Raw genomic sequence first — 144179 nt, 5'->3', positions numbered from 1 at the left:
GGTTTACAGCATTGTAAGAACAGAACACCTCAGAGAACTGTGGTTTAATCCAAAGAGCTAGCCATTCTTACACATGAAAGTTTTACTTACTAGTTTTCCTACTTATTGTAATGTGGTCTTGTTATGTTATTCATGCTAGTCTTGAACAGTGAATTTAGGCAGTCCTCTGCCTTAGTCTCCAGAGTTAGCCGGGACTATAGCTTTTAGCATATGTAAAATACTTAGATATGGAAATTAAATATTCTTTTATCATTGTGGCTCCAACAAATGCTGCAAATGTTCATTTTCTAGCTCTGAAATAACTAGTCTTTCTTTTTCAGATTCCTTTCTCCAAATTTTTCTTTTCAAATCAAGGAAGGATACGAGATGTACAGGGCCCACTGATACTGGACAAGGTACGGTTTCCACTCAGAATGAGGCCTTCCTTAGTGTACGACAGTTGTAGTGAGGTCCAGCTCAGTCTGTTTTGCAGGAATGGCAGATAACAGATTAAAATTCCTGCCCAGGCTCCTCTATTAGGACAGAAGTGGACTTGGACCTCTGTCCTGGGGATGTTTTCAGTATGCTTCCTTTTATTTTAGCTTTGCATAAGAGCTCAGAAGAACTTCCAGGAGACTTCACTGAGAGGCCAAGCTGTGTCGTTCTTAAGTGGACTACTTAAAGGAGACAGGGAAGAGGGTGGGGGGAAGTAATCACCCAGTTGTGCTGGGCACCCCTCTAAATCCCAGCACTTGAGGGGTGAAGGAAGAGGAACAGGAGTTGAAGGCCAGCTGTGGCTATATACCAAGTTCAGGGCCCTGTCTAGAAGAAAGGAAAAGAAGAAAGCAGTCTTGTTATAGTTCATTATAGCAAATGACAAGTATGCCATGCTAAGGGCTGGTGCTGGGAGGCCCTACTAGTGATTCAGGAAGAACAGTGTGCATAGTGTATGAGGTTCTAATCCATCTCTTTTATTTTATCTTTAGATCTCTTCTATAGGATTCACTCTGTCTGATAAGGTGGATGGACCATTCTTTCTGGAAATAGATTTCATTGGTGTGTTTACTGATCCAGCCCATACAGAAGAATTTGCTTATGAGAATTCTCCAGATCTTAACCCAAGACTTTTCAAATAGAGAACTGGGGACAGATTTGAGTAAAACTAGAGTGAGTAGTGGTGATAAATAAAACACGCAAAACCTTTCTGTCTGCCCTGCCCCACTCAGTACTTACTTAAGACAGGAAGTACAGCATGGCCTCTCAGTGGAGTCTCCTGGAAGTTCTTCTGAGCTCTTACGTAAAGCTAAAATAAAAGGAAGCATACTGAAAACAGAAATAAGACCTTTGTCTACCACCTCCCCTCAGCTTTTCTGCTGTGCTGGAAACTGAAATTGAATGCAGAGCCTCGTGTGCAAGACAGACATGAGCTATACTCCTGTCCGCAAATAAGCATTTGTTTAATGTAGTAATGAGTGTGGTTATATATTCCTTATCATTAGGTGCTGTTGCTAAGAGAGCAGGTATTTGGGACCCAGCTTGAAACCAGGGCTTTAGCTAATAGAAACACAATGTAAGGAACACATTAGCTGGGAAAATTCCTATAGGAGATTGTCCTGTGTAAGGAGACAGTTTTCTTTTTTTTTTTTTTTCCTTCGGAGCTGGGGACCAAACCCAGGGCCTTGCGCTTGCTAAGCGCTCTACCACTGAGCCAAATCCCCAACCCCCAGGAGACAGTTTTCAAATAAGGAAATGGTGCAACTGTGGTTGGTCTTCTACCACACTGTCCTTTTGTTTTCTAATTGACCTTTGAAGAAAAGAGTCTGCTAAACAATGTGAAGATAAAAGTCAGTGGGAAATTGCTTGCCTTCCAAAGACATGAGATTAGTAGTTCTTACTTTCAGGGGCTTGCATAACTATTGCTGATAGGAGAGACAGACAGACTATGGTTGCTAAAGAACACCATTCATTTAAAAATGTCACAGAGGGAGCTATAGAGCTAGCTCAGCACGTAAGAATACTGACTGCTCTGGGACAGTACCCAGGTTCTCTTCCCCACACCCATATGGCAGCCCAGCATTTTGGGTTGATTTCCAGGGGTTCTGAAGCCCTCTTTTGGCCTCCAATGGTACCAGTCTCACATGTGGTGCATAGACATACATCCATATATTAAGTGAAAAAAACTTAAAGGCTTGGGCTGGAGAGATGGCTCAATGGTTAAGAGCACTGACTGCTCTTCTTTTTTTTTTTTTTTTTTTTTGGTTCTTTTTTTCGGAGCTGGGGACCGAACCCAGGGCCTTGCGCTTCCTAGGTAAGCGCTCTACCACTGAGCTAAATCCTCAGCCCCATGACTGCTCTTCTAGATAGAGGTCCTGAGTTCAATTCCCAGCCACCAAATGGTGGCTCATAACCAAATGTGATGGAATCTGATGCCCTCTTCTGGTGTGTCTGAAGACAGCTTCAGTGTACTCATATACATAAAATAAATAAATCTTTTAAAAAAATGTACAGGCTTATTTTAATTTCATGTGTGTTTGTGTTTGCCTGCCTGTATTGTCTGTACACCACGTGTATACAGTTGCCCATGAAAGCAAGAAGAGGGTGTTGGATTCTGTGGAACCAGAGGTACAGACCGTTGTGAGCCAGAGCACCCTAGTGCCAAGGACCAGCCTTGGCTTGGAGAGCAACCTCAGCAAGGGGTGTTTAGGAACAGCAAAACTATCAACTCGAAATCAATCCTACGGTACAAGCTGACAGCCTTCTGTTCTGCTCCACAGTTCTCCAGAGAGCTCAAGACAGCTCAGCTCTTGTAGACCAAAGCCCAATCTTTTACTTAGCAATTCAATCATCCTCTTATGGACTCTGTGGGCACCTGTATTCACACATACACACACTCACACATAAATATTAAACTTTGTTTTTCCAGACAGGGTTTGTCTCTGCCTCCTGAATGCTGGGAATAAAGGCATGCACCACCACTTAAACATTACTTTAATAAAGGTAGGGGTGGCGGTTTTAAACTAGGCCTGGAGGTAGGTCTACAATCCTAGATGCTTGTGGGAGTGAGGCAGATGGTTAACACATTCAAGGTCAGCCTGAGCTATAGAATGGATTCAAGGCCAGCCTGAGCCTCCTAATGAGACTATGTCCAAATGAAGGGTGTAGTTTCAGTGGTACAGAGCTTGTTGAGTGAGAACAGCTCTGGGCCTGTTTTCCAAAGGTGCAAAATCACCTTTGGAAAGAGTATTTGCACCATGAATTACATGATCAGTGAAAATAATGCTCCAGTTTTCTCATACGCTCACCAATACGTGTTTTGTGTATGTGAATGTGGTATAGGTATCCATATGTCAAGACATGCATGTAGAGCTCAGATGTTTTGGTTTTTTGGTTTTTCCAGACAGGGTTTCTGTGTAGACCAGGCTGCCCTCAAACTCGGAGGTCTGCCTGCCTCTGCTTCCTAAGTGCTGGAATGAAAGGTTTACATCACTACTGCCTGGACACAACTTCAGAGGTTCAGCTTCAACTTTCACATTGTTTGAGGAAGGTCTTAGTTTGAAACTTTGTATGCCAGGCTAGGGAGCTGGCAAACTGCTAGGGAGTGTCTTCTCCGCCTTCCCTGTTGTGTAGCTACAATTATAGGTGTGTGCTACAGAGTATTCAAGGCAGAAACATGGCCCACTGAGCCATCTTTGTTCTGTTGTTACTTTGATACAGGGTCTTACTGTGTATCCCAGGCTGCCTTTGAACTTGCAGCAATCCTCTTGATTCCTCAGTGTGCTCTCAAGTACTGGGATTGCTATAGAATATTTTGTCCATGACTTCCTACCATTTTCGTGGCTGGCTTTGAATTTGTGATCTTTTTGGAGCCTCGTGAGTGCTGGGATTATAGAACTGTGCCAACAAATCCATCTTAAAAAATTTTTTTTCTAAACAAGTCAATTTATTTAAACAGTTGACTTAGGCATCTGCAATGGTGACTTCAACCTTCACTCCTGGGTCAATACTGATGGAAATAATCTGTTTAACAATCTCAGAAGGACTGTGTAAATCAATGAGTCGCTTGTGAATTATCATCTAGAAACGATCCCAGGTCTTGGAACCTTCACCACAAGGTGTTTTTCTGGTAGTGATTCTCAGTGTCTTGGTAGGCATGCACACCGGTCTTTTCACTTTCAGATTCTTCTCCTTTGTGCCTCTGCTCAAACCTTCTCCAGCGACTTCACATATCGACTGGTGAGCGTGATTGAATTTGGTGAATCGCCACTTCCGGCTCCACAGGTGTCTTTCCGGTACCTTTAAATGCCACAGCTGAGGCTTCCTGATCGACTTGTTCCTCAGCAGGAGCCAACAGCAGTGAGTCAGGACAGAGGAGACTGGACAAAGCTCGGCAGCACGCACCACCAGGTCTCAAAAAGCCATCTTAAAATTCTTAAAAATAATTTTTAGGCCTGCCTTGTGACCCCAAGACCAGCCATGTTATATAGCAATCTACTGTCTAAACAAAAAATGAAACTTTATTAAACTTCTTTTGTTTAGGGGCACATGTGGAAGTGAGTGGACAGATGTGAGTCATCAGTAGGTTTAGCAGCAAATACCTTAATCCACTGGCTGAAAGTTTATTTACAGTTAGCTTCTTCGATATCATATCTAAGAAGTCTTCTTCAATTCACCCACGATCACTCTTACATTTTTATATAAATAGTTCTATTGTAAGAAGGAACCAAACTGAACCCATTTTGAATAAAACTTCTATTTTGAATAGGGGTCAAATAAAATTTAAGTTACCAAAACCTTCTGGGGTAACTGACATCCTGGTTGGCAAGTTGAGACATGAATGTTAGGCAAGTCGAATAACCCAACCAATGAGAACAGGGTTAAGTGTACCACAAAGACATGCCCCTAAGGAAGTCGCCTTTCCCTAAACTCTGGTTGATGGGGTAACTTGGCACAGATGTTAATAGTTTTGAAGTTCAAAGACTCTGTTATATTGAGTATAATAAATTTTTCTCATCTGCGTAAATACTAAGATGAACATTAGAAGATGCGGTCAGTTGCTACGTTTGTGCTGCTGTCCCTGACTAGTCTGTTTTTGCTGCCTAATCCAAATAAATATCTTGTTTTGCTGGACTCTTGTGCCTGCTGGGTTGTTTTGATTTCAGACCCTAACGATACAAAGATTTATTCTTCCCAGACTGTGGTAGCAGCTCTTAATCCCAGCACTCGAGAGGCAAAAGCAGTTGGATCTGAGTTTAAGGCCATCCTGCTCTTATAGAGGCAAGTTCCAGTACAGCCAGGGTTACATAGAGAAGCTCTGTCTTGTAAGGAAGATGTATGGGACTGGAGAGACGGCTCAGTGGTTAAGAGGACTGACTGCTCTTCCAGAGGTCCTGAGTTCAGTTCCCAGCACCCACATGGTGTGGCTCGCAGCTATTAGTAATGGCTAATGCCCTCTTCTGGCATGCCAGGGTGCATGTAGATAGAGCACATACAAAATACATAAAGCTTAAAAACAGAAAGTAGTCCAGGAACCTTCATTAGTGCCAGATAGCCAAAAACAGACTATAATGTTATTGTTACGCTTATCTTTGTAACAGAACTACAACTCTGATTGCTGTACCTTGTAAAGTTGAGTGTTCTACCTTTGTATTTCTTAAGATTTCGATTATTTGTATTTCCATATGAATTTTATTTCAGCACAGAAAAGAGAAAGAAAAAAATGGATTGATAAAAATTGTATTCAAGCTAGGCAGTGGTGGGGCATGGCTTTAGCTCAGAGTGAGTTCTGTGAGTTTGAGGACAGCCTGGATTACAGAGTTCCAGGAGAGCCAGGGATACACAGGAAAATTGTCTTTAAAAAAAAAAAGTACTCAGTTTATAGATCAATTTTGAATGTCTTCATTTTAACCTGTTATAGAGACATGAAAATGTTAAGTTAGATCTCTAGTTTCAGCAACATTTTATAGTTTTTCAGTGTAGATGTCTTCAACTACAGTTTGAGTATGAAGCATCTCTCGAAGGCCCATGTGCTAAAGGTTTGATTATTGCCTAAGGTGCTATTGGGGTGTAATAAATTCTTTAGGAATTAAAGCAGTTTTTGTAGTTTTGAGACAGGGCCACATTAGATAGCTCTGGCTGGCATGGAACTCACAACAATCCTGCCTCTTAGTTCCAAGTACTGAGGAGGCACTTGCTACTAAAGTGTGAGCCCCTGTGTCTGTGTGATGAAAATGGCTCCCGTAGGCTCATGTATTTGAATCCTTGGATGATTGGATGGTGGAACTGGGAAAAATTGGGAGGTAAGGCTTTAGTGAGGAGGTTTTGGCACTGTCAGTGGGCTTTGAGGTTTGGAAAAGCCCAGGTTATTCATTGCTTTCTCTGCCTATTTGTCGATAAGGATTTAAGTAAGCTCTCAACTATGGCACCAACAACATGCCACCATGTGTGCCAGCCTGCTCCCATGTGCCCTGCCACAGCAGTCATGGACTCTAACCCCCAGAACCATGAGCCCCAAATTAAACACTTTCTTTTGTAAGGAGCCTTGGTCATAGTGTTTTGTCTCCCGCCAAAACCCTATTTAATGCTTTTTTTTTTTTTTTTTGGTTCTTTTTTTCGGAGCTGGGGACCGAACCCAGGGCCTTGCGCTTCCTAGGTAAGCACTCTAACCACTGAGCTAAATCCCCAGCCCCACTTTTTTTTTTTAAGATTTAATTTTTAAAACTATGTGTATATGTGGGCATATGCACATGAGTACTGGGTGCCCACGAAGACCACAAGAGGATGAGTGTGGGAATCCCTTTAGCTGGAGTTATAGGCAGTTGTGAGATGCCTGACTTGGGTCCTAAAAATTGAAGAGTCTTCTGCAGGAGTATATACCTGCTGGTGACATGGCAGTGCACACCTCAAAGAGAATTCCAGGACAACCAGGGCTACAGAGAAACTCTGTCTCAAAAAAAAAAAAAAGAAAAAAAAAAAAGAAAAAAAAAAAAAAAGGTAGTACAGGCCCTAACCACTGGGCCATCATCCAGTCTTCATTTTTTTTTTTTGCTTTTTTTTTTTTTTTTTTTTTTTTTTCTGAGAATCAAGCCCAGGTCCTTGTGCATGCTAGGTAAGAGCCCTACAACCAAGCCAAACCACCCAGTCCTATGTTTGTTTTTGAAAAGCAGGGTCTCATGTGACTGGGGCAGAAAATGAGCTTCTGGTCCTCCTGCCTCTCCCTCTTGAGCACTGAACTATAGGCTTATGTTACCACATTCAGCTCAGCTTTACTGATTTATAGGGTATGTAAATAGAAGTGGTGACTATCAACCTTGTTATCTTACTATTTCTGGTAGTAAGTTGCAAGGCTTAAGATTCAAAATGAGGCAACAAAGGGAGAAAAAAATTTTTTTAAGTACACTGTAGCTGTCTTCAGACTCGCCAGAAGAGGGCATCAGATCTCATTACAGATGGCTGTGAGCCACCATGTGGTTGCTGGGATTTGAACTCAGGACCTTTGGAAGAGCAGTCAGTGCTCTTAACCACTGAGCCATCTCTCCAGCCCCCCAAAGAACACTTTATAGCCAGGTACGATATACATCTAACTCTGCACTTACCTGAGAGGTAGAAGCAGGGGGATCAAGGGTTTAAGGTCATCTTCAGATACAAAATGAGTTTGAGGCCAGTTTGAATACATGCGCCCCTGTCTCAGTAGTGGGAGAGAAGTGGGTGGAGGAGGTGTGAGATGGCCATCCAGATTCTAGGCAACTCATGTTTAAAACAAGGAACCTATCACAGTGAAAATTTTTATTTATGAACATTGTAATCATTACACACAACTCAGAGTCTCTACAGGGCCGAGCAAGGTCAGAAGGTCAGCTCCCTCTCCTACTGTGAGGTCTAAGTCTGCCAAGGAGGTTTTCTTACGGCAGCCATTCTCGGTTTTGTTTTTGGTGGGACCAGGAGTCAAATTCAGGGGCAGGTGTGTGATAGCTGAGTGCTGTACAACTGAGGCACACCCTTTGCCCTGTGGCTTCTATTTAAGAGAGCGTAGAGGTTTTCTAGTTTAGGATTATAATGAGTGACAGTTGGCAAATACCTGAAATGTCAGAACAAGGCTCTTATAAGCTAAAACTTTTTACCTATCAAAATAAAATATAATTTCAATAAGACTAATAGATTTTCCAGGCTACTGAACAAAAATGTGGCCTCCCAGCCTCCCTCTCCTGGGAGCGTCATCTTACTCTCTCACACTGAGCTTCTGCCTCAGCTTGCCGCTCAGGGGACTCTTGTGCAGAAAAGGATGCAGGTCATCGCCATCGGGACTAGCAGGGCCTTGACATGAAAAGCTCTTAAGATCACAAGGACAGGTCTTTAAAAGTTGGAGTTGTACAGGACATTAAGTGAAAGTCACTTCAGTTATGGACTTTAAGGTGATAATGTATTCTCAGATATAGCACAGAGGAGGCACTATACAAGTTATGACAGAAAAGAGCTTTTGATTGAAGTAGAGAAAGTATAAAAACATACAAAGGAGAATGAGGAGGAAAGGGACAGCAGGGTCACTGGGCTTTAGTCACACCCAAGTTTCTTCGAGCTTCCAAAAGCTTTTCTTTTCTCTCCTTCCGTTCTTGCACATGTCTCTTCCGTTGTTCTTCCCTAAGAGGGACAGACATGTTCCGTGTTAGGCTCAACCTAGATGCTCTGACAGACACTGTAGACAATGTTTTGCTGACCTGACATCTAGTTAAATGGCACCTAAAGGGCACCGGACTCTTAAGGGTTCCAATTTGTCAGCATTGTCTGCAAAGGCTCCAGTCAGTTAACTCAGCATTCTGAAGTCACACAGGGAACAAGAATCAGGGGACACCTGGGTGACTGAATTCAGCACTGGTACTTTAAAAAAATTGGTTTTGAATGAGAAGTCTCACTCTTAGAAGTAGGACATATTATCACAAAGGGAGAAAAGGGAAATGGATATAGGCAAGAGGCAGATGCTAGGAAGCCTGTATCAGGGAGTCCCAGGCCGCAAACCTAGACTCCTCTAAGGTCTATGCTTGGCTTGGGCCTGTGTTGGGGGCTTCACTCCTTATAATGCCTAGAGTTTGCTTTGGGTGAAGAATTTATACTTGGCCATCCATGAGCACAGGTTGTCTGCTGTTGGGAAGGCAGGTCCCAAAAGAACACGCTTCAATTACCTAGGGAGCCTGGGTAAGCAGTAGTTGGGGTGCATTGTAAACCCACTTTGGAATCTATTTTGCTAGAGATGAAAATACTTAACAAAATGTATGTTTTTAGATAGACTGTCGTGGCTGGGTGATGGTGTACGCCTTAAATCCCACACTCAGGAGTAAGAGGAAAGAGGATCTATGAATTTGAGGCTAGCCTGCTCTACAGAATTCCAGACAGCCAGGGATATAAACCTTGTCTCAAGAAAACAAAACCAAAAACACAACAAAAAGCTATCTATCCTGTATCCCAGGGCCCCTGTTTGCTTTGAAAGAAAGGTCTAAAAGTGACTAACTCGAAAGGGGACTCATCTACTGTGGCTAGAATAAGGTTTGTCCAAGCTTGGTCCCCACTCTAACAGTATTGAGAGGTGGTGGAATCTTTAGGAGGTGGGGCCTAGAGGGGAATAAAATTAGGTTAAGGGCACCACTCTTGGGAGAGATTAATGCCAAGTCCCAGGAATGAATTAGGTGTTCCGGGAGGAGGCTGTTGGGAAGACAGCACGACACTGTCTACTGTTGCCTAGTCTTCACAGTCTCCTTCACTCTCCAGTGCACCCATGTTACCCTCCATCTTGTGACACAGCAGAAGGCTCTACCAGCACCTGAGGCTTCCAGAACTGTAGGTCAAAGTAAACTCTGTTCGTTCTCTGTAACATTTGGTTATCACAACACAAAATGGAATGGAGCACTCTGCTTCTAAGACAGCTTTCAAATTCCATCCCCCAAGCTTTGGTACCTTGGAAGTTAGTACCTGCACTGTGAGGTAGCCATGTGCTCACCTGGTCTGGAGAGGAGGTTGTTTGTAAGTTTTCCTGTGCAGGGTAACTCTGCTCACACATTCATTCAGAGAATTATTCTCTTTAGCTTGGCCCCAAGGTTTCAGCTTTCCTAGGTTAGAAACAGGGGTGTTAACAATCTTTCATTCACAGCTCCATTGTTTCCATCTTTGAGCCTATCTGCCTATCAACATTTTTACCATTTTGTAGATATTTACATGTATTTTCTGCAGTGAATCTTGATTTCACATTTCAAATGTATACCATATTTTCCTCTAAAAAATGTGTTTTAATAATAATAAAACCCCTGTATTGTTTCTGTGTTTATATAAGGAGACCGGACAACATCTGGATTCCCTGGGAGAGTGCACTTACACACACACACAGACGGTACACATAATTTAAAAAAAAATTATTTTTTCTTTTCTATTTTTCGGAGCTGGGGATCGAACCCAGGGCCTTGCGCTTGCTAGGCAAGTGCACTGAGTTAAATCCCCAACCCCTAAAAAAATTTTAATTAAAAAATTTGATAATTTTAAACTAATTGAACAACAGTCCCAATAAAGCAATAACAACAAAATAATTTATCTTACAATTATGTAAATATTATATTAAATATCAAAATAGTATTCCTTTTAAAAGACAAATTTAATATTTTAATGTTCTTAATATTTTAAAGGTTTTCTTTTTTTTTTGAGACATGATTTCTCTGTGTAGCCCTGGGTGTCCTAGAGCTCAATCTATGTAGAGCAGGCTGGCCTTAAGTTTACAGAGTTGCTCTGCCTCTGCCTCCCAAGTGCTGGGATTACAGGTATTTGCCACCACTGCCCAGCCTCAAAGAAGTTTTAGTCGTTTGTATATGTGTGTGTCTGAGTGTAGCCACTTGTGTGTGTTACTGAAGGCCAGAGCTGTGAGATCCCCACAAACTGTAGTTGTAGATAGTTGTGAGCTACCTGATATGGGTGCTGGGAATAGAACTTGGGTTCTTTGGAAGAGTAAAACATATTCTTAACCACTGAGCCATCGCTCCAAGGGTTTTTGTTGTTGTTGTTTTAATTTATGTGTACCTGCCGAGTCTTATGTGTACCACGTGCATGCAGCTACCCACAGAAGCCAAAAAAGGCTGTTGACTTCCCTGCAAGTGGAGGTGTAGGCCACTCTGAACTCCCTGGTATGGGTGCTTGGAACTTGTGTTCCCTGCAAGAGTATTAAGTGCTAAGAAGTGCGAGCCATTTCTTTAACATCCTCAAGACTCAGTGAGACAGTTAGAATTAGGTAAGAGATGATGGCTTCCGTAGTGCATTTTATAGCTGGGCATGGTGCCTCATACTACTAATTCCACATCTTGGGAAGCTGAAGGAAAAGAATAGCTATGAGTTCAAGGGCATGCTGGGATAAAAAGAGTTTCAGACTAGCCTGGCAATACAGTGAGTGAGACGCAGTCTGAAAAAAACACTCTGCTCTCAGCCAATACAATACAGTGTGCTGGCTGGCCTCATGCTCCTGCTGCAGCATTCTTCTTGCCATGTTGAACTGAGTTTACCCATAACTACTGTGATACCATGATGGGCCATCCTCACGCTTTTGCCACATTACCTCGGCCACCAAAATGAACTATACCCATCGCTAAATTCGAGGCACAATAAACCCCAACTCTTAATACAAAACACCACAATAAAGATCAAACAACAAAAATCCCATACATAGGGGCTGGGGATTTAGCTCAGTGGTAGAGCGCTTACCTAGGAAGCGCAAGGCCCTGGGTTCGGTCCCCACTCCGAAAAAAAGAACCAAAAAAAAAAAAAAAAAAAATCCCATACATAAAATAAAGTGAGTGTGATATATAAAACTGCTAAGAGTAGAACTAAAATGTTCTAAAAAAATAAAATAAAATAAAGATCCCATCACTCTGAAGTTCACAGTCAGTCTTGGCTTTGAGCAAATCTGAGGACAACTAGAAGATCTGTCTCAAAACAAAGGAAGGAGCAGAGACTCAGATACTTATACACTCTGGGTTTTTTTTGTTGTTGTTGTTGTTTTTGTTTTTTTTTTTTTCTTTTTTTCGGAGCTGGGGACCGAACCCAGGGCCTTGCCAGGGCCTTGCCAGGGCCTTGCGCTTGCTAGGCAAGCGCTCTACCACTGAGCTAAATCCCCAACCCCTCACTCTGTTCTTGATAGCCAAGCATGAAAAGCTCACACAGGCTATTTTAAGCTGACATCGCTCTGTTGACAACTTATATTTTTGGTTAACAAATGTGTAAGCAGATCGATTGCTCTTTGCCTAATGGAAAATCTTTTAAGTCAGGGATTCATGTGGAAGCAGGGACATGTTGGGCCCTACCTTGGTGTTTCCCTCCCCCCTCACTGAGCCTTTTAGCCTGCTATAGCAAGAAGTTGTTTACACCCTTGGGAGCTGCTCTGGGAGCTGCTCTTAGCCCCTGATTTGGGGCTGGGATTCTCCATGGCACCCTTCCTCCCCACTGAGCCTTCCTGCTTGTTGTTGTTAAGAAGTTGTTTATGCCCCTGATTGGGCCGGAACTTTCACCACATAGACTTTTCCTGTTTTCCTAGTTGGGGATTTTCACCTGCCTTGTTGTTTTCCTCAGCTTTTGCCTGGGGTATATAAGGAGATCTCAGTAAAGCCTTGGTGGCACTCGCTGAAAACGGATGACCTGTGTACTTGATTTATTTCAATCCCGCAGACCTACACCCGATATTCACACACTGTCGGTGCAGGAGCCGACAGGGACAGACATTTACATGGAGGGACTTCCAACAAGTCACAGAGTGTTTTTCTCTTGTCGTGTAGTGTTTGGATATAAAATTCGCAGCCTCATGCCTGCCAGAAGCACTTTACTACTACATACACTATAGTAGTATACACTCATGTGCACGCACAGGCACACAGCATGCACCTCCAGCTTTTTGGTATCTTTAATGCAGAACTGTTCAGTCTTCTAGCAGCTCTGCCCTTCCAGACTCTTCCCACATACCTTTGTGTGGCTTGTAGTTGAGGGGACGAGACAAGCTTGCTTTGAGATCAAATATCGGTTTCTTACTAGAACCTGGAGTCTGTGTTGCTTCAGTCATCAACTTGAATGGAGTAATAACTGAAAAAAAAAACAAAAACAAAAACAAAAAAGCCCAAATAAAAGAGGCCAATGGAGCTCTGTGAGTTCGAGTCCAGCCTAGTCTACAAGTTGAATCCAGGACAGCCAGGGCTCTCTCTGTTACGCATCTAAACCCTGTCTTAAAAAAAACCACATACACAGGGGGTTGATGAGATGCCTCAATGGTTAAGAGCACTGTCTGTTCTTCCAGAGGTCCTGAGTTCAATTCCTAGAAACCACATGGTGGCGATCTGATGCCCTCTTCTGGCATGTGGATGTATATGCAGCAGAGTACTCACACATTAAAAAAAAATACACAAAATGGAAAGAAATATTTTTTTAAAAATTAACTAATTAAGCCAGACATTTATAATTTATAGTCCCAGCCCTCAGAAGACTTGTGAGGTAGAGACAAGTGTGGACTACACATGTCAATTCCAGGACAGACTGGAACAGTGTGAAACCCGTCTCAAATAAATAAAAAGAACCAATTATATATGGGTGAAAAGATTTGTAGCTCTATTTATTAGTAAAAGTTATTATTATTTAGTAATGTAAATGTTTACATCATAGTTAAAATGAGGATGGTATAATTCATCAAGCCTATTGCTATAGTGGAGCAGCAGATATCTACCACATTTATATTTCTTCCCCTCCACAGAGGAAGCGACTCAGTCATGTTTAATGTCAGCGTTTGTGAAGGAAAAGCTGAATCAAGAGCTGCCTCGTTAGCCAGTCACAAAAAGGAGTTTAAGTTCTCTGTTGTGGTGATGTCTCAAAAGCGGGAGGTCAGAGTTGGGTGGTGGGAACCAGACTTGGGGCACATCCTTGAGATCCTGTGTCTAAAGGAAACTCTTGTATTTCCACAGAATACAATGTGTTCTGGAGGTACTCATGTCTTTAGGGGACAAACTGAACTATATCCATACCACTGAACCATTGTTAAGATAACTGTATAGGTTTGAATCTTGAAACATTCTCATGAGTTAATAAAGTCACAGGAAAAGAAAAAGTTAAAATTCAAATCTGGTAATGCGGTGGTAGACCAAAGTAACATCTTATTTTAATAGACCCTGAATTTCTTAGCAGAATGAGGTAACCGTTTGGTCTGGGCTTTATGTCTTTATCTCTGAGCACTTTTGAACCCCCTTGTCATTGTGATGCTTTCAGACTCCAGCCCTTTGTAAAATGACACTAACCATTTTTCCTGATCACCCCTCCCCAGGCCTTCTCTTCATGTTTAGAATGCTAGGCAGAATGCTTGTTAGATCAGGCTTAAGATAGGGCCAGAGGAGAGGTCAACCAGGAGAACTCCATAAACTTACAATTTTCATCTCTGCACTGCATGTGTGTCTGAGAGAGACAGAGACAGGGAAAGCAAGAACACATTCTGTGGTCAGCTATTGTCCCCTTTTTCTTTGAGAAATGGTCTCTCACAATGGCCTGGATCTCACCAATTGCTGAGTTCCAGGGAGTTAATTCTTTCTATGTCTCCCCAGCACCAGGATTATAATAAATGTGTTACTACATCCAAATTTCTTTTAGACAGGGGCCCTAGGAATTGAAATCAGGTCCTGTGCTTCAAAGACAAATGCTTTAACTCAGTAAGGCATCTCCCTAGCCCTCAACTTAATTTTCTTTCTTTTTTTTTTTTTTTTTTTTTTTTTTGGTTCTTTTTTTCGGAGCTGGGGACCGAACCCAGGGCCTTGCGCTTCCTAGGTAAGCGCTCTACCACTGAGCTAAGTCCCCAGCCCCTTAATTTTCTTTCTTATTCAGTTAGACTGGTAATCCATATAGAACCCTCTGTCTCCACACTAATTATCATCACCAGTGAAGTTCTCCTCGATCTGAAACTTTGATTGCTCTGGTCTTAGGAACGTGGTAATATTTTTGTATAATCAAAGCTCTTAGATTGATGTTTTCAAGGAGACTGTAAGGAGAATCTTTTTTTTTTTTTTTTAATTTAATGAGTGCTCTATCTGCATGCACAGCTGCAGGCCAGAAGAGGGCATCGGGTCCCATTACAGATGGTTGTGAGCCACCATGTGGTTGCTGGGAGTTGAACTCAGGCCCTCTGGGAGAATAGCCAGTACTCTTAACTGCTGAGTCATTTCTCTAGCTCTGTAAGGAGAATCTTCTTGGTGTGTGTGTGTGTGTGTGTGTGTGTATGTATGTATGTGTATGTTGGTGTGTGTGTGTTTCTCTGTGTGTGTGTGCATGCATGCGCACCAGTGATCAAATCTAGGGCCTTGCACATAATATGTAAATCTCTACTACTGAGGTGTACACTTTCATTTGAACCTTGCTATCACTATTACACCTGTGCAGGGTTGAAATAAACCTTAGTGGTTAGGCAAGTACTTAGCACGTGTAAGTTCCCAGGTTCAATCCCCAGGATCACAAAAAGAAGAAAACCAAAACCCATTAATGGGACTTAGAGGTGGCATCTAAGTAAAGCAGGATGTTGAGAACATCTTCCCTTGTGTTCCACAACCTGTCCAGAAGCCTGGGCTTTGGGATCCTGTTCCTATCAAAGGCATGGAAGACCACAGAGGTTGATTTCCAAGATCCTTGTCTTTATCTCTGAGTCCTAGAAGGGCTGAAAGCAATTCAGGAAGGGTCACTGTCTCAAGTCTCCTTCTCAGTAGAATGGACCCTGAGCAGCTGTGTGTGTTTGTCTCTGGCATTTCCTTCACCAGGGTAAATGAAAAATATTCTATCACTTTTTTGCACTTGACTTTATACATATTTAGAGACTTTAGAGAAAGGCATATTTAATTTTAGGAAGTTACATATTTAAAGAAGAACTTTCTTTTACCTGCAGTGGAATTCCTCTCAGTGGTCTTTAACTTTGGTGTCTTGAGCACAGCCTGGCCCTTTGAAGCACTCCCAGGTGCAGTCACATGTGGGGACTTTCTGGCTGGTGTCTTGGTCAGCGAGCACTTATGTTCATTATCTTTAGTAGCAGCTGAGAACCTGAACACAATAATGGAGGAAAGACGTGAACACTTGTCCTGACAGTAATCAAGGTCAAGTTTGTAAGTGAGGCCACTGGACCATCACCAGGTGTTTGGTGGCAGCATTTGCCTCCAAGGACCTCATTTGGTGGAGTGGTATCAATGAGCACTCTCCACTCAGACATGTATTTTAGTGATACTGGCTGGTTTTATATCAACTTGACACAAGCTAGATTTATCTGAAAGGAGGGAAGCCCAGTTGAGACAATGCTTCCATAAGATTCAGCTATGGGGCATTTTCTTAATCAGTGACTGAGGGGAGGGCCCAGCCACCTGTGGGTGGGGACAACCCCCTGGGCTGGTGGTCCTATGATCATAAGAAAGCAGACTGAGCAAGCCATGAGGAGCAAGCCAGTAAGCAGCACCCCTCTGTGGCATCATCTCCTGCCTCCAGGTTTCTGCCCTGTTTGAGTTTCTGTCATGACTTCCCCCAAGGGTGAAGAGGGATATAGAAGTATAAGCCAAATAGAAAACCTTTCCTCCTCAACTTGCCTCTGGTTGTGGTGTTTCATCACTGAAATAAATAGTATTTCCCCCTAGGACTGGGGAAGTACAGACATGTGAATTCCTAGGGCTGATGAGCTAGCTAGACTAGCCTTCTGGGTAAGTTCCAGGAGACTCTGTCTCCAAAAATAACAATGGATTGTGATGACAACTGGAGGCTATCCTCTATCCAACAAACCTATTTACACACAGAGACACGGACACACACAGACACAGAAACATACACACACAGACACACACAGGATATTCACCAAGCATATCTGAACACTACGAGTATACCTTGTCTAACATACCCACGGCCCTGGACTTACCCAATGTGCACACGTGTATGCACACCCATGTAACCCCTTTACGAGAAAATCTTTTTACCTGACATTCATTTTAGTTGCTGAGTGGCCCTGTGAGCACCGCTGCCTCGCAGGAGTGCAGAGTACAGAGAGTCTCCCTCTTGGTGGAACTGGGGTCACTTTTTTGTCAAGCTGCTTTGAAAAGAAGAAAAAGCACCATTTTAAAATCTTGGTCTCAGGCCAGCAGGCTAGCTCTAGCTCAGTGGGTAAAGGCAGAAGCCTGGAGACCTGTGTTCCTTCCCCACAGCCACATGGGAGAGGAAAGAGCCAACCCTCATAACTGCCCTTTGACCAACAAGTACTTATATGCACGCATGCGCGCGCGCACACACACACACACAAACACACACACACACATACACACACACACAAACACACACACACACATACACACACACACAAACACACACACGACTTTAAGGTTGTTCTCAAGTCAAGTGGTGTATCCCTGTAATCCCACCACTTGGAAGGCGGAGTGAAGACAATCAGGAGTCCAAGGCCAGCCTCACCAAGAGACATCTCAAGGCTTAGACTACTATACAACAGTATTCTCAAGATAAAAATTAACTATTAAAAAAGAGGGGGGGGCTGCAGAGATGGCTCAGCGGGTAAGAGCACTGATTGCTCTTCCAGAGGTCATAAGTTCAATTCCCAGCAACCACACGGTGGCTCACAGCCATCTGTAATGAGATCTGGTGTCCTCTTCTGGCTTGCAGTGACATATGCTGTACATAAAATAAATAAATAAATCTAACAAAAAGAGAGAGAGAGAGAGAGAGAGAGAGAGAGAGAGAGGGGGGGGGGGGGGGCTAGAGATATGGCTCAGTGGTTAAGAGCGCTGACTGCTCTTCCAGAGGTCCTGAGTTCAAATCCAAGCATCCACATGGTGGCTCACAGCCATCTGTAATGAGATTTGATGCCCTCTTCTGGTGCGTCTGTGTGCAGCTACAGTGTACTCATATATATAAATAAATCTTTAAAAAAAGAGAGAGAGAGAGAGAGAAAGAGAAGGAAGAAGCAATCTTCTGGAAGGGCAGCAAAGCACATGTTTTTTTTCTTTAACTGGTAGACAATGTGATGTGTACAGGTGTCCTGCATGTATGTAATGCACCATGTGCATGCTTGATGCCCAGGGAGGGCAGAAGACAGTGTCGGATCCCCTGGAATTGGAGTTACAGACGGTTTTGAATTTCCATTTGGGTGCTAGGAATTGAACCTAGGTCCTCCGGAAGAGCAGCCAGTGCTCTAAACCAGTGAGCCATCTCTGTAGCCCAAGGTCATGCACTCTTAATTGCTGGGCAGTCATTCCAGCTCTACTCAGTCCCCTTTTGTCTTTTTAATTTATTAGTTTAGTTTAGTTTTAGTTTTTGAGACAGGGTTTCTCTGTGTAGCCCTGGCTACCCTTTCTCTGTAACCTGTGCTGCAGAACTCACAGAGCGCTGTCTGACACTGCCTGCCTCTGCCTCCTGAGTGCTGTGGTTAGAGACACGCACTACCACCACCGGGTTTCAGTCCTCTTAGAAATTAACTTAATACTTAAAAATAATGTTTAGTGCTATAATTGGCTTATATCTGTTTTGAAAAATAGCAAGTTATACAGACCACGTCCTCACATGAATGTGTCTCAGCCCTGTCAGGCACCTTCAACTATGGGAGCAGAGCCCTGACTCCCTGAGATGTTATTAATTCATAATGTGTCTAACTCAGCTAAGCGTGGCTACATCAGCTTTTCTCACTTAAAGGAGCACTGAGACCAACAAAACCTGGACTGAAGACCTGAGGGGACTGTTACTATAGGAACCCTTTAAGACAGCCAGTATGACTCCCTCTGTTGGAGAAAAAAGCTAGAGCCAGAAATTAATTCATTCTCATTGTAAGGCAAAATGAATGTGGCACACAGAACACATGCCACATGGATAAGGTCATCTACCTACCTACCTACCTACCTACCTACCTACCTACCTACCTATGTGTGTGTATTATTTTGTGTGTATACAAACATATTTTATTTACATTTATTTTTCAATTAAAATTTTTTGTGCCAGGATGTGGTGGCCCATACCTTTAATCCCAGTATGTGGATTTCTGTGATGCCAGCCTAGTCTATACAGAACTAGTTCCAGAACAGTCAGGGGCTACACAAAGAAACCTAACCTTAAAAAATAAAACAATAGGGGCTGGGGATTTAGCTCAGTGGTAGAGCGCTTGCCTAGCAAGCGCAAGGCCCTGGGTTCGGTCCCCAGCTCCGAAAAAAAGAAAAAAACAAAACAAAACAAAACAAAAAAAACCCCAATAAATTGTAAGAACACACACACATACTAAAAGAGTCTTGAGAGGTTTGAGCTAGAGCCAGGCTGACTCCACGACAGTCTGCAAACTGGCAGTTTGGGAGACTAGGCCTAAGTTTCTGTTTCCCAGAAACGAGAACCTGGATCCAGGACCCTGTCGTCAGCCACAGGCAGCCAACTTGAGGGCACCTTGTCATCTGGCCTGAAGTGACAATAGGTAGCTAGAATGAGTTAGCAACGCCCTGGGAACTCTTCAGAACCCAACCAATTGTAGAGTCAGTCAGTGTCCTAGAGATAGAGCGGACCAATCAAGGAAAAAGGACACACCCTCCCTGGAGTTCCCTTAACTGATGATAAACTGACTATGGCCTGTGAGTTCACTGGGTGTCTCTATCCCAAATGGGGAGACTCCTGCATGCAGAAAATTCAGCTGAATAAATGCTCTTTGTTTTTGGCTACTGTTTGAGTCTGGGGTATCATTCTCTGGTGATTCTTGGACCCTAACCGTCTCTCTCTACAGCACTGGCTGACCTGAAACTCCCCACGTAGCTCATGCTAGCCTCAAACTCACGTGCCTCCTCTGCTCTCTAAGTACTGGGTTAAAGGTAAGTGCCACAACGTGGAAGGATACAGTCTTTAGAGGGTTTTAAAGATTCTGAGGGCAGGAGGAAGCAATTTTAAGAAAGATGTGTCAAAACCCAAATAAGTCCATCTACCTACATAGTCATTTGATGGTAGCTATATTCTCCATATTGTTAAATTATTTAAAAATCAAAACTTTGGTAGGTGTGGCAGCTCATGCCTAAAATCCTAGTGCTAAGGACACCGAGAGTTGCTGACAATTCAAGGACAGCCTGAACTGCGAAACAAAAAGGAACAACAACCAGGACAAGTAGTTCAGTCTAAGAAAATGAACTTAAGAAGTAACAAGAGGGGTTGGGGATTAGCTCAGTGGTAGAGCGCTTGCCTAGCAAGCGCAAGGCCCTGGGTTTGGTCCTCGGCTCCGAAAAAAAAGAAAAAAAAAATAATAATAGTAATAGTAATAGCAGCCAGCTGGGGGGCTCAAGCCTTTAATCTCATCATTCAGAAAGTAGAGATGGGATAATCGCTGTGAGTTCAAGGCCAGCCTGTTGTACAGAGTAAGTTCCAGGACAGCCAGGACTACACTGAGAAAACCTGTCTCTAAAAACAAAAAAAAAAGAAATGAACAAGATGGGGCTGGAGAGATGGCTCTGTGGTTAAGAGCACCAAATATTCTTTCAGAGGACTGGGTTCAATTCTCATATGCATATGGCAGCTCCCAACCATGTGTAACTCCAGTTCCAGGGAGCTCAACCCATTTCCCGTCTCCATGGCACCAGGCAGGTGCATGGTTCATGTATCTACATGCAGGCAAAACACAAACCCACACACACAACAAAGTGAGACAACAATAAAAGCGTGCATACCTTTACTTCATTAAGTGAATCGTGCTCTTTAAAGTGTTTCTTTTTTCTCACCATATATTCATCAATGGATTCCATTTTCTTAAAATGAGCCTCATGAAGCCTCTTAAAGTCTAGAACATTCCAAATTATGAGAAGTAGTAAGATAAAAATCCATTTTAACCTTCCCTGTGTTTTTAATCAACACTTATTCTCTCTATTCTCTTGACATTCAACTTATTATCTTAGCTAAAACATTAATTTCAGAACACTCAGCTTTCAGAAACTCAGGGCAAAGCATGTTCCTGTTAGAGATCATCAGACATTCACTGTCCCCAGTCACTAAGCCCTGACATCTTGGTTTGGAGAACAAGAGCTTTGTCTCCCCCCCAGTTAAAGGGCCTTTATTTAATCATCACAGAATAGATGGATTGACTGACTGATGTGTGTGTGTGTGTGTGTGTGTGTGTGTGTGTCTGTGTGTGTGTGTGATGATTGAAGCCCAAGGCCTCCTAAGCACATGCTCTACCATTTGAGATACAACTCCTCTAGTCTGTGAAAACTGACAGTTTATTTGCTGAGAAAGCATGGAGTTAAAGACTCCATGAAGGTTCAGGCAGTAAATGTGAGGCCAGCATGGTTTCTGTCGCATTTTGTTTTCATCCCTGTAAGAATTGAAAGCCATGGTGAATGTGGTGTCACATGCCTACATGTAAACACAATGCATAGTGGGAAGAGACAGGAAGATTAAAAATTCAAAGCCAGCTTTGGATACACAGTTGAGTTTGTGACCTCCTGGGCTACATTAAGACGATGTGTCAAAAAATCCAAAAAGGCAAAAATTTTAGGTCAAAAGATTTAGAACTAATCAAGGTACATAGGGAGTAGCCTGTCAAACTCTATCCTGAGCTATTGGATTTCTTTTTCCTTTTTACGTTTATTGTTTTATATATATGAATGTGTTTTTACTCAGGGAGGTCAGAAAAAAGAGTGAGATGCTCTGAAACTGGAGTTACAGGTGGTTGTGAGCCGCTATAGATGCTGAGAATTCAACTCAGGTCTTCTGCAAGCGCTCCAACCTCTGAAGCATCTCTCCATCCCCAACTACTGAACTTCTAATATATGATGAACACTATTCTATTATAAATATATAATAATCTATGTGTCAAGCAAGATAAGGCAGGTGAGAAAATTGTTGTCTTTTTGATGTATTGAGACAGAATTCTGCCATACTATAACACGGGCTCCTTCAAACCATTAACCTCTGGCTCCCAAGTGCTGAGTACAGCACGTACCTGCTATTTCATCAGATATTTATTGAAGCCGTTCTGCGTGATATTTGATGTGCTAGGTACTAAGTATTCTCAAGTTACATGCCAATGCACCGAAGCCTGAAGTACAACCATTGTTCCTTTACAGTGAGAAAATCAGTCTGAGGATCCCACAATCCTAAAGCCAGGAACCTGGTTCCCACATGTGAGATTTTAGCTGCTGTGAGCCACTGCCGATCCACCAAGAGTCTAAAGGAGGGCAACCCGCTTGGTCTGTTTGTGTACAAACTTACTTGGTGTAGTGGCTGAAATTCTTTTACTATTCCCAAGTTTAGAAAACCCATCCGTGCACAGAGATCTTTTTTCCAAAGGCCCCTTTTTGTCTAGAAGGCAAATATAAAATAAATAAAAGACATTTTTCTATTAAAATGTTGACTTGAATAATCAAAGATTTAAAAACTTCTAAGAAACATCTGTCTGGGGCTCAAGATGTCGCTCATGTATTTGAGCATTTGCCCAGCAAGTATATGGCCTGGTTCCATCTTTAGTACCATCAAAACTAGACAAAGAAACAGAAAAGCGTAAATTATTTTATCTGCTGCTTCTTGTTACCTGTTATTTATTTGGTATCACAGAGATGAAGTGTGTCTAAATAGCTTTTTTAGAAACTACAGGCATTATTCAATGAAAACACACCAAGTAAGCTTCTTTTGAGATGGGGCATTTTTTTTAAATTAATTTATTTATTATCTTTTTTTTTTTTTTCTGGAGGTGAGGACCGAACTCAGGGCCTTGTGCTTGCTAGGCAAACGCTCTACCACTGAGCTAAATCCCTAATCCAAGATGAGGCATCTTTATGTAGCCTTAGTTCTGAAACTTACTGTGAAGGCCAGGCTGGCCTCGAGAACATACAGATCTCTCTGTCTTTCTCTGCTTCCTGAATGATGGGATTCAAGTGTTAACCACCGCACCAGACAGAGAAGTCAGTTTCTTTTTTTTCTGGAGCTGAGGCCCGAACACAGAGCCTTGCACTTGTTAGGCAAGCGCTCTACCACTGAGCTAAATCCCCAACCCCATCATCCACTTTCTAAAAGAAAAAAACAACTTGAATGTTCCAAGTGTGGCTATGATGAACTATGGTCCTCCAAAGATGAGTTAGTTTCCAAACTCTAGCATCTGTGATGTCATCCCTCCAGGAACAGGGTCTCGAGATATTTAGTCAAACAGAGGTTGTTTAGCAGGTAGTATTGCAGTAAGACCAGTGTCCTTAGAAGAGTATCAGCCATTTAACCCCACAACTCTTAAGGGTAAGGTAGGAAGACTGCTGGGAGTTCGAGGCCTGCCTAAGTTTCAGTTTCAGAATCTATCACAGGCCAAATGAACAAGAGAAACGTCATGTGATAACACAGGCAGAGAGCAGAGCATGGCACCAGGCCAAGGAACAACAGACATGCACAGCCACTACAAGGTACAAAAGCAAACAAGGTACCCAGTGCCTCAGAAAAGTATGGCTTATTGACGGTTTGTCTTAAGTGTCGCAGCTCCCAAATCTAAGCAGCAATCAATTCCCTTCTTTTTCTTTTCTTTTCTTTTTTTTTTTGGGGGGGGGTTGCTTTATTTTCTGGTTTTGTTTTTTTTTTTTTTTGAGACAGGGCCTTCTCTCTATTCTATTCTCCTGGCTGTCCTAGAACTCACTATGTAGACCACATTGGCCTCGAGCTCAAAGAGATCCACCTTCTCTGCCTCCCAAATGTTGGGATTAAAGGCATACAATCATGCATGGCTCAATTTCTGTATTTTAAACTGCCTGGCTTGCATTCCTAGGAAACTAATACAAACGATCCCCCTGGCAATTTTAGTTTGACAATGTTAGCACACACCGTTTATTTTTCCTTCTTCTGAGGAAGCTGCATTCCCATCTTCTGGCCTTTGCTCTGGCAGAGAAGGAACCTTTTCAGTAGCTCTGAGGTCTTGATTTTCCTGATTTTGGAATGTAGTGCTGTCTCTTCTTTTCATCTCCATATGATCCTGCAACAAATTTTGAAAGAAAAAAAATGAGAGAATAACTGCTACCTTCTTTTAAAAAGGGTATGAAAAAGGGGTGTGTGTGTTGTTGGGGGAGTTGGTCAGAGGAACAATATGGGAATAAGACTTCTGAGCATCTGCTTGACCCAGGGCTCCAAATTATAATTTCAAAAGCAGGTACTAGAGGTCACTAGGAAGAATGGAAAGATTTATTCACTTACGGATAATAAACTGAGACTAAGACACAGCTTCTTGATGTGTGGGGTCATGCAAATAAACACATCACCCAGCAGCCAGAAAAAGCCTGGCAACAGTGAAAGGTCTCTGAACAAGAAGTACCCCAAATTAACCCAAGACCAAATCTGATCTGAACCTACTGATTCGTGGGGACCCACATGGTGGAAGGAGGAAACCGAGTTCATCAAGTTGTCTTCTGACTTCCACATGCAAGCCATGGCACGCACCTCCAGCCTCCACCACATCCCCTCCCAACAAATCACATAATATTTTTAAATGTAATTAAGGGGCTAGAGAGGCAGCATATCAGTTACTGACACCACATGGTGGGTCACCATCTGTAACTCTTGATTCCAGGGGATCCAATGCCCTCTCTAGCCTCCCAGGGCACCACACATGCACATGGTATGTGATATACATGCAGGCCAAATACTCATACTTGTAAAATAAAATGAAAAATTAAATAAAAAAAAATTAAGGCTGAGCATAGTGGCATAAACATTTAATCTCAGCCACACAACAAATAGGGAGGCAGAAACAGGTGGATCTCTGTGAGTTAATTCAAGGCTAACCTGTTCTACAAAGTGAGTTCCAGAACCGTCAGAGCTACATTGTGAAACCCTGGCCCCCTCAAAAAAGCAAAAACAAAACCCCAGAAATTAAGAAAAAGTAATTAAAAGAATACAAAGCAAAAAATAAGAAATTGGGGTTGGGGATTTAGCTCAGTGGTAGAGCGCTTGCCTAGGAAGCGCAAGGCCCTGGGTTCGGTCCCCAGCTCCGAAAAAAAAGAAAAAGGAAAAAAAAAAAATAAGAAATTAGGATAGGCACGTTGGTTCATACCTATAATCTCAACACTTGGGCTAAAGCAGGAGAATTACTATGAGTTTAAGACTCACTGGGTTATAGAGTTAGACTCTGATTTAAGAAACTACCACCACCACCAAGAGACCTAGCATGGTGGCTCATGCTTTTTTTTTTTTTTTTTTTTTTTTTTTGTGGCTCATGCTTTTAAGCTGAGCCAGTCTAGATATTGAAGATCAGCCTAGCCAGAGCTGTACAGTGAGATCCTGTGTCGAAGGAGAAGGGAGGGAGAAAGGGAGGTGGAGAGGGAAAGGAAGAGGGAGAGAAGAGAAATATTATGTGGTAAAAATGATATTTTATTTCTGCTGCCGTCTCACTATGTAGTACCAACGATCTTTAAACTCAGATCCTTGTGCCTCTGCTTCCCCCACACTGAGATTATAGCTGTACACCTTCATGCCTGGAAGAAGAAGTTTCATTTGAATAAGATACAAGAGTAAAAGGGGTTTGGGATTTAGCTCAGTGGTAGAGCGCTTGCCTAGGAAGCGCAAGGCCCTGGGTTCGGTCCCCAGCTCCGAAAAAAAAAAAAGAACCAAAAAAAAAGATACAAGAGTAAAACCAGTGTAATGAAGGCAAATGAGGAAGTCCCTAGTTATTTAACATGATCACACACTACTGAAAGACTAAGCACAGAACGATTACCAGGCCAGGAGCAAATTAAGAAAGAGAACTTAAGGGGTTGGAGATCTGGCTCAGTGGTAGAGCGCTTGCCTAGCAAGGGCAAGGCCCTGGGTTCAGTTCCCAGTTCCGAAAAAAAGAAAAAAGAAAAAAAAGAGAGAAAGAGAACTTAAGGCTACACTTCAGGTTGGTCTCTTTCTTTCATCTTTATTGCAGACCAACTCTGAACAATACACGAGCATTCACACTAGTCAATCAATTTTTATATGATGGCATGAATGCTAGAGGAAGTCATTGTGGGAGTGGGGCTGCGGGGAGGGGCCCTCTCTACTATGCTCTACTTTGTTCCTTTAGGGTAGGAGCTCTCACTGAACTTGGAGGTTAGACTACAAGCCAGAGGTGCTGTTTACACTCCCCTCAGAACTGGAGTTACAGGTGTGCATGGGACCATGTCTGACCATGTCTGGTACTGCACGGCAGCAAGCACTCTTTTTTTTTCTTTTTTAAAAAAAAAGATTTATTTATTTATTTTATGTACAGCATTCTGCCTGCATATGTGACTGCAGGCCAGAAGAGGGCACCAGATCTCATTACAGATGGTTGTGAGCCACCATGTGGTTGCTGGGAATTGAACTCAGGACCTCTGGAAGAGCAGTCAGTGCTCTTAACCGCTGAGCCATCTCTGCAGCCTGGCAGCAAGCACTCTTAATCCCTGAGCCAGCCCTCATCTTTCTCCAGCCCTTTAAACGGGCATCTGATTTATACTTAATCCTAGTAGTTTCTTCCTGAGTGCTAGGGTCAGGGGTAAAGTGGGAGCACAGCAGACACAGGCCTCTACTGCTGAGGAGCCTCCAGACAAATGGCGTCATAAGGGAAGGTAAGTGGAAGCTCACTAAAAGGTGCCAGTTATGGTAGACGGTGGTCGTTCTGGTGGCTTCTCTTCAGTGCACAGTTCCATTCACCTGGGAGGTAGGAATTCCATGGATGGTCTTGCGCTTCCTCCTCCTGGTTCTGGTGACATGACTACCTGATTCCGTCTCAGCCTGCTCCTCACTGGTGACTTGTGTCTCAGTCTCATCGTAGGAGAATGCAGAAGACTGATTTTCATCCTGGGAGAAGAGGAGACCGTATGTGCCAGATCCTGCATGCATGTGCACTGACAGTTGCTTCCTAAGCCTAAGGAACTTGTCACAGATAAAGAACTAGCACTAGTGTTTTCCTAAGCCTAAGTAAAAAGTTACAGTATGAATACAGGATGGTCAGGAAGGAGAACATCCAAACAGACCTGCTTATATGTTATGTCAAGGCTAACATGTCAGAATAGTGGGGAAGGTTCTTTTCATTATCGAATGCCTAATGATATTAGCTCTATTTCTTATATTTGTAGTAGAAAGGAAAATAAACTTGGTTTTTCTCCCAGTCCACAAAGTATCTGGATGGATTGCCTCTGTTTTTCAGTACTTGGGATCAAATGTCGGTACGCCCCACCTGCTCCTAAGTGCCTAGGGGTGAACAGCATCCAGCCTTTTTTCACTTTGTATTTTGGAACAGTCTAACAGTTACTCAGGCAGATTTTGACTTTTGATCCTCCTGTCTCAGCCTCCTGGGTTATAGGTATGGTTCCTGTAACCCACATGTTTGATTTTTTTTTTAAAGATTTATCTATTATATATGAGTACACTGTAGCTATCTTCAGACACACCAGAAGAGGGCATCAGATCTCATTACAGATGGTTGTGAGCCACCATCTGGTTGCTGGGATTTGAACTCAGGACCTCTGGAAGAACAGTCAGTGCTCTTATAACCACTGAGCCATCTCTCCAGCCCCAATTTTTTTTAATAAATATATATATGACTTAAAATATTAAATACAAGCTCTGGAAAGTATGTATTTCAGTAGTAAAACACTCACCAACTATGTCCAACACCCAGAGTTTGACCTTGGAGATGGGGCAAGCATTATGCACAAAAGCAACCATGAAAACCATTGGTTCTCCTGCCGTTGCTGTTGAAAGTCGCTGCTAAAGCTGAGTTCTGGGGTCCGGTTGTCTCTAGGGAATCCTGGCACGGCCATTCACAGTCTTAGGGCTTGTGTGTAAAATGGGGCTCATTTGAACTCTTCTCTCACCACTTTGTCAGTGTGCCTCCTTTAAATTCACCTTCAGATGTTGTTCTGTCACAGGCAATATGTCTTGTAAACTGTAGGTAAGAACATCTTTATTTCCTCCTCTACTCCCTATCCAGCTTAGCCTTTTTCCCTTAGTGCTGAGAAATGCAGCATGAACGCTGAGCCAGCCCTCCACCACTGAGCTAAGCCACAGTGCCCTGCTTCTCAATGTCTGCCTTCTGCTGTTTTTGGAAGCGGAGCCTTGATATGCAGCCTAGAGCGTCTTGAACTCAAATATGCCTCAGATTCCCTAGTGCTGGGATGATGCCGGTACGGCTACACCCTGTTCTTCCTGTTTTCTGTTATCAGAGTTGGCCATGCTGTTCTGTATAGTCTTAACTGAATCATCTCTGTTTTATTCACCTATCTTGATTCTATGGAGGGTTCACTCAATAAATTACGGTAAAGTGTGTTTTTCTTTATAAGGTTTTCTATACGAGCTCTATTCTTCAGAGCTGTTTCTCCTACTTATCTTAGTGTGTTGTTCAGGCTGTGACTTTTCCATAAATGCTTGCTGTCTGGGTTATTTGTTCATTAGGAGCTTGAATGTGGGAAGGAGCTTTTATTATTATTATTATTATTATTATTATTATTATTATTATTGGGTTTTTTGGGGGGGGGTTTAAAGACAGGGTTTTCACTGAGTAGTTGGGACTGTCCTGGAATTCACTCTGTAGACCAAACTACACCAATTCACCTGCCTCTGCCTCCCAAGTGCTGTGATTAAAGATGTGGGCCATCACCACCCAGCTTTTTTTTTTAAGTGGATTTTTCCCCCTACATATATGTATGCCTGTGTGAGGGTATGGGATCCTCTGGAACTGGAGTGACAGGGAGTGACAGGGAGTGACATGTCGGTCTTGGAAATTGAACCAGGTCTTCTTAGAAGAGCAGCCAGTACTAACCACTGAGCCATTGATTCAGCTTCAAGGATGGAGCTTTCCATATGGTGGATATACCAGATCCTTAGATGGAAGGAGTGCATTATGCCCTAGGTCCCTTGAATGCCCAATGGCAGCAGTGGTCTCAAATTTGAGGCCAGTCTAGGCTACACAGGAAGACATTATCAATCAATCAATCAATCAATAGACCTAGAGAGACAGGTGACTGGGGTCAATTTCTAGCAGCTACATGGCAGCTCATAACTGTGACTCTAGTTTCAGGAGATCTGATGCCCTCTTCTGACTTCTAGGCACACACATGGTGCATATATATATATATATTATATATACATATATATATAATATATATATATGCAAGCAAAACACTCATAATAAATCAACTTTAGGGAGAGGTGAAGTGTTGCAGAAGTAGTATAATCTCAAATACACAAAGTTCATGAACATCTTGAAGAACTGAAGAGTTGGTAGAGAATACAAACAAAGGGAACTGGCTAAAGAACAGAGACAAGGGAGAGCATCCTGATAGACCTGTAGACCTATGAACTAGCACAAAATAAGTTCAGGATAGAAGGCCTTAAGACAACAGGGAATATCAATTAGAAAGCAAATAGGCCAGGTATGGTGGCTAGAACCTTAAATCCCAGCTCTGGGAGGTAGAGGCAGGCAGATGTTTCAGGCCACATTAGTCCACACAGAGAGTTCAAGGCCAGCTAGAGTCACATACACCAGTTGGGGAGATCGGCAGATGAATATGAATAGCACAAGTTTCAAAACTGGGCATAGTGGTACATTCCTCCAGTACATAGCAAGTTTGAGGACATTTTGGGCTACAAGAGACCTTGTCTCAAAACTAAAGCAAAATTTTTAAAGATGGAGCTGGAGACAGCTGAGAGTTAGGAGCACTTGTTACTCTTGCAAAGGACTGAAGGTTGGAGCCAGCACCCATGTCAGGCGTCTCACGAGCTCCTGGAACTCGAGTTTCTGGCTCCCAAAGGCATTCACAAGCACGTTCACTCTCTCTCTCTCTCTCTCTCTCTCTCTCTCTCTCTCTCTCTCACACACACACACACACACACACACACACAGTTTAAGAAAATGGGGCTGGAGAGATAGTTCAGTGGTTAAGGTCAGTTGTTGCTCTTTCAGAGATCCTATTCCCATGTAATAAACCGAAAAACAACAACAAAAGAAAAATCAGATCTTCTATTTAACCTGGGACCGAACCCAGGGCCTTGCGCTTCCTAGGTAAGCGCTCTACCACTGAGCTAAATCCCCAACCCCGTGACTTTTAAGTCTAGTTTCTACCCGACTCCTGTCCTGCTGCCTCTTCTGTCTCACAACCTATACTTTAATTTTGCTTTCCTTGTTTTTTGGCTTTTTATTTTCTTTTTAAGACAAGGTCTTGCATTAGTTAGGCTGGTATCAAACTCAAGAATGTGCTGCTCAGTCACTGGAACGCTGGAGTGTGAGCGCGTGTCATGATACTCAGGTGTGTTTCTGCATTTGCTTAAAGACAGCTTATTGATTAGGTAACATGGTATTTCATTTACAGCAAATGATGAGACAATTATGAGACAACTCACTCCCTGTCATATTACATATGATAATAACATCATCTAATAACAACCATCATATCTTTCTGTCTTTTTGAAATTGGGTCAGGGTCTGGCCTAGAACTCTCTAGTAACCTGTCTTGGCTCCATCTCCCAATGTTGGGCTTATAAGCATGAGGCTCCTTACCATTTCCTACACCTTAAATTATCAGTGATAAGTATTAATTGTTTACTAACCAAACACTTCTGTTTCACTAGCTAGTAAGTGAGAAAGAACATTACTCAAGCAGTCGGGAGATGGTTCAGCAGTTAAGAGCACTGACTGCTTTTCCCGAGGTCCTGAGTTCAATTTCCAGCAACCACATGGTGGCTCACAACCATCTGTAATGGGATCTGATGTCCTCTTCTGGTGTGTCTGAAGACAGTGACAGTGTAATCATATACATAAAATAAATAAATTTAAATAAAGACACTACAGTCAAGAACATCACTCACCTGATTTTTATTTTCTCTTCTTGTTTCTGGATTCAGGTGTGCTTTCAAGGCTCTTAACAACTTGTCTGCCTGTAGAAAGAACAGCCAGCTCATCATACAGTCAAAGTCAAATGAGCAGAGAAGCTTTGCCAAACACCTCTTTCCTCTGTTTACTGATGCACTCTGGTCAGGCTGGCCGACTAGAACAGTAGGCCGACTAGAACAGTAGCTTTGGTACAAATGGATTTCACACTCCAGTGACAAAGTCAGTAGAGAAAAAGGCACGTAGTCAACACAGGGAGGTAAGTGTGAGGAAGCTCTGGCTCTCATGGGCTCCACAGGACAGACATCAGCAGGTCATGGGATGCCCCAGCTTGGGGCAGATGTCTTGGCTGGGGCTGCTGAGATCTTGAAAATGGAGAAGAGGTTCAATCATGAAGAACAAAATGGAGAAACAAGCAAGGGAAAGAAAATAGGACAGATGATGAAGAACCAAGTCCAGCATGGCTAAAACACAACTAATGGAGAGGAGGTGAGAAAAGAGTTGGGAAAGTAGTCAAAAGCACGACTTTGCTAGCTGGACGTGCCTTGTAAGGCTTTTTGAATATAAACTTCATCCTTGCAGCAGAGAGCAGTCTCTGGAAAGTTGGCATCAGGGCAGTGGGCCAACTAGACGCTTAGGAAAGCAGAACTGTAGCCTGAAATGCAATGACAGGTGCAACCTTCTAGGACGTAAGGGAGCGGGAACACCTCGTTGACTAGGGAAATGTTTTGGGCCCAGTTTCTCCTGTGGGCAAGTGGTAGCATACAGTGAGGGTCTTACAAGTCTTTGGGAAAGAGAACTCCTAGCCTCAATTTCTATTCTAGGAAAGCTTCCCTTGTTCTTTTCAGGAAGAGAAATACTATTCTGACTGGCTTTCCTTTTTTTTAAAAGATCAAGTGTAGTCAGACATAGCAATCCCCTTAGATTTCCAGGCCAGAGTGAGACCCTATTATAAAACAATCAAAAATCAAGTACATTTGTTAGGTTCTACTCTCCCCTATTACACCCAGGTGCACAGTTGAGGGCCAAACCTCTTTAAAGAATAATTTTATTTATTAACTTTTAATTTTAGGAGTTTGGAGAGATGGCTAAGGAGTTAAGAACACTAGTTGCTCTTCCGGAGGACCTGAGTTCAGTTCCTAATAACCGCGTGGCAGCTCACAATCCAATGACTTCTTTTGGTCTGCAGGCATCCGCGTAGACAAAGCACCTTTACATACACAAGCAATAAATACAAACTTTGTGAGCTGGGATAATGATGCATGCCCTTAATCCCAGCACTCAGAGGATAGCAGTAAGCTGAGCTCTGTGACTTTGAGCTAGCCTGATCTACAAATTGACTTCTAGATAGCCAGAGCTACATAGTGAGATCTTGTAACAAAATGAAATAATAAAATTAACTTTAAACTAATACAATAACCTTAAACTTTTTTCTTTTTCATTTCTTTTCTTTTTTTTTTTTTTTTTTTTTTTGGCTTTTCAAGCTAGGTTTCTGTATAACTCTGTCTGTTTTGGAACTAGCTCTGCTTCTCTCTGCCTCGGCTCTGAGTGCTGGGATTAAAGTGATTAATATACAGAACCCAATTCTGGGATTAAGCCACCGGTGGCTTAAAAATTCTTTTTCTGAGACAGTTTCTCTGTATAGCAGCACTGACTGTCCTGAACTTACTCTGTACACCCAGTTGGCCTCAGCCACCTGCCTCAGCTCTGAGTGCTGGGATTAAAGGCATGTGCCACCACTGCCTGGCTAAAAAAATTTTAATTAAACTATTTTTACATAATGCTCTCCCCGGCCCATCTCCCAGCCAATCTCATTCCTCCAACTTCTTTCCAGGTACCCATGTACCTGCCCTGGCTCTTTCTCAAATTCATGGCCTTTAAAAAATATTGTTATACATGCACAACTCTTAGTATAAAAATACAACCTGCTTGCCCCTGCACAAGCTGGAAATGCCCATCTGTCCTACTTCCCACAACCTCGTCTGCAGAGACGATTTTGGGGTAACACTCCTAGTCTCCAGCAACCACCTGGTCCCCAGCCAGTTTTTGACCATGCATGGATACAATCCCAGTTCCTCACTGACTCCTCCACTGTGAGATCAGCGAGACCACCTGAAATCTGCCTCCTAATAAATCTGCCTTTGTCTACTTTTAATCTGGTCTAATCTGGCCTGTATCTGCATCACTGAGGGAGAGAAAAAGCCTACAGGCTCAGCCTCAGAGCTTGCCTCTCCTTCTCATACAATTTATCATTTACCAGAAGTGAATGAATGGCCAGTGTGAAATCTGCTCTGTACTTTAAGTACAGGGTGGGCCCAAGCCACAGCTTCAACTGTACTGGACTCCTCTGCATGGAGACAACTGTTAACAAAATGGCTCTCATTTACTACAATGGACCTAACCCAAAGTTCCCTCTCAAATAGGTCATCTGGATCTCTCTTTTAAAGACAGGGTTTCACCATATAGAATTGACTGGTCTATGACTCACTATGTGGACCAGGCTGGCCTCACACTCAGAGATCTACCTAATCTAGGGTTTAGTTCAGGGTTGACAAGCTGAACCATATGCCATCTTGTTTGTTTGACATAGGGCCTTCAATTCACGATCCTCCTGTCTCTGCCTCTCCAATGCTGGGATTATAGGTAAGGCTTACCAAAATTACAAACGACTTCTTTTCTTTTCCTTTCTTTTGTTTGCTTGTTTCAAAACTGTATCTCACTTTGTTAATAAAATGGCTCTCATTTACTACAATGGACCTAACCCAAATCCTATCTCACTTTGTGACCCTGGTGGTTCTAGAACTCACTATGTAGACCAGATTGGCTTCAAAATCACAGAGATCCACCTGTGTCTGCCTTCTTTCCCTAGTGCTAGGATTAAAGGCCTGTGCCACCATGCCCAGCTAGATGCAAATTCTTATTTACTTATGTGTGTGTGTGTGTGTGTGTGTGTGTGTGTCTGCATGCACGCACACACGCATGCAACTGTGCATGAGTGTGCCACCCTGCAGGTGTGGAGTTTAGAGGACAATTTTGCACAGTTAATTCTCTTCTTCCACTATGTATGTGGGTCAAAATACCAGGCTTGGCTATAAAACACCTTTGTCCAATGAGCCACCTCACTGCCTGACTAGGATATGGTTTCTTAACATACCATCTCACCGAGGATGCAGTACTGAGAAGTGAGGCTCTGAGGTACAAGCAAATGAAGACATTTAGCAGGTCAAATAAAATGGGGAGAAGCTCAAGTTGACTAGACGTACAAGTGTTATTCATTAGCATTAATTCATCGACTGAATAAACAAACTGTTCTTACATTGTGCAGGGCACTGTTCTAGGAGCTAAAGACTGGTGAGCAAAGCAGACAAGTCTTCTGCTGGAAGCTCTCAGGGGACTAGTGGGAAAAAGAGTTTATAAACCAAGTAAGCTAGAAATAAAGAACACGTCAGGGTCTGTGAAGCAAAACCCAAACTACGAAATTGAGGTAGGATAGGCTGCTCAGGTATGATGGTGGTGATCACCTCAGATGCAAATGAGCTTAGAGGCAACAGGTGTAGTTGATAAACAATTAGTCAGGCCAGAGGAGGAAGGGGAGTTTCAGGCTACTCTAAACTATACACTATTTTCCAGGATAGCCTGGGCAGTACAATGAGACTTTGTTTCATAAAAAGGAGGAGGAGGGGGTTGGGGATTTAGCTCAGTGGTAGAGCGCTTGCCTAGCTTGCAAACGCAAGGCCCTGGGTTCGGTCCCCAGCTCCGAAAAAAAAGAAAAGAAAAAAAAAAAAAAGGAGGAGGAGGAGAAGGAAGAAGGGAAGGAAGGAGGAGGAGGAGAATCTATCCAGATAGTAAAAACCTGAAAGACTAAGCTTTATTCACTAAGTTGGGGAGCCATTAAGTACTAAACTCAGAAACACTTCCAAGTGCTCTTCACTGCCATTCAGCCAGATAAAACGTATTATCTATGGCCTCATTATTCTGTTTAAAGTATTTAAAAACACTTGTGACAACTGATTAGACATTTAGTGAAAATATCAGTTTGCTGTACAAATCTCTGGCATATACATGTGGGAAATCTCAGCTCCAATATAGCAAGCCTAATTTCACAATGAATCACCACATTTTCTCTGAGTACCTTGCAAACTCGGGATTCAAAGACCTTTTCGGTTTTGAAAAAGACCACCATCACAATAGTGATTACTGTATCGATGATCATAGTAGATCTTGGTGGACAAGCATATTATAAGCTCATGAGAGTGAAGGTACTGGCACGGTTTACTGAACAGTAAGTAGTAGTTTGAAGTAGTTTTTCTTTAACTGCCTAATAACTGGAATAGAAATTAAAATTACATTGATCACATCCTATGAGCCTTCGTTTCCCATCTGGTACCAGGATTTCCATTAAGAGGCCTTTATGAGTTCTTGAGAAAAGCCTCCAAATAAAGTAACAGACATGGCTTTTCTTTCATTTAACAAATTCCAGTCACTGTGAACAAAACCTGCCTACTCGCCCAAAACAGCGTTCCTCGGGGACTCCCTCTCAGTCACTTCGTGCCCTGTTCCCCAAACCCCGAGCCTCTTCTAAGCCGCCCGCAACCGCCCGCCCCGCCAGTCAGCACCGTACCCTCAGGTTAGCCCGGAGGCCCAGTCTTTTGGCTAAATTTTGCAGGTCGCTGTACTTGAAGGAGTCCAGCTCCTCTGCAGAGGGGACGGTCATCACGTTCTGCAATCACGGTGATACCCAGAAAAACAGCCACACGACTCAAAACAGCACCGTTCAAAACTGGCGCCACCCAAGACGTTGACAAGCAGACTTTTATACTCAGTTTAAATGACGAATGCTGTACGCCCATTGGTTGAACTGCCTCGAGGGTGGGGTTTCCTATGAGGGCCAGTAGCGTGACTGGCTGAAGACAGCTACTCCGCAAACCTAATAGGCAGACACTGGGTATTGTGGGCGTGTCTTACAGGAATATTGTCCAATGAAGGCACAGCAAAACAGTTGGGCGGGACCTGGGACGTGCGTGAAACAGGCGCGGGTTTCGAAAAATGGCGACTCTTTCGCCGCGCGGTCTCCCTGTCGTCGAGACCCAGTCCTGTAGTGGCTCTTGTGATACACCTTTTTCTTCCTCCATGGAGTGGGACACTCAGGTGGTGGAAGGGTTCTCCCCTCTCGGGTCTTCCGGGTCTGAGGTGAAGGCGTCACCTGTCGACCTGCGGCTGCCTGCGTGGTTGAAGCCGGAGAGATGTGCGGTGTTTCATTGCGCGAGTTGCTACGCGGTGCTCGGCGACACTGTGCACCTCGCCTGGGACCTATCGAAGTTCCTCGGCGCCCTGGCCTTTTCCAGTGAGTGAGGCGAGGGTTGCATCTGAGGAAGGCAGACCAGAGCCAGATGGGGGATGTGGCTTAGTACCCGAGCGGGGAGTGAGGCCTGGTTTTGTTTTCCAGAGTTGGGCTTCAAACACAGAACCTAGCCTGAGCTAAGCCAGCGCCTTTGGCACAGCCCCCACTTGGTTAACTTTTATGGCCCGATGAATCTGGTGGGAGGTATTTCTTTTTCAAAACCGGTTTGTCTTCCAGGAGTCACAAACAACGTCGTTTTGTTAGAGCCCCTTTTGGTTGGCATAGAAGGTTCTCTCAAATCCAGGTACGTGTGGAGAATTCCTGAGGTGGATCTGTATTGTTCCGGATTTAATGATGGTCAAGAGTACGTAACTGTTGTAAACAAGAAAGAAACTTTGTGTTGTGGCATGTTTACTCTCTCCATACAGTATGTTTGAAAGATAAACTCTTTACCCGTTTCAGTCATATTAACCTGGCTTTAATGAAAGTTAAAGTTGGGGGTAGGTCTTAAGGTCTGTGAGATAACTAGGACTATTTAACTTGGAGCTTATAATGTAAATATATAAACATAATATAAATCACGACAAGACTAATTCTGTAGTAATCTATAGAAAACTCTGCATCTTTGTTTGTTAATGTTTTTCCTATAGCAATAAAGTACTCAGTGAACTCGGGCTTAGAGTGAGGCCAAGCTAAGTTGTAGCCATACCTCCATTCAACTTTGCCAAACTAAAGACACATTCCTATCCTTATAGGAATTCCTTCTCTCAAAGGGGACCAGGAAGGAGTGGCCTGTTTCTATTGAAGTTGTTTGGAGCAAGAGGCAGAAGTACTCAGAATTGATGTAGATGGTCACATGTGTCCAGTACTGTAACCACTACCAGCTGTAATGGACCATTAGGATGTGGACATTGTTGAATTGAGAATACTTTGAATTCATACAGTATTTCAGAAGCATTTAGGGGTAGGGGTTGAGATAGGCTCTCTCACTCAATAACCTCACTAGCCAGGAACTCACTATGTCACCTAAGCTGGCCTAAAGCTTGTGATCCTCCTACATTGAAAACTTTTTTTGTGTGAATATGTTTGCGTATGCGATGGGAGCATGCATATGTAGGCCCGGAGGTAACCGGAAGCAGTCTTGCCTTCACCATGCTGGATGGAAGGATTAAGCTCCGTGTCTCAGGGTTGGTAGCAAGTGCCTTTCCCCACTGAGTCATTTCACTGGCCCTGAAGTGACACTTTTGATCTAGTTACATCACAAATTCTTTTACTTTTGATATTGGTAGTAATGGTCTTACCTTGACCTTACAGTTCTGCTTCTGCCAACAAGTGTTGGATCACAAGCATCAGAACCTACACCCAAAATCTTTTTAAAAAGCCTGATTAAAAACTGTAATTATAAGCCTGGTGGTGGTAGGACACGACTTTTAACACAGCCCTAGGGAGGCAGAGGGTCTCTGTGAGTTCAAGGGCAGCCTGGTCTACAGAGCTAGTTCCAGGACAGCCAAGGGTTCACAAAGGAACCCTGTCTGAGAAAAACAAACAAAAACTTAATCATACATTTGGAGATGTGCTATAGCTTAGAAGTACTATGTTTGCTTATCTTGTATTAGGTGCTAGAGTTGATCTATAATAAATACTTCAAAAATGCATACAAGTTAAAAGAAGAGAATGAGATTTCTGTTCCACATTATAATCTAAAAATAGTTTTATTACCTTTATTTATTTAGTGTGTGTATTGTGTAGTCACATGCCAAGGTACACTAATGAGGGTGAGAGGACACCTTTGAGGAGTCCAGACCCAGGATCACACTGTCAAGCTTGGTTGTAGGTACCTTTCCCTGCTGTTAGTGCAGCCCTGACTTCCCCACTGTGTGGTTCTGCTTGTGTGTATCCTAACTGAGGTAAATGGTCGTTTTCACTAGTAAACTTGAGGTCTTGAGATACATTCTTTACTATCTTTGAACTCAGTAGTTGATTGTTAGATTGTATTGTATGTGACACAACACTTATTATAAATTATTTCAAAAAGTTTTTTTGGATTACAGTCTATTGGTACTTAAAGTTTTGGCCAGGCATGGTGGTGCCTTTAATCCCAGCACTTAAGGAATGAGTGACAGTGAAGAAAAATCTTTATTCCACTCCACTGCCTGATATTATGTCCTGTTGTCTTCCAGACTGACAGACTTTTATAATGAATACAAATTAAAACCTAATCGACCTTATTCTATATAAGGAAATGGAGAAACAATTGTATTTTCAATATATATTGGAAGTAACTGCCTTAAGTCCTTTGGTGTTCATGATCCAGTGGCCTAGCAAGCTATATGATGCTAACTGACTATAAGGGAGTAAAAAACCCAAAACATCTTAAGGACAGTAGTAAATTTCTTTATTAGGTAGGGAGCCATGAATTACACAAGTGGTCAGAGACAGTACCAAAATTAGTTTTGAGGATTGTATTGTTTTGTTTTAAAAGTTTTTAGTTTGTTTTTGGTCAAAAATTATGTTCTTTGTTTTTGTTTCTTTCAAACAAGAGTCTTATATGGCCCAGGCTGTCCTTGGGAGCCAGTGAACTTGATGAAGTCCATCAGGTCGATGAACTTGAGTTCCTCCTGCCTATGCTTCTGGGTGTTAGAGTAACAGATACCAACACTATACCTGATGAGGGTAGTTATTTTTATTTCTCTTTTAGCTTTTCATTATTTTATATTCTGCTTCTTTCCTTTCCCACCAGCACATACAACCTTTTATTCTGTAACTCCTGTGGGACTCCTGTTGGTTTCCATTTATATTCTACCCGTGCTGCTCTGGCTGCCTTGAGAGGCCATTTCTGCCTTTCTTGTGATAAAATGCTGTGGTGAGTAGAGACATTACTTATTAAATAAGGTTTTTAAAAGATGCTAGGAAAGTCCAGGTGTTTATAACCAAAGAAGATACAAAAGGTCAGGCACTATTTATTATAATATATACTTGCATAGGGATAAAATATAATTTTTAAATAAATATTATTTTAGATGGTTTATTGTACTGTGTCTTAATATGGATTAATTTAAGAATGTTCTTTCATTAAGGAAAATTCTGGAAGGTATGCTTTTGCAAAATAGTGTCAATATAGACAACTTGGAGATTTTATATATCTCCATCCCAAGGAAGCCAATCAGATTTTCTACCCCAGGAGTTTGAAATAAGGCCTGTGTTGGTTACTTGTTTCATGACAAGACAAAATACCTGACAAAAGCAAGCTCAGGAAAGGAGGGCTTCTTGTGGCTCAGTTTGAAGGCACAGTCCATCACAGTGGGAAGTCCATGGAGGAGATGCTGGTCATGCTGTATCAGCAGCAGGAAGCAGAAAGACAAATGCCAATGCTTAGGTTGCTTTCTCTCAATTTTTTTTCTTGTTTTATTGGGTTTTTTGTTTTTCAAGATAGGGTTTCTTTGTGTAATAGCCCTGGCTGCTTGGGCTTGCTTTTAGACCAGGCTGGCCTCAAACTCACTGTCTCAAACTGTGTCTGGAGTGCTAGGATTAACAGTGTGAGCCACCACTCCTGTTCTCTCTATCTGTCCTGCTGACCCCTGCTCTGACTCTATGGGTTTTTCCTATGTTCGCTTCCTGTCAATGGTTGCTTGCTGCACGTCTTGATCTGCAGTTACTTTACTCAGACTTTGCTTACAATAAACAGCTCTCGGATTAAAGGTGTGTGCTAAGGCTGAGCCACACCACAACCAGAAACAGGTTTTTCTAGTACACAGTTTCTGTGTTCACAGATAATCTTCCTTACTAATTAAACATTTAATCTAAGATATTTTATTACAAGAAACTGAAAGAATGGAGAAATGGCTCAGAAGTTAAGATTACTTAGCCAGACATGGTGGCACATGCCATTAATTTCAGCACTCAGGAGGCAGGGGCAAGTGGCTCTCTGAGTTCAAAGCTAGCCCAGTCCACAGAGTGAGTTCCAGATTGCCAAGACTACAAAGGGAAATGCTGTTTTGAAAAACAAACAAACAATAATGTAATACTAACATATTTTAATGTACTTAGATGTTTGTAGTGATTTATGTAAGCCAAAACAACATTTATAAGAAAGTCTCCTTTAACTCTGAGACCATTAGTGGCCACTTGGCTTTCCTGTTATTCACGCAACTTCCAACAGTGTCCTGGCATTATACTTAAATAACAAACATACTGTAAATTTCTACTTCCTTTTCATGTCTTTGTTTGTTTGTTTGTTTGTTTGTTGTTTTTTTGCTTGTTTGCTTTGAGTAGGTCTGGCTCTTTGGCCTGACTGGTATAAAATTACAATGTATATATAAAGAGACATTATTGATTCTGTAAATTCTTTTTCTCTAGAGAACCCTGATGAATTAAAGACATAAATCATAATGCCTGGCTTCTTTTTTTCCCCCTAAGTTATTGTTATTTAGAATTATATTTAAAAAGAAAAATAAGCATTAAAAAGCATCCTCTTATTTTTTTTTCCTTCTCATTTTGTGTTTTATTTTGTTTTGAGACAGGGTCTCTAATATCCCTGGCTGACCTGGAACTCCCCATCTAGTCCTGGCCAGCTTTCAATTCCCAGAGGCCCACCTGCCATTCCTTCAAAGTGATGGCGTCAAGGCTGCACCGTACTGCAGGGTAAAAGTTGTAAACTTTTACCAATGATGGTTATCCATCTGATTCTGGATTGTCTTTAGTTTTTCCTGAGACAGTTTTGTTACTGAGAATGGCAAAGGTTCAAGCAGAGTTTGTGGTTTTAATTGATATTTTTTTTTCCAGTAAAATACACCATGCTGCTTCAAACCATAAGGAAGGTTTTACTCAACAGATATTTTAGAGGGCAAGTTTGGTCCATTGGTAATGGTACTAATATTTTCTCTATATATTTTCTCTCTAGCTATCTGTTAAAAACAAAGGCCATAGTAAATACATCTGAGATGGATATTTACAATGTACCTTTACCAGAAAAGATTGCAGAGGTAAACCTGGTTGTATAGTTACTTACGTACACAGCATTTTCATTTTGGGTTTCCCTTTTGGAGACAGGATTTTTACTATGTATTTGTCACTTGTCTCAATTAACTATGTAGAACAGGCTCTCCTAGAACTAAGCTATATCCATTCCCTTAATACAGGCAATTTTTAAGTGTGTTTGGTTTTGTTTTGTTTTTAGATTTGTTTTATTTTAAGTCTGGTAACATTATAAGCAGCAAATCAAGGGTTGAGTATAAGATGTCCTCAATCTGTGTCTCTCCTCAGCTGAAAGAGAAGATAATGCTGATGCATTCTCGTTTAAACTCACTGCTGAGGGTTCTGAAGGAAAAGACTCCTCCTCAGTCTGACCAGGAAAATAGAACAAGCAACAAGCAAGGTAGCGTACAGAACTTCCTTCAACACCCGAAGTGCTCTGGTCATTTCTTCCTTCTTCTTTCCTTAAGGTCTCTTCTCTCTCTCTCCCTGCCCCCCCTTCTCTCTCTCTCTCTCTCTCTCTCTCTCTCTGTGTGTGTGTGTGTGTGTGTGTGTGTGTGTGTGTGTGTGTATGGTTGGAACATGTGGGCTGTTGCTCATGGAGGCCAGAAGAGAGCATGAGATTCGGTAGAGCTGGAATTACAGGCAGTTGTTAAGTGCTGGGAACTAACCTCTACAAAAGCTGGAAGCTCTCTTAACACTTATCCATGATCCATCTCTCTAGTTCCCATTGGTCTTTTCTTTTTTTTCTTTGGTGGCGGGATGGGGGGCATTTTGGTTTTGAGACAGGGTCTCACTATGTATTTCTAGCTGTCCTAGATCTCACAAGGATCTTCCTGCCCCACCAGAGTACTGGGATTAAAGGCATGTGCCACCATACCCTCTTGGTCTTTAACTTTTTAAATAATATTAAATATTAAGAACAGAGGGCTGTCAGATCTGGTGATGCCTGTGATCCCAACACTTGAAATACAGGAAGGAAGATCACAAGAGTAAGGCAATCCTTAGCTGTGTTATGGATGTGAGGCCTCCCTAAAGTTCCTAAGAACATGTCCCACTATCTGTACTCATCACATTGTTTGAGAATATGCCTTCAAGCCTATTTCCCCAGCTCATCAGCCCACTCCTGCTTTGGGGAGTCAATGTTTTTCCTTTTCATAATAAGCTGTGACCGTAATAACTTTTTTAAATATTTATTTATTTATTGTGTAATTATATAGAAGTATACTGTAGCTGTCTTCAGACACACCAGAAGAGGGCATCAGAGCTCATTACAGATGGTTGTGAGCCACCATGTGGTTGCTGGGATTTGAACTCAGAACCTCTGGAAGAGCAGTCAGTGCTCTTAACCACTGAGCCATCTCTCCAGCCCCCGTAATAACTTTTATTTGCCTGATGTAGCTGTCTTCTCCAAGGCTTACTGCGTCCATCTGCTAACCTAGGCCTAGTTCGGGAAGCTTCCAGCCTGTATACAGTCTTACCTAGATCTAGAATGTTCTCAGCCTCTGAGACTTGCTGCTGAATAAGCTCACCCTTTCTAGTTCTTTCTGAGCTCCAGCTGGTCAGCTCAGCTCTTCTGGCTCACCATGCTGACTGATTCAGTCTGGCTTCTCAGCTTCTGAGTTGCTCTGCTTGACCTCATACTAACTTATGTTATGGCAATATGTTCTAATCTTCTGGCTCCCTCTGTCTTTAACTGTGTTTAGCTTGTTCTTTCTTCAACCTGTCTGTAAAACTACATCTTCTTTTCTCTCTGCACTGCCCCTTAAGTAGCTTCCTTTTTCTCTCCTCATTAGAGTAGGGTATATTCTATTCTGTCAAGTCTTTCTCCAATTCGTCACCTTGTCGGCCACTCAATCAGATATCATTTTCTTTTTTTTTTTTAAAGATTTATTTATTTTGTATATGAGTACACTGTAGCTGTCTTCAGACACACCAGAAGAGGGCATCAGATTCCATTACAGATGGTTGTGAGCTACCATGTGGTTGCTGGGAATTGAACTCAGGACCTCTGGAAGAGCAGTCAGTGCTCTTAACCACTGAGCCATCTCTCCAGCCCCCCAGATATTATTTTCAAACATGGGTGCTTCCTTCTATACTTCTAACTTTACCTTGGTTTGGGATTAAAGGTGTGTATTAAGGGTGTGTATGTATGCTTTATTCCAGCCATTGGGAACAAAGGTGTGCGTGCGCGCGAGCTGGGCCATACCACAACTAGAAACTGTTTTGTTTTGTTTTTCAGGAAACAACACAATCTTGGGGTTCATAGAATGATCAAAGATCCTGCAGCACGTGACTCTATTACTTTAAATTTATTTTACTATGTTGATTCCATAATGCTTATTTCTGAAAATGTATTTCACTACTAATAACTAATTAGCATGCAGTGTCCCTTGTGTCCACTGACGAACAGAATGAACAGATGGCCTGGATAAAGAAATGGAGTTAATAGAGATGGTACTTCTACGTGCCAGTTATATGAATACTTATAAATACTTGTTTATTTGTTTTGAGACAAGGTCTCTCTCTATAGCTTTGGCTGTCCTGGAACTTTCTATGTAGACCAGGGTAGCCTTAAAGTTATACAGATCTACATTCCTCTGCTTCCTCTGCTAGAATTAAAGAAGAATGTCACCAAGACATCATTTTTGTTTATGTAAAATAGATATGTACATTGGATGGTGGCGGTGCATGCTTTTAACCCCAACACTCTGGAGGCAGAAGTAGGCGATCTTTCAATTCAAGGCCAGCCTGATCTACAGAGTGAGTTCTAGGACAGCTAGGCCTACATAGAGAAACCCTGTCTGGAACAAAACAACAAATATATATGTAATAAGTAACAGTTAAGAAATAGAATGCATGCACAATAAACAATTTGTATCTTTTTGCTGTTGTTTTTAGGTAGGGTCTCATTTGTAATCCCCACTTTGAAAGGTTATGTGGACCAGGCTGGCCTTGCACAGAGATCTACCTGTCTTTGCCTCCTAGATTTTGAGATTAAAGATGTGCACCACACTCCTGTTTGGCCTGCAGAAGCTGTCAGATCCCTCCCCTGGAACTGGAATTATCGGCAGTTAAGGGTATTGGAAACTGAACCCTAGGTCTCTGAAATAGCAGTAAGTGTACTTACCTGCTGAGCCATCTCTCCAGCCTCACAGACCGGGACTTAATAAATTCATAATACGGGGTTGGGGATTTGGCTCAGTGGCAGAGCGCTTGCCTAGGAAGCGCAAGGCCCTGGGTTCGGTCCCCAGCTCCGAAAAAAAGAACCAAAAAAATAAATAAATAAATTCATAATACATTGAATAATTCTTGAGACAGGATCTTTCTCTGTAGCCTAGACTGGCCTCCAATGTAGCAATTCTACCTCAGCTTCCTGAGTGCTTAGTGGCCTACCATGCTCGACTGTGGATTTTTAAAACACATATGTAACTTAACATTAACATACTTTATCAAAGTTTAAAAACTTACGTCATCGTGTGTATGTTACTAGGGCCTCATACACAGTATGTTAAGGCTCTTCTACTTAGCTACATCTCTCATCTAATAACTTTTTCTTAACTTCCGGATTTGCCGTTTTAGATGGGACTTTCTATAGAAAATTAAGTTGTTGAGCTTGAGGCAGATTAAGGTGGACAGTAGGTTTGTGTTAAGATATTTATGTGTGTGTCCAGTAAATATTTTGTGGCAAACATTTCCTTTAAAAATAAAATATTAGTACATGTCGAAGTCAGAGGACAATGAGCAGACGTCAGTTATGTCCTGCACTTTGAGTCCAGAGGATTGAACTAAGATTGTCAGGCTGGTAGCTCAGCCCCTTTAATTGCTCAAGTAGCTTGCTGTCTCTTCCTTTTTTATTTCTAAATTAGGTATTTCTTTTTCTTTTAAATTAACATTTATGTGTGGCTCACACGGTCTCAGAGGCTTAGTTCCCTGAGGAGATGGTCAATGGGGCAGAAAGACATTTTCTTCTGTCAAGGTAAACAGCCCTAAAGAAGCTTACTGGGTCACACACATACGAAAGAAATGAAAGCAAAGGGGAGCTATGGGAAAAGTAACTTTTTGGAATAGGATGGGGGAGGGGATGTGAATATGATCCAAGTATAGTGTATATATATGTATATGAAAAGAACATAAAACCCAGTGTATATATATGCTAATAAAAACTTTAAAAGATACATTTCTTTCAGAATATGCTTTGTTTATAAAGGAATGCTGTGATGCATTTTTTTTTTTTTTTGGTTCTTTTTTTTTCGGAGCTGGGGACCGAACCCAGGGCCTTGCGCTTCCTAGGTAAGCGCTCTACCACTGAGCTAAATCCCCAGCCCCCTGTGATGCATTTTACAATCCCACTTGATCCTGTAAAGAATTTTAAGACCTGCCCCCTCCCACACCCCATAAATATGTTGATGTTCTAACAAGGTTTGACAGAGGTCCTTATCACACAGAACTGAATATTCAATCATAGGAAGCCAAAAATATAAAGGTCGTGCCATATAAGGTTTGAGGAAAGTACTTGCCATATGTATGGATGCCAGGATCTGTGTGTGATGCCCTAGTAAATGCTGCTCATCTAAGTGCTGTAAACCCTCAAGTTCTTTAACAGTCAGGTAATAAAACCTAGTAGCTGTTTCTCTTTATTTGACAACAGCCTATCTTGAAATTTTTAACATGTTTCTTTGCCTGGGAGTGAGGGACACCTTTCTGTTAGATATAGGAATCTATTTTTTAGATAGTTTTGTATCCCAGGCTAGCTTCAAACCAGTTACATAGTCAAGACTCTGAAGTGCTCCCTCAGTCTCCACCTCCCAAGTGCTAGGAGTGTAGATATTCACCACCACATCCACTTTGGGATCTGTTTACATACATTCTATGTGTTTGTGTGCAGTCCTTTCTTTCCTACAGTGCTGGTCGTGAAGATTAAACCCAGGTCAGGCTTAACAACAAATGTATCTGCTACTTTATGACCCAATTTTTTTTTTTTTTTAAAGATACTGTTAAACCTTGTTAGGTGGGCTGGAGAGATGGCTCAATGGTTAAGAGCAGTGTCTGTTCTTCCAGAGGTCCTGAGTTCAATTCCCCGCAACTACATGGTGGCTCACAACCATCTGTAATGGGATCTGATGCCCTCTTCTGGTGGGTCTGATTTGAGTACAGCTAGTTTACTCACATAAAATAAATATTTAAAAAACAAACAAACAAACAAAAAAAAAACCTTGTTAGGTATCCAAACTAGTATATCTTAAAAATGACTTCGGCTCTTGGCTTTAGTATTATTCTTCCTGTATAAACTCCTGTACCAGAAACATGGAATAAATGTGCAGGCTAAAGTACAAAAAGACAAAGCAGAATGGTCCAAGCAAACTTTAGTACCTGAGGGGGCTTCAGGAGCAGAAATAAGGATGCTGGATGACAGTGGAACAAGTGGTTGGTGTGCTGCTGTCACTGGTTTGCCCCAAAGGATCTGTAACTTCATCATGACAGTGAAGGTCAATCCTGAGAAAGTCTGGCTTTCAAACTAAACTGTCCCTGGTAGCCCTTTGCCCAATACCTGTGGGATCATGACCCAGCTCTTAGAGCCAAGTGCAACACATGTACACGGAATTGTATCTCTTGTGGTCTTAGATGAAAAATAAACAAACTTGGAAATTGCTCACGGGAAGGAAGAACTTAGTGGATTAGTTTGACCATGATTCTTTTTAGAATCTTACCAGAAACCAAGAACTTACTCACATGAAGCAGAAGAGGGAAACGAGCACGGTGAAGTGAAGATGTGATGTTCCATCTCTTCAGATGGTTATGCTATCATTGGGCAATAGGATCAGAAACCACCACAACCAAGTAAGACCCAGACAAAATAAAAACTGAGATGATATACAGCTTTACTCCTAGCACACAAGGCTGAGGCAGAGGGATCTGTGAATTCAAGGTTAGCCAAAGTGACCTTGTCTGAACCTCACCCCCAGCCCAACACTAGAAAGAAAACAGAAAACTAAAGCCTACTTTTAAAAGGGAACATGGAAAGTCTTCTTTCCCCGCTGTAACTTACATTATCTGAAATTACCCATTTCAAATTAACAACACACAATGAAATTTCAGTGCATTCTCTGCTCATGCTTTATTGCTAACAATATATACATACAGGTGCAGTTTCAGACTCTCAAAACAGTTCCTTTTCCAAGAACACAAATTTCTTCACAACTCCCAAAGATGCATAGATTAAGAAGCTGCCGTTTGTAGTGCTTCAAACATTCAGTGAAGCTCTTCAACATCACCTCATACACTGGTGGCCCAATAGAATACAAGGGCAAGTGAACAGTGACACCTATGCTTGAAGGGCAGAAAACGCAGCACTCTCAAGTAGATTACTGTTCTTAATCTTTCTCATTAAAAGGATGCTTAAGTTTAAGTAAGGTTAATGCCCGGACTAGTAATGTTGTTTACGAACTGATAACACCCTAACAGAATACTTGTCTGATCCTTGAGATAGGGTGTCAGTGATGAGGACTGGCCCCAGAGTCCAAGTGTTCTTCAAGAGCTATGTCCTAAGCACAAAAGAACATTTAAATTAAGGATACAGCACACCATTCCCAAAGATGTCAAAATGTTTGGAAAATCAGCAGTAATCATATTGCTGAATGATATCTTGACTTCAGTGACTATTAGGAAGAGGGCAGTAGAAGGAAGAACTCTGGCCTTCCATCTTTATTGGCCGGCAGAGGGATCAGTAAGTGGCAAAGAACTCTTCTATTTGGGATACGTCATACACCTCAATTCCTGTGTTTCAGTGGAAAGCAAACATCACACTGACAACTCAGAAATTCAGTTCTGAAGGTTGAGAGTTTCCATTCTAGTCAACATCCATAGCAAAGTACCACAGCTAAAGTTAAATTTGAAACTATTTTTCTGTCATATAACATGTAAATTGGACTGAACCCAGTGAATCAGTTCTACTTGAAATCTATTTAGGTCTTTCAGAAATTATAAATACTTCTCATCATTTGTCAAAACCATTTGTAACTTGCATTTCAAAGTCAAGAAATTCTTACACTACCAGCATTAGTTTTTTTTGTAGTGCTGGCAACTGAACCCATTTTTCAGGTAAATGTTCTGCCAGTAGGTACACTTCTGTTCTTTCACTACTGTAACAAACCAATGTTCATTCACCCAAATAAATGTCTTTTTCGGAAGAAGAAAATTCCTATTCATCAGGAATCAAGTTTCAGGCAAGTTACACATTTTGATCAACTCATGTAAAGAAAACTCCAGTTCTACAGTTGCAGATCCAGCCACAGGCACTATCTGAGAAGCCAAACTGCAGCTCTACAAAACCTTGTGTGGGGATTTTGTAGATGGTCAGCCAGCACCTTCCAGAACAGATGCCTCATTACTGAATGGCAGTATGTACACACTGATGCTGGAGTCTGCCTATGGCGCTCAGGCCAGTTCCTGCCTGCTCAGGGACTGCAGACCATGAATCTGGCTCAATCTATAGATTTAAGAAACCCTAAACTTAGTCTATATAAACCTAATCAGACAAGTCCCTCAGCTAGTTACTTTGCACAGAACACTGTTATTTCTGAAGGATGATGACTCCACTTAGCCTGTTTTCCCACTCTTCTGAAACCCTGCACCATCCTGATTACAACTGTTTGTTCAACATGCTTAGTCTATCTTTTATTTGCAAACATGCTTGGGAATAAATAGAGCTAGGAAACAGAGTGAGCACTGCTTGTTGTATTCCTTACAGTTTGAATGTCTTGTGGTTGCCCCTTGTTTATCTTGTACTTCCAATTTTCAATGGAAGCAAGATAATCTTTAATTAAAAAATAAAAATAATTCAAACAATAAAACCAAGCTATTGGTTTAAGTATCTATTGCTTCATTATTGATAAATGCATATATAAAATTACTAGTAACTACCTAACAATGAAAAATTTCAACCATGCATTAGAATGTTAGCATTCTAGAATCAGTTATGGGCCTGCCACTATTGCTTACACTTTCAATCAGGCCTGGTTTTAATAAACATGCAAACCCTTTGATTCAGAATCTTGGGATAAAGCAATGATACATGCAAAGCTTCAACTAAATATGTCAGTCAAATTCCTCAGAGATGCAATCAGATACGCTGTTATCTACTATGATGCTGCTTCAAAACAAGTCATACATGAAAAAGCTAAACTTAAGACTTCTGTTTGGTTCTAAAAGGCTTAGCTAGAAATCCTGGCCCTTGGAAGGTAAATAAGTGTAAAGCCCTGGGAAAAAGGAACTGAGGTGATAGTCTTTATGGAATAAGTTTTCTTGGCCACTTACTGAGAGCTGGAGGGTGGTGAGGGTACTTGGGCAGAATGGTTTCTTTTCTGATTTGTATTAATGAACAGCTCTCTGGAGGGTTGAGGAGCAGAGCTAAAACAGTGTAAACACAAGCAGTAATGCCCTGAAATTCAACACAGCCCTCTGCATTTTAAAACTCTTGGCCAAGGGGTTCTTCCAAAATGGTATAATTCATAGCCAAGCAATGTTCTGAATAAACTAGAGACGGTATGCTTGCACCTACAGCACCATGAGAATGTAAACTCCTGAAGGCTAGGGCGTCTTTTCATATTTTGCATATCACAGGTACATAAAGAGTAAACAAGAGACTACAGTAAGACTGAATACTAATTAACCACATATTTTGAGACCACAAAATCTTGTAGCATATTTTTGCATTTAGAACCATAAAATGGCTGTTAAAGGAATCTCTGATGGATTAGTCACATCTCCATGATCATGCAGGTGTTCTGAATATTGCTTGGTTGTCCCAAAAGCTAACATGGACAGCACAGTTCATCTAGAGAGAAACTACACTTCAATCAGCCTTTTCCCTATCCTTAGGCTTATAATAAAATAAGAGTCTTAGATCTATAAAACTACTCTTTCACTTTTCTTCCCCTGGGAAAACAAAGGGACACAGACCCAGATCTTTCCAGGGATGTTGAAGGGGCTAAGTGGCCACAATGGACATGAGGTAAAGGAGGAAGAGAGAAGTGGTCCTAGTTCCATTTTACATCTCAGATAAGGAAGGAAGGAGTCTGCTGGATTCTTGTTGAAAGAATATGCACACTGGCCATGAGCTTATCACACACATTTACCAGATGCTCAGAAACCCCCTGCCTGGGCACTGCCAGTCATTTTGTTCACCTTTAATCCTTGAGCTTAAGTACAAGGAAAAAACAGTAAGTTCTTGTGGCTCCCTGCCCCTGAGGCACACCAATCACATATAAAACAAACTTTTCCTTTTGAAACAGTAGCCAGAAACCCAATGAATAAAGGTTATATTATTTGAATAAAGCATAGAACATTCTATATAGTAAATGACTATCAATACAAACAATTTAAGCAAGACCCCTACAGGTTGGCTTCACTGGGATTCCAGATTAAGCACTAGAAAGATTTCAACAGCTGTAAACTCTGGAGAAACAAAATAGGATCTTTAACACATATATGAAAGTTGATACTTTTTTCACAGATATATTCACATACATTCATAGTTTAAATGCCTTTTAATTAGGATGTGTTTTTCCTTTTGCAAAGCTCTATAGAACTGTAGGGCCCCACAAACCCAACCAGTAACCAACCACTCAACCACACAGCTTTGTGAGCACAATTCACCATATATACGGAACTATTATTGCTACAAAATTCCACCTCTTAACCATATTATTAGTTCATTATGGCTTTTGTTTTCTGCAGCAGGAATGTCCTTTCCTGTACACTGTGCTACTTTATATGCATTACATTTTCAAGTTTTCCTCTTTGTTTCTTAAATCTTCTTAGAAGCAGATTCTCCTAGGCACTAACACCTACTTGAGTGAAGAGTGATTACTATCCTATGAGGGTCTATTCCTGGGTCCCTGGATATCCAATACTATCATACTAATGTAATACACGCTAATAAACCTCCCTGGATATCCAATACTATCATACTAATGTAATACACGCTAATAAACCCTGCACATGCTTCTCTTTCTCTTTTCCTCATGTATCCCAGGCTGACCTCCAACTCACTGTGGAGCAGAGGATGGCCTTGAACTCTGGATCTTCCTGCCTCCACTTCCCAAATGCTGGGAGTTTACTGGCATCCACCACCATACCCAGCAGGACTTCTATTTCTAAAAATTATAAAAAGGAACAAATTAAAAAATAAACAAACAAACAAAAAACCCAAACCAATCAACCCACAACTCAGGAACAAACAAATTAAAAAACAAACAAACAAACAAACAAAAAACCCAAACCAATCAACCCACAACTCTCCAGAGAATGGTTACTCCCACATTTCCTAGGCAGCTTTTAGAGGTAGAAATTCCATTTTACAGAAAACTTTATTTTTCAGAACAAAGCAAAAGGAGAGGCCAACATACTTCTTGTCAACCTACATGGGCCCCACTGAGCTATCAGTTATGAGAAAGACTGGACTCAACACCCAAGTCAGATGTGGAACTGGTCAAAGCACAGAATACTCCAAATTGCTGACAAGGTTCTGCAATCAGCACACATGCTGCAATCAGGAAAGGAAATGGCCACAGAGTAAACATTCCAAAGCAATCGGCATAGCATCTCAGACATGCAAACAGAAATTTTCTAGACACAAAATAGGAAAAATAAACCCAAGACATACAATGCAAAGTCAATACAAGAACAAGCTAGCTTCAAACTGAGACAGCAAGACAACCATGAACCATGGCCTTGCTCTGAGGACTGAAGAGCTACAAAGGCAACTATTTCTAGCGACCTGTTAGAGGCTTAACATTCCCCCAAGCACAATGTTTCTCAGTGTGAACCCACATTTCTGTTCAGACATTAGTTGTTTTGGTCTTTATCTCCTATCCCCAGGGAGGCTACCATAGATTCATACACAAAAAGGTCTAGGATTTTCCACACTTTTTACACTACTGGTTATTATCAATATTTCATCTCGTAGTTTAAAATTATACTAAATTCATGCACTAACCCCTAACATGACACTACAATATGCTACCAAGCACTACTGATTACAAAACTATACACATCTCAAAATGGAAGACATTGGTGATTTTGTTGTTCTTAAACAACTTGTAACACTTGTCCACAAGTATTAAAATATACATTATATATATATATATATTTATATTGCACATATCCCGTTTTTGTTTAGTAACTTCAAAAGAAAAACTGCCAGTTTACATGGAGAAGGAAGGAGGCACGGCTATAGATGGAGGCACAGTTCTAACATGGTAATTTTGCTGCTTTTAAGAAAACCCATGTAAAACTATAAATGGAAATGTGCCACATACCAGGCAACTAGGGCTGGAATCCACTCGTGCTGTGAACACCATTTGGTGTTGACAATGCAGGATGCAGGAGCATCTTTGACAAAGTACACTCACTTCAAGGTGTGGAGCAAATGGGTGACACTTCCCTGGTTAGGCAGTGCCTGCCCGAGGGCAAGGTGAAGGACAGACAGCTGGGGCGGGCATCTAAGAGTGGCTCTCAATCACCAGCTGGCTTTGTCTTCTAAATAAAAATGTAAGTGGTTGGGGCACTTGAAAAATGGGGGTTATATTCTTGTTTCATTTTGAGGCTGGCCTTGATCTTTGTGGCCAGTCCTCCTGCCTCAATCTCCACAACACTGTGGTTACAAGTGTGGGCGATCAAGCCCAGCAATTTAGGTTACCTTTAACTTGTTATTTCTCTAGTGTTTTATCGTTATTTGCTCTCATTAATAGGTTATTTATAATAAATATTTATGAAAAAGCTTTTAGTATAAATTCAAATATGTTGTCCAATCTGACTAACCAAGAATGTTCAACATTTCCTAACTTTGATTGTTTCTATGACTCAAATTCACAGCACTGAAGCACCTAGAAACTGTTCCAGAATCAGCTCCCACAGCATCTGTTCCTAACTCATCTACCAAGCTAAAGCTCCTTCTGTGCTGGCAGCCGTTGCAAACACTGGGACCCTCTCATGTAAACGCCTGGCATCCCATATAATGGACTTCCATTAACTGGGAAGCAAGGAGATGTTTCCACAATAGTTCCTTATAACGTAACTATTAAGGAAGAAAAGAATGTTTTATATCTTATTGGAACTAGTTTTCTCCAGTTATCCCCACCCCCACCCCACAATCTCCTTTACATCTACAGTGACTAGCAACTATATCCACACTTATTGGATCTGCTTCTCTTACTTGAAGTTTTGTTCAGATCCCAAATCTCTTCTGAGATGATAGCGAACCAACCTCAGGACTGGGACCATTGCTTCTGAGGTCCATTCTCTGGTAAGATAGCTCAATTCAAACTGGGAAAAGTTACCTGAGTCCCAGAATTTCAATATAACATTACATTATCACCTAAAAAAAAAAAAAAATCTGTCCAAGTACCCATCTTGGGTTGAAGAAAATTATTCATACTTTTATAAAAAATGCAACTATATAATGTAAAAATGTTGAAAAGTCTGACGATGCTACATTAGACAACTTTGCTTTTCTTAGAGAAAAGGATTTATATGCCAAGCCTTAGTTTTTCCTTCATTCCTGTAAGTCCAAAGGTGAAGGCAAGTTACATAACAGGGCCCGCAATATCACCTTAACCGAAAGACCACATATGCCACTTCCCTTCCTGTCATAGCCACATGGAAAACCAAAGTCTCACATGCTACATGGGATTCCACAAAAGGAATATAAAAGAGGGTGTTACTGGGCTCTGCTGTTTTCTTGCTGGTTTTGAGTCTCATGATGTCCAGGCTGGTCCTGAACATCTGATCTTCCTGTCTTGGCCTCCCAAGCCCTGGCAGAACAAGGTGAGCATCACCCCATCCTACGTTTTCTTCCCACTCTGAACTAGCCACAGGCCCGGCTGGTTCTTCCTGAGAAGGATTGAAAAAGCAAAGGAAAACAGACAAAACCCAAACACGTAAGATTATCAAAGCCTTCTAATAAACAACAGGTTTCTTCTTCAAGAGAAAAAGCTTGTTTAAAAATGTGGATTTATACACATAAAACTCTAACGGTTTCACTCCCACACGAAACCAAACCTGGTGTCATGCCTTTCTGCTTTTATCGTTTCTTGATTTTGTCCAGGAAGTCTGTCAAAGAGCGAGCCAGAATTTAGATAACATTTCTTTCACCTCAAATTATATTAAAATTTGGAATTTACTACTGCAGTGTCAACTGTGCTTATAATAGTGTTAAAAATGGAAGACTTAAAAAAAAAAAAAAAAAACCCTGAAGTCACCCTCATTGGTATTTGTTCAGTCTTCTTGTTTGGATCTTTTAAAAAGAAAACAATTCACACCACACAACCTAAGCACTTGTTTCAAATTCAACATCTTCCTTCTACTTGCAAACAGTGTCTTTCTAATTAAAAAACTACAGAAGACCCAAGTCAGTTGTTTCTTTTCTTCCTGAAGTCAACAGGACAGCTGCATCCTCAGGGCTTTTCTGTGTTGAGTCTGACAAGAAGTAAAAGAAAAGCATCCTACACCATGGAGGTAATCTGTCAAAAGACATCCGCATCTCACTGGGGGAAGGAACTGGATGAAGAATCAGGATGCCTCACTGAGCAGTCCACGTAGAAATTCCTGGAAAGACAAATCAAATGGAAGATAGGAAGACCAACACAGGCACTCTTACATAAACTTACTTGTGAAATCAGTATTCACACACACACACACGCACGCACACACACACACACGATCAGTATTTAATACACACACGATCAATATTTAATACACACACACACACGATCAGTATTTAACACACACACACACACACACACACACACGATCAGTATTTAATACACACACACACATGTGCACACAAATACTTTAGCATGTGCTCACTTGCAGCCTGTAGTACTGAGGCTGGAGCATAAGAATTACAGCATTGAAAAGCAGGATGATTCGGTCCCCAGCTCCGAAAAAAAGAACCAAAAAAAAAAAAAAAAAAAAAAAAAAAAAAAGAAAAGCAGGATGAATTATGTCGAAGACTAACACAAACAAACAAATGACATCTTTTCTATCCTTCAAAAAGAAATTTTGTGGGGATGGCTCAGCAGTTAAGAACACTTATGCTGGGGTTGGGGATTTAGCTCAGCGGTAGAGCACTTGCCTAGCAAGGGCAAGGCCCTGGGTTCAGTCCCCAGCTCCGAAAAAAAGAAAAAGAAAAAAAAAAAAGAACACTTATGCTGTCAGAGGACCCTAATTCAGTTCCCAACATTGATACACATGGCAGATCATAACACATGGCACACACACGTAGGGAAAAATTCATAAACATGAGATGAACCAAAAAAATTTTTTTTGGCATAAGTCTATATAATCCTACAACTGGAGAAGCCTCTTCCTCTCTCTATATGTGTGGGTGAGTACATAAAGACACACATACACACACACAACACACACACACACAAAGAAATAAATGTAGTTGATAAAAAGCTCTCTAGAAAACATATTGAGAACACATAGCAAAAATAACAAAAACAGACACAGACACACACACAAGAGTATGAGGTGGGCGGTTGGGGATTTAGCTTGCTCGGCAAGCGCAAGGCCCTGGGTTCGGTCCCCAGCTCTGAAAAAAAGAAAAGAAAAGAAAACAAAACAAAACAAAACAAAACAAAAAAAAAAGAGTATGAGGTGGAGAACAGACACAGAAATCAATGTGAACACTAGTTATGTTGCCACAAGTCAACGTCCATCAGAGGCCTGGGAAATGATTGAGGATGACCCTAACTCTGCCTCCATTTTGGGAAGCAACCTTTAGAACATCGAGACAGCAAATTTGTTCTAAACCATGCAGTTTGATGGAGATGTATCTCAGTGTGTACTAGCATGTGCAAGCCTAGGTTTGGACCCTAGCACCACGGGGTACAGATAATTATATAATGCCTAGGAAAATAATATAATGGCTATGAAACTTTGTGCTGACAGGTATTTGTCACTTAGGAAAGTACAGGTGGGGAAGGGAAAAGTGGCATAACACGCTTTTTTTTTTTTTTTTTTAAAGATTTATTTTATTTATTATATATATATAAGTACACTGTAGCTGTCTTCAGATACACCAGAAGGGGGCATCAAATCTCTTTACAGATGGTTGTGAGCCACCATGTGGTTGCTGGGAATTGAACTCATGACCTCTGGAAGAGCAGTCGGGTGCTCTTAACCGCTGAGCCATCTCTCCAGCCCCATAACACGCTTTTTATTCCAGCACTTGGGAGACAAAGGCAGAGGCTCACAGATATGGGTCAGTCTCTGTGAGTTCAGGACCACCCTGATTAATATAAAGTTGCAACCATAATTAAGAAGTAAAATCCCATCTCAAATATATAACAACAACAAAATCTCAAACAAACGGGTATAGATCGACTGCATATATGTAATCCAGCAATCTGAGAGGTGTTGAGGTAGAGACCATGGTCTCAGGACAGTTTGGGGTACAGAGTGAGACCATGTTTCAAAAAAAGATAATTAAAAATAAGATAAATACATCTTCAAACTAAAAAGAAAGCACACACAAAGCTGTATATCTATCTGTCCAACATTTTATGAAACCCTGTGTTTCACCCCTGTTACAAAAAGGAAAACAAATTACTAATTAAAATACAAATATTCTTAGTACTCAAAACTGAGCATGTGGACATATGCTTATAATAGCAGTAATTAAAATGCTGGAGTAGAACTGGGAATTCAAGGCTATGCTGGCTGACAAAGAGACTCCATCATACTACAACTAACCAACTAGCCAACAAAAACCACAGCAGGACCTGGAGAGATGCTTCAGTGGTTAAGAACACTGGCTGCTATTCCAGGGGAGCCAGGTTCAGTTCTTGGCACCCATATGACCTCTCATAGCCTTCTGTGGTTCCAACACCCTCTTCTGACTTCCATGGGCACCAGGCATACATATGGTATACATACACACAGGCAAAAAGACTCATGTATATTCTCTCTATATAGAGCAGATTGGCTTTCTTTCTTTTTTTTTTTTAAGATTTATTTATTTATTATAGATGGTTGTGAGCCACCATGTGGTTGCTGGGAATTGAACTCATGACCTCTGGAAGAGCAGTCAGGTGCTCTTAACCGCTGAGCCATCTCTCCAGCCCGCAGATTGGCTTTCAACTCACAGAGATCTGCCTGCCTCTCCTGGTTTTGATCCTTACTACCTCAAAATGAAATCAATAGAACTGAAGTGGCAGCCGAGAACACAGCTTATTGTTTTAGTGTTTCTATTGCTGTGAAGAAAACACCAGGACCAGGCTGCTCTTATAAAAGAAAATATTGATTGGGGCTGGCTGAATTACATAGTTCAGAGGTTCAGTCCAGTATGGGCATGAAAAGAAGCATGCAGGCAGACACGGTACTGGAGAAGGAGCTGAGAGTTGTATACCTGGATGCACAGGCAGCAGAAGGAGACACTCATTCTAGGCCTAGCTAGAGCACATGACACCTCAGAGTCAGCCTCCACAATGACACACTTCCTCCAACAAGGCCACACCTCCTAACAGTGCCACTCCCTGTAAGTCTATGGGGGCCATTTCCTCGAAAGCCACCATACAGTTGAGTGCATGTTGTTCAAATAAGCTTGCATCCCAGTCCCTAATGTCAAAGCTTCATGCAACAGCACATGCACATACTCCCTGTGCATGGGAGGACTGCTAGCTGGGATTAGTTAGCTCCAGATTTAGTAAGACGACTATCTCAAAAAATAAGGTGGGGAACACATGAGGAAGACGACTGACATCGACGTCTAGCTTCCAGAGCAAACCATATGTATGTACATGCATACACGCAAACTTAGTGCTCAGCAACGCTTATTTTTTAATCACTTTATATTCTTCAATTTGATTAAATCTACATGTTTTCTGTACACAGTGACAATTACTGGTTAGGTTAAGTGATTTATCGTCTTATACATTGTAACTGCTTTGGTTAAAAAACAAAATAGAAGTCAGTAGTATGGTCCTCTCTGTGTGTGAATGTGTGTGTACACACACATGTGCAATAGGTAATAATTATCGATAACTAGGTCTTGTGGATTTTATTTATCTTTTTTTTTTTAAGATTTATTTATTTCATGTATGAGTACACTGTAGCTGTCTTCAGACACACCAGAAGAGGGCATCAGATCCCATTACAGATGGTTCTGAGTCGCCATGTGGTTGCTGGGATTTGAACTGAGGACCTCTGGAAGAGCAGTCAGCCATCTCTGAGCCATCTCTCCAACCCCCATGGGTTCTGTTTATTAAAACAAATGTCTTGCTATGGTTCAATCCTCACCTCAGTTTCCCAAGTACCAAGAGCTGGGAATAAAGGCAGTGCCATGGTGTCTGGTTTGTACTCATTTTTATCTCTGTTGTCTGTTGCTGTTACTAGTTTAGTGATTTGCTTCTATGGAGGCCTTTTCAAGCTGCTACAACAGTATTTGGAATGATTATCCCATTACTACTTACTTGCCAAGTCCTGAGTTCAGAATGTTGAGCTGAATATAAAAGCACCTAAGGTCAGGAAGATATCCACCTTGTGTGACAGGTTCCTAAAATGAAAAGGACATAATGGTAAGTATCTTGGTTTCTTTTTTATCACTGTGATAAGACACCATGTCCAAAGCAATCCATAAAAAAATCACTTAGTTGGGCTTACAGTTTTTAGAGTCCAATGAAGGCATGGTGACAGGAATAGATAAGGCACACTCACATCTTCAACAGCAAGCAGGAGGCAGAGGGAGACCCAATAGGACTGGCTCTGAGTCTTTGAAGCCTCAAAGCCTGACCCCAGTGATAGACACCTCCTAATTGTTTCCAAACAGGTCCACCTACTGGGGACCACAGATCCAAACATAAGAGTCTATGGGGAGCACTCCCACTCAAACCACCAAAGGACTTACATATCCTTTACTGATACTGCAAGTATTAAGTATACAAAGATATTCCAACCAAACTAGTCTAAAAAAAGTTTACTCTCACAAGTATTCGAAAGGAATAATCATTATGTTATTTTCTATATACTTGTACTTGAATTAGTGTTTAAAAATATCAGCATTTTTGGAGGTGTTCTGAAGCTTTTATATAACACCATCTTCTCTGAATTTATGGAGTCTTTCTAAAGGGGAAAGAAAATGTGTAATTCTGCAGGAAATCTCCAGTACTTTATAGCTGTCTTTTGGTGCAAAAGACTGCTTTTAGGGCAATTACATTTTCCTCTCTGAGATGAAGAAGGATGTTATATTCCTTTCCTCTAGCTCATACCTGTTTTTTTCTACTTGTGGATCAGATTAAAAAAACAAAAACTACTCCTGCTAAAGAGAAGGGGTTTTGCTTTTTGCTTTTTTTTTTTTTTGTTTTTTTGGTTTTTTTTTTGTTTTGTTTTGTTTTTTGACCCTCTAAGCTTCTTTGCCCTCAGCTCTGCTAAATCCAGGGCTAACAGAAACCATATAATCTATCACAAACATCCACTCATATTATCATACTTCCATTTGAACTGGCTCTCACTAATGTGCCAGTTTATTTTTAAAACAAGATTGTGATAGAAGTAAATTCTGGCCCTGAGCACCAACACGCCCAGTATATGTCTCACCAAAACAGAAACCAGAAGCACAGATCTGCCTAGAATTTAACTGATTACCAATAAAATTAAGGGGGCTCCCAATTACAAAGAGATGGCCCATAATTTAACAAGAATCAAATACAAATATCTTGATAAGACTACACTATCAACAGTGTACACCAACTACATAAATGAGAGTCTAACAATATTTCTAAAACTATAATTCTAAAAAAGGAAGGAAGGAAGGAAGGAAGGAAGGAAGGAAGGAAGGAAGGAAGAAAGAAAGGAAGAAAGAAAGGAGCATTGTAGGTGTCTCCCTTGATTCTTGGTAAGAAACCAACACCGGTGAATTCCACTGAGACCTGTTTGCCGAAATTAATGCGCCATAAGGACATTATCAGGACGTACAAGGACAAGGCTGCTTACTATGATCATAAAAGTTTGACTGGTGCGAGTATGAGGTAAAGGCGGCAAGAGCCTATCTGTAATACATATACTCAAATGAAAATACCAGAGGGAACCTCTTACAGCAAATCTCAAGGTCAACGCTCCAGGGACACAAAATACCTAGAGTTGCAACAGGCCTGTTCACCTTAATCGATGACGCCTTCGATAAAGGGTCACTGTGGATGTTACAAACAATACAGAGATATTCTTAGAAAAATAAACGAGAGGTGATCCCAGAGGCTTCCAGATACAGCCCGTGTGAGTGCAACTCGGAGAACCTGGGTAAAGCACACAGCGGCCAAAGCGAAGGGCACAAGGAAGGGCGTGGAGCGCCCGTAGGGAAAGAACGCCGCCACGTACCGGGAGGCGGCGGGGCCGAGAGGACCCGGCTGCTAATGGAAAGCCCTGCAGGCCCAGGCCCTGCCGGCTCTCTCATCAGGCTCGCCGCTACCCGGTCCCGGGTTGTGCCGCCCCACCGGCTGCTCGTCGCCCGGTAGACAGACGGCCCTCTCGACTCACCTCACACAGTCCAGGACAAGTATTCCGCTCCCCGCGGGAGGCCTGCCCCGGGCCCGTAGGCCAGCTGCCCGGGGCACGCCTCACTCCGCCATCTTCGCTCCTTCTCCTGTCCGCCAGCCCAGGGGGCGGAGACGCGAATGGCTCCGCCCCGCCTCATGGTGCTGATTGGACAGCACCTTGCTCGCGCGCTCTTTTTCCGACACAGATTGGCTGGAATGTACATCAATCAATCCCTCTCTGGTTCTATTTTTTTTTTTTTTTTTGTTGGAACCTAGTGCTCCAGTTGAAGTTAACCAGGAAAAGGGTTATTATAATTTACTTGAGGAAAAACATTCCGCACGGAGGCAGTCTCACTTTTTAGTAAGATAGAGCGGCAAGGCCAAATTCCTATTTTAAATTATCGTTACTGTTAACATATACTGTTCCTAGTAATTCCTCTCTTGGTCTAAAGGATTTTTATCCCCGGACTAACACTACACCCAAAGGAACAATTTCCATGGTGTCAGTTCTTCTGACTTTGACCCATTTAGACTGAATGCTGCCTGCTGTTTAAAGGTCAATACAGTAGTGTAGTTTTCCTCACCTTAAGAGGGCCTGCCTGCTGACTGAGAAAATGTTAAATGGCATTTGTTGTTTCTTCCAGCTGTAGGATTTAGAAATCCTTTAGCAGTGTTTCCAGGAGAGGTAGTGAAGGCAACAGAGTGATTCTTACAGATGATGACAAATGTTCTTCTGGGTAAGCAGTGCTTTCCAAACAACGGAGTTATCACTAGGTCATTTATTAAATCCAAATTCCTATGCTTCCCTCTGTGGTAAGGATGCTATGCCATACAAAATACAGTTGTTTATTGAATCTATTGAATAATATTATTAGAATGTTAGAACCTATTGGATAATGATAAATTCACAGGCTACATTGATTTATTGGCTGAAACTTACCAAGCAGCCTTGATTTCCCTTTATAGCTGGGTTGGTGGCAGAAACCTTGTGTATCCCACGCTGGCCTCAAATTTGCAATGTAGCCAGAATTACCACACCGATTATGTCCTGAATCTCAAGTAAAGAACAATGTCCTCCACCCAAAAAACAGGTTGAGTGTTAGCTACCATCAGGTCACACATTACACTGTACAGTATGTATATGTATATTGTATATACTACAGAATGCCTGTAAAGGACTGAACAAACCTCTGTTCAATGAGGTTTTACTATATCCAGACAGGGCAGATACAGATGGGAAAAGTCACCATAGTTAGATATTAATGAACTCATTTAGAAAGACACAGCATATTGAAGCCAGCTGAGGGACAAGTGAGCTTCAGAGCAGGAATACGGTGAGGTGCAGAACTGAATAGGGACAGACAGCTGCACAGACAACAGGGATTTAAGTGAGCAATATCAAGCAATGGGTCCCGTGTGAAGCTGAAGTGCTGCCCAAAGAAATGGCAGAAATAGTCTTGTCCCTCCTTAAGTCACCTAACCAGGGGTTCAGATGACAGTGGGCAGGGGTATTACCATCAAGCCATGGTGCTGTGTCCTTCCTATTTATATGGGGTATAGGTGGGTAATTCTCCTGCCTGTGTGTGTGTGTGGTGAAAACCCAGACTTCATGCACATAAGACAAGTACTCATCAGAGCTACATCTATTTATTACATCTGTATCCATGTTTTTCATGTATTTTGATTTTAAATACATTTTCTATATTTAATGTAAGCAAATGTTTTGCCTGCATTTATGCATGTACCTGCTTGCTTGGTGCCTGAGGAGGTTAGAAAAGCATGTCAGATTGCATGGATCTGGAGTCAGGGATCATTTAAGTCATCATGTCAGAGCTAAGACTCATGCCTGGATCCCTACATGAGCAAAAAGGACTCAACTCCTGAGCCATCTCTCCAGCATGTACTTTAAGCTTCTAGCAATCCTCCCACCTCTGCCATCTCAATCCCAACTGATTTGGTTAAGTTTATAGTTTTTATTTTTCTTGAACATTTTTACTTTTAAGAATTGGGGCTGGAGGGCTGGAGAGATGGCTCAGTGGTTAAGAGCACTGACTGCTCTTCCAAAGGACCTGAGTTCAATTCCCAGCAACCACATGGTGGCTCACAACCATCTGTAATGGGATCCAATGCCCTCTTCTGGTCTGTCCAAAGACAGTGACAGTGTACTGACATATATGGAATAAATAAATATTTTAAAAAATTGGGGCTGGAACTTGTCTGGAAGAGATTCAATGTCTGAAGTACGATTTCTATTGACTCTTTGTTCCTTTTGCACCATAATAAAGTAAAACGTACAGAAAAAAAAAAAAAAAGAATTGTGGCTGGAGTAGTGGTGGCACACACCTTTAAACCAGTACTGGAGAGGCAGAGCCAAGTGGATTTCTATGAGTTTGAGGCCATCCTGGTTAGCAGAGTGGTATTCCAGAATAGCTGAGACCATATTAAAAAACCCTGTTCCCTCTGCACTCCCCACTCCCCCAAATTAGGGCTGAAGAATACCACACGGTCTTAATTACTGTAGCACTGCACTAAGTATAACTTTTCGTTTTTTAAGACAGGGTTTCTCTGTGTAGCCCTGGCTGTCTTGGAACTTGCTCTGTAGACCAGGCTAGCCTCCAATTCACAGAGATCTGCCTGTTTCTTCCTCTCAAGTGCTAGGATTAAAGGCATGTGCCACCACTTGCCAAGATTCACTGTAAGTAAATCTAGAAATTGATTTCTCCAGTATTGTTAAGTCTGGTCTTCTACATTTTTTGTATATGATATTCAACTATAATCCAACCAAGTTTCTTTAATTTTAACCTTACAAATGATATCAATAACACTATGCCCAGGTCACTGACCTGATACAAACATACTTTTGTTTATTCACTTTTTTTGAAGACTGGATCTTCTGTAACAAAACTGACTTTGAAGAGCTAGAGATGGCTCATTGGTTAAGTTTACTGCCTATTTGTACACAGGACATCTCATTTCCCAGCAGCAAACTGCTGGCTCACAACCATCTGTAACCACAATTCCAGAAGACGTGATGCCCTCTTCTGGCCACCATGGACATTGCATGCACATGACACAGATATGCATGCAGGCACTCATACATATCAAAATAAAATTTAAAAGGTGGTCTTGAAGTGCTGATGCCCCTGTCTCCACCTCCCATGCTGAGACGTGTGCCAGCATACCTGGCTTTATTCAGTGTTGGGTCTGGAAATTAGAACTCTGCACATTAAGCAAGCATTCTACCAACCAAGTTGTGTCCTCCATCCTCTTTATTTTCTTTTTTAAAATTAAATTTTAAATGCGCTAGTTAGTTTTGTCAATGTGACACATCCAGAATTACCTGGGAAGTGGGAACTTCAACAGAGGAATTAGCTCCATCAGATTGGCCTGTGGACATGTCTGTAGGGACATCTCCTTGATTAATGATGGAAGTGGGAGGGCCAAGCTCATTGTGTATGGTGCCACGCCTGGATGGGTGGATCTGTGCTGTGTGAGGAAGAAAGATGAGCAAGTCATGGCAAGAGAAGCCAAGCAGTTGCTCTGTGGGCTCTTCTTCAGTTCTTGCCCTGACTTCTCTTGATGATGGTATGAAACCTGTAAGTTGAAATAAGCCATTTCCTTCCCCAAATAAGATCTGATAGGTGCTTATCACAGCGACTGATGAGTGAACTAAGACAGAGGTTAACATTAGAAGGTTTTGTTGTGGTAATGGTCTGATAGTTTTTGCAGGGTTGGAGAGTTGGCTCAGAAATTATAAACACTTGTTGCTCTTACAGAGGACCTGGGTTCAGTTCCCAGCACCCATACAGTGGTTCACAACCATCCATGACTCAAGTCCCAGAAGATCCAACCTTCTAACCTCCATCAGCATTAAATGTATATTGTATATGCATACATGTAGTTAACACTCATACATATAAAACAATTTTCAAATAACAGGCCTTGAAGTATGTGGAAGACTGATGTAACATATTCAGTTCCTCATCAGTTTATCACAGTGCTCTTCAAATTGCTTCCCAGTGTCTCAAACTGCCATTTCTTATGCAATCCTTTGGGGAAATACTGCCAAATAGAAAGTGGACTGTCTCTGAAGTCTACCCTTGGCCCTTTTGCAGTTTGCCGCCTGTGTCTTTCCTTCCTCCAGAGAATGACGAAAGGTCTGAATGATTGAAGTCCTCAGGGAATGTGCTGTGACATGAACAATTTTGCAAAGCTGTTATCCATATGGAAATGGCAAAGCATCCTAAAAACAAGTGTCCATGGGGACGAACTTGGGTGTGCAGAATAGCATCTGTGCTTTCTCTTCCCAGATGTTTACAGTCTACTTACAGTCTGAAACTGCTGACTAGACACCTCTCTCAGAGACCAGCTAACCCTCACCTGTGCTAGCCTACCATACCAAGGTTCTAGGTTGCAGATAGCCATGCAGAACCCTGCCTTATCATACTTTATTGTACATGTTCATGTATCTGTCCTTTCCTCATTCCCTGGAAGCTCCTAGTCTGGGTTCCGGGACCCAAGCTGGACACAACACCCTTTTTTGTACAAAACATCTTTTAGTCTACTTCTGAATTTTTGGTGATTATAAGGTTATCAGAGTCACCAGTGGCGACCACACAAATGCATCCACAGAACACTCATCTCTGCAAATACCAGTACCAGGCAGCTTCAGTTCCCTCTCTACCAAAAGATGCAGCCAGCACACAAGAACCTAAAACAGCATATTCATTCTTTGAAAACAATTCAATTTTGAGAAAATTTGTTCAAATAATGACAGTTCCCATGGCCATTCTCCTAAATGACATCCAACAAAACCTATTTTGATAGCAGCTAGAAATGTGTTCTTTCACTGTTGACAGAGAACTCTTTCCCTCAACAAACTGAGCACTACAGCCAGGAATGGTGGCACACACCTTCACTCCAGAGGCAGAAGCAGGTTCTGAGTTCATGGGTAGCTTGATCTGGATATTGAGTTCCATGCCAACCATGGGCACATAGTAAGACTCTGTCTCATAGGGAAAGAAGAGAGAGAGAGAGAGAGAGAGAGAGAGAGAGAGAGAGAGAGAGAGAGAGGAAACAAAGGAAAGAAGGGAGGAACAAGGAAAGGAAGACAGACAGACAGACAGACAGACAGACAGACAGACAGAAAGCTAGCTAGCCAGTGGTGGCCCATGCCATTAATCCCAGCACTAGGGACGCTGAGGCAGGAGGATCTCTGAGTTTGAGGCCAGTCTGACCTACAGAGTAAGTTCCAGTACAGCTATGGCTATGCAGAGGAAAAACTGTCTTGACAAATAAATAAAACCATACATACATACATACATACATACATACATACATACATACATACATACATACTTACATACATCCTGACATAAAGGGCTCTTCCACAGTGCATACTTCTCAGAAGCTTCTAGGTCGTACCAACAAAAATTTCTGATTTCAAGGTCATAAAAAAAATCAGTCAGGAATCACTGATTCCTTCAGATATTCAGGTATGAGCCAATCTGAATAATATACAGTAACATTAAATTTCTCTTTTTAGTATCTCCAGGAAAATGTAGATTTTTGTTGGAATTAATGCCTATAAGCACCAACACATCTTAGACCTTGAATATATATATGTTTGATTTTTTTTTCTTTTCTTTTTTTTTTTTTTTGGAGCTGGGGACCGAACCAGGGCCTTGTGCTTGCTAGGCAAGCGCTCTACCATTGAGCTAAATCCCCAACCCAAATATATATATATGTTTTTAAGACAAGATTTCTCTGTGTAGCCCTGGATGTCCTAGAATTTACTCTGAAGACCAGGCTGGCCTTGAATTCAGAGATCTGCCTACCTATGCCTCCTGAATGCTGGGACTAATGGTATGTACCACTGCCTGGCTAACCTTGATTTTTTTTTTGAAGACTTTATTTTTAATTGTGTGTGTGTGTGTGTGTGTGTGTGTGTGTGTGTGTGTGTGTGTGAAAGTTGTTAACTTGAGTGTTCATGTGAGCAGAGACCAGAACATTGGATTTCTCTTGAGCTGAAGTCACCATGAGCCAATCGATATGGATTGAGAACTGAACTCTCATCCTCTGTAAAAGTAGGATGTTAACTGCTGAGCCAACTTCCAACAGTCTCTTGTAGCATAAGCTAGCCTCACACTTGGAACATGGCCTTGAGTTCCTGAGCCTCCTGTCTCTGTCTTCTAAGTGCTAGAATCACCAACTAACTCCACCGCACTGGGCTTTAAACCCTTTTTTAGATCTGTTGTGAAATTTGTAGAAGTAGTGAACTGCTAAGATTTGTTGATCTATACTAGAATATCTATAATGCTGGGTTGTTTCCTTTTTTAAAAATTGCATTTTCGGGGCTGGGGATTTAGCTCAGTGGTAGAGTGCTTGCCTAGGAAGCACAAGGCCCTGGGTTCGGTCCCCAGCTCCGAAAAAAAGACCAAAAAAAAAAAATTGCATTTTCTGTGTATGTATAATGTTTTGCCTGGTGCATGTATATATGCACACACATCCCATACCATGAGAAGCCTGAAGAGGGAGCCAGATTCCTTGACCCTGGAGTTAGGAATAGTTATAAAGCTATTGTTTATGTGTCTGGTCCTCCATCAGAGCAGCTCTGGCAGGCAGTCCAGGCTGGCCTCAAACTCAGAATGAAGCTCCTGATCCTTATGTCTCCACTTCAGTGGAGGTGTTTGGGTCCACATTTTGTAAGCACAGCACTTGGAAAGCTAAGGTGGAAGGATTGCTGAAATTTTGAGGATGGCCTAATCTATATGGCAAATTCCAAGCCAGTCAGGCAGATAAGACTGTCTTTAAAAAAAAAAGGGGGGGGGAGGTTGGGGATTTAGCTCAGTGGTAGAGCGCTTGCCTAGCAAGCGCAAGGCCCTGGGTTCGGTCCCCAGCTCCTAAAAAAAAAAAAAGGACATAAAAAAGAAATACAGAAAATATATTAGATCTTCCTTAGAATTCATATGAAGAGGCCAAAGCTGAAACACTGTGCCTCTTGGCAAACTGAACGCCTAGATGAATATCTGTACATCACAGGCCCAGGCAGCAGTGACATATACCTGCAACTGATACTATAAGCATAAATCTGAGCAAGGGAGACACATGAGTTACGTAAGGTTGTTAAAAAACACCAGATAAAACCAAATTCTTTTGTTTTAACGACAATTAATTTATTGGTGGATTGAGGAATACAATTTTAATGGGACAATAAGGCACAACTGTGGATAAAAACAGTTTGCTATACAGCCAAGGGGGGCATAATCTTAGAAACTTTAAATAATTAAATCAAGATGCTTCTGAAGTACTTCTCAAACAGATAAGTATCAGACAATTATTCCCTTTATACAATTCTTATATCACATCATTTGATCACAAAGTCTGACATATTTCATAAAGAATTCCCCAGTTCATGTAGACCCTAGCCATCTGTCCTAGTCACGCCCCCACTGCTCGCCTTTACCCATCTCGTCTGCAGTGTTTTTGTTTGTTTGGGTTAACAGCAATTTATTTCCTAAAGAATTGCTTACATATCTTGGATAGCCTTCCAAAGCAACAAAGCAAGCAAGCAAGCAGGCAACACCAGAGAAAGCCAGCCAAGAGCAGATTCACAGGAACACAGGGCGGAAGCAGCTTGATTCAGTGACATCTAAATCAAGCTGACATTGGCAGAGAATGTCACCTCAGTTGGTGCCACCAGTCCCAGGTCCCATGCTTCTGAGGGATCTGCATAGTATAGTATTCACAAGGAGCTAGGAAGGTCGTGTCATTAGGAAGCTCATGAGACAATATATTCGATGCATACAGTGCCTGGACCAGGATTATGAACTGACTATACATCTTCCAGCATTAAAATTTGCCAAGTATAAAATTCATTCAGAGTTTTGTGCAAAACTTTAAGACACTGAGGACAATCTAATTCTTTAGGACTGAGGTAAGTCAGGCACTTCTGTAACACTAGTCTTTCTGTTTGGAAATGTGAAGAATCTTCAAGTGTACAGAACACTGAGGCATAACCCATGCTGTGGAGCAAATGTGGGCAGCTCTCCAGGGTGCCCATCCTTGTCAGAAAACACAAGAAGGCCCTCTACCATATTGTCAGAACAGCCGCTTGGGTGGTGACAATGTCCCAAAGAGAAGCAAACTGGCAGGCATTAGACTATTTTCTGAATGTCAACACTGTACCCAGAAAAGCCACATAAATATATTTGAAAATAAAAAGTCAGAGGTAGAGAGACCTGGGAAGCCACCTAGGAGACATGGCTCTACAAGCCTCACCATGACTACCTTTTAAGAACATGTCTGCTCATAAGCCCTGTGACGACAGAGCAATAGCTCCTGGATAGGCAATATCCCACATCAGAAGGTAGATACAGATCACCAGACCACTAACTATCCTGCCACATCAGAAACAGGCTTACCAGCAGAGCCCAGAGTCAAGTAGAATGCAGGGAATCTCAACGACAGGAGGACAGCTGAAAGACTGAATGGAGAGAAGGCTGGATGACAGAGAGGTAGGAAGAAACAGACACAGGACACAGGACACAGCACACAGGACCATGATGGAGGGCTGATGAAGGGAAGGCAGCATGGATATGGTCCCATCTAGTGGGAGCTTTGCTGGCTGGTTCTTGACATGAGTCCCTGTTTCTTTCCTCAGACAGGACGGATGCGTGGCACTGAGCAGTAGAACAGGGGAAGTTGGTACTTACAATAAAGACTGATGGGTGGATACCGAACAGAAATAGACAGGGTACCATTCTGTAACGCCCTGTTTATACACCAAAGGCAAGTTTGTATGGACAGGAGAGACTTCAGGTTGTCATGCAGGAGCTGTAGTATTCTGGGAAAGGGGGATGACAGGATGGGGTGGGGCTGGAGGACAGAAGGAAGTTTCAGTTCTTAAATACTAGAAAGCAAGAATAATTTGGTCTCTGCCCTTTAGTGAAGAAATCGGATGCTCATCTTCTGTTCTACATCCACCTTCTCCAAAACCTGGGGTTGAAAAAACAGAAACAGTGTATCATTAAGCTTATGACCATTCTGATCACCTTTCTAAATAATGGGTGACCTTCCCTCCTGTGCAGTAGATTTAACATAAAGCCAAGAGGTAGGAGGAGAGTCCCATACAGGCACATCTCACTGAGGACCCACAGGAAGCTAATGGCTGTGGGAAGCCATTTTCTTCAGTAGTGTAGCCACTCATAAGTTCCTCATGTTCTGTAAATAACAATTCAATCTTATCATCACCCTCCAAAAAGATGCGAAACATGAAGAGCAAGGTGAGTTGAGAGCAGTAAGGAAACCAGCAAGCAGGCGGGAACAGTGGATATGATCAGAAGTATACATGTACGAAAATGTTATAGGACACCCATTACATATAATCAATGCATTAATAAAAAAGAATTAAAAGGAAAAAAACAAAAGGTGATAGACAGACCTTAACAAATTCTGTAAAAGATATGGCACTGTCTCCATCTTGGTCAGCCTCCTGGATGGTCCTGTCTGCAATACTGCCCAGCTGCTCATCTGAGATATTCACTCCGACCATCATTCGCAGTACCTACAAGATCAAGAGCCTTGAAGGGGACTCGCGACAAAGCCACCTCACTTCCCCCTTTCTGTGATTGCTCCAAATTCACCAGCTAGAGAATTGAAATCCTTACCTTATTATCTAGGCAATTCTTTTTTTTTTTTTTTAATATATGTGAGTACACTGTCGCTGTCTTCAGACACACCAGAAGAGGGCATCAGATCCCATTACAGGTGGTTGTGAGCCACCATGTGGTTGCTGGGATTTGAACTCAGGACCTCTGGAAGAGCAGTCAGTGCTCTTAACCGCTGAGCCATCTCTCCACCCCCCTATCTAGGCAATTCTTTTTTTTTTTTTTTTTTTGGTTCTTTTTTTCGGAGCTGGGGACCGAACCCAGGGCCTTGCACTTCCTAGGCAAGCGCTCTACCACTGAGCTAAATCCCCAACCCCTCCATCCATCAATTCTTAAAACACAGAAGCTATCACCCAGGGGTTAAGAGTGCTGGCTGCCCTCCCAGAGGGTTTGATTATTAGCACTACATGGTAATCACAACTGGCTGTAATTTTTTTTAAAGATTTATTTATTTATTATGTATACAGTACTCTGTCTGCATATAGGCCTACAGGCCAGAAGAGGGCACCAGATCTCATTATAAATGGCTATGAGCCACCATGTGGTTGCTGGAATTGAACTCAGGACCTCTGGAAGAGCAGCAGTGTTCTTAATCTCTGAGCCATGTCTCCAGCTCCCAAGAGTCTGTAATTTTAATTCCAGGAATTACCCTCTTCTGGCATCCCTGGGAACCAATCGTGGACATGGTACATACCAGGTGCACATGCAGGTAACATGCACAAATATATAAACTAAATACTAAAAAAATTTTAAGAGGTTACATTACTAAGTATCATTTGGGTAAAGTCATTGGCACTTCCACCAGGGAAATACCAAGCAGACAAATTAAGCCTCAAATGGCGGCCTCCTAAGCTCTCCCTTCGATCAGTCTCTGAGGTGCTTTGCTTGGAGAATGTTAAGAGCGTGGGCTGTGGAGAGGATGGTGAACAGAATGCTGCCTAACTTGTCTGAGGCCCTGGGCGCCATCCCCAGGTTTATACACACATAGAGAATTAGAGTGAGAGTGTGTATGTGTGTGTGTGTTCGTGTTGGGAGGTGGGCAAGAGCGGTTTGTAATAAAATACTTTATCAAATGTTTTGTGGGCAAGATGCCTAGAAGTGGTTTCCCCAGGTTCCAGGAACCAGTGGCAGAGATCTTCCAGGCTCAATCCCCAGGCCAGGGTCTCCTCCATCTGTCTACTTCAGCATTTATCAATCACTTGGAAGTTACTAACGAATGGAAACTTACTGCTATTTAATTATTCCTATTATTTAGTTTTTTTATGCATGTTCTTCCCCTTTTATAAGTATGTGGTCTTCTCGAAGAAACCCAGGGCCGCACACTGCCACGTACCGCACATTGCCACTCGACCCTCCTGCTACTCAGTTCCATCCCCAGCCCTCTTTCCAGAATGTACTGGATCCCCTAAACTGGGGTTCCAGGTGGTTGTGAGTCATCGTGTGAGTGCTGGGAACTGAATGTGACCAAGTCCTCTCCAACAATAGCCAGTGCTCCTAACCACTCACTCGCCTGCCTCTCAGCCCTGGGACTGTGGTTTTTGTTTTTGTTTTAGTCTAGGTGAAAATTTTCTCATACCGCCTTTATAGAGTCCGAGATATGCTAGCCTCATAAAATGGGTCTGTGAATAGAGCAACCATCTCTACTTAAGTGTAACTGACACACAACAGGATACATAGTCACCAAATTCTTTAGAAATTATAGTGCCTAAAAAGACAAACTTTGTTCTTTTCTCCTACTTTGGAAAACTGCTCTCTCCTTGCCTGGATACCTCACCAATCCAGGAGTACATCTGTGACAAAGCCATTCTTCGTCCCATAGTAACTTTCTCATCCCATGGCACACAATTGCTTACAAATCCTAATAACAGAAAATAAACCAACTCTCCATTTCAAAACCGTTTTTCTGGCAGCCACATCTGAACCACAGGATGAAAACACGCAAGTTGTAATGGCTGCTCCGATCTTTTCAGCCCTCAAAGGCCATGGGTGTAACTTTCAGTACAACAGTATAGTTCTCACTGAACAAAAGCTATTCCCACTTCAAAACCAAAAGGCAAAGTCAACATCAAGTATGGGTGGGAAGGAGCACATGGGACCCCCCACCTATAGCGAGGGTGGTTGGTGGCTGCTGAGGAATGGGCTGTTCTACTACTAGCAGGCTGGCCATGTTCCAACAGAGGGTCCAACGCAGATGTCCACATAGCAGCACTCACTGGACTTAGTGGGTGATGAAGCATATCGCAACCACGTATGACATTCTCAAATGGGTAAGTAAGTATTATATATGGTTTTGCTTTGTTTTGTTTAAAGCAAGGGCCAGGGGACACTACCACTGGCCTCCTGATTTGGATTTTCTCATTGAAATGTAGGAAGGCCGAGTTGGTCCTTAATCTGATCTGGGTAGGCTTCAACTCTAAGTTTGTTGAAGATAGAAAACCAGTTCTGATTTACTTAAGAGCAGAAAGTACTTTTCCTTTTAGATATATCTTGAAACACACAGAACTTGCCTGATGGAAATTCCTCAATGTCCTAGCTATCTGAGGTCTTCTAGACTCAATGAAGAGACAGTTTCCTACTGTCCTAAACTTATAAAAAGAGAATGAGATGTCGAGAAATGCAAACTGTGAAATCACCTGTCACAGCTGGGACACAGGGAAGCATCCCCTGCAGCTAGCAACCATTGTGGGGATGGCAGCTACAGCCGTCCCTTGACTAAAACCTTATCCAAAAGACTAAACAGAAGAATTTACTTCAGAGTCCTTAGAATTAAATTGCTGCTAACAAGTTGGTCTGTCAACAACTGAGCTGTGTGAACCAGTCACACTTTATTCCCTACGTCACTCAGCACCTCAGAACCACCCATCTGTGAAGACTCAGTGACCCACAGCAAGTGTTTCCAGGTCTTCTCCTCTGTCTTTTATCTGCAACAGCACTCTTTCCAAGGCAGGGATTAAAGGAAATGTTTACTAAAAAGAAAGAACAACTGCTGCCCATAAAAATAAAGTCAGGACCCAAAATACACACTGTTCTCAAACTTTCCCACATACCTGTAACAGCTCATCGCGGGAGATCTTGTCATCTTTATCCAAGTCATAAAGTCTGAAAGCAACTGGTATGAAAACACAAGAAGACAGAGAAATCTGTAGTGTTTTGTCCTGTCTCAAAGCTGAACACACAAGGATAATAGACAGAAACTGATAGCCAATTAACAGATTTCCCAAGACAAGTGCCATTCCCAGGAAGGCTTTTTGTTGTTGTTTCGTTTTTTTTTTTTTGGTTCTTTTTTTCGGAGCTGGGGACCGAACCCAGGGCCTTGCGCTTCCTAGGCAAGCGCTCTACCACTGAGCTAAATCCCCAACCTGTTGTTTCGTTTTTTGAGACAAGGTTTCTCTGTATAACCCTGGCTGTCCTGGAACTCAGAGATCTGCCTGCCTCTGCCTCCCAAGTGCTGGGATTAAACGTGTGCCCTGCCATGACTAGAAAGTCTCAATTTTTTTTTTTTTGGTTCTTTTTTTCGGAGCTGGGGACCGAACCCAGGGCCTTGCGCTTCCTAGGTAAGCGCTCTACCGCTGAGCTAAATCCCCAGCCCCAAGTCTCAATTTCTTATATCTTTCAGTGTCTTTAAAAGTCCTACCAGGGCCAGGTGTTAGTGGTGAATGCCTTTAACACCAGCACTAGGGAGGCAGATGTCTGTGAGTTCAAGGACAATCAAGTTCCAGGACAGCCAAGGCTGCTGCACAAAGAAACTCTAGCTTGAAATAAATATCAGAAAAATTAATAAAAGATAAGTCATTCACAATTTAATGAAACCAAAAAGAGCCACACAAGGACCACGGCAGGGGCTCAGTACAGCTTAGGAAGATGGGCTTATGAGGTCTTCCATCAAATTTCAAAGCCCATTTTTCCTTCTAGTAAAGAACTTGGATTTCTTTTTATTTGTTTTTGCATTTTGAGACAAGATTCTCATCTAGCTGAGGCTGGTCTTAAGTTCAATGCTCAGCTACGCTGGCCTTGAACTCTTGATCTTTGCACCTCTGCTTCCTAAGTGTTGGAATTACAGATATCACAGTGCCCAGCAAGAACTGGAATTCCAAATGAAGTCAACAAGACTCTGATGTCTATAAACACCACCCCACCCCACTGAGCTGGAAGTATGCTTGTGCACAATGTACCAGACTTGTCATCTGGGTGGAGCTCCTAACATCCACGCCTCAGCAAGCGTCCCTAGTCTAAGTCCTCTCTCCATTCCTCCGGACTCAAGCTTCTCTCTTTAACAATACATAACCCATTTAGAAAGCAGGCTATACAAAGAACCTTGCTTCATGTCAGTACACAAGAGAGAATTCAGGAGAAAAAAACCTATTCAGTTTTTTGTCGTGACTAAGACCTACTGTGTGGACAGTGCTTTGAGAACACTGTTCATTTTGTAGGCATAAATGATGAACTTATCAAAGAAGCGACTCTTATATGACTGAATTCAGGTAAATCACTGTCATTATTATGTATTATGTCTTTTGAGCTAGGATCTTGTTCTAGAGCCTACACTGGTCTGGAACTATGTAGCCAAGGGTGGCCTCAAATTTACAGCAATCTTCCTGATGCAGACTATTGGCCTGACTCTACCATGCCTGACTTCAATTTTTGGTTTTCAAAAGGGACTGCCATGCTAGGCATAGTGATGTACATCTATAACTCAAGAACATGGTAGGTCTCAGAGGATCAGGGTATATATGACCAACTTTGGTTACACAGGGTACCCCCAGGCCAACCTAGGCTCCATGAGACCCTGTCTGAAAAGCAAAAGTAAATAAAAGGGAACTGAACCCAGGTCCCCTGGGAGAGCAGCAACTGCTCACCATTGCCACTGCCTTGCCAGTCCTTTTCTTGTTGTTGGAGACAGGGTCTCAGTGTTGCCTTGAACTTTGAACTAACAAATCCCTTGTCTCTGCCTCCCAAATTCTGGGGTTAAAAAGTCATGTTCCATCATGCCTAGCTCTTAATTTCTTGTACAGGCAAACAGGATGATGATTTTTCTACACTCTCATACCTGACCTCACCCCCCCCCATTTTTTGTTTTGTTTTTCCAGATAGGCTCTTATGTAACTCAGGCTGGTCTTAAACTCATTTTTCTTCCAGAGAACTGAAAACACATTGGGAGGCTCACAACTACTGGGTAACACCATTTCCAGAGGCTCCAAAGCCTTCTAATATACATACACACGGTGCATGTGAACACACACAGAAATAAAATAATTTTTTTAAAGAGGGGTTGCGGCCCAGGGCAGCCAGGACTACACAGAGAAACCCTGTCTTGAAAAACTAAAACAAACAAACAAAAGGACTGAGGCGATGACTCAGTGGGTAAGCACATAGCAAGCTTCAAGTTGAGTGAGGGATCCGATCTCAAGGCAGGAAGGCAGGAAAGACGGAGGAAGAAGCCCTGCTCACTTGAATGTGGGTGCATACTAACATGAAGCTCTCCAGCATGCCCAGGAGGCAGGAGGGCTAGCAGGAAGTGGGGTGGGGAGTAGCAGCAACAAATTCAGAGCCAAAGTAGTTGATTCTTTTCAAACAAAGACTAAGAGGGGAGAGTTCCCAAGTGGCCCAAACCTTCCCTGTCCCATTCCTAACATTGTCACTACATTCCTAAATATGGAGCACTGGATAAAACAAACAGAGGACTACTGGTGCATTGTTAACCAAAGTCCACAGGATACATTAAACTTCCTCTTGCAGGTTTCCCTGAGTCTTGACAAGTGCATACCTGGTGTTTACTACTGCAATGCCATACAGTGTGGTTTCACTTGCTTCCAAATCCACTGTCACCTCCTTCAAAACAGCCCCTCTACAGCTTCTGAACGAGACACCCATGGACCTAATTCCTTTGGTACTAGGTCCTCCCCTAACCCAGACAGTCTCCATCAGTTTGTCTCTGTCTTCATCACCATCTTTCTCTCTCCCTGCCCTAAAACAATTGATTGCCATGGCAACAAAACACATTACACCGAAAGAGAGTAGCAGCGACCCCACTGCATGCTGACAAGAACCCACTGGGGAACTGCAGTTCATTTCGGATCCCAGAGATATACTAGAACTTTGAAGGAGCTGAAGCCTACCAGTCATTATTACAATAAACATTTGTCTGTTTGTTTGTTTGGTTGGTTTGTAGCCCTGGCTGTCCTGGAACACACCAGGCAGACTAGGCTGACCTCACAGGAACTCCTGCCTCACCCCAAGTGCTGGGATTAAAGGCCTATGGTGTTATGCCCAGTCAATACAATAAATACTTTCATTCATTCATTTATTTATTTAAAAATTTAAGAGGTGGGGGGAGAGTGTGTGTGTGTGTGTGTGTGTGTGTGTGTGTGTGTGTTCATTCAGGTACTAAGGCAGGCATGCATGTCAAAGAACACGTTACATGCCTGTGAGACTCTGTTCTCTCCTTCTACCATGTGGGCTCTAGGATTTGAACTTAGGTTGTCAGGCTTGGTGGCAGGTACCTCTACCCAATAAGTCATCACCATGACCATTCATTCATTCATTCATTCACTCATTCATTTTGAGACAGGGAGAGTCTGTCACATAGCTCTGGTAGACTAGGAACTCATTATGTAGACAAGGCTGGCCTCTAACTCAGAGATCTTTCTGCTGGGACCAAAAGCAAGATCATGCAGGCCCTGTACATTCCTGGCCCTTTTTAACTACTTTTTTCTGACAAAGTCTGGATCTGTCTTCTGGCTTTGAATCTGTAATCCTCCAGCTTCAGTCTTCTAGTCAGGTGGAATAATAGACATATTTGTGTCCAGCTAATTTTTCTCTGTGTATATAGTAAAATTATAAATTTTGTGATCTTTACCACTTAAGATTATATTTCACCAATGTTATAAATATACATATTGTTGTGAACCAATGGCAAAGATATTTTCTATTTTTAATGATTTGTTTATTTTTACTTTATGTGCATTGCTGTTTTGTCTACATGTCTCTCTATCTGTGTGAAGCTGTCAGATACCCTGGAACTGGAGTTACAGACAGTTGTAAGCTGCCATGTGGGTGCTGGGAATTGAACCTGGGGCCTCTGGAAGAACAATTAATGCTCTTAAGAGGTAAGCCATCTCTCCAGTCCCATCAAGGATATTTTCAACCTGTAATCTGAAACTCTATATCCAATAATCTCCACTTTACCCTAACTAAGGAAAATTCTGAAAGAACTTTCACAAAGCCAGGAAGAAGAAAAAAAAGGAGGAGGAAGAAGAGGAAGAAGAGGAGGAGGAGGAGAGAAAAGACCTCACAATGACTGCCAAGTAGGGAACATATGTAATTGCAGATATGAAGAAATTTCAAATAAACACATTTTTTAACTTTTTTTTCTGGAAATGTGCATGCTATACTGGCGAAGCCAGCTTTGAAGGTATCCTTGGCCTGTAGCAGGGACCGAGCACAAACCCGAGCCCTGCTTTGCTTTGTCTTTGTTGGTTTGAGACAGGGTCTCTATCCCAAGCTGGCCTTGAACTCCCCTCCATAGCAGAGGATGACTTCGTAATTATTGATTGATTGGTTGATTGATTTTGGTTTTTTGAGACAGGGGGGTCTCTGTGTAGCCCTGACTGTCCATAAACCTGCCCTGCTTCCTAGTTCAGGGATTAAAGGTGTGCACTGCCATTGCCAGCCTGAGGATGCCTTTGAACTTTTGATGCTTTTGCCTCCACTTTCTAAAAGCTGGGATTGTGCACATATGCTACCATACCCAGTTTCAGAAGTAAACATTGTTTAAAATAAATTTTAATGTTTATTTATTTAATATGTATGGGTTTTTGCTGCATATTTTGTCTGTGCATCATGTGCACATTTGGTGCCCATAAGGCCAGAAGAGGCTGTTGGATTTCTCTGGGACTGGAGTTACAGGTGGTTGTGAGCTGCCGTGTTTGTGCTGGGATTAGAACAGCTCGTCCTATTACCTGTGAGTCATGTCTGCAGCTTCTAGGAAGTGTTTGCTTTTAACAGAAATGGTCATGAGGGTATGGTGGCGCATCCCTTAATCTTAACGCCTGAGAAGCAGAGACAGGCAGATCTCAGTTGAGTTCGGAGGCTAGCCTTGTCCAAATATCAATTACAGGCTAGCCAAGGCTACACAGTGAGACCTTGCCTTTAAGGGAAAAGAGCAATCAATGCTCCTATACAGACAAATCTGCTTCAGGAAAAGGTATAACAAGGACAGGGGTTCTTGTCGAATATTCCTTTTAACCCTTGGATTCATAGATAAAGAAATATATGACTGTGAAAAGAAAAAATTATTTTTCTCAAAATGTCTCCTGCCCGGTAGGTGTAATTCTGGGTGTTACATCAGTCTCACATGGCATCTTCCGCCAGGGTCTCCGTTTGTCCTCAGCAACTCAAGGTTAAGATGGTTCTTTGACCGAATATCACATCCTGTTATTTAATGTATAATAAAAACATGATCCAACCTCCATCAGCAGACTCACACCGAAGAAAACGGCTCAAGACTCTGGAAGCAGAGGTAAGCAGATTTCTGTGAGTTCAAGGCCAACCAGTGAGTTTTAGGACAGCCAGAGCTACATAGTGAGACCCTGTCTTGGCCCAAACAAATATATATATATATATAGATAGATAGATAGGTAGATAGATAGATAGGTAGGTAGATAGATAGGTAGATAGATAGGTAGATAGATAGGTAGATAGATAGATAGATAGATAGGTAGATAGATAGATAGATAGATAGATAGATAGATAGATAGATAGATAGATAGAGAGAGAGAGAGAGATAGATAGAGAGGGGAAAATGTCACCAAGCCTACCAAGAGAGAGAGTGTCTACTTAGCACTGACCATGTGTGCCTTTCTCAGCTTCCATGCTACAACTGATTCTCCTAATTATTCATTAACTCCTGGTCTCAAGACCCACAAGAAAATGTCTGTACTATAGTATGAAGATCAGGCAGACATATACTAACATATGCTAAACCACTAATCATGGCTACATTAGTGGCTCTCAAGAGGCTGAGAAAGTCTACCTAGTTTGAGACTTGCCTGGACTACAATGTGAGACTGTCTATAAAAACATTAAAAATAATGTAAGCTGGTTGTGGCAGCACATGCGTTTGACCCCAGACATAGGAAGATCTCTGTGAGTTGAGGCCAGCCTGGTATAAAAAGTTTATAAAGCCCAGGGCTGTTATACACAAAAACCCTATCTCAAAAAAATAAAAAATAAAAGAAATAAAAATAACTTAATAGGAGCTGGAGAGATGGCTCAGCGGTTAAGAGCACTGGTTACCCTTCCAGAGGTCCTGAGTTCAAATCCCAGCAACCACATGGTGGCTCACAACCATCTGTAATGGGATCTGATGCCCTCTTCTGGCATACAGGCACATACTCAGGCAGAACACTGTATACACAATAAATAAATAAATAAATAAATAAATAAATAAATAAATAAATCTTTAAAAAAAAACTTAGTAACTAAAAACACTGACCACCCGCAGAAGGCCTTGCATGAAGCAAATGGTACTTGGTCCTGAAGGAAGAAAGCGTGGTTCATTAGTACAGTTTATAATAACCATGAGGGTAGTTAACAGGATTCTGTTGTCTGTATTCAGTTTTGCTTCTACTGAAATTTTTGCTCTTCTTTAAGCACCATAATGTGGGGGTAAAGTTCAACAGTCTTTTAGACTTTTGTTCAAAAATCTCCTCTGACCTAAATAACAAGATATACTTTAGTGATTCTCAAACTGCACCATAAATGCCAACAAAAATGAACTCACACTGCTCCCAAGAAGATGAATGGACAAAGCCGACAGTCAGACACTGAAACTTCAGGAGATACTTGTCAACTGCATGTAAGTGCAGCACTCTATGCTCCAGCTGACTTGTATTTGCTCTAATATCTTAAACCTTCTAGTGTCTGTAAATCACTGGGAGCTCCATTTGATCTGTAATCACAAACTTCTGGGCGCCACCATGCACTCTTCCGAGGCAGGGTTGGGCTCAATCAGTTTCACGCAATTTCAGTATCAACTTGTGTTGAAAGAAAAGTAGAAATTCAACTTCAGCTTCCTGGAAAAGTGTTGTAAGGGACTGGGCATCAGTCCAACAAGGGCAGAGGGAAATGTAGTAAGTATCGAAAAAAAGGAAGGCAAGAGGCAACGGGCACGGGAAAGCGCCATTCATTACTGGTACTTTAGCAAAATCTACAATCTATGAAATTCCGAAATAGATGGAGGACCAACACTAACTCTCACAGGTAGGGCCTGGGGTCTTGCTCCCAACTCTAGTACCTTCTACAGGGACTGGCATACAGGAGATAAAGGAAGTATAATGGCAGGTACACCTAGTATATGCAATGGACTGCTTGAAGCACTTACAACATGAAGAATCTCTTCCTGGGACTACAGATGTAGCTCAGTAGAAAGAGTGTTTATGGGCTAGAGAGAGGGTTCAGTGGTTAGGAGCACTGACTGCTTTTCCAGAGGACCTGAGTTCAATTCCCAGCAACCACATGGTAGCTCACAACCATCTATAATGGGATCTGATGCCATCTTCTGGTGCGTCTGAAGACAGCTGCAGTGTACTCATATATATTAAATAAATAAATAATTCTAAAAGAAGGAAAGGAAGGAAGGAAGAAAGAAAGAAAAGAGTGCTTACCTATCACACATTATGCCTTGGGTTCTAGCCCATGTCCCCTAAATATAAGATGTGGTGGTACATACGGTACGTGCCAGTAATCTCAGCATGTAGGAGGGGACAGTAGTATCAAGAATTCAAGACCAGCCTTAGCTACATAGTAAGTCTGAGCTAACTTAGGGATCATGTGATCCTGTCTCTAACAGCAATCAAAATCCCTGAATGAGCTATCGAAATGACCTATAAAATCCTTTAATATCTCATTTTTTCCACGTGGAAGAGGTTTATTGGGACGGCAGAGACAAGGAAGAGAGAAATGAAGAGAGAGAAAAAGAGAAGAGAGGAAAAGAGCTAATATCTAATTTTACACAGAGAAAACTACACCCCAAGATCTCAAATAACCTGCCCAAAGTCTCATGGGCAAAAAAATGGTAATTCAAGAATTCCAACTTAGCTTAGCTCCATGATCTGACCACTCAGCAGTAAATGTTTTTGTAAGTGTTGAGAGCAAATGAAAAGAGGCAGGCAGATCTCTGAGTCTGAGGCTGGCCTGGTCTACAGGGTGAGTTCCAGTCAATATTACACAGAGAATCTTTGTCTTGAAAAAACAAAAGAAAAAGGAGTAGCAGACCACAAGGACGATGGGGAGAGGGAAGGACATATGCTAAGCCACATGACTGACGCTCCTTACAGTGCAGTTTGTTGCTCCGGCTGTTGAGGGGTTCCGGTCCATTCACATCTTTGCTCTTTTCGTTATCCTCAATGGGTCGGAAATGAGCCAAAGTTCTCATGAATCCTCGGAAGTTTACCTGATCCTCTCTGATTAGGAAATATAACAGAACACCATGTCAGTCAGGGTAGGAGTCTTCTGTTTGTATGTTTTGTCTTTTCCAGTGTTTCAGAATCAAACTCAAGGTCTTCCACAAGCTAGGTAACCACTATACCACTAAACTATATAGATTCATGGTGACTGTTTCTTTTTTTTTCCTTTTTTCTTTTTTTCGGAGCTGGGGACCGAACCCAGGGCCTTGCACTTTCTAGGCAAGTGCCCTACCACTGAGCTAAATCCCCAACCCCATGGTGACTGTTTCTTATGGACTCAAGAAATGGTCAACACATTGATCCTGAGTAGCATGAAAGTCCACTCAGCAAGCTTTCTTCCCAGATACATGCATAATACTTTTGGGCTTCTACAGTATCTCCATCTAGAAAGCCTCACCCTAGTAGTGTGAAATGGTATATTATTTTCACTTATTAAATGATTAACTAGGTTAAAAGAAGAAAAGAACTTAACTATGGTCAGAGTTATCAATTGAATTTACTTACATATCTAAAAACTAAATTTTAAGTAAAGCCCAGTACTACACATGAACGCCAGTACTTAAACTCTCTCTGCTTTGAACTCTGGAACAACCAGCATGTTACTCTTTCAACCCACAATAAAGTATGCCTAGAGACATTTAAATTTTAAAGCACATTCTAGACATCTTGCTTGTTTATTTGTTGTTCTGAGACAGTCTGCCTCTGGAGCCAGCCTGGCTCTGCATTCCCAGCAGTCCAGTTTCAGCTTCCCCAGTGCTAGACTTTACTCCCTCTCTTCCTCCTAGTCCTGGGGATCAAACACAGGGCTTCAGCTACACTAGGCAGCCCTGTGGTTCTCTTTTCTTTTTAAAGATGTTTTATTTTATGGGTATGAGTGTTCTGCCTACATTTACATCTGTGTACCACTTGCACGCCTGTTGACTGTGGAGGTCAGAGAAGGGAATCTGACTCCTTGGAACAGGAGCTACAGTTATAAGCTTCCACGTGGGTTCTGGGAATCAAACCTGAGTCCTCTAAAAGAGAGGCCAGTGTTTTTAACTGATTAGTCATCTTTCCAGCCCCCACCCCATTCTTTCCTTTCAGTTTTGCTGAAACAGGATCTCACCTATGCAATCCTGGTTGGTCTGAAATTTTGAAATGCCTGGCTTTTTTTTTTTTTTTTTTTAAATCTTAAGCATCTCTGCAGTAAAGATAAATACTGCAAGGCATAGCAATAGATACCTGACATCCCAGAACTCAGGAGGCAGAAACAGCAAGGACTGCTTCCAATTTAAGTCCAATTTAGGCCACATAAAGTAGTAGGTCAGCCAGGCAGTGGTAGTGCACGCCTTTCGTCCCAGCATTCAGGAAGAAGAGACAGGCTGATCTTGAGTTTGAGGCCAGTCTAGTCTACATAGTGAGTTCCAGGATAGCCAGGACTACATATAGAAACCTGGTCTCAAAAACAGACAGACAGACAGAGTACTGGGCAAGCCAAGGACACAAGCAATACTTTTTTTCTTATGAAAAGAACAAAAAGGGGCTAGGTATAAGCTTAGTTGGTAGTGTTTGCCTGACAGGCATGAGGTCTGTGCTTACTCTCCAATACCACGTACACTGAGTCTGTAGTGGTTCATGCCTATAATCCCAGCACTCATGAGATGAGGCAGGATCAAGATCATTCTTGACTACATAAGATTTGGGAGGGAGGTGAGATGGAGGGAGGGTGTGCACATGATGGTAACTCTAGGGAGAAAGTTAGGCAACTCTTCAGGTTCAGGCCAGTCAGAGCTGAACAGGGAGACTCTATATCAAAAAAAAAAAAAAATGAAAAGCAATTTTAGGCTGAAGATGTAGCTCAGAATATGAATGCTTGTCTAGCATACACGAACTTCAGCACTACATAAACTGGTCATAGTGGTGTACCTATAGTTGTTTCCGCTCAGTAAAAGTAGAGAGGAGGATCAGAAATTCAGGGTAGCTGATGCTGGCAAGCAACCCTGAGTTTAATCCCCAGAAACCACAAGGTGGAAAAAAACAAACTGACTCCTAAAAGTTGTTCTGGTGGCATATTCACGGTGGCATGCCCAACACGCACACGCGCACGCGCGCACGCACACACGCACGCACACACACACACACACACACACACACACACAGAAAAAGAGAAAGAGACTGTAACAAAAATAAAACAGCAACTAAAAGAAAATAATTCTAAAATTGTGCAAATGAGTTTTTTAATAGTTAAAGGAAAACACATAAGACTTGTTTACTTACAACAATCCTAGCAGTATCAGGTGGCCTATTTCCCAGAGTTGCCTACAAAAATCCTGCCAGGCATAGTGGTGCATGCCTTTAATCTTAGCACTCAGAGACCAAGGTAGGTCTACCTATTTACTCTTAGGCCAGCCATAGCTACCCACTGTGAAGCCCTGTATCAAAAAACAAAAAAACAAAACAAAACAAAATCCCTGTCTTAGCTAAGTAATTTCAACATTTTTGAGGCAGAAGTAGGAGGATTTTGAATTTGAGCTCATTTTACACTGCAAAGGACCACATCTCAAAAATAAGAGTTGGGTTGGGGATTTAGCTCAGTGGTAGAGCGCTTGCCTAGGAAGTGCAAGGCCCTGGGTTCGGTCCCCAACTCCGAAAAAAAGAACCAAAATAAAATAAAATAAAATAAAAGAGTTAAGAAGAAAAGTAAACCTCTGGTCTCTGTGTCCAAGTAACAGGTAGTGTATCTTAAATGTCAGGTAGATAGTACAGTTCGGAGACCCACAAATGGGTGAGATCAAAGAAACACTAGCTCAAAGGGGACCTTGACTTCCTTCGTGCAGCTACACACCTCGTGCAGCATGACAGCACCTGCCAAAAAACGTACGCTCTGAGCAATCAAGCAATATGGAAAGACTCAAATCCTGTACCAGGGCAAAAAAATTAAGGTTATTAGCACAATGTTTATGCAACAGAGAATGAAACACCTATGTTCTACTATCAAATTTCAGTCTGAAGAAAACAAAACAAAAAAAACAGAAAACCTTTTTCCTTCTTAAGCCAGAAGAAACAAACACCTGGGAGCCAGGTAAGTACTTGGTAAGAAGCAGGGGCCCAGGCAGCCACAGGCGCCACCACACAGGCTGCTACAGCCCTGGCAGCTGACTGGAGAAGATGCTGGGAAACCACCAGAGTCAAAGGAGATATGGCTTTGCCTTTCAAAATCAACTTCAAAAACTGGTGAGAGGGCTCAGTGGAAGGCCCTTGCCAAGCCTGGTGATCTGAATTCTCCCCTGAATCCAACTGGTGGGGGATGGGGGGAACTCAGGCAAACTGTCCTGCATAGATGCAAAATAAATGTCTGACAAAACAGAAGAAGAAAAGGACTTCCACAAGCTGTTTCTCCAGGTAACTGATGGTGACTGAGGAGCTCTGAAAAAGAAGCTGACAAAATGACTGTGAAATACTCTCCTGCCAAAGGCTTGTGTCTAGAGCACAGTATGAGAGCTGTGCTGGGCAGGGTGCAATGTTCTGCGGGCCCTAAAAGCACACCAGAGGGAGGGTGCAGGAGGCGAGAGAGGCACAAATGAAGGCGAGCAGATGATTGCAAGTTCAGCGGGCTCTGACTGAGTGTCTTGGTCATTGCTCTTGCCTTCCTGATCTAACTGACCCTAAGTTTGTTTTTCAATTAAAATTTTTTTTAAATGTGTCTCAGTATTTTGCTTGCATGTATGACTGTGGAACATGTGTGTACTGGCTAGTTTTTTGATCAACTTGACAAAGGGTTCATTTGGAAAGAAAGAACTCAGAATGGCCTGTAAGGCAGGCCTTTGGATTTGGGGAGTGTTTTGCTTTGTTTTGTTTTGTTTGAGACAGGGTTTCTCTGTCTTGGAACAGCTCTATAGACCAGGCAGGCCTCACACTCAGATATCTCAGATATCAGAAGGCTTCTGCCTTCTGTGTGCTAGGATTAAAGGTGTGTGCCACCACTGCCCCAGCTGCCTTCAGGGTATTTTTTTCAAACTGATTGCTGTGGGAACGCCCAGCACTTTATGGGTGGTGCTACTCCTGAGCCGAGGTCCCGGATAGTATAAGAAAGTGAAAGCTAAGCAAGCTAGTACTCAGCATTCCCCAGGATTCCTGCCCTCAGGCTCCACCCTGGAGCTCCTGTCCTGATCTCCTTTGAAGATGGACTGTGCTATGGAACTGTCAGCTGTAGTAAACCTCTCCTCCCTAAGCTGTTTTATCACTAAGAGGACCTGGGTTTGATTTTCAGCAACATAACAGCTCACAATCATCCCCAATTCCTGTTCCAGCAAAAATAAACACAAGAAAAATCTTTTGTGTTTGGGCGAAATACAGAGGAATCTATATATGAAAATTAGGGGTGCCCAATTTAATTCTGGGCAACCATGATCTGAGACGACAACTATCTATTCTATATTATTTTGTTATTATTATTATCATTACTGTAATTATTGTATATTAGCAATCAATATAGCCTAGACAACAAAGGAAGGAACCAAAACCAAGTGTTGCACTCACCCCTCTGAGAAGAAGGCATTGATGATCCGGTCCCCCAGTGGGTTGATGGCAAGTTCTGGAATCCTCTGGAAATCTTCCCGGCTGCCAAAAGAATCACCTTAGGCTAGAGACACTGGCCTTTGGAATGGACTCTTTTGAAGCCAACAGAGTACAACCCAGCAGGAAAACTGCCTCCTGGAATTACTTCAAGTAACTAGAATATCTGCCAACTGTTTTTTGCACCAACTCAGGTATGAATGAAGCAAGATTTAATTTTGGTACTTCCCAGGAAGCCCAGCAAGTAGGTTATGTCAGTGAGCAAATACTTAGCTTGTTTCATAGTGAATGATTTCTTGAACATTACCACTTTGTAATTATTTGGCATTGAGAATAGCAAATAGACACAATCAACTACCACAGAGCTCCAGTGTAGGCTGGTGGAGCCTGAAGACACTTGCTCGGGAAGAGCTAAAACACCCATGAAATGCAGGAAACTCCTAAGAGAGTGTTTCCATTCAAGAAGCTAAGCACAAGGCACAATGGCCAGGCTGACTATAATCGAGTCCTAGCAGAGTTTGGACTATAGTGAGACCCTCCCATGGTTTCCCAAAAAACTAACAAATCAACAGATGGGAGGGAAGAGGGACGGAGGCAGGGAAATGAAGCAGACTTAACCTTAAACATGGTAAGAGCAATCAGCATCACATAAACATGCAGCTGTGATACCATTCTTCATACAAACATCTTGTGTTGCTCCACCCCCAATTGATACAGTGTTACTCTCTTTTCCTATGCCATGTTTTACCTCTGCCCTGTAGAGCTGAAGGAATTGGATCAGACAAAGTAACTTGCCCTTGCCACAATGAAAGGGCAGAAATGGTTTAAATCTAGGACTTCAAGTAAAAATCTATTTCTTGTTAAAAAAAAAAGTTCCCCATATTAACTTGTTAATATTTATTTAATATTTAATATTTAAGATGCATCTTATTATGGCATGGCTACCCAGACTGGAACACATGGGTTTCCCTGCCTCTGGCCCTGAGTACTGGGATTACATGCATTTGCTACCATACCTCGCCCATATTAAAAGTTTTGAACATTGTTGTTTCAAAAATAATGCTCAGTATTTCTCTAGAATTTCTTGGATATCCCATGTGAGGAATACAAAACTGTCCATGATTTACTTTTCCTATCATTGGGAGCACCTACAGCAGACTAAGGTGACCACCACAACCCAACCCAGCAGGTAGAGAAGACTGTTATGGATCAAAGGAAACTGACGAACTGTAGGAGCAGAGCTCAGGTGCAGCCCAGTTAGCAGGGTGCTTGTAGAGCATGCAAGAAATCATGGATTCAATCCCAGCACCACAAGAACTGGGTGAAATAGCACATGCCTGAAGTTTCAACGAGGGAAGGCAGAGGGAAGGGTACCTGAAATTCTCAGGCATCCTTGGTCATGTAATAAACTCAAGGACAGCCAGGGATACATGAGACTGTCTCAGAGAACTGAACAGTACAACAGGGGCTGTAAGATGGTCATGTCATGGGGTTGGGGATTTAGCTCAGTGGTAGAGCGCTTGCCTAACAAGCGCAAGGCCCTGGGTTCGGTCCCCAGCTCCGAAAAAAAGAAAAAAGAAAAAAAAAAAAAAAAAAGATGGTCATGTCATTAAAGTGCTTGCCTCACAAGACTAGGAACCTGAGTTCAGATGCCCAGCACCCATGTAAAACAGTCAGATATGGCAGTGCACATCTGTAATGCCAGCACTGGGGAGGTGGACAAAGTAGACCCCTGTAGCTCACTGGCCACTCAACTTAACAGAATGGATGAGTTCTAAATTCATCAAGACCTTATATTAAAATTAAGACTGGGCCAGGAAATGGTGGCAGAAGCAGGCGGATCTGAATTCAAGACCAACCTGTGTACAGAGTGAGTTCCAGGACAGCCAGGGCTACACAGAGGGGAAAAAAAGATTGTCTGGAACAGATAGCTCATGTCTTAATCCACAGCACTAAGGATGCAGGCACAAGCCAGCCTGAACTATATAGTGAGTTCCAGGCCAGCCAAGGGTAAGTAGTAAGAACTCTGTATAAAAAATAAAGTAAGAACATATAGAGTAAAGAAGATACCCAATGTGAACCTATGATCTATAAATTCCACACCTACATACACAGAAGTATATGCACATCCACACATAAATTCATGCATATCCACAGTTACATGGAGTGGGGAAGCAGTAACAACAAAATATACAAGACAAGAGCCATCACATAGGGTATTTGCCACTAAGACTGGGTTTAATCTCCCACACCCACGAGGTGGCAGAAATCCAGCTCTTCAGGGTTTGCTTTACTTTGTAAGTGTATGTGTACCACCATGTATGCATGCCTGGTACCTGAGGAGGTCAGAGAAGAGCATTAGATTCCCTGGAACTGGAGTTACAGACGGTTAGGAGCCACCATGTAGGTGCTGGAAATCTAGCCCAGGTCCTCTGCAAGAGCAACCAGTGCTCTTAATTGCTGCTCATCTCTCAGCTCCAGAGATCTAACTCTCTTAAGTTGTCTTCTGACCTCTGTGCACACACACAAGTAAATACATGTAAAAACAAACAAAAACAAGAGATGAATGTGTAAACTCTATACATGATTTTAAGACTGCAAAATTCCTGTAAAGGATACCATATATCAACTATATAGAATGGAGACAGATTTGAAATAGACTGCCTCGAGATAGTACTTCATTAAAACACTAAGTTTTAAAAATTATCTGATGAGCGTTTTACCTGCATGCATGTTTGTGTACCAGGTATGCGCCTAGTGTCTGAGGATGCCAGAAGGTCAGATCCAACTGGAACAGGCGTTAATAGATGGTTATGGGCTGTCCTGTGGGTGCTCAGCAGAATCTGGACCCTCTGGGAGTGTAGTCGGTGTTTTTAACCACTGAGCCCTTTGCTTCACTCTAGTAGGCAAGCTGTTGTCCCTATGACCCTGATGGCCATGCCCGGGTTGACCTCAAATCCTAATCTTCCTGCCGCATCCTCTGAAGCCATAGGATTGCAATTGGGTACTACCATGTCTGGATCAAATTCTGCCCCCTTTAAAACATGTATTCATCTCTTGAGGGCAGAGCTCGGAGACAACTTAGAAGTCAGTTCCCTCCTTCCACCACTTGGCCCAGGAAGCAAACTCAGGTTGATGGCAATAAGAGTCTCACCTGCTGAGCTATTTCACTGGCCCAAAATACAATTATTGTTAGAAAACAGCATAACTTAGCATGTGTAGCTCAGAACAGTCTCAAATTCTTAATCTTCCTAGCTCTACCTAATGTGTGCTAGGATTAAATGCTAATGCCACAATGCACCACAGAATGAAGTTTTCAATTACTAATTTTTTTAATGTGCATTAGAGTTTTGCCTGTATGAGGGTGTCAGATGCCCTGGAACTGGAGTTACAGGCAGCTGTGAGCTACCATGTGGTTGCTGAGAACTGAACTGAGTCCCCTGGAAGAACAGCCAGTGCTCTTAACCACTAAGCCATCTCTCTAGCCCTAATTTTTTTCAAATGGTATCTCAGATACCACTAGCTAGCCTTGAACTTGCTACAGACCTAAAGATGATTTTGAACTTCTAATCCTCTTGCATTCATCTCCTAAGTGCCAGTGTGTGTGGCCAGACCTAATTTGTGAGACTTTGGGTATTAAACCCAAAGCTTTGTAGGTTCTAAGCAAATGGCCTACCAACTGAGCTGTATTTTCAGTCCTCATTTTACCTGTGTTGATCTAAATCTTTGTTGTAGGAAATGTTCTCCCAAGTACATGACAAAATGTTAGTATGAGGAGTTGGGAGCTACATAGATGGCCCAGTACTTAAGGTTCTTTCAGAGGACCTGGGTTCAAGTCCCAGCACCAACACAGCAGCTCACAACGGGCTCAGGAGGTACATATTACCTAGACTTATGACACCAGTTCAATCCTCAGAGCCCACATGGTTAAAAACAAGAGAACTAAATCTCACCAAGTTGTCCTATGACTCCTCTCCAAGCGCCCTCCAACACCTACCACCCCCCACAATAAACTAATGTAAAAAATACATTAGAAAAACCCAGAAACTTGACTGTATCTCATTCCTGCCTTCAAGAAGTTTATTATCAGAAGACAACACACATTCTTCTACTCTCTACAGAGCAAATGCTAATGACAGCATATGAAACATTCCTATTCTGCTCAAGAATCTTCACGTACTTCCTGCTGTGGTTTAAACTTTACATGGTCAATGAACCGAGCTAACGCATCTCTACCACATCTGGAGACAGACAGAGACTTACCTAGCACACTGAGTGCAGAGCCTTAGAACAGCATCTCTGGATTTAGTCTTCCTTGATCATTTAGAAAACTGATTTCTTTTAACAATCATAATTGATTAAGATAAAGATTACTGGGCTGGAGTTGGCTCAGCAGTTAAGAGCACTGACTACTCTTCCAGAGGTCCTAAGTTCAAATTCCAGCAACCACATGGTGGTTCACAACCATCTAGAATGAAATCTGATGCCCTCTTCTGGTGTGTCTGAAGACAGCCACAGTGTATTCATTAAATAAAACAAATAAATCTTAAAAAAATAAAAAAAGGATAAAGATTACTAGGGTCTGGATTGTTTAATGTAGCAAAAATTATTACATGATTTGTCCTATAAGACAGAGTCTACACAACTCACCAAAATTAGTATCTCTTGTCTAACAAAATGATAAGAAACAATCCAGGAAGCCAGGTGTGGTGGCAGACACTTTTAATCCCAACACTGGGGAGGCAGAGGCAGGTAGATCTCTGAGTTCCTGGCCAGTCTGGTCTACAGAGAGTTCCAGGGATACACAGAGAAGCCCTCTTCTGGAAAACCAAAACAACAACAACAACAAAAACAACAGAATTATCAGGGCTGGAGAGATGGCTCAGTGATTAAGGGCACTGACTGCTCTTCCAGAAGACCCAGGTTCAATTCCTAGCAGAAACACATGGCAGCTCACACCTCTCTGTAACTCCAGTTTCAGGACATCTGACACCCTCACACAGATCCACATATAGGCAAAACATCAATGAACAAAAAAGAAATTAAATAAGTTATATATGCATACACATACATACATACATTCATACATACATACATACCAATGATGTATAGACACCACAGCCAAAATGGTCCCTGCTTCCAAGTCCAAGAGATCTACTATGCCCACCCTTGGAATACAGATAGCCCCTAGTGTGGCTACCCTTGGAATGTAGTCGGCTTTTAGGGATCCTGGTCTGGGAAGGAAGGAAGGAAGGAAGGAAGGAAGGAAGGAAGGAAGGAAGGAAGGAAGGAAGGAAAGGAAGTGCTCACCTGAGAGTTCCGTTCTCCCCTTTGTCCAGGCTGGTGAAGCGGCTGTACAGGCGTGTGATCTGACTGTGGGAAACTAAAAGGCAGAAAATCAGTCCCAACTGAAGAAATAGACATGCATTCACACTACACCCACCCCCACTGCATGCTTCAGTGTGAGGGAGATGGGGAGCTGTGCAAGATGTCAAAACAGCAAATTTAAAAAACTAAAGAATAAGAGGAGTTAGATAACAAACTAAATCAAAACCAATGAAATTTGGCTCTTAAAATGAAGTGTAGGCTTAATTAAGAGTGTATTAGGCGGGTTGGGGATTTAGCTCAGCGGTAAAGCGCTTGCCTAGCAAACGCAAGGCCCTGGGTTCGGTCCCCAGCTCCGAAAAAAAAAAAAAAAAGAAAAAAAAAAGAGTGTATTAGGCTAGGAATGTAGCTCAGTGGTAGAGCTCTGCTTCACATGCATGAAGATCTGAACTCATCACCAACACACACATACACACACACACACACACACACACACACACAGAGCTTTAAAAACACAAAACAATGAGAATTAAAGAACTTAAGTATTGGGGGTAAAGTGCACAACAGGTCAGCAGAAGAGTACCTGTTTAAAAGCATGAGCAAGACTGTGTTTGATCCCTAGCATGCATACCTCTCTCTCTCTCTCTCTTCCCCCCTCCCCCACCATCTTCAGACTGGAATTTCTAAATAGGTAACAAAGTCAAACTAAATACTGTGGCACATCAAACAATTCTGTTTTTAAAGTCTGGTCTCCTTCTGCACCAAGCGTCTGCAGTATCACCACCTCTTTAGGACTTAACTGGGTGACAGATCCTGCAACCTGGAATCAACTTTTTTTGATGCAACCAAGTGATCACGCTGTGACATTTAAGAGGACCCAAAGGCTGCTCATTCTGGATTAGCTTGAATAAATCCAGCATGAGCTAACTACTAAAAGCAGTTTACAATTGCAGGTGTACAAAGCGACTCTCTAAGTGCAAAAGCACTTCTGGGAAACAGTTTAGTCTCCTGGCAGATTAGAGGCAAGAGGGAAAAACAGAATAACCGTAGTAGAAAAGACGACAGCCTCAAAGCGGGTAACAAGTCCGAACTTTGTTTCAGCTGCACCTGTGAGGCATTAAAGATTAAGGAAGTGTGGATCTGAAGGTTGTTCTCTCCAAGCTTAAGCCACACAACAGGACCTGCTGCATGGGGAACAAGGAAACTAAATAAACAAGGCAGGAAGTAAAACAGGAAGTGAATGGTGGGGCAGAACACCAGGGCACCTATGACCTCTGGCATTAGCTTCATCCTTGAAACAGGCTCTAATAACTAAGGTGTGTAGAGAACAGAGCAGAGGAGGCACAACTCCTCCTACCCAGGCAGTCCAGTTGCTAAAGGCCATGAGTACCAGCCACACAGGTAGGAGCAGCTTTGTAAAGAATAGACACTTGTAATGGCCAGGCAGACGGATTCTGATTCCTCTCATGAAGCCACAGGGGCTAATGGAACTGTGAGGATTGGATGGAAGGAAAATGCTTGGCAAAGTGCCTGCGTTAGGACACCACCCCAAGTTAACTATTATCATGTCATCATTCCCACACAAGAGCCTGAGGGGACAGTTTACACTGCTGTGCTAACTTCTCTCCACCTTCTTCTTGGTGAGCCAGTCACAGCCACTTTCTTTAGGAATCTATCCCAGTCTGGCATCTGGCCCCCAAAGGTACTTTTGTAATGAATTCCTCAGTTGAGCAAAACTAAGTCAGTTAAAGAGTAACTACATTTCCTAAAAAGTTTTGAAAAAAGAAATCTATGTTTTCCATCTCAACATTGTTTGTTATTTCTTTAATGTGCCTCCTAGTATCATTTGTTTGTATACTTTAGGTCCAACAACTTAGTTTTCTCATTTTAATTTTTAAAATTAATTTGTTTTTATATACACTGGTATTTTGCCTGCAAGTATGTTGTATGAGGGTATCTGATCCCCTGGAACAACAGTTACAGACAATTTTAAGCTGCTATGTGGGTGCTGAGAATTGAACCCAGGTTCTCTGGGAGAGCAGCCACTATAGTTAACCGCTGAGCCAGCTTAATTTTAATTACTAGTTCACAGTCTTTCATATTAGTGTGGAGTTTTTAAATATTTAAACATTTTATTTTTTACTATGTTTCCGTGTCTGTGCACATGATTGCTGGTACCCCTGGAAGCCAGGGGTACTGGATCCCCAGGAACTGGAGCTACAGGCAGTTGTTGAGCTGCCCAACATGGGTGCTAGGACCAAACTCAGGCCTTCTGGAAGAGCAGGATGCAGTCAACCACTGAGCCACCTTATAAATCCTGGTTTTAAGTGTGCTTAGAGTAGTCTATCTGTAGTAGGGTATGTGTAGTTAGTGTATGTGAGAATGCTTATACCCATGCACACACATGCAGAAGCCAGAGCGGGACCTCCTCTATCGCCCTGCAACCAGCTGCCTTGGAACTGAGCCTCTCACTGCACTGGAGGCTCACACTGTGGCTGAATGGCCAGGCTGTCTAAGTGAGCTCCAGGACTCTGACTCGCTCCACGGCCCAGTGCTGAAGTGCAAACTAGCCTATGAGGCTGGCAATTTGAACTGAGGTCCTGCTTGTGGAACAACTGCTCTTACCACTGAGACGTCTTTTCTGCCCCTGAAGGAGTTTTAAGGAGCTATAATATTTAGTTCACTGAGGGGTTGGGGATTTAGCTCAGTGGTAGAGTGCTTGCCTAGCAAGCGCAAGGCCCTGGGTTCGGTCCCCAGCTCCAAAAAAAAGAACCAAAAAAAAAAAAAACTATTTAATTCACTGAGTAAGTTTTTAGTGTTCAGAGTGTCATTTCCCCCCACCCCCAAACCCCTCTCCCCCATCCTCCCGGAGTTGAGGATCAAACCCAGGGACCTGCACTTACTAGGGCAAGCGGTCTACCACTGAGCTAAATCCAACCCATGTTGAGAGTCTTACATTACAGATTATTGGTTTTTTTAAAGATGGAAAACAATCAAATTTTATTTTATATTAACTTTAATATATTAAAGTGTTATATATTTATATATTATTTTAAGATTATACACATGAAAAAATGTAAATGGAACAATACACAATGTCATCTTCCTAATGCCCAAGTCCCCAATCTCCTATGCTAAAGCTATGAAATTAATAGTTTGTAATGACCCTTACTAGACATTTCTTTTGTGTGTGTGTGTGTGTGTGTGTGTGTATGTGTGTGTGTGTGTGTAATGTGTAGAGTTTAATACAATTTTTAAAAAATATTTTATTTATTTTTATTTAATATGCTTTAGAGTTTTGCCTATATGAGGATATTGGATCTCCTGGAACTGGAGTTACAGACAGCTGTAAACTGCCATGTGGGTGCTGGGAACTGAACCTGGGTCCTTTGGAAGAGCAAACTGTGCTCTTAACCACTGACCTATCTCTCCAGCCCAATTTACAGAATTTTTAAATTAAGGTAAATGTCACGATCTAATCCAACTCTTAAAACTAATAAATGGGTGGTGGTGGTACACTTTTGCACACCTTTAATTCCAGCACTGTTTATTAGTATTGAATCCAGTACCAGAATTTAAAAGGTGGCTCAGTGATTGAATGCATCCTGCTCTTCCAGAAAGCTTGAGTTTGGTCCTAGCACCCATGTTGGGCAGCTCACAACTGCCTGTAGCTCCAGTTCCTGGGGATTCAATACCTCTGGCTTCCAAAGATACCAGCAATCACTTGAACAGACACAGAAACATAGTAAAAAATAAATATATTTTTATATATTTTAAATATACTCTACACCAATATGAAAGACTATGAATTACTAATTGAAAATCAAGCTGTTAGGGGGCTAGAGAGATAGCTCAGTGGTTAACTACACTGGCTGCTCTTCCAGAGAACCCAGGTTCAATTACCAGCACCCACACAGCAGTACTACACAAACTAGTTTGCACTTCAACACTGGAACAGGGAACTAGTCTGGATGTCTGGAGCTCACTACGAACATTTGAGAGGCAAAAGCAGGTGGATCTCTATGAGTTGGAGGCCAGCCTGGTTTACCTAGCAGGTTCTAGGATAGTTAAGGCTACACATAGAAACCCTGTCTCGAAAACCAAAACAAAACAAAAACAAAAAACAAAAAACCTTTATTTTAATTAAAAACAAAATAAACAAAAATAAAAACCCTGATAAATGATCCAGTACTTGGGAGGCAGAGATAGGTGGATCTCTGAGGGTAGCCTGGTCTATAGAGATAATTCCAGGACAGACAGGGCTACACAGAGAAACCCTGTCTGAAAAAAAATCAAACAAAAAGAAAAAAACCCTAACAGATGACCAAAGCAACTCCAAAGTGAACCAAAGTCTAGAGCTGATCTTGAACTCACTCTATAGCACAGGCTAGCCTCATTCTTGCAAGCTTGCCTTAGTCTGCAGAGTATTAGTATTATATACATGGACCACCACACTGGGCTTCAATCTACCCTTCAAGGAGCTACACGGTCCACACACACAAAAGTATTAGAACTTGCAGGAATAAAGGCAGGGTATGCTTCCAGTAAAAACAAACTCACTGAAGGCGCAAAGCTAACCAGACAGGCACCAAACACTCATAACATTCTTGGAATCTCAGGAGTTGACAGTTCCCCTTAGAATGGTTGTGAATAGGGACATGTCTTGAATGAAGCTGTAGTCTACTCTGCTGAACAAACACTATTTCACACCGAAAGACTGAAAAGATCCTGCTAACCTTGAGTTCAGAACTGTCTATCAAGTCTGCCTCCTCAGGATAGGAAGGTATTTCAAGGACATGCTGATCACTAAGACAGACTGGCATGGGGAGCATGCGAAGGTAACAGAGATAGGCCATGTTATTTTGTCATGGCTTTACTCATCTTAATGAGCAAGACGACTGAGTTAAAGTGGACAACTGCAGGCCACAGCAGCTCTGGAGACACACTGCAGAGTGGAGCCTGCACCCCTAGCCATTCCTTTAATGTTTCGTACCCTGACATTTTCCCAACATAAGGACTCCAAGGTCTAACCTATACTCCTAGGAATTAACAGAGAATACCAGGTGGTGGGGGTTTATGCTACCTTTAATCTCAGAACTCAGGAGGCATGGACGGAAGATCTCTGAGTTCAATCAAGGTCAACCTGGTCTAAAGAGCAAGTTCCAGGACAGCCATTGAGAAATCCTGTCTTGAAAAACAAAAACAAAACAAAGAAACAAACAAAAAATAACTCAAAGAGACCAAAAACATATGTCTTCTAAAACAATGAGGACAGACCTCAGCGGAAGTGATCAGAGCATGTTCAAGCTGTGGCTTTCTACATCAGCCCAATAAAAAAACAAGTCCAAGCAAACAACGAACAAAATGGGTCTTCTCAAAAGAGGGTAAACTGAAGATTATTGAGTAGTAGCTAATAGGAAATCACTACTAACTTTCTTAGGAGGGACAATAGTACTGCAGTTATCAAGTTACATGCTTCCCTCTTCTGACATGATAAAGTAAATAGGGCTAAAGCATCTACAACTTCCAAAGAGTCGATATTGTGAGTTCCACCCAGGGTTACATAGTAAGACCCTGCTACCCAACTCCATCCCCCTCAAAAAAAAAAAAAAAAAAAATCAGGACGGAGGTGGAGCTTAATGGTGCAATCTTTTCAAGCATGCATAAAAGCAAGATTCTAGGTTCAATCACTAGCACCAAAATAAATAAATAAATGAACAAAAATATCTAAAACATTTATGTGTGTGTATGTATACATGTATTTGTGCCACAGCCCATATTAGGTCAAAGGAGTCAATTCTTTTTCCTCCATGCAGGTCCTGGGATTCAAACTCTGGTGTCAGATTTGGTGGCAAGAACCTTTACACAAGGAGCCTTCTGGCATACAGTCTAGTCCGGCCTTGAACTCAGAACCCTTTGGTCTTAGCATCCCTAGTGCTGGAATTAAAGGCATAAATAAACTACCACATCTGAAACTGGTATAAAAATCAGATTTTCATTCAGGTCAGACCAAAGTAAGTTTACCTTTTGCTACACAAAAGCTGAGGCATCCTACCTGCTTGTGCGCTTCCACAAGCATTCACTGCATGGAGTACATACATGTATTGCTGTTTTATAGCATGTCTTTCTGCTTAACCTCAGAAAATCTGGCTTCTATCTCTGCAGCTGCTTCTAGGGTCAGTGCCTTTCTACGTAATTTCAAGTAGTCTGTGTTCTGAACCCCCTTCCTCATTTATAAGTTCCAGGGTAGGGGACTGGAGCGATGGCTCAATGGTTAAGAGCACTGACTGCTCTTCCAGAGGTCCTGAGTTCAAATCCCAGTAACCACATGGTGGCTCACAACCATCTGTAATGGGGTACAATGCCTTCTTCTGGCGTGTCTGAAGACAGCGACAGTGTACACATATACATAAAATAAATAAATAATTAAAAAAAAATAAGTTCCAGGGTTCCATTCTCTATCTTGACACACAGTTCTTACCCCTTTCTAGTAAGAAACAGGAACTAGAAGGGTATAGAACTTTACAAATTATTTCAAGCCTGACAAAGATATTATCTCTCGGGGCTGGAGAGATGGCTGAGCGGTTAAGTGCACTTAACTGCTCTTCCAGAGGTCCTGAGTTCAATTCCCAGCAATCACATGGTGGCTCACAACCATCTGTAATGGGATCTGATGCCCTCTTCTGGTGTGTCTGAAGACAGTGACAGTGTGCTCATACATTAAATCAATCAATAAATAAATCTAAAAAAAAAAAGGCATTATTTCTTCATTTCCCACTCAATAGGACAATTCTACATTTTTATAAGTCAGCACATTTGAATAAAAGACATTAGAGGGCAGTCACAGTATAACTTATAAATGAGGAATGGGTCCTCTGTACTCCCAGACTCCCCCAAAATTACGACAAAGGCCAGCCAGAAAGGGACCCCAGAAGGAGGCAGTAGCACCCAGAAGCTCAATTTCAAGAAACTACTCTCAAGCAGTGACCTTCCTCAGGCTGTGCTCTGTTGGAAGTGGAGAAAAACCCACACCCTTCATATCATCACTACACCCTTCCAAACAAACAAAAACTCACTGGTCTGTACAACTCACTTCCTAAACCTGTTCAACACCCTGCCCATACCCACATGACACACACCATAGAGCAGAAACTAAAAATAAACCAATCTTCATTCCCCATAATGTAGTTGGCATGAACCTTTGCTCAAAGTTAAGGGTTTTGGCAATCCACAACAAGGCTATTCCTATGGCCAATTGTACTAAGGGTCATTACATAGATTCCTAAGATACTGTGACCGCCCTCCAATGTCTTTTATTCAAATGTGCTGACTTATAAAAATGTAGAATTGTGAAAGAGGGTGACAGAACAAAGGCTAAATATAGTAGGTGTTTTATGACAACAGTGTTTCTTTTCTCTTCTCTTCTTTTCTTTTCTAAGCCAGGGTCTCACTATGTAGCCCTAGTTGGCCTAGAAATTGGAGATCCACCTGCTTCTGCCTCCACATCTGGTTTTATTTTTGTTTAAATGTTAACTATATGTATTTGTGCATGTCATTGAGGGCACCCTGGAGACCACAAGCATTAGATCCTCTAGAGCTGAAGTTACAGGTGGTTGTTACCCAATATGGGTGTGGGAATCAAACTGGGATCCTCTTAACTGATGAGCCATCTTTCTGGCCCCCAAAGTGTACCTTAAACTATGAGAAACCTCAGCAAAGCAAGGTGATACATACTCACTATCCCAACACTCAGAAAAATTGAGGGATTGCTTTGAGTGAGGCAGCCTCAAAATTAAATAAAACATCAGGCTATGTCTTCTTTTAGTTTTACTTCCTTGGGATTGACAGAATAATGTTAGTGTTTAATTCCTAAAGTACACTAAAAATAAGCAATGTGTAAAATGCCTTCACCTCTGGTTAGATAGCCATAGACAGGATATAAACAGTTTTTATTTCTAACATATGCAAAGATGATTCTATCCATGGTTCAAAATAATCGTAGTTTGGCCCCTGAGTAAAGGTGTTTGCTTCACAAGCCTGACAACCTGAGCTCAATCCCCAGAATCAAAGGTAGAATAGCGACAACTCCATTAAGTTTTCCTTTAACATCCACTCACATGAAGACATGAAGGGGCAGGTTTACCTCCCCCACACATGCTATTTAAAAACCCTGGAGAGAGCCAGGCACAGAGGCACAGGCCTTTAATTACAGCATTCCAGAGGCAGAGACAGGCAGATCTCTGTGAGGTCAGGGTCAGCCTGGGCTACATAACAAGCTCCAGGACAGCCAGGACGACACAGAATTTGAGACCTTGTCTCAAAAAGCCAAAATAAAATAAAACCCCCTGGAAATTAAAAAAAAAAAATGGCTAGCAACTACATGACAATTATACCAGCAGCATTCTAAGGAACTTTTTTCATTTATCATGATAAGAATTCTAAAATTAAGTTATTATTACTAATTTTGTTTTACAGATGATGAAAGTTGTGTAATTCTTACTCAGAATTACTTTTCCTAGTATTTAGTGGCTAAGCATTAAATAGTAGCTACATTGGTCTTTTGTGTGTGTGTTTTTTCAAGATAGAGCTTATCTGTGTAGCCCTGGCTGTCTTGGAATTTGCTGTATAGACCAGGCTGGCCTTGAACTCAAGAGATCTGCCCGCCTCTGCCTCCTTAGTACTAGGATCAAAGGCATTTTGGGAGTTTTGCACACATCTGTAGTCCCAGTCCTTAGGAGGCTGAACAATAGAATCTCAAATTTGAAGCCAGTCTGGGCTACACAAGTTCCTGTCAAAGGAGGAGAAAAGGAGAAGGACGAAGAGGAAGAGGAAAAGAGAAGGAGGAAAAGGAGGAGAAGGAGGAAGAAGAGAAATAGGAAGGAGGACGAGGAGGAGAAGAGAAAAGGGAAGAGGAAGAGGAAGAGGAAGAGGAAGAAGAAACAACAACTCTCTGCTGATGGGTGCTACCTAGATATACTGATAGTTCAATCCCTAGGGTAGAGGAATGACATTTTAGCTAAGTGGGGGTAATAGTTGCTGAAAGCCACTGAAACTTACCTTAATTTATCAAAAATTGAATCCATTCATGTATCAAGACCCAATTCCCATACCCCACAAGGCCAGCTCAAGACCATCTTCCCTAAATACTGAAAGGGGGGTGCTGTACCGTTTTAGCTTCCTTATGCCCTGATGCTAATCACAACTTGTCTCTGGCTTATCTCCCTGGCCAGGTTGTGGGTATCTTGCTATCATCTGCTCCCAATACCTAGCATAAACAGGCATTGCTAAAACTCATTATTTTCTGTTTCATTAGGTTTTAATAAATATATACACTGGTTTTGGTGGGAATGTAGGGAATCTTTCTCATACTTGAATTATTCTTGGGTAACCAGGATAATAGTTCTTTCATGATCACCTAGGTTTGTCCGTGAGTCACAAGGTAAAACAACTCAGTACTATACCCAGGACTAATGAAAATCATGAATGACATCACTGTCCCATTCATTTTGAAGAGAACACAACCTTTCCCCAATTGAGCACGAGCACTTTGGGGGCTGAGGCAGGACTGTCATGAGTTTGAAACCAGCCTGGACTATGTAGTGAATTTGTGTTTGTTTGTTTGTTTGTCTTGTTTTGTGTGTTGTTTTTCATGACAAGAGTTCCCCTCTGTAGCCTAGCCATAGAGCCTGTTATTTAGATCAGGCTGGCCTCAAATTCTCCTGCCTCTGGAGTGCTGCTGGGATTAAAGGTATGGGCACCACCAGGCCCAGTTTACGTAGTGACTCCTAAGCAAGTCTGGGCTACAAGGTAAGATCACAGAAGAAAACAAAATAATAGCTTGTCCCATACTCACTATACTTCCCCATGATGTGACTCTGTGTTTCAAACATAAATGGAAAGAAGTCATTACATCTACAAGTGGGGTCAGAGGTAAATGCTTGCTGAATCCAACTGTGTATATTTCTACTCACGGAACCAGCCGTGAGTCGTGAAATGTCCTTAAAGGTGAGTGGCCAAACAAAAGCTATAAAAAGCTAAGTATTCTCTGTCAATCATTCAAAACTGGCCATAAGGGATAGTAAAAGCAAAGCAACCTGACAGGGGGTGGGGCTAGATCACATCTCTTCCAACCTGAATACTCTAGAAAGTTTAACTTGTCAGACAGCCAGGATGACTGTTAATTTACCCAAGGACTCATTCCTGGAGAATTCTGTAGTTCCCTGTACCCCTTGGTACTATCTGCCAATGTGTTATTTGCTCACATTATCATCAAAGACAGGTACCATGAAGACACGGCTTACGAAAAAGAGAGCCACAAAGGAGCGCTAAGAAAGCACTGAGGCAATACAATTGTATCATACATTATCAAGGGCTTTTCAAAGGCACAGTGCTTCTCAGTTCCTAAAGCCCTGTTGCTCCTTTGTTCGGGTTAACCGGGTTAACCAGGAAGAAACTAGAATGAATATATATATATATATATATATATATATATATATATATACACATACACACACACTCACACACACACACACACACACACACACACATATATATATCTGTTCCTGGTACAAATTCAGATTTTGGAGTACATCCAGTTTCGATATCAACTGCATAAGGTACAGCAACACAGCAGATATCAATGTATGGGAAAATAGGACAAATGTCTTCACTGTGTCTTTAAAACCTTGATCACTGTATCTGTGGTTTTTCTCCAACGGTTCAGATTAAAAAGCCTCACTCGGGTTTTTGGACTCTTGATTGCTTAGAGGTCTTCAGTTCCCGGTCACAAGCCTTACTCTATGCTCTTCTTTGCTGAGTTTTTCCCCCTGTGTGATTTTAGTAGTTTTAGCTCCTTTCTCAGAAACCTCATTGAGATGTATAACGTTTTCTCCAGAAACCATTCAGATTTCCTGGATTTGTTTCTGCTTTACCTGCTGTTCAGGATGCTTCTGTAAGGGGAACGATTAAAGGAGGAAAATGCGCGGATTTTTGTGAGCAAGAGTGGAGTGGTGGTGTTTGTGCTCCGTTGTTGGATCGAGATTCCGGGCTTTTGAGGCAAGACAGCACCAGAGGAACCAAATCCCGGCTCCAAGAAGCTACAGATGAACGTACGGGTACTCTAGCCTTCGGTTACCCAAAGCACCGGAGGCTGCATGGGACCCTCCCAACAAAGTCACCGCACCCCAGATCAAGACCTAAGCGACAACCGCTGTCATTACTGAGGCCAGCCGTAGGCACCGGGCCGCCTTCCCACCCCCAACCCGAACTCACAGCCAGTCTCCTTCTTGATCTCCTCGAGCTCTTCGTCCCGCAGTAACGTGGAGGCCCGAGACCCCATCACCGTGACGGGAGCTCCTCCGGGAGCGGCAGCGCCAGAAGCAGCGGCGGCAAGAGGGAATAAGGGAGGGAAGGGCCAGGGGTCAAGAAGGGAGAGGGCACTGTTTCTCCTGCGGCCCGGGGAGGGAAACTAGGGGTGGCGCGCGGGGGAGGGCGGACCGACACCAGCCAATCCGGAGTGAGGCCGCGCCCTGCGCAGGCGCTAACGTCAAAGCTTGGCGCTCGTGCCCGGAATGAATCAGCCGGGCGGCTGCTGGAGTCCAAAGGGAGGCAGGCCCCGCCCCCGGAACCAGGGATGCCGCCGGCCTTAAAGCGACAATACCACGGTGGCGCTAGGGACAGCACTTAAAGGGCAGTGCGGCCTCTCCTCTGTTTTTAGACAAACCAGAGACAGACTCCCTAGAGTAGCTGACAGGTTTCTCACAAGACTCAAGCACCAGGAATCTCACCCTACAAGTGACAGGGATTCAGGAGAGAAACAAAACCCACAAAACCAGTGGGAAAACCCTAAGGTGGATCCCCAGAGAAGTTCAGCTGAGATTTATGCACTCTTCCTGCTCGCTTCCGCACGCTCGGTCTGTCTGTCTTTCTGTCTCTCTGTCTCTCTCTGTCTCTCTCTCTCTGTCTCTCTCTGTCTGTCTGTCTCTCTCTCTCTCTTTCTCTCTCTCTCATTTCTCTTCCTCCTTTCTCCTCACCCTTTTCTCCCTCTCCCACTCTCACTCCCCTGGTCCTAAGAATAGTGTTGGGAGTCTCCTTGGCACCCTCAATCCCCCCCCCAACTCCCCCTCCCGCATGCCTATGGACTGCATCTTTTCTGTGCCTCTTCCCCTGGCCGTAGAGGGGCGCTGGGAGCCGCCCGGGGTTCGCAAGGCTATTGGTTGCATCTTTTCTGCGCTCTTTACCCCGGCCGCAGGGGGCGCTGGGAGCCAGCTCGAGGCTGCTCGCTGATTGGCTCCTCCAGAAAGAGGCAAGTAATTCGCTCCTAGGGCGAGGGCGTAGTCCACTCTGTGGCTTCAGTGGTTGGCACTGCGAATTCTCTTACTGTTTGCATCAAAGCTGTGCCAGGATAACACTCAGATTTTTTTTTTTACATCAGTCACTCTTCAGTATAAGGAACTCACCATTTGACTAGAATTAAGGTCGGAATCTCCCAAACTTCTTTGCCGTGGGGACAGAAGACCCTGGAGGTGAGAGAGATTGTGAATAGATAGATCACGGGCGGTCGTTTATTTATTTAGATTCTTCCTTGTTTTAAAAATTAGGATTTTTAGGGCTGAAGAGATGGCTCAGCAATTAAGAGCACTGACCGCTTTTCCAGAGGTCCTGAGTTCAATTCCCAGCAACCACATTGTGGTTCACAACCATCTGTATTGAGATCCGATGCCCTCCTCAAGGGTCGTGTCTGAAGACATCAACAGTGTACTTACATAAAATAAATAAATCCTTTTTAAAAAATTAGGATTTTTAAACCATAAGTCAGCAGTTGTTAGGTGAAAACAAGAAAGTTGCAAGCTGAGCCCAGCCTAGGCAATATTGGGAAATCCTGTTGAGATTTGTTGCCACTCATGGATACCATACTTGTAATTCCATGAAGTGGAGGCTGGAGAATTAGGAGTTTCTGCACAGCCTGAGCCCATAAAACCCTTTCTAGAAGTAGAGAAATTATTCTTTTTTCCAGAAGAGCCCTGGCTGGTCTCAGCCTCTAAAAAGGCTATTGTTACAGACTTATGCTTTAGAGGAGATCTTGCATTTTACTCTTTTCTCTTTTGTTTGAGACAGAGTCTCTATGTGACCCTGGCTGACCTCTTAACAGAGATTCACCTGCCTCTGCCTTCCAAGGTCTGGGATCAAAGCCAGGTGCATTTCGTTCTTCTGGTATTTTGTTTGTGCTGATGAAAAAAGTTAAAAAGTCACATGTTAGTGTACACCCTCTGAAGTAAAGCCCTAGTTTTCCTGTGGCTTCACCTGTCTGCTTCCTTCACTCCTTTGTTTAGAACCAGCTTAGTACCTAAATATCTTAGTGCCTTTCTTAAATCACTTCAGACTACTAGCTTCAAAGTTACTTAGGCTGTTACAGCCCAGCCTGAGTACCCCAAGGTCTCCCTGCCTACTAAATTTCCAGTCTGACTCAGTTGTTTTCCTAATTAACCCCGGTTGACTTACTCATTGAGATCATAACTGTGGCATGAAAATCTTGATGTTAGACACATACATTAATCCCTTTCTCAGTCAGTCTGGAAGCTCATCTTTTCATCCTGACCTTTTTTTCCTTCCTAATTTTTAGTCTAAATCTTGAGGGCTGTATTCAGTTAAATCCTATGCTAGGCCTGATACCTGATGTCTGTAATTGCAGCATTGAGGAAGCAGAGGCAGAAGTTACCTTTGGAAGTTTAAGACCAGTATGATCTAGATAGGGCATTCCAGGCCAGCTAGGGCTGCTTGGGGAAACCCTGTGTAAACACACACACACACACACACACACACACACACACACACACACACACACACACAAAACCAGTAACAAAATTTTCTTTGCTATGTTTTTTTTTTCTGATTTGTTTTAACCTTTAAGAATAGTATTTGGGGGGCTGGGGATTTAGCTCAGTGGTAGAGCGCTTGCCTAGCAAGCGCAAGGTCCTGGGTTTGGTCCCCAGCTCCGAAAAAAAAAAGAAAAGAAAAGAAAAAAAAAAAGAATAGTATTTGGGTATACAAGTTCAAGTGAGAGGTAGGGGTGTGTGTGTGTGTGTGTGTGTGTGTGTGTGTGTGTGTCTGTGTGTGTTGTATTCTCACCAGTGGAAGCTAGAAGAGGGCATCCTATCCCCTGAAACTGGAGTTAGAGGGTGTCCACCAGCATGTGAGGCCCAAATCTCAGCATTTTACTGGAGAATTTTAGAATACTGGGACTAAAGACTGCTCTTCCAGAGGACTTGGGTTCAGTTCCAGGTACCCATTTGATGACTCACACCATTTGTAACTTCAGCTCCTTCTGGCCTCGAGGGAACTGCATACATATGGTTCATAGGCATACATGCAAGTAATACCAATGCCTACAAAACAAATAATAAAAGCAGCCGGGCATTGTGGTATATGTCTTTAATCCCTGCACGCAAAGCCCCTGTGAGTTCAAGGCCAGCCAAGGCTGCACAGTGACCTTGCTTCAAAAACATAAAAGAATAATAATAATAAATTAAAACTTTTAAAATTGGGCTGGAGAGATAGCTCAGAGGTTAAGAGCACTGACTGTTCTTCCAGAGGTCTTGAGTTCAATTCCCAGCAACCATATGGTGGCCCACAACCATCTGTGATGGGACTCAACACCCTCTTCTGGGGTGTCTGAAGAGACCTTCAGTGTGTTCATATATGTAAAGTAAATGAATATATAAAAACTTCTAAAATTAAAGACACAGTACTGGAGCTAAGGATATATCTCAGTGATAGAGTGCTTGTTCAGCCTGCGCAAGACACCAGGATTGGTCCTCAGTATCATTAACATAACCAGACAGAAATACTATGGAGCTAGGAAGGTGACTCAGTGAGGACCCGAGTTCAATTTCTACCACCCATGTAGAAAGCCAAACACAGCATACGTCTTTAATCACACCATCCAGGATGCAGAGGCAGGTGGATCGCTATAAGTTCTACACCAGGCTGGTCTTTATAGCGAAATCTATGCTAGCCAGTGCTATTGTATAATACTTGATTTTAATAAAATAAGTAAAGTTTAATAAAATAAGTGTTTAGCTATTATGAGAAAGGGGCACCATGCCCATTTTTTTAAATTAAAAATAAATTTTCATACAATGTATTCTGATTAGTTTCTTCTACATTTTCTTCCAGATCTTCCCCACATCTCCACACTCCCAATTCCATCTCTTTTCTCTCTCTCTCTCTTTAGGAAACTAATGTGCCTTTAATTCCAGAACTTGGGAAGCAGAGGCAGGCAGATCTCTGAGAGATAGAGTCCAGCCTTGTTTACAGAGTGAATTTCAGGAGAGCCAGGGCTACATAGTAAGACCTTGCCTCAAAAAAATAAAATAAAATAAAAAAGAAAGAAAAAAAGCAAATAATCCAGAATATAACATACAAATGCACAAATAAAACACAAAAATTGGAAACCAGAATACACAAGCAGAAGTCTAGTAAGGTTTTAAAAAAGCCCCAGGTAAAGCAATCTGAGACAAAACATTTCCAAAAATGAGTTCATTTTGTGTAGGTTAACTACTGCTGGACACGGGGCCTGCCCTGACTAGTTTGTATATCCAGTGAGACTCCTTAGGAGACACTGATTTTTCCTTTGTGAGCAGTTGTCAATTGGAGATCAAGTTTTAGTCAGTGATGGGAGCTTGTGTTGAAGTCTGCCTCTAAACACTGGACCCCATTGGCTTGGGCCTGTGCGGGCCTTGTGCGGGCCTTGTGCGTGCTGCCACATGAGCTCATATGTTCTTCATTCCCACTGTGTCCGGAAGACAGTTTCCATGATGTCATCTGTCCCCTCTGGCTTCTACAGTCTCTCCACCTTGTCCTTTCCACGTAATTCATTAACCATGTCCATTTTATAAACACAGAAGCCAATCTCACCTTGCCCATAGCCCTATAATTTTGAGTTTCCTACATATGAATTAAAATTGTGGACTGGAGAAATAGATCCAAGCTTAATAATACTCTTGCCCAAAATACAGCTTTAGTTCCCAACAATAACTCCAGTTTCGGGGGATCTGGCACCCCCTTCAGGCTTCCTCAGGTACTAAACTGATTTATACAGACGTACCCGGAGGCAAAACACCAGTACACATAAAATAAAAATAAATAAAATTGTATTTGCTGTGGTTATTCTTAGCAATCTCAAGTTGTGAACAAAACCAAACTACTCTTTTATCCCTTAGGGCAATGGTTCTCAACCTTTTTGAACCTGTGGCCCTTTAGTACAGCTCCCCATGTTGTGGTAACTGCCCAACATAAATTTATTTTTGTTGCTACTTCATAACTATAATTTTGCTACTGTTATGAATTGTAATACACACACACAGAGAGGATATATGATCTGTGACCCCTGTGAAAGGGTCATTTTACACCCCCATCCCAAAGGGTGAGAACCACTGCTATAGAAATATATTTGGAGAAATATAAGTGGAGCAACAGTGGTGGCACACACCTTCCATCCAAGCACTTGGGAGGCAGAAGCAGGTGGACCTCTGAGTTTGAGGCCAGCCTGGCTTTCAGAGCAAGTTCCACCACTGTACAGAGAAGCCCTGTCTCAAAAAACAAAAACAAACAAACAAAAAAAAAAAAAACGGAAAGAAGGAAGGAAGGAAGGAAGGAAGGAAGGAAAGAAAAGGAAAAAATTTAGAGAAAAGCTAAGTAACCAAACTTTCAAAACTGTTCATTTGTTTGTTTGTTTGTTTGTTTTTGAGAGAGGGTCTCCCCGGCTGGCCTGAAACTTGCTATGTAGACAGAGCTATGGAATTCACAGAGATCCCCTCACATCTGTCTTCTGGGATTAAAGTGGTGTACCACCATACCCCAATCAAAATAGTCTTTTCAAAATAATGATCTCTCTGTTAATTTTCAAGTGTTTGGATGCTGAAGTTGGACTCTGAAGGCTACTTTGGAATGAAAAAGCATGGATGCCAGCAGTGACTACCATTTCCTCAACCAGATTTTGTGGAGAAGGGTGAAGCTCACACTGGTGTCTGGCATCTTTGAGGGCGTGCTCCAGCATGTGGATCCTAACAAGATTGTTGTCCTGAAAAACGGTTTGACTATTTGTCATGTTCCCCTCCTCTCTCAAGGGATTAGCAGCTGAGTGTAGGGGGTGATTGTGGGCAGCGCTAGAAGCTGGGAAAGCAATGTTGATCCTATTTAAAGAAAGGCGGCAGGGGGTTGGGGATTTAGCTCAGTGGTAGAGCCCTTGCCTAGGAAGCGCAAGGCCCTGGGTTCGGTCCCCAGCTCCAAAAAAAAAAAAAAAAAAAAAAAAAGAAAGGCGGCAGAAGACCGTTAGACTGTGGGGACTGTTGCTAGAGCAACGTGGCTGCCTGTGTTGGTTGGTACTCACTTCTGTACTTTCATTGGCATTATAGTGGAAATTTTCTTCTATCATTATTTATATATTTGATGTGTGTGGGTGTTTCAGCTGCATGCCACAGAGGCCAGAAGATGTAGGATCCTCAGGAACTAGGTCTCAAACCCTAGTCCTCTGGAAGAACATTCAGGGTTCCTAAATGCTAAACACCTCTCTAGCCCTGTGGTGACAATTTTTTTTTTTTTTTTGGTTCTTTTTTTCGGAGCTGGGGACCGAACCCAGGGCCTTGCGCTTCCTAGGTAAGCGCTCTACCACTGAGCTAAATCCCCAGCCCCAACAATTTTTAATATTAGTTTTAAAACTTGGGGACTTTGGTTAATTTTGTTTATATGAATATTAAAATTAATCTTGTTATTGAAATTACTTTTGGCTTCAACAGAGGGGAAAAATATCACTGATGTCAAGGATTAATTTGTCTCAGACAAAAAGAAGTCCAGAAGTCAAGAATTCAGGGCCAGTCTCAACTACATAATGAGTTTGAGGCCAGCCTGGACTACATGAGAACCTGTGTCACGAACACAAACCAGGGCTGGGAATGTAGCTCAGTTGGTAGAGTGCTTGCTTACCACACAGAGAGCATGATGTTCAAGCCACTGTGCTGCCGAGGCCAAGTGGAAGGGCACAGGTCTCTGATCCCAGCAATTGGGGATTTTTTTCTTGACCTTTTCCCCCATTTTGGCAGTGTCTCATTGTGTAGCCTTGGCTGGCCTGGAACTTGCTATGTAGACCAAGTTGACCTTGAATTCAAGAGATCTGCCTGCCTCTGCCCCCCTCATGCTGGATTTAAAGGCCTGTGCCACCACACCTAGCTCTTTAAAAGTTCTTGTTTGTTTGTTTGTTTAGAACATTCTGAGGTTTATTAAATTACTCAGTCATATAGTGTAACTTTGTAATTTAGCTGACTCTGCACTTCTTTGAGGAAGAAAGGTTTTATAAAACTCATATTTCATTAACTTTAAGAGCCTTCACAGTTTCTTGGAGTTATGGGGAAAATACTATGTGTTATTAAACAGATGGGTTATTTTCCATCACAGTGAAGAACATAGAGTCAGGCCGAAGTGTCCCAGGAGTGAAAATGTTTTTCGGGCATGAGATTTTGAATGGTAAGTTTTGTGTTCCCTGGATGCCAATTGGAATCTGCTTTGGGAAACTCACTTCTCTGCTTCATTCAGGTATCTGAAAGAAAATGGAGTTTGTCTTGTCTTTAGTACTGTATATATGACCTTTTTTTTTTTTTTTTTGAGACAGAGTCATAGCATTGATGTATAGGAGCTTGCTCTCTGGGTCTGGCTAGCCCCAAACAAAGATCTTCCTGCCTCTGCTTCCTGAAGGCTGAGAATAAAGTTGTATGCCATAGTTTCAACTTGTATTTATGTAATTTTATTTAACTTTAATTATTTAAAATTTGATGTGTATGTGTAAGTGTTTTGCCTACATGTTATATCTGTGTACCAAATGTGTGCAGTACCCAAGGAGGCCAGAGGAAGGGTGTTGAGTCCCAGACAGTTGAGAACTGCCATGTGTGGTTGGGGATTTAGCTCAGTGGTAGAGCGCTTGCCTAGCACAAGCAGGTTCAGCCCTCAGCTCCAGGGGTGTGGGGGGAGGGGGAGAGAAAAATAACAAAATGTAAATAAATAAAAAAATGTCCAGTTTAAAAAGAGAACTGCCATGTGGTGCTGGGAACTGAACCCAGGCCCATAGACGCTTGCCTTGCAAGCACGAGAACATGAGTTTATCTTAGACCTATGTAAAAACAGGGCTGTATAATCTCTGCCCTGGAGAGGCAGAGAGGCAAGGACAGGCAGATCTCGGGCTTGCCGTACAGTGAGTCCAGCCTATCTTAGACTTAGTGTAACTCATATCCTGCTTAAAAATCATTGGTTTCAGCCAGGCACTGGTGGCGCATGCCTTTAATCTCAGCACTCTGGATGGGGAGGCAGGTAGCTCTTTGAGTTTAAGGCCAATCTCGTCTACAGAGTGAGTTTCAGGACAGCCAGAGCTACACAGAGAAACCCTGTCACAAAAAAAAAACCAAGAAAACCACCACCACCACCACCACCACCACCACCACCACCACCACCACCACAACAACAACAACAACAAATTGTTTTAAAAATGTCTGAAATATTTCTCTCACAGTTCTGGGATTTCTGCCCTACCTGTCATTGTCTTTCCTGGTATCAAAGAATGGATGCCAGAGCCTGTGAGTTATCAGTAATTAGCTTGGCTGAAGTGCATTAGGAGTGAGGTGAATGCAGATGAAGTCTGCGGGGCTGGAGAGACTCAGAGGTAGGACTGCTTGCTTGGACGATCATGAAGACCTGAGGTCGGGGTGCTTTGCAGGCCTGAAACTCCAGCTCTGTTGGGGGTAGAGACACTAGTATCTCTGTGCTGACACCAGCCCAACCCTGGGTTCAGTGAGAGATGCTGTCTCAAAGGACTAAGGCAGGGAGTGATAATGTAGGGGCCAGATAACTGCCCCCCTCTGGCTTGTTTGTGGATATGTGCCCCTTTGCACACACATACATATATATCACCACATATAAACACACCACACACCCAGATACACACACAAGCACTCACACACACACACACACACACACACACACACACACAAAACCCCTTTGATCACAGCACATGGAAAACAGAAATAGAAGCAAGCAGAGTTCTGTGAGTCCAGCCAGGTGTATGTGATGAGATCCTGTCTCAAAATAACAAAAATATAAACAAAAACCCTATAGAATCAATGAAAATAACACATCGGCACCACAAAACTTAAACAAAACAAGGCAGAAAAGAGCAGAGAGAAGTTCCTGATCCTGCTTCGTGACCAGGAAACCTGAGGACTCAACATTGGGAATCTGTAGGCTTTAAACCCCGATTTCTCTGTCACTGGCCAATAAAAGGCTCAGTGACTAATGGTTCACTTTCAACCCCTGTTTATAGCATTCAGTTGAGCATGCTGTGTGGGATGGAGTGGCTAATGGTTCTCCAGCTGGAAACTGTTGAAAATCTTTTGGTTGTTTTTCAGTGGAACTAATGGATGAAGCAGAAGGTGCATCGGGAGAAAAGGTGAACTCTGTTAGGTATTATGAGTTTTCTTCACTATGATGTTTTCCAAGAGAGCACATTAGAGGAAAAGAAAAGATTAAGCTCCATCTGCTTATTTCTCAAGTGAGCTAAGGAAATAAAAACAAGCAGGCCAGTGTGGCCAGCTCTAGACAGCACTCAAACATAGTGCGAGCAGTGTAGAGATGGGCCACAGTCCTCCTGTTAACAAGTAGGGAACTGGCATCGGTAACAAAGGACAGTTCACCTGCATGTGATCTTTTCTGTAAGGATAGCATAAATACAGAACGAGCTGGAATGGAGAAAATGAAAAAGGAAGACTTAAATGTATGTGAGCCTGCCTCACCTGCACCAGAGGTGCCAACCAGCTCTCTCCTCAGTGACCTCAAGTACTGCCCATCAGGTGAGTGCCGAGACTCTGTGCGTGCCAGAATATTTTTATTGTGGCTCACAATAAGACTTGTGAATTAAGATAAGCATTATAAACTACATGTTTAGTTGACATGAGTGTGCGTACAGTGTGCCAGGACTGGGGTGCTGCCCACATTGAGCTCTGATACAAGAGATGTTGAATAAGAAAAAGGAAGGAGTGGGAAATCTGTGTGGTGCTGCAGTTCCTGTGATCCCATCACCAAAAGTGAAAGCCAGAGGATCAAGAGTTCAAGGATAGCCATGGCTACATAGGTGGTTTTGGGATAGCCTGAGTAAGGTCATGGGTAGCCATGGCTATGTAGCTGGTTTTAGGATAGCCTAAAGTAAGTACAAGGATAGCCATGGCTACACAGCAGGTTTGAGGATAACCTAGTGTATATGTGACCCTGTTGCCAGAAAAAAAAAAAAAGAAAGAAAAAGGAAAAAATGAGTAAAATATATAGAATGCTAGTACTTCCTACCCAATGCTGAGAAATAGCAGGACAGTAAGCACATGGATTATGTGCCTTCAAAGTTGCTGAGTGTCAAGGGCAGGTATTACTGCAGTAGCAACGTGCATGAAGTCCAGGGAACGAGTGAAAGCATAGAGCTGCTTGATGCCCTTGGATGCTGTTGTTTGTTTTGAGTCACTGTCTAGTTGCAGACAGAGCTGGGTGCTGTGCTACTTCTCATGTGGTCCGGATTGACATCAAGTTCCAAGTGACAGGATTCAAAAAGGTGCCACCTCTCCAGGGTTTTGCGATTGTTTGGGGTGTGTGTGTGTGTGTGTGTGTGTGTGTGTGTGTGTGTGTGTTTTGTTTTTGAAAGTAAGTTTCACTGTGTAGCTCTAGATGTCCTGGAACTCACTCCTGTAAACCATGCTGGCCTTGAACTCACAGAGATCCACCTGCCACCATGCCCAGTTTTGTTCTGTTTTTCTTCTTCTTCTTCTTTTTTCTTTTTTTCGGAGCTGGGGACCCAGGGCCTTGCGCTTGTTAGGCAAGCGCTCTACCACTGAGCTAAATCCCCAACCCCATGCCCAGTTTTTAAATTGGCTGGGTTTTGCTGTTTTGTAAGAGGGTCTCACTCCTGTAGCCCAGAATTTATTCAGGAGCCGGGGCCAGCCTCAGGCTCTCAGCAATCATGCCTTGAGCCCTTAGGGCCTGAGATTATAGGCATGAAGACACAGCACCTGCTGAGAAATGTGTTTAACACTGAGAAAAGAAAAAGGTAAAGGCTTTAGAGGAAGACACGCCTAGATCGTGAAGCGTCAGCCAGGAGATCATTACATCTGGAGCAGAGAAAGAAGTTATAGCAATAAGGTGGGATTGGTGGATACTGAAGAGTTTATAGATCCTTAAAGGGACTCTGAAGGGAGAAAGAAGGCAAAGCATTGAAGAGCTTTTTGTGTTTGTTTTGGTTTTTCATTAAAAATAATAACAATAAAGTGTTTGGTAGTGTACACCTCTAATCCCATTACTAAGAGACTCTGAGGCAGAAGAATCTTGAGGCTGAGGTCAGCCTGGGCTATAAGGAGACCATTAAAAAAAGAACCAACAGCACAAAGAAAGAAATCTAGACAGCTTTGTGAAGAGATAATATTGTTTAAGAGGGAATTTCACTGTAATATAGGTACTTAGAACAAGGCAAAGACAAAACATGAATGAATAGGAGCATGTTAAAATTAAGATAATCTCTTTTTTGTCTCAAATTTATAGTACTCCTTACTTATCATCTTGATAGTTGGGCTAATAGCCTTATGTAGCCCTGGATGTCCTGGAACTCCATCTGTAGTTTAAGCTGGCCTTGAATTTACAGAGCTGAGCCTGCTTCTGCCTCCAAGTGCTGGGGTTAAAGGTGTGCCCACCACCCTGTTTTGTTTTGTTTTGTTTTGTTTCAACTATATTTATTTGTGTGTGGGGATGTATGTGTCATCACGTACGTGAGGTAGTCAAAGAACCAATTCTAAGAATGGTGGCAGTAGTGTAGACAGGAAGTACTGTGCCCAGATGAATGGTAAACTTGGGCACATGGGATACCTGGCAAATTAGACAGAGTGGGGAGAGGATAAAGAGGAATCCAGGATGATTTTAGGGCTTTGAGCCTGAGCACCTGCAAGTATGGAGCTGTGTAAACTAAGACGAGGAAAACTTCATGTAGAAAAGGTTTTGGAGGAGCTGGAGCGATGGCTCAGTGATTAGGAGCACTGACTGCTCCTCCAGAGGTCCTGAGTTCAATTCCCGGCAACCACATGGTGGCTCACAACCATCTGTAATGGGATCTGATGCCCTCTTCTGGTGTGTCTGAAGACAGTGTATTTATAATAAATAAAGAAAAGAAGATGTTTTGGAGACCTCAGCAGTTTAACATATTAGTCAGTGTTCTTTAGAGGAAACAGAACCAATCAGTAACAACAGCTAAGTCACTCCTGAGAAGTTGAAAGCCCTTAGTTACTGGGTCCTTGAGTAAATGCTTCCACAGTTGGAGAAATCCCACCATGGCTGGGTCTCACTGCCATGGGAGCTACAAATGTTGTTTACATAGTCTACAAGGCAGGATGCCTCAGTAGTCCTAATCTGGTGCTGGAGACCCAGAAGGTTCCTGGAGAGCCTCTCATTCCTAGTTCATGATGGAACCTAGGCAATGTTGGTTCAGATAGCAGTGGAGGGAGCAGCAGCAACAGAGTGGATTAACTTGGCAGCAGGAAGGGAAACCAAGCCAGCAGAAGACACAGTAATCTCCCTTCTGACATACTCTTCTAACTACCAGAAGACCCCACACACAGTTGGGTGAGCCTTCCCACATCAGTCAAGGTAGTAAGGACATTTGGTGAGGCTCCTTATTTGGCTGATTCTAATTTGTGGTAAGCCAGCATTAAAATCCACTGTAACCTTTAGTTTTGGTCTACTTGTTTGAATAAAAGCCCAGGATCCAGTATGCTAGCACTTAGGTGGTGTATTGTTGGGAAGATTGTAAATTGAGGACAGCATAGGCTACTTAATGAAACCCTGTCTCCAAAAATAAAAAGCATAGCCTAAAGAAGTCTGAGACTAACAGAGAACTTCAGGATCAACCAAAAGTCATCTTTAACATCTTGAGACCAGCTGAAGTCAACCAGAAAGCCTGTATACATACAGAAGAAGAAGGAGAGGAGGGTTGATGCCTTTCATAATTGTCCACTAGCATCACGGCATTTGCACACATAGTGTTAGAGATTAGGAATAAAGGATTGGGGAGGGGGTGCCTGTGGATCCACGTATGCACACCTTGGCTCTTTTGTGAAAGTCAGAGGACAATTTCACCTTCCAACATGCAGACCCTGGGGATTAAAGTCATGTCACCTGCTGCCAAGTCTTTAACTGAATTATATTGAACAGGCCAAGATAAATCTTTTTTAAACAACATTATTTTTTAATCGTGTGTGTGTGTGTGTGTGTGTGTGTGTCTGTGTGTGTGTCTGTGTGTGTGTCTGTGTCTGTGTGTACGTGAGTGAAGGTGCCCATGAAATCCAGAAGAGATTCAGATCCACTGGTTCTAGAGTTCTCGCATGTTTCCAAACATATGAGTTCCCAGTTGAACTGGTTGGAAGGATTGGGAGATGTGGCCTTGTTGGAGGGGTGTGTCCCCTTTGGGCTACTGCTTCAGCACTGTGACTGTCTGCTTCCTGCCATGATGATAATGGACAAACCTCTCAAACTGTAAGCAAGCCTCCAATTAAATGCTTTCTTTTATAAGAGTTGGTTTGGTCATGGTGTCGCTTCACAACAATAGAATAGTACCCAAAATCAAGACAACCACGGAAAAAGAAATCTTAAGTTAGGGTCTAGGGATGTAGCTCAGGTCCTAGGACACTTGCCTTATATTAACAATGACCTGGGTTCCATCCCCATTGTCATTTGATATGGTGATACGCTGGGGAAGTAGAGACAGGAAGATCAGAAGTTCAAGAGCATCCCCAACTACTTAGTGAGTTCAAAGCTAACCTGAAAACTAAAACTACAAAACTACACGAAATCTCATCTCAAAAAATATATTTATAATTAGCAAGATTTAGAGAACTCCAACCATGTGGGTACTGTTCCTTTTCCAGGACTCATTTACTGTAAACTGTTACTTTTTGTTATGAAGTATCTTTTTAAAGTGCTTAACTTGAACAGGCAAGATGGTCAATGGGTAAAGGTGCTTGCTGTGAGGTTTGAGTATATCTAAAATTAACAGGAGGGCCATTTTCTTGCCAAGGAAGACAAGTACATTCAATATCATCTTTCTCTTGTAGAGGAAGAGGAGGTGACGTATACGGTCATTGATCAGTTCCAGCAGAAGTTTGGTGCTGCGGTAAGTACGGTCAGTCATTCCCAGTGTGGTCTGTATAGATATCCTCTCTGTATCTTACAAGTTGATTTTCAGATCTTGATGTTTTCCCTAGTAACAGAGTATTTTGGTAGTTTTATTATTTTTAAATAGTTTTTAAAATACTCTGTGTTTGGGTGTTCTGCTTGCATGTGTGTTCGTGCATCACATCCATGTAGTGTATTTGGAGTTCAGAGAAGGGCATTGTTCTGGGGTATTCGCCAAAGAAGACTGCTCTGACATGGGGTTAAGCCAATAGAAAGTCTCTATTAGCCAGGTGATGACTTACACTGGGTGTGCAGGATCCCAGTACAGCCCAAGCCTTTCTCAGGGTGAGCTTTTAAGCACCAAAACTATGTCTTGGGTTGACATATTTCAGTTAACAAGAACAGTTAGCTAGAAGTGCAACTGCAGAAGCCAAAAAGCAAGGTTAGTATATTTAGAGACTTTCTCTAACTGTGGGATTTGATAGATTAGACCTGTTTTTTAGTTTTGGCAGGTGCTCCTGACTACATACTGAGTTTTACAGTCTAATTGTATCCACCATGAATCAGTTGTGCTAAGTAAGATCTTGGGACCTACCAAATCTGGGACCCTGTTACATCATCAGATTCTCTGGGACTTGGTTGTGTAGGTACAAGAAATCAAGCCCAGGTCCTCTGTGAGAGCAGCCACCCTTCATCCACTGAACCATCTCACCAGATGCTTTGTGTTTTTTACTTTAGTTTTATCTGTGCATATATATGTATACGTATATATAACCATGTATGTATACACCTATGTATCTGTGTATGCTTAGGCATGAGTACAATGGCATGTACATAGAGGTCAGCAGACATCCTTCGGGATCAGTTTTTCCTACTATTTGAAGCAGTTTCTTTCTTGTTTCTGCCACTGTGCTGTGTGCTTCAAGGTAACTGACCCAAAGCTTCTGTGTGGTTATCCTGACTCTGTCACCCATCACACAGTAGGAATGCTGGACTTACAGATATGCACTACTGCACCAACCTTTTTATACCAAACACGGGTCGTCAGGTCTGCTCAGTCAGAGCTAGCCCAGGGTAGCCTAGAACTACTCAAAGTCATGAGTGCTTGTAAGGCAAGCACTTTCCCACTGAGTTATCTCCCCTGACTTATTTATTTATTTTCGAGAATGCCTCTATCTGGCCTTGAACACAGATCTGCCTACCTCAGTGCCTCCAGAGTAAGATTATAGGTGTACCCTACCATACCAGACTGGCTGACCTTAGGGTGAGCAATTGGATTTTTGAGACTGGGTCTCATATGGTCCATGCAGCCTCAAACTTCCCATGTAGCTGAGTTTGACCTAGAACTCCTAAGCCTTCTGTCTCCACCTCTCTCAGATTACTGGAGTACATCACCACACCCTGCTCCTGACTTACATTTTCAAAAGACTGCTCCAGATGGTGTTTAGGTATTATCTCAATGAATTTGGAAAACGGAAATGACTGTCCTCATGTTCAGATGGACTTCAGGAGAGTCACCGACTTTTGTGTTGGATATATAAACTTATAATTGGGTGTGCAGGGGTCTCTGATTCAGAGACAAGGTCTCCATAATATTCTCAGCCTGTCTTCCAACTCAATCCCACCTTAGTTTCCAAGTAGCCTGGAAGACAGATACCACCAGGCCTGGTGTGTGTGTGTGTGTGTGTGTGTGTGTGTGTGTGTGTGTGTGTGTGTGTGTGTGTGTTCATTCCCAGAGCATGTCCTGAGAGTGCAGAGATGGGAAGATTCTTGGAGCTGCTAGACAGCTAGTCTAACCAAACCAGTGAGCTCCTCACTGAGAAACTGTCTTCAAAAATGTAAAGTGGGCTGGGGATTTAGCTCAGTGGTAGAGCGCTTACCTAGGAAGCGCAAGGCCCTGGGTTCGGTCCCCAGCTCCGAAAAAAAGAACCACAAAAAAAAAAAACAAAAAAAAACAAACAAACAAAAATGTAAAGTGAGGAGGCTGGAGAGATGGCTCAGTGGTTAAGTCAGAGATGGCTCACTGACTGCTCTTCCAGAGGTTCTGAGTTCAATTCCCAGCACCCACATGATGGCTTACAACCCTCCGTAATGGGGATCTGCTGCCCTCTTCTGGTGTGTCTGAAGAAGCTACAGTTTACTCACATCCATGAAATAAACAAGTAGATCGGAAAAAAAATGTAAAGTGGGAAGTGATGGGGAAGATACCAGACTACGGATCTCTGTTCTCACATGCAGGTATACACACATACTCACAAGAGAATGTACACACACACACACACACACACACACACACACACACACACACACACGTACAATCTAAGCAACTAGATGTTTGCTACATTCTTATGATCCCAGCACATTGGTAGTTAAAAACAGACAATCAAGAGGCTAAGACCAGCTTGGGCTCCATAACTTAGTTGGAGGTCAGCCTGAGATATGAGACCCTTTCTCAACCCTTCCCCCAAACCCAGTATTTATCACTTGTCAAGGTATGGTTTTTAGCCTCACAGTATCAAAAAAGACATCTGTTCCTCCAAAACCTTTTCTTTCTTTTGTGTTTGTCTGAGACGAGATTTCTCTGTGTAACTCTGGCTGTCCTAGACTCATTCTGTAAACCAGGCTGGCCTTAAACTCAAAGCTCTGCTTGCCTCTGACCCCCAATTGCTGGGACTAAAGGTGTGTTCCTTTTCTTAACAGATGCTCCACATTAAGAAGCAGAGTGTCCTGAGTGTCGCTGCTGAAGGAGCTAATGTGTGTCGCCATGGGAAACTCTGTTGGCTTCAGGTAAAAGAGTTTTTAAAACTAAAATGTTTTCTTTGGTTTTGTTTCTGGCATGATTTTATATAGCCTAGACTGGCCTTGAACTTGTATACCTGCTAGCCTTTGAACCCCTCATTCCTCCTATATCCACTCCCCAAGTGTTCAGGTGTGTGTGTCTATACATATATGTGTATATGCACATATAAATATAAACATATATAAAAATATAAACATATATATATATATATATTGTCCTGGAACTCACTCTGTAGACTAGAGACTCGCCTCTGCCTCCAGAGTGCTGAGATTAAAAGCATGAGCCACTACCGCCGCTCACAAACTAGTCTGTAACTCACTTTGGTCCGTTATTGGTTTCTTTTTCTTTCCTGGAAGTACTAGGGGTTGAACCTAGTACTTGTAGAGCCTTGTACATTCTAGATACCCAGTCTTTCACCGAGCTGCATACAGCCTGAGCCCTAGGAATTCCATTCTTCCATTTCTCAGTTACTCTTTAAAGAGAGGGTTGGATAAATGGATCAAGGGTTAAGAGCTCTTACTGTTCTTACAGAAGAACCTGGTTAATTCTCAGCAACCCCTTGGCAGCTCATGACTACTTGTAACTTCAGTTGCTGGAAATCCAGTGGCCACATCTGACCTTGGAGGATACCAGACATGCACGAGGCAAACTATTCATGCACATAATATATTAAAAATGTAAAGTCAAAAAATTCCATGTATCTATTTGGGGCTGGGGCAGTATATGGATATGGCAGCGTGTGTGGAGGTCAGAGGACAGTTTGCAGGAGTCAGTCTCTTTTACCGTGTAGTGTACATCCGTAGGATTGAGCCCTGGTTCTCAGTGTTAGTGGCAAGTACCTTTACCAGCTCGGCCATCTCATGGGCCCTCAGTAGTTTTCCCTGCAGTCTTCTCAGTTGCTACATCCCTGTCTTCAGTACAGATGCCACCACCAAGGACAGTTGTCAAGAGGGACGGGGAGTGATGAAGGCACATTTACTTTTTAGTCAACATTGTGTTTAAGGGCTGGAGGATACTTCAGTTGTTAGGACCTGAATGCTATACCTAGAACTCAACAACCTTCAAAAGCCAAGTATAGTATAATGTGCTTGTAATCCCAGCACTGGAAAGGCAGAAACACACAGGTCCTGGGACTTACTGGCCAGCTAGTCTAGCCTAGTTTCCATTAAGAGACACAGTCTGTGGGAAAAAGCCTCCAAGTAGCGGCATAGCCCTTTAATCCCAGCATCCAGGAGGCAGAGGCAGGTGGATCTCTGAGTTGGAGACCAGCCAGGTCTATAGTGTGAGTTTGAGGACAGCCAGGGTTACACAAACAAACAAGCAAAAACCCCCTGACTTTGACAAAAAACAAAAAAGTTGTTTTTCCTGAGTACCATTTGAATGTCCGCTGCCAGCTTAACAGTGAAGGTGTTTGGCGTTTTCATCCATGTCCTGTATTTCTGGTCCTCAGGTCTGTTCTGGTCTGTCCTTATCCCCTGTCCTCTGCTCTGTCCTCATCCTGTGGTGGTGTCTGTTGTAGGTAGCCACAAACAGCCGAGTTTACTTGTTTGATATTTTCCTTCTGGGAAGCCGTGCTTTCAACAATGGACTTCAGATGATCTTAGAAGACAAGAGAATCTTAAAGGTGAGTGTAGACACTGACTCCTGTGGTAATGGGGTTATGGCCAGGGTCTAATAGCCCTGTCCCCTCCTTGACCCCCTAGGTTATCCACGATTGTCGCTGGCTGTCTGATTGCCTGTCTCATCAGTATGGAATCATGCTGAGCAATGTCTTTGACACACAGGTATGAGGGGGAATGCAGGAGTCAAACCAACACACAGGGATCCTAGTGGAAAAGATTCTCTATCTGAGAAATGGCCATGCAGATGTATGGTGGCACATGTCTTCACTCCTGGAAGAAAAGCAGAGGCAGGTGGATCTCTGTGAGTTGAAGGCTAGCTTGGTTTACATAGAGAGCTCTACATCACCCAATGCTACAGAGGGAGACCCTTAAAAAAAAAAAAAAGAAAAATGCCCATTCCTGCCCGTTTCTCACATGAATTATGTGTATAACTTGTGAGAACACTTGTTGAGCTATAAAAATTGTATGGAGAAGTTACTTAGAATCATTGAGGAGGACGTCATCTCTCTTTGCTCAGAGTTATAAAAGTAAGAAGGAAGGTCGGTGTGGCGCGACATTCAGAAACTTAAATTGACCTCATGTGAAAGGAATAATCATGTCTTTTCTTTAACGTGTGCCTCAGGGTACAGGTTGTTGAAGCTATTATATTATGGGGCTAGCAAGATGACTTAGTGGTTATGAGCACTTGTTGGTCTGGCAAAGGACCTGAGCTTTGGTCCCAGCACCCACACACTCATCAGCTCCAGGGGGGCTGATGCTCATTTCTGACCCCTGCAGGCACCAGGTATACAGGTGGTACATAAAACAAACTAAATAAATTATTTCTTTTTTTTTTTTTTCTTTTTTTCGGAGCTGGGGACCGAACCCAGGGCCTTGCGCTTGCTAGGCAAGCGCTCTACCACTGAGCTAAATCCCCAACCCCAATAAATTATTTCTTAAAGATGAAAAAAACCGATATGGCTCAGAATAATATCTTGATGAGAGCTGATTTGATTCTTGCAAGGGACCTTAAAGAACTGAGAAATGCCTAACCCTGCCCTTAAACCTCCTCTGGTTTCAGATTTGACTGTTAGACACTAAAGCCACTGGTCACAGTGGTGCTTTCTCCTCTCCCTCCTGTTCTTCCCTCTTCCCTTCCCTCCTTTCCTTGGTCTTTTTTCCTTTGGGGATTGATTATTATTTTTGAGGATTAATTCCTAAAATTTCAATGTCCTATTTAAATATGCGGCCCATTTTTACTCTTTGTGTATCTACTTACAAAGTTCATACGATTTCTTATGTCCATTTCTTATGTTTGTGGTTCCTTTGGGCCTTCTTTTTTTTTTTTTTTGGTTCTTATAAGTTCTTATAGTTCTTATAGTTCTATAGTTCTTATAAGTTCTCCTATAGGTGAGAAGGTTCACATCACTTTTACTGAGTAAGAGACAAGGTGTCAGCAAGAATTTTTTAAAGGTTCTCAGGGAGTCTCTGCTCCTTTGCTTTAAAAAAAAAAAAAAAAAAAGTATTGCCAGGGTTTTTCTGTAAGTCTGGAAACTTGCTCTGTAGCCTAATCTGACCTCAACTTTGCAACTGTCCACCAAAACAGGGTGTCTTAGGTAGGGTTTTGTCTCTGTGAAGAGACAACATGATCACAGCAACTCTTATAAAGGAAAACATTTCATCAGGGCTGACTTGCATTTCACAGGTTTAGGACATTCTCATCATGGCGAGAAACATGGGAGCGGGCAGGCAGACAAGGTGCTGGAGGAGAAGCTGAGAGTTAGTTCTGCATCTTGATCTGCAGGCAGCAGAAGGAAAACACCACACTGGGCACAGCTCGAGCATATACTAGACCTCAAAGCCAGCTCCGCAGCGACACACTTCCCCCCAACAAGGCCACATCTCCTAATGGTGCCATGCCCTGTAGGCCAGTCATTCAAACACTTGAGTCTGTGGGAGCCAAACCTATTCAGATCACTACACAGGGCTTCATGTAGCTCTGACCTCAAACTATATGTAGCTAAAGATAACCTTGAACTACTAAGTTTTCATCTTCTGTGTCTGTCGCAGTTTTCAGTAACCACTTACATTCATTGCCTTTTGGCTCATTCCTCCCTCCTCAAAGTATGTCTTCTGTAGGTAGCAAGCAGGAAGACTCAGGATCACAAGGCAAGGGGATTCAGAATTTCAAAGCCAGTCTCAACTACATAGTGAGGTCAAGGCCAGCCTAGACCACATAAAGCCCTAGCTCAAAAATTATATATATATAAAATTATATATACATATATAATTTATATATAAAATGGGAGAATGCAGAGCTGCATAAATGGTTCAGCAGTTAAAAATGCTTGCTGTATGATGCTGAGGATTAGTGTTTAGATCCTAACACCCATGTAGCAAGCTGAGTGCCCCTGTAAACACCTGTAACCTCAGCTCTGAGAGAGGCAGATACAACAAGGTCACTGAGGCTTGCTGACTTCCAACCTAGCTGAGGCAGATACAACAAGGTCACTGAGGCTTGCTGACTTCCAACCTAGCTGAGAAATCACAAACCCCAGGTTCAGAAAGAGATTTTGCCCCCAAAGAATAGTCAGACAGTGACAGAAGATGACTCCCAGTATCCTTCTGACCTACACACGTAGATGAATACGTCTGTGCACATGCATGCACACACTAACATAGACACATATATATGCTTCTCTTGTAAAGGACAAAAGTTTGGTTCCTAGCAACCACGTGCTTGCTAATTCCAGTTCCAGAGGATATGGTGCCCTCTTTCACACACATGAAATAAAGTTAGATACATCTTTAAATAATAAGAAGACTGGGGCTGGAGAAATGGCTCAGTGGTTAAGAGCACCGACTGCTCTTCCAGAGGTCCTGAGTTCAAGTCCCAGCAACCACATGGTGGCTCACAACCATCTGTAATGAGATCTGATGCCCTCCTCTGGTGTGTCTGAAGACAGCTACAGTGTACTTACATATAATAAATGAATAAAATCTTAAAAAAAAAAAGAAGACTGGGTGGTAATAGCATATGCCTTTAATCCCAGCACTTGGTAGTCAGAGACAGGCAGACCTCTGTGAGTTCAAGGTCATCCTGGTCTACAGAGTGAGTTCCGGAACAGACAGGGATACATACAGAAAAACCCTGTCTCGAAAAATAAACCAAAAAGAAAGAAAGAAGAAAAAAAAAAAAAAAGAAAGTGATATGTTCTTTTGGGGGGGGTTATTTGTTTGTTTTTCTGTTTAAAGACAGAATCTCATGCCACAGACTGGCCTCTAAACTGAGGATGACCTTGAAGTCCAGATCCTGCCTACAACTTCTACATACAAGGATCACTGTCAAGCTCTACCATAGCCAGGGTAGACAGAGATACACTGGGGTCACTATGTAGCCTGTGGCAACAGATAAATGTTCAGTGCAGGTTTTCTTAACTCTTATTTATGCCATGTGTGAGTGTTGTGTGTGGTGTGCAGGTGCAGGCACAGAGGCACCAAGTGCACACATGGAGGTCAGGACACGGCCGTGGGTATGGGCTCTCTCCTGCTGTTCACTGCATCCACCAGGCTGGCCAGCCAGTGAGCCTTTGGGACTCCTCCTGTCTCTGCACCAGGAGTCCTGGGATCACAGTGCTACCACAGGTTGCTTTCTGACGGTTCTGGAGCTCTGATTCAGATCCTCAGGCATGACTGGCATGTGCTTTACTCACTGAGCCACTCCCCAGCCCAGTATAGCAATTGTCAGTGTTGTTTGTGTTCCTTTTACCAAAATCTGCCAGAGTGGCTGTGAGTAATGAAGAGCCCTTGAGTGGACAGCTCTGCGGCTGCCTCAGCCCTGCCCGCGACCACGGTGTAATAACTGTAAAGCAGCCAAGCAAGAAGAGAAGACACACAACAGAGAGTTCGGTTATTACCTAACTTCTTTATTATTTTCTTGTCAAAATACGTTGGTTGACCTACTTTAAATTTACCTATAGCATCCATGGCATGACTGTGGGGAAAATGGTAAAGATCTCTCTTCTCTTCTCTTCTCTTCTCTTCTCTTCTCTTCTCTTCTCTTCTCTTCTCTTCTCTTCTCTTCTCTCTCTCTCTCTCTCTCTCTCTCTCTCTCTCTCTCTCTTACACACACACACACACACACACACACACACACACACACACATCTTATGTAGTCCAGGCTGCTGGCCTCTAATTCCCCAGGTCTTAGATGATGATCCTCTTGCCTTTGCCTCCCAAGTACTGGAATTACCTATAGACTTGCACCAGAAAACCTCACTTTCGCCAGGATGGAGCCCAGGGTGCGGGGCATGCTGGGTCATATGGTACCAGCATAGCTACATCTCAGCCCTTACAGATGAGTTCTCAGAATACCTCTGACGTGAGATCCTTCTCTGTGTCTTGATTGTTTTCTGTTTCATACCCCAGGTAGCCGATGTCCTTCAGTTTTCTATGGAAACGGGTGGCTTTCTTCCAAACTGTATCAGTACTTTGCAGGAGTGTTTAATCAGACACCTTAAAGTTGCCCCCAAATACCTTTTGTTTTTAGAAGAGAGACAGAAACAGATTCAGGTAAGTATTGAAAGATGTGTTATTAAATTTCGGGTGTGCTCTGCACAGGACTGTTACCCTGTTGGATAGAGACGTGGTTAGCTTTGCCAGAGTCTTAGCTGTGCCAGCAAGGAGCAGTCTGTGGATTCAAGTGGACAGAAGCCAGGGTCCAGATTTGTTGGTTATAAATGTAAAAGTACTTGAATTAAGACACAGAACCAAATCACATTAGTTGCTTTTCCCAACGCATTATCAGTTTCCCTTAGAGCATAATATCCTTCTGTGCAGACCTGGGTTGTGACTGTATTTATTACCTACGGTTGGTCATATGGTAAAGTCTGTCTGTCCCAGCGCTTTCCTGCAGGGCTGGAGCTGAACCTTGTTTATGGCAAGCAAGTGCTCTACAGCTGAGCTGAGCCCTGCCCTCCCTCCAATCCTAGACACAATGGGCAAGCTCTGTGACTGGCTCGCTCCCTCCAACCTGGAGTAAGAAGTCCAGATGCCAGCCTCCCTCCCAGCCCTACTGTTCTCTGACTCACAGACACTGTATATTGGGTGTGGGGAGGCAGGAACCTGCTCAGAAGGCCGTGGATATGTGAAAATAGAAAGCAACAGAAGAAAATGACAGTTTAAGCAACTGGAAACAGTCGTTTTCTAGAAAAAATCTTACCTTTTCATTGTTTTTTAGACAAGGTTTCAGAATTTCTTTATGTAGCCCTGGCTGTCCTGGAACTCACTCTGTAGGCCAGGCTGGCCTCAAACTCAGATATGCCACTGTCTCCTGAGTGCTGGGATTAAAGGCACACCACCACTGCCCAGCTAAAGTTTACTTAGTATTAATTAAAAATTGTTTTGCTGTCTGTAGGAAAATCCAGAAGTATGGCTGACAAGACCCCTTCCACCCTCTTTATTGAAAATCTTGGCCCTGGAAACAGCCTACCTGCTTCCCCTTCGGCTGGTGCTCCTGGATGAGGTGATGTCAGATTTGACCACACTGGTGGATGCGTACCTGAACACCTACCGGGATGGGTCTGCAGACCGGCTTGCCGGCACAGAGGTAGGTACAGCCTTCTGGGTGTATTCTCTGCCTCTCCTCACCTTGAACACAGTGGTACTGGGAACTTGCCTGTGTGACTGGCTATGTGTTTGCAGTGCTAGAGATCAAGCACAGGACTCACATTTCTCAGCAAACTCTCTACCAATGAAGTCCATGCACAGACCTTTCTAAACTTTTGTTTTAAGCAAAGGCCTGACAGAGTTGTCTAGGATGGCCTTGGTGTCTGTCCTGCCTCCTTCCTGAGCAGCTGGGATTACAGTCTTGTGATACCAGATCTGACTGATACCCACTCTTCACAACAGATAAAGCAGCTATTGTGTGGCAGCCTTATGGTAGATCTTCCCCCAGCACAGACTGATGGATCCCAAGTGTTCCTCAGACTTGCTGTGTAACTGAAGATGACCTTGAGCTCCTGATCCTTCTGCCCCCACACACCCAGTGTTGGGCTGCAGGGAGGTGCCCCATGCCCTGTTGCTGTAATGGCACATATAAAACTCAGGGCTTCACTCACGCTAGGCAAGTAAAATGCCAGCTGAGCTACTACCTAGATCACTCTTTTTACCTTTTTAAAAGATGTGTGTGTGTGTGTGTGTGTGTGTGTGTGTGTGTGTGTGTGTGTGAGACAGAGAGAGAGAGAGAGAGAGAGAATATGGTGTGTGGTGTGTGTGTATGTGTGTGTGAGAGAGAGAGTGTGTGTGTGTGTGTGTGAGAGAGAGAATGTGTGTGTATGTGTGTGTGAGAAAGTGTGAGAGTGAGTGAGCATGTTTGTGTGTGTATGAGAGAGAGAGTGTTGTGTGAGTGTGAGAGAGTGAGCATGTGTGTGTGTGAGTGTGAGAGAGAGCATGTGTGTGTGTGTGTGTGTGTGTGTGTGTGTACACACGCATGCGCATTCACATACACATGGTATGAATGGAGGCCAGTAGAAGGCACCAGATCCCCAGAAATTGGAGTTATGGATGGTTGTGAGCCACCATGAGGGTGCTGGGAACCAAACCCTGGGTCCTCCAGAAGAGCAGCCAGTGCTCTTAACCAGTGAGCGTTTCTCAAACTCCTTGTTTTGTGAGACAAAGTCTTACGGACCTGAGATTGACCCTGAACTTGTGTGCCTGTGTGGTGTATCTGTGTCTGTACCTGTGTGTGGAGTGCTAGTCCATGCTTGAGATCATGGTGGCCAGACATCCGCATGTGTTTCCTTTCACTGTTCTCCACTTTACCTTTTAAAAAATTATGTACAATTATTTATGTATTCATCCATCTATTTATTTTGCATGCATGTGTGTGGGCTTTCAGGGGTTGGTCTTCTCCTTCCACTGTGGGTCCTGAGAATCAAACTCAGGGCTGAGACCATCAGGCTGGGTAGCAAGCACATTTACCCACTGAGCTATCCCATCAGCCTCCACGACTTAATCTTTTGAACTGGGGTCTCTCACTAAACCTGAAGTCCACCCAGACTGGCTGGCCTCCAGCACACATCTGGCCTTTCTGTGGATGCTCGAGATCCAGTCTTCACACACTTATAGCAAGCACTTTAACTACTGAGTCATCTTCCCAGCCGCTAACACATTCTTTATTTCAGTATTTCTGTAATGAAGAAAGAAAGGTTCATCAAGGTTCAGTAGTGAAGTAATGATATACACATACAGCCCTTAGAGGTGATAATATGAGACAATATTCAAGACAGATCTTTATATTAAAAATAGTAAGTTAGTAGAGCTAGGGACATACCATTTGGTAGAGTTCTTGCCTGGTATGCATAAAGTCCTGGGTTTGACTCCTACAACCACGTAAACTGGGCATGGTGGCTCCCACCTGTAATCCCCGCTCACAGGAAGGTCAGAAGTTCAAGGTCATCTGGTACTACCTGGTGAGTTCTATGCCAGCCTGAGCCACATGAGACCTGTTTTAAAACAGATAGCAGCAAACTCCCCCCAAAACATAGGAATATTCTAAAGTGGACACCTGCATTTCCAGTCCTCAGGAGGCTGAGGCCAGGGCATGTCGAGTCCCAGGCGAGCATGGGCAACATAGTAAGTCTAATATCATTGTGGGCTACATGATGATAACCTTCCCCCTAAAAAGATACTGAAGATATAAAGTTATAAAAATTCATACTTGGGGTTGGGGATTTGGCTCAGTGGTAGAGGGCTTGCCTAGCAAGCGCAAGGCCCTGGGTTCGATTCCCCAGCTCCGAAAAAAAAAGAATAGAAAAAAAATAAAAAATAAAAATTCATACTTGGAGAGGGGATTGACCTGTAATCTAGAACTTGGGATGTAGGTCAGAGGTAGACTACTTATCTACCCTGTACTAAGTCTAGGTGGGGGTCCCAGTGACACACAGAAAAAGTCATTTAGTACAATCATAAGCTAAGGCGCACACACACCAGAGCTCATGTGCACAGGGACTATACCTGAATATTATAGCTTTTCAGAGGGTGCACCTTCTAAGCCAAGAGAAGCCAGGCTGGGAAAGTCACATTTTCTATATTTACACACACACACATATATGTAGATTTTAATTTTCTTAAATACTTAAATTACTCAAAAACCGTACAATCAAAAATTTTAAATGGTAATAATATTGAGAACACTAGAGGGCACTACAGGAGCACATTTAAATACACTCATTGCCTATCCTGAGGGATTTTAGGGTCATGTTAAGGTCTTTGTAAACCTGTGTCTCTCTGCTTTCCTAGCCTGCGTGTATGGAGCTGCCTGCAGAGCTTCTTCAACTCCAGGACTTCCAGAAGCAGCGCAGAGAGAGAGCTGCAAAGGAGTACAGAGTGAACGCACAGGGCCTCCTCATAAGGACGCTGCTACACCCAAAGGAGCCAGGGGCTCGCACAGTGGGGAAAGAGGAGCACATCCAGGGTTTCTTATTTTGTAAGACGTCTGGTGTAGACCGGGTTCCTCGCTTTATATGTCACGACTCTCATAAGGATGAGAATTATTTGGATAAAGAGTCTAAACAAACCACAGAAAAGTCACAAATCGTACCTCCCTGGAAGGAAGGCGAAAAGAGCAAACCAGTGTGTGGGGAGCCAGCTGGGTCAGAAGACCCGAGAGCCCAGTCCCTGCCTCCCAGACAGGCATTTCAGTCACAGTTTTCTTTAAAAGAGGAGATAGAACAGTTGCTGTTGGTGGAAAATAAAGGAGCTTTAACAAGCTCAAATGAAGACACTCTGGTGTCGCCTTCTCTTTCTCAGGAAGCCTGGGAAGCACCAAGTGAAAGCTCCCATCTTCCCGAAAATGCTGTGGTTTCTGCACTTCCACCCTGTCCAGCCCTGGAGAAGACAGATTCATGGATAAGTCCGTCTCTAAATCTGTTTTAGGATTGTCACTGAGGCCAGAGTCCCTGTGAGTTTCTCATGGGGTCAGTTGGTTAGGTCTCAGCCACAGGCTTCAGGGGAAAATGGTGGCCTTAGGCTTAGTGCTGAAGCCCGCTGTCTGGATCAGGAGGGTCCTAAGAGCAGCAATGGGTGAGGTCATTCCGACTGTGTGAGGAAATAGTCCCGGTAGCTGATACGGACTTCTCATCTTTAGGTTTAGAGGATTTAAAGCAAAGCTCGGCTCAGCGCCTGGAAGGATCTGGTTTAGGAATGTTGCAGGGCAGCTCTTGTGGTGGCAGAGAGCTGGGCGGCTACACACACCACCAGTTCAGCACCAGCAGACAGAAGGTGTATGCTTTTATTTGTTTGGGTTTGTTCTGTTTTACCTTTAGATTGAAGTAGATCTAAAAACCCCTTACATACAGGTTAGAAATGTATTTTGTTGACTTCACAAGTACCGCTCTTCCTTAAGACCTTATTTGAGGGCTGGAGAGATGGCTCAGTGGTTAAGAACACTGACTACTCTTCCAAAGGTCGTGAGTTCAAATCCCAGCAACCACATGGTGGCTCACAACCATCTGTAATGAGACCTGATACCCTCTTCTGGTGTCTCTGAGGACAGCTACAGTGTACACAGTATATATATATAAAATATAATAAATAAATAAATCTTTAAAAAAAAGACCTTGGGGTTGGGGATTTAGCTCAGTGGTAGAGCATTTGCCTAGCAAGCTCAAGGCCCTGGGTTTGGTCCCCAGCTCTGAAAAAAAAAAAAAACCTTATTTGAACTGTGCACTTTTGCACATCACATCAGGGGCAGAGAACAGGTGATGTCACTGTGGGGGCATTCCCCCAACTTTCTTTATATTTCATTCATCTTAAGAGAGCAGAGTGCTAGCTTCTTTGTTGTTATTTCCTTCTGGTAAATGTAAAATTTGAGTTCATTGTAGTTTGCCTAGAGGTGTTACACTTAGAAAAAAAAACAGCCTGAAATGAGGGCATTTATGGGGTGCTCGCAAGTCAATAAACCTGCTTTGGTATCAGATCATCTCTTTCTCTCTTTTTTTGTGTGAGAGTATAAGTAATTGAGGGTAATATCTGAACCTCTAGGTCTAGAGTCTTGTTTAGAAATCTGTATTCTAGCTAGATACAGTGGTGCACACCTCTGAGCCCAGCACTTGGGGGGTTATGTGGGTGTCTGAGACCAATGTAGGCTACATGGGGAAGACACTCTACTAATTTTTAAAAATCTGTCAGTCTCCTGTCATGGGACTGTTGGTTCACCTTGGGGACGCAGAGACAGTCCAGGATCAGCATTGGACAATCAATTGTTTTATGAGTGTCATTGAAGGAATTACTCTTCCCTCTCAGATTTCCAGAACCAAAGGAGGGTGTAGTGGCTGTCCCTGCAATCCTAGCACTTGAGAGGGCAAAGCAGGAGGATCCAAGCTCAGGGTCTTTCTCAGCTGTGTACTGAGATCAAAGCCTACCTAAGCACAGGAGACCCATCTCAAAAATCAAACTAAACTGCTCTAAGTTAAAAAGGGTTTTATTTTTATTTTCTATATATTTTTTGTTTATGAGTACACTGTGGCTGTCTTCAGACACACCAGAAGAGGGCATCAGATCCCATTACAGATGGTTGTGAGTCACCATTTGGTTGCTGGGGGTTGAACTCAGGACCTCTGGAAGAGCAGTCGGTGCTCTTAACCACTGAGCCATCTCTCCAGGAGCCCATGAAAAAAGATTTTAAAGTGAATGTTCTTAATTTTTTATTTTATGTGTATGAGTGTTACCTGCATGTATGTCGGTACACTATGTGCTCTCCGGAACCAGAGGAAGGCCAGGCAATGGTGGCACACACCTTTGATCCTGGGACTTGGGAGGCACAGGCAGACAGGTTTCTGAGTTCGAGGCCAGGCTGGTCTACAGAGTGAGTTCCGGGACAGCCAGGGATACAGAGAGAAAGCCTGTCTCAAAAACAAAAGCAGGAAGCAAAGGTGGGCATTGGACCCCAACCCTAAACAAGACGTTTCTACCATTTCCTCTAAGGCTCAGGAGCCAGGGACAGAAGGGCTACAATTACCTTCTTCTGGGCAAGACACAGCCATGGCAGCACAAACACAAAACAGTTGCAAAAGACTCCACAAGAATGGGCCGGTCACCTACAGTAAGAAAAAAGACCCTTTTAACCCCAGCACTTAGGAGGCAGAAGCCAGTGGATCTGAGTTCCAGACTAGCTTGGTCTGCAGAGCTGGTTCCAGAAGTACACAGTGAGACCCTGTCTTGGAAAAGAAAACATCTGAATAAGAACCGGTCTGTCAGTGAACTTGGGTGGAGGAGGGCCTCAGGCCTACTCTTCAGTGCTGACAGACGGAGTGAGCAGGGAATCAGTGTCACTAGTACACAACTAGTGACACTAATGTGACCCCACCAGGCTCCAGTGGGTAGTTCCGAACCAGTGGTCACACAGTTGGCCCTGGTTAAACTAAACGGGTCTCAAAAAAGACCAAAAGCTATGAATCTGTTTAAGGAGCTGATAGGGAGAGAGATGAGAGACAGTGGGGGGATCAATCACAATCCCTTAGATACATATATGACATTATCAGAGAACAGAATTAATAAAGTGAGGTATGGATTACATCCCAAGTCTCACATTAAAGAGAGCTCTCCCTCCTCTCCCTTCCTGGAACTTACTGTCCCTCAGGGCTGTTGGCCTTGCTTTGTTGTTAGTACAGAGTTCCTTTTTGAAGGGCTTGGGTTTGAGCTGTCAGGTGCCTTTCAAGTTGTAAACAGTAATGCACTTGGGGGAATTTGGGAGCCCAGGAATGCAGAAGTAGTCACTGAGGCTACTGATGCAATGTGGAGGTATCAAAGCCCTAGGCTTCACAAACGGCCTCTGTTTACATTGTCATCAGATGATCCCATCAGCTGTTTACATCTAACAGCTGTCACTGGTGTTCCTCAGGAAGAGGAGGTGGGGGGGGGACTGCAGGTAGGACTCTAGTTACTACTTAGATACTGTTCTCTGTCAATTATTTATTTATTTTATACGGGTAGGGTTATTGTGTATGTATGCCAGTGTAACCCATGCACATAGTGCTTTAAGGAGGCCAGAAAAGAGCACTGGATCTCCTAGTACTAGAGTTACAGATGGTTGTAAGCCGCCATGTGGATGCTGGGAAGGTCTTCTAGAAGAGCAGCCAATACTCTTAACTGCTAATCCATCTCCCCAGACACCACCTACTGTTCTCTTGCTACATACTGAATCAATCCTTTCTATTAGGATAGATTGGTATTATTATTTAGTATGTATGAGTGTTTTGCTTTGCATGCATGCCTGGTACCCACAAAAATCATGAGACAGTATCGGATCCTGTGACACTGGAGCTGCTGACAGGTGTGAGAGCTGGGAGGGACTGAACCTGGTCCTCTGGAAGAGAAGCCAATGCTCTTAACAGTGGAGCCGGCTCTCTAGCCCCATAAATATTTTCTTTAAAGAAAAAAAAAAGGGGGGGGTATAAGACGGCTCATCAGGCAAAGGTGCTTACCACCAAGGCTGATGACCTGACTTTCAACCCATCAGTGACAGATGCAAGTTCTCGTCCCATCCCCCAAAACAAACCAAAAACCCTTAGGGTCTTGTAGGAGACATGAATAAAAATGTTTAAGTAAAATCACAGCTAGCGGTCAAGGCATACCAGTTTGTGCTGATGCTGAGAGAGGCAGAAAAGATTTAGAGAGGAGGTGACAGTTGTACTGGTTCTGAAGTGTGTGGGCTAGCTCTTTGAGAGGTAGGAGGGTGCTCTGTGGCAGGAAAAGAATTTCCCTGTTGAGAGGACCAAACATACAATACAACGGTGAAAGGCAAGGCAAAGAGGTAGAGAGCATCAATATGTTCCTCTGTGTGTGTGTGTGTGTGTGTGTGTGTGTGTGTGTGTGTGTGTGTGTTCCCTCAAGCCAAGAACTGACTCAACTAATGTAAGCAAAAAAAGAATTTATTGGAAATATGGGTGGCTCTTAGACATGATGGGAAATTTAGAGAATTAAACTTGGAAATAGAATCAAGGCCACTGCAGAACTGGAGGGAGCAGGAACTACTCAGCTGTTGAGTGAGTGCCAATATAAATCTTTCTGTCATTGAATAATCTGACTTGGGATTCCAGATCCTGAGGTAGGGAGGGGAGATGGGAAATTGGGTCAATAGTTAAAGTTAGAAGTGTGTTACTACACAGTGACTGGATGACATAAATCAGTGCACATTATAAAAAGCTATAGGTGAGTTGGGGATTTAGCTCAGTGGTAGAGCACTTGCCTAGGAAGCGCCAAGGCCCTGGGTTCGGTCCCAAGCTCCGAAAAAAAGAACCAAAAAAAAAAAAAAAAAAAAAAAAGCTATAGGTATATTCTAAGATTTTTGTCTTTAAAAAAAAAAAAGGATAATGTGAGGTCTGGAAAGATGGCTCAGTGGTTAGGAGCACGACTACTCTTCCAGAGGCCCTGATTTCAATTCCCATCAACCACACAGTGGCTCACAATCATCTGTTATGGGATCCAGTGTGCCCTCTTCTGTTGTGTCTGAAGAGAGCAACAGTGAACTCACACATAAAATAAATCTTAAACAAAAGAAAAAAGGAAAAGGGATGGTGTGTGGTGGTGATTGGAATCCCAGCACTTGGGGAATGGGGCAGGAGGAATGAATACAGAGTTAGGGGCTGAGGAAATAGAGCAGGAATTCTGAGAACTTACTGTTCAGAAGCCACAGGTTCTATTCCCGGCACCCACGTGGGGCTCAGAAACATCTGTAGCTCCAATTCCAGGACACATGGCACCCTTCTCTGGCCACTCTGAGTACTAGGTATGCATGTGGTACATAGACATGCAGGCAGGCCAAGCCCTCACTCACCGAGAATACAAAGTCTGGACTACATGGTGTGGACCCAGTTGCCAGGGGGAAAAAGAACCCAAGTACCAGGAGCTGAGGCCATGGCTCAGTGGGTAAGGTTTTGCCATGCAGGCATGAAGACCTGAGTTTGGAACCCAGCACCCATGTAAAAGCTGGACATGGTGGTTCTCTGGGACTCACTGGTCAGGCAGTCAATTGGTGAGTTCAAGTTTCATCAAAGAAACTTTATTTAAACACACACTCTCTCTCTGGAAAGTTTCAAGTGGTCTCACTATGTAGCACCGACTGTCCTGGAACTCACAGAGATCTGCCTGTCTCTGCCTCCCAAGGGCTGCGATTAAAAGCCTGCGCCCCTGCTCAACCCCCACCCGACCTTTGAAGAGCACATGTAAGAAGACACCTGAAGTACTGATTAGTCCATCAGTCATTTGTCTGTTTGCTCCCTGGAGGAAGGAGGGGTGCACTGCGGTAAGATGAAGAGAATTTACAATAATAATAGTTGCTAATAAGTTGTGTGCGTAAGAAAGGAAGTGGTCTTTGGAGTGATATCCAAGGAATGCAATTAGAGGAAAATGACCCACAAGTAGGATTGGGAAATCAAAGCTGGACAACTGAAAGCTGTGTATTGAAATATTCCCTTAAATCAGAAAATGAAGGTCCAGTCTTGATGAAATGCAAACAGGAAAATTGTGTGACTCACTGCTAAGCTAAAAGGACAGCAGGGATATTAGAGTGGCATGCATTAGTCCTGTTTTCTCTTATGCTTGGGGTTAAGTATTCCTTTTTACTGTTTTCCTGAAATGTAAAAGCGCAGGGTGCCATGGCCTTGCCTCTGCTGGAGGGGTCCTTGTTAGCACATGTGAAGTTCCGGTTCTATCCCTAGCACATGTTAAACTGAATGTAGAAGTGCACTTCTGTAACTCACTCAGGAGCTGGAAGCAGGGAGGATCAGCAGTTCATGGTCACCCTCTGCTAGTTGGAGGCCGGCCCGGAAAATGTCATTGTAATTTTCCTGCATTTCTATATGTGCTTCAGGTGCTGAACAAGTAATAGAAATCAGGGGGAATGAGAAAATAATACAATACTTGAATTTAAAAAAAAAAAATTACGGGCTGGAGAGATGGCTCAGCTGTTAAGAGCACTGACTGCTCTTCCAGAGGTCATGAGTTCAATTCCCAGCAACCACATGGTGGCTCACAACCATCTGTAATGAGGTCTGGTGCCCTCTTCTGGCCTGCAGTCACATATGCAGGCAGAATGCTGTACATAAAAATAAATGAATAAATCTTTAAAAAAAAATGTTTTAAAAAAATTACTTCTGAAGTTATAAGGTAACACACTCCAGTGACTCCTGCAGCAAGAGGAGCTTAGACCTGTAAGACACTACCTTTAAAAAAAAAAAGCATCAGGACAGGCATAGTGATAAATGACTTTGATCCCAGCACTCAGGTGACAGAGGTGGGCAGATATCTGTGAATTCCAGGAACACCTAGGACTACACAGTGAGACCCTGTCTCAAAAAAAAAGAAAGAAAAAAGAGAAAAGAAAAAATCAAGGAAGGAAGGAAGGAAGGAAAGAGAAGAAAGGAGAAGAAAAGAGAAGGGAAAGGCAGGCAGGCAGGCAGCTAGCTTTTGGAAACCACCACAACTATGGTCTTAACATTAAACAGAATAATTAAATAGATCCTTAAAAGCCAAAAACTCATAAGCCTTCAAAGAATGGAGAAATTGTGATTTACCAACAGTAGGCTGAACTGTAAATACTGGGCTTTGCCAGACTGGTGTGAGTGGTTTTCTGGGGGGTTTTTGGATTAAAAATTCCAGGAACAATAGAAGAAGCAAAGTGTTAGATACAACCGTGTTGAGTTATGGGCAACACAGTGTGGCCTGAGGTCCTGAGAAATCTCCATTGGGAACGCCTGTAGTGATTTCCAGGTGAGGGTAATGACTGGAAACACTTGAGGAAGAAGTAGAGACCCAAATGAGCAACGCTGGGGAACAAATCAGAAACCTTCCATTTTGTGAAGCAATGTAGAATGAAAGCCTACTGTTTGGAGAGAAAAAAACTGAAGTGAGCATTCAGTTCAAGAAATAGAATATTCCAGTGCCACAGAATCTCCTCTTGATCCTTTACAACATTTTTTTCAGTAAATTTAAAAATATATCCATGCTTGTGTACTGTGGGGATATGGAGGGATATGGGTATGCTCAGGTGAGTGCAGTTACAGGAAGATGCCAGAAGGGGGCATCAGATCACCTTGAGAAGGAGCTACAGGCAATTGAAGGCTTCCTGATGTGGTGCTGGAAATTGAACTCGGATCCCCAGCCAGAGGTACACACTCTTAATTGTTGAACAATCCCCAGCCCCTCACCTTACTTCCACTAACAATCTCAGCTCCCTCCACACCCCTATCCCAACCAAGGCCAATATCCCATGGATAGGCCTTTGCTTTTCTAGCTAAAAAATGCACCCAGCAAAAATAGTTTTGCCTATTTTTTTTTTAGATTTATTTACTTTATGTGAGTACACTGTCACTGTCTTCAGACACACCAGAAGATCCCATTACAGATGGTTGTGAACCACCATGTGGTTGCTGGGATTTGAACTCATGACCTCTGGAGAGCAATCAGTGCTCTTAACCACTGAGCCATCTCTCCAGCCCATTTTGGCTATTTTTGAAAGTCATACATATAAAGTCACATTGTAGCTGGGCGGTAGTGGTATACACCTTTAATCCCAGCACCAGGAGGCAGGATCAGGTGGATCTCTCTGAGTTTAAGGCTAGCCTGGTCTACATAGTGAACTCCAGGACAGCCAGGACTACATAGAGAAACCTAGTTTTGAAAAACCATGCCCCACCCCATCACATTTCTTTGTGCCTGGCTCCTTTACTGAACATGATTTTGACGAATGTTGTGTGTCTTTGTCTGGCTGATTTTCTATGTTGTATTATGCGTAGCCTACCTGGGAGGGATAGGCTCTACAGATATGTCATGAGGTGAGTTCCCGGTTGTGTGAAGATCCAGAGCAAAGATGGAAAGAACAAAAATGGATTTTGTTCTGGTTTAGCTTGTTTTTGCTTTTGCTTTATTTTATGTCTGTTTGTTGACACAGGGTTTCTACTTAGCCCTAGCTGTCTTTGAACTCACTATGTAGATCAGGCTGGCCCCAAATTCACAGAGATTTGCTCACCTCGCCCTCTTGAGTGCTGGGATCAAGCTGTTCACCAGCAAGTCCAGCTATCGTTTTCTTTCCTTTTTAAAATGTATTTAATGTACAGTGGTATGAGGCTGTCAGATCCCTTGGAACTGGGGTTACAGACAGTTATGAGCTGCCATGTGAGTGCTGGGAATTGAACCCTGGTCCTTTGGAAGAACAGACAGTGTTCTTAACCACTGAACCATCTCTCCAGCCCCTTCTTTCTTTTTTGTTTTTTTTAAACAGTGTTTTCAGGGGTTTGAATGAGAAATACTTTTGTTTCAACACCCATCCTCTAGTCCTTGATGCTGCTTGGGGAGGTTTAAGAAACGCAGCCTCGGGGTTGGGGATTTAGCTCAGTGGTAGAGCGCTTGCCTAGGAAGCGCAAGGCCCTGGGTTCGGTCCCCAGCTCCGAAAAAAAGAACCAAAAAAATAAATAAATAAATAAATAAATAAAAAGAAACGCAGCCTCGCTGGAGCAAATGTGTCACTGGGTGGGCTTTGAGAGTTGGTAGCCTTCCTCCATTTGCAGGTTGATCTTTCTGTTTGCTTTTCCGGTTTCCCTATGACCTCTCAGCTGTCTGGATCTGCTTCTAGGAGTACCACTTGCTGTCATGCCACAGTGCCAGGATGGATTCTGAGCCTTCCGGAACCATGAGCCAAAATAAACTCATTTGTAAGTTGTTTTTGGTCCTGGTGCTTTACTACAGCAAGAGAAACGTGACTAATACAGTGTCCCTATGTAGGCCTGGTTGACCTGGAACTTGCTGTGTAGTAGACCAGGCTGGACTCAAAATTCATGGGCCATTCCTTCTACCTAGGTCTCCAAAAGCTGAAGATTACAGCCATGCACCACAAAGCCCAGATTGTTTTCTTGTTTTTGAAATAGGATCTCATGTAGCCCAGGCTGGCCTTGAACTTCTGATCACCTAACCTTTACCTCTCAAGTGTTGTAATCATAGGCACTTACTACCATACACCACAATTATTTTTCTATATAGACATAGAATGAGCACCCCTTAAAATAATAGCAAAAAGTTTTATACCACATGCACAACTCCATAACCTAGTTATTTTTTATTATTAGATATTCTTTACTATGCATAACTTATAAGCCTATCCACATAGAAGGTTTGCTTACACCATCAGCATCTTGTACACATGAGCACTGCACTGGAGCACATCCTCTGAGGGCAGAGGATGACAAGTCAGTCTGCAAAAGAAGACTCTGTCTCAAAAGCCAAAACAAAGTACTCTTACAGGGTCTAGGACATGGTTAAAAAGCTATGTAAGCATATGAGCTCTCCAGACCCCACCCAAGTGTCTGGTGACCTGTCTGTAATCCCACCACTCTCTCAGAATAGAGCCATAGGGGACCCCTGGAGCAAACTGCCTAGGCAGACTAGTCACATCAGTAAGCTCGGTGTTCAATTGAGAGACCCTGCCTCAATTAACAAGGTGGAGAGCAATGGGAAAAGGCTCCACAGGCATGTGCACATGTGTGTGCACATACCACACACATATACTAGTGTAAATATTATTATGCCACACATGACTACACCACATCGTATGTATTAGTTTTGAGGCAGTACCCAGCTTTCAAGTTTCTGGCTTATAGTAACAAACATTTGTTTCTTAGGGTTGAGAATACAGTTTAGTTAGTACAGCACTTGCCTAGCATGAACAAAGGCCTGAATTCAATCACCACCACTATGTAAAACTGAATATGGCGTTCTACACCTGTCATCCCAGCACTTGTGAGGTGGAGGCAGTAGGATGAGAAGTTTAAGGCCATCCTTAGTTACGTAGTGAGTTTGAGTCTAGCCTACACAACATGTGACCCCGACTTAAAACAAAAGAAACAGGAGCCAAACATATGGCTCAATAGGCAAAAGGGCTTTCAGCCAACCCTGATGTTCAACCCTGGAATCCACAGGATGATCGGGGAGGACCAATTCCTGCAAGTTGTCCTTTGACTCTTACGTATGGTCACACATAAAACAGAAGCATCAGACAAACGAGGCCAGAGAGGAGATGTCTCAATGTAAAAGCACTTTCTACTCAAGCATGAAGACCTGAGCCAGAAGCTCATGCACCCACATTAAAGCTGGGTGTAGCTGCTGTGGTCGGTAACCCCACTGCAGTGTGGAGGGAAGGCAGGGGCACCTTTGGGGCTTGCTGGTTGCCAGCCCAGCTCCAGGTCCAATGACAGATGGTAGCTCAAAGAATAAGGTGGAGAGCCAGCAGGACACCTGATACAGACAGCACACAAATACACACACACACACACACACACACACACACACACACACACTCCAAATAAACAGGAACTCAAGTATCTGTTTCTTGCTCTTGAAATCTGTAGACTTTTTTTTCCTATGTTTTCTCATTTTAAGCTGAGGGAGCAAGTTCTTTTTAAATTTTTTTTCTTTTTAAATTTTTTAAAAAATTCCCAGCACTCAGGAGGCAGAGGGCAGGCAGATCTCTGAGACAGAATCTGGTCTACAGATTGAGTTTCAGGACTACATAGAGAAACTCTGTCTCAACAAACCAAAAAAAATTACATTTTTTTAAAAAAAAATTTAGGCTGCAGTGATGGCTCAGCAGTTTAGAGGACTAGTTTAGAGGACCCAGGTTCGACTCTCAGTACCTATAGCGCAGCTTACGACCAGCTATAACTCCAGTTCCAGGGGACTGTGATACCCTCTTCTGATCTCCTCAAACACCAGGAATGAATGTAGTGAGTACATGCCAGTAAAACTCTCATACACATAAACATATACAATTTTAAATTATTATTGTTATTATCAGTGTTACTATTATTATTATTATTATTATTATTATTATTAGTGTGTGTGCGTGTGTGTTTGAGTGTGAGTGTGCGCAAGCGCACACACAGGCCACACACTCTTGGGGAGGAAGGAGAAGAATTTGTGACTATCTGGTCTTTGTTTTCACTGTGAGTTATAGCTATTGAACTCAGGTTGTCAGGTTTCCATGGCAAATGCTTTGCCCACTGAGCAATCTCACCAGCCCTGAAGAAGCAAACTCTACATGGGAAATATGTTGTTTTGTTTTGTTTTGTTGAGACAGGGTTTCTCTGTGTATCCCTGACTGTCCTAGAACTCACTCTGTAGACCAGGCTAGCCTGGAACTCACAGAGACCCACGTGCTTCTGAATGCTGGGATTTAAGGTATGTGTCTCAATGCACATCAAAAAGATATGGTTTTTTGAAACAATGGTTCTGGCAGGAACACATTACAGCTCATTTATTTTCTTTAAAATTTTACTCTTAATTGTGTGCATGTGCGTTGTCTGTGGGTTTCTACATGTGAGTGAAGGTGTCCATGGAGGCCAGAGGTGTTGGAAAACACTGGGGCAGGAGTTACAGGTAGTTGTGAGCTGCCTCATGTGGGGGCTGGGAAGTGGACTCCCATCCTCCACAAGAGCAGTGAGTGCTCTTAACCACTGATCTCTCCAGCTCCCACACCACAGCTCTTAAAACTCTGCTTAGACAAAGCATGGCCAAGCCAAGCCACTCAAGTGGAATAAATGCCCCAGGAGCCATGGTAAGGCAAACTGAGGATCACAGGGTCTGAGCCAGTCTGGCGTAGTATGAATACCTGGAGAGCAGGAAGATCATGAGTTTAAGGTCATCTAAAAAAAAATCCTATTTTTTCCTCCTCCTCCTCCTCCTCTTCCTCCTCCTCCTCCTCCTCCTCCTCCTCTTCCTCCTCCTCCTCCTCCTCTTCCTCCTCCTCCTCCTCCTCCTCTTCTTCTTCCTTCTCCTCCATTTCTCTCTCTCACTCTCAACTTAAAATTTTTAACTTTATTTTCTGTTATGAATGTTTGCCTGCAGATACAATGTGTATGCCTAGTTCCCAAGGAGGCCAGAAGAGGGCACCAGATGCCTCGGAACCAGAGCCACAGAGGGCTGTGAGCTGCCGTACAGGTGCTGGGAATTGAATCTGGATCCTTCAGGGGAGCCGCAGCCAGTGTTTTCAAACACCAAGCCAACTCTCCAGTCCCCTAAAACCCTATGTCTGAAACAAAGGAGCTTCCTAAACAAACCAAACACAGTCCAGGGACTGGGGATAGAGCTCAGTACTTACCTAACAGGAGCAAAACCCTGGGTTTGATTCTCAGCACTGCATTTAAACTTGGATCCTATAGAGTCCAGGTTGACCTCAAACTCTCTATGTAGTGGAGGATGACCTCAAACCTGACCCTTCTGCTTCTGCCTCAGAACTGCTAGAAATATAAAAATTCTTGTGAGCCACTGTGCCTAGTTGGCCTTAGGTATTTTTGTAAAAATGTTAAGCTCATAAATCCCACAAAACTTTTAAGTGCTGATTGATCTTGTAGTGAATCCACAGATGACTCTCGAGATAATCAGCACTGAGGAGATCCTGAACTCCTAGTATGAGTCTGGTTTGAATCTCTCCTCATGTGGAGCGTTCTCTAATATCTCCTGACAACATTTTCCCCATAAATCTCTGACACAGCTTTGTTAGGATAACTTCTAGGTACTTTTTATTTTGAAATAATTTTAGATTTACAGAAGAGATAAAAAAAGAACAGAAAGTTCCTGGAACCCTTTCCACTCATGTCCCCTAATATCCTACAACTATCTATAACCATCATGAAGTTAGCATTGATAAACTATGCTGACCTGAATGATAGAATTTATTTAGATTCCACCTGTTTTTCCAATAATGTATTTTTCAGTCCCATTATCCAATCAAGGATACTATATTGCATTTTGTTTGGTGATACTTTAAATAGTATTTATTAAAAATTTTATTCTCTACCTGCTTATTCCAAATACATAGGAATTCAATTGTCTTACACACTGATTTTGATTTTAGTCTTTTAAAAAAAATCTATCAATCTTAATATTTTCATATTTTCTACACATGCATATCACTTATGAATAATGATTTTTATTCCTAATTACAGAATTTGTACTCTGGTGTAGAGGCACATGCCTATAATTATAGCACTGGGAAGACTAAGTAAGGCACAAGAATTAGAAGGTTGAGGCCTGGGTGGTGGTGTTTCAAAAATCAAACAGAAAACTGTACAACTTCATCCCTTTTTTCTTGGATTTTTGATGACTGAGGCTTCTAGTATTCTACAGAAGGAAACTGGGAATGAATGGAAGGCTTCCTTGACTTGCTTTTTATTTCCGTAAGAAAACATTATTGGGGAAGGGGAGGACAGTGATGAAGAGATTGATGCCTCACCAGTTAAGAACACTTGTTGCTCTAGCAGAGAACCAGGGTTCAGTTCCCAGCACACACAACACCACCTATTCACATCTATCCATAACTCTAATTCCAGGGGATCCAATGTCTTCTTCTGACTTCTGAGGGCCCCAGACATGCACATGGTACACATACGTATATTTAGAAAGTACATTCACAGGCTGGTGAGATGACTCAGTGGTTAAGAGTACTGACTGCTCTTCTAGAGGTCCTGAGTTCAAATCCCAGCAACCACATGGTGGCTCACAACCATCTGTAATGGAATCTAATATCTGAAGAAAGTGACAGTGTACTCATATAAATTAAATCTTTTTTAAAAAAGAGAGAGAGAGAAAAAAAAGAAAAAACATACACATAAATAAATAGATCTAATTTTTTTTCTTTTCTTTTTTTCGGAGCTGGGGACCAAACCCAGGGCTTTGTGCTTGCTAGGCAAGCGCTCTACCACTGAGCTAAATCCCCAACCCCTAATTTTTTTTTTTAAGTAAGAAAACTTTCTGTTTGAGGCAGTGAGTGAAGTGGAGGGGCTGGTGTGAGTTGAAGGCTCTTCTGAAACACTCAGTGAGAGTGAGGCCAAG

The 144179-nt window shown here is 42.6% G+C and overlaps 5 protein-coding genes, 1 long non-coding RNA gene and 1 pseudogene across 21 annotated transcripts in view; 3 read left to right on the top strand and 4 right to left on the bottom strand.

Moving 5' to 3' along the window:
- Positions 1–1334, top strand: part of Ndufaf1 (NADH:ubiquinone oxidoreductase complex assembly factor 1) — a 10355-nt gene extending 9021 nt beyond the window's left edge. For 4 of the 8 annotated variants that reach the window (NM_001430027.1, NM_001430031.1, NM_001430029.1 and 1 more), the window contains 2 exons: positions 321–395; positions 966–1334. In NM_001430027.1, coding sequence (NP_001416956.1) covers positions 321–395; positions 966–1115 — 225 coding nt within the window. In that variant the 3' untranslated portion in view covers positions 1116–1334. The remainder of the gene's footprint in view (positions 1–320; positions 396–965) is intronic. The other 4 variants (XM_087650917.1, XM_087650921.1, XM_087650918.1 and 1 more) reach the window with 1 other exon arrangement.
- Positions 1335–2212: 878 nt separating this feature from the next.
- LOC108350444 (40S ribosomal protein S20 pseudogene) lies at positions 2213–6865 on the bottom strand (annotated as a pseudogene). The gene is made up of 2 exons (XR_015684107.1): positions 6853–6865; positions 2213–4398 (listed from the first exon to the last, which is right to left on the bottom strand). The product of XR_015684107.1 is annotated as a 40S ribosomal protein S20 pseudogene, transcript variant X2 (transcript).
- Positions 6866–7744: 879 nt separating this feature from the next.
- Positions 7745–35590, bottom strand: Nusap1 (nucleolar and spindle associated protein 1). Of its 5 annotated transcripts, none has more exon segments than NM_001399531.1 (11): positions 7745–8613; positions 9965–10073; positions 12955–13071; positions 15890–16047; positions 16962–17074; positions 20676–20785; positions 22216–22305; positions 23803–23950; positions 26626–26772; positions 30781–30849; positions 35424–35590. In NM_001399531.1, coding segments are annotated over 11 exon segments (1251 nt in total). In that variant the 5' UTR covers positions 35517–35590; the 3' UTR covers positions 7745–8516.
- A 233-nt stretch (positions 35591–35823) lies between these two features.
- On the top strand, positions 35824–45303 carry Oip5 (Opa interacting protein 5). Of its 2 annotated transcripts, NM_001346423.1 has the most exon segments (6): positions 35842–36146; positions 36381–36447; positions 38884–39006; positions 41044–41125; positions 41406–41517; positions 43357–45303. In NM_001346423.1, coding segments are annotated over 6 exon segments (714 nt in total). In that variant the 5' UTR covers positions 35842–35848; the 3' UTR covers positions 43389–45303.
- A 1899-nt stretch (positions 45304–47202) lies between these two features.
- Oip5-as1 (OIP5 antisense RNA 1) lies at positions 47203–60757 on the bottom strand. The gene is given in 3 exon segments (NR_130141.1): positions 47203–54722; positions 58595–58677; positions 60654–60757. It is a non-coding gene; the product is annotated as an OIP5 antisense RNA 1 (long non-coding RNA).
- A 7048-nt stretch (positions 60758–67805) lies between these two features.
- Chp1 (calcineurin-like EF-hand protein 1) lies at positions 67806–103137 on the bottom strand. Of its 2 annotated transcripts, NM_024139.2 has the most exon segments (7): positions 67806–69649; positions 70095–70217; positions 73368–73429; positions 81655–81782; positions 86304–86384; positions 91650–91722; positions 102936–103137. In NM_024139.2, coding segments are annotated over 7 exon segments (588 nt in total). In that variant the 5' UTR covers positions 103003–103137; the 3' UTR covers positions 67806–69595.
- Positions 103138–103223: 86 nt separating this feature from the next.
- On the top strand, positions 103224–131275 carry Exd1 (exonuclease 3'-5' domain containing 1). 2 transcript variants are annotated; one of them, NM_001107761.2, is given in 12 exon segments: positions 103224–103972; positions 108572–108754; positions 110115–110183; positions 112112–112166; positions 112425–112552; positions 116837–116895; positions 119598–119684; positions 121217–121321; positions 121401–121481; positions 125727–125870; positions 126715–126906; positions 129600–131275. In NM_001107761.2, coding segments are annotated over 11 exon segments (1689 nt in total). In that variant the 5' UTR covers positions 103224–103972; positions 108572–108621; the 3' UTR covers positions 130236–131275.
- Positions 131276–144179: the final 12904 nt, after the last annotated feature.

Source organism: Rattus norvegicus, chromosome 3, assembly GCF_021556685.1.
Source record: "Rattus norvegicus strain SHRSP/BbbUtx chromosome 3, alternate assembly SHRSP_T2T, whole genome shotgun sequence".
Lineage (NCBI taxonomy): Eukaryota > Metazoa > Chordata > Mammalia > Rodentia > Muridae > Rattus > Rattus norvegicus.
The sequence above is the reverse complement of the archived record's forward strand: the minus strand, read 5'-3'. Positions and strand labels throughout refer to the sequence as shown.

Excerpts from the sequence above, each read along its gene's own strand:
- Nusap1 (XM_087651996.1), bottom strand. The coding sequence starts at position 35,516 with ATGACCGTCCCCTCTGCAGAGGAGCTGGACTCCTTCAAGTACAGCGAC. Across the intron at positions 17,075-20,675 it reads ATTCACTTAATGAAGTAAAG|CAGCTTGACAAAAAAGTGAC; the intron begins GTATGCACGCTT and ends TTCTTTTCAAAG. Across the intron at positions 10,074-12,954 it reads CAACTACAAGCCACACAAAG|GAAAGCTGAAACCTTGGGGC; the intron begins GTATGTGGGAAG and ends TTTCTAACCTAG.